At 42.1% G+C, this 106,440-nt stretch overlaps 8 protein-coding genes across 21 annotated transcripts in view; 4 read left to right on the top strand and 4 right to left on the bottom strand.

The window, feature by feature from the left end:
* The window catches only part of pdlim7 (PDZ and LIM domain 7), a 36,107-nt gene extending 20,437 nt beyond the window's left edge, over positions 1–15,670 (bottom strand). Inside the window, exons 1-5 of one of the 4 annotated variants that reach the window (XM_085421929.1) lie at positions 15,499–15,670; positions 13,232–13,330; positions 4,946–5,097; positions 1,071–1,098; positions 78–274 (exon numbers count right to left, since the gene is read on the bottom strand). In XM_085421929.1, the coding sequence (XP_085278055.1) occupies positions 78–274; positions 1,071–1,098; positions 4,946–5,097; positions 13,232–13,330; positions 15,499–15,528 (506 nt within the window). In that variant the 5' untranslated portion in view covers positions 15,529–15,670. Of the gene's footprint in view, positions 1–77; positions 275–1,070; positions 1,099–4,945; positions 5,098–13,231; positions 13,331–13,962; positions 14,040–14,060; positions 14,217–15,498 lie in introns of those variants that run through there. The other 3 variants (XM_085421935.1, XM_085421942.1, XM_085421949.1) reach the window with 3 other exon arrangements.
* Positions 15,671–16,527: 857 nt separating this feature from the next.
* LOC146677420 (uncharacterized) lies at positions 16,528–25,454 on the top strand. The gene is made up of 2 exons (XM_085379605.1): positions 16,528–20,523; positions 22,777–25,454. The coding sequence occupies exons 1-2, from the start codon at positions 16,528–16,530 to the stop codon at positions 24,697–24,699; spliced, it is 5,919 nt and encodes a 1,972-aa protein (XP_085235731.1). The 3' UTR covers positions 24,700–25,454.
* A 2,811-nt stretch (positions 25,455–28,265) lies between these two features.
* cltb (clathrin, light chain B) lies at positions 28,266–34,209 on the top strand. Its single transcript, XM_085421913.1, has 5 exons — positions 28,266–28,703; positions 29,257–29,300; positions 29,465–29,582; positions 29,876–29,987; positions 33,155–34,209. Exons 1-5 carry the CDS (start codon positions 28,550–28,552, stop codon positions 33,324–33,326), a joined length of 600 nt encoding a protein of 199 aa, XP_085278039.1. The 5' UTR covers positions 28,266–28,549; the 3' UTR covers positions 33,327–34,209.
* A 752-nt stretch (positions 34,210–34,961) lies between these two features.
* higd2a (HIG1 hypoxia inducible domain family, member 2A) lies at positions 34,962–36,627 on the bottom strand. The gene is made up of 2 exons (XM_085421920.1): positions 36,415–36,627; positions 34,962–35,516 (listed from the first exon to the last, which is right to left on the bottom strand). Exons 1-2 carry the CDS (start codon positions 36,599–36,601, stop codon positions 35,350–35,352), a joined length of 354 nt encoding a protein of 117 aa, XP_085278046.1. The 5' UTR covers positions 36,602–36,627; the 3' UTR covers positions 34,962–35,349.
* Positions 36,628–37,788: 1,161 nt separating this feature from the next.
* Positions 37,789–71,472, bottom strand: ankhd1 (ankyrin repeat and KH domain containing 1). Of its 8 annotated transcripts, none has more exons than XM_085421853.1 (39): positions 71,009–71,472; positions 67,945–68,098; positions 53,182–53,305; positions 52,873–53,035; positions 52,600–52,747; positions 52,283–52,516; positions 51,769–51,861; positions 50,990–51,153; positions 50,589–50,670; positions 50,251–50,442; positions 50,042–50,151; positions 49,660–49,747; positions 49,145–49,272; positions 48,888–49,031; positions 48,648–48,750; positions 48,249–48,511; positions 47,814–48,095; positions 47,296–47,710; positions 47,039–47,178; positions 46,824–46,935; positions 46,562–46,707; positions 46,335–46,477; positions 46,039–46,252; positions 45,008–45,183; positions 44,602–44,764; positions 44,416–44,511; positions 44,211–44,327; positions 43,952–44,120; positions 43,634–43,833; positions 43,184–43,536; positions 42,896–43,048; positions 42,517–42,666; positions 40,194–41,754; positions 39,892–40,084; positions 39,579–39,701; positions 39,119–39,370; positions 38,824–39,008; positions 38,557–38,733; positions 37,789–38,442 (listed from the first exon to the last, which is right to left on the bottom strand). In XM_085421853.1, the coding sequence occupies exons 1-39, from the start codon at positions 71,285–71,287 to the stop codon at positions 38,383–38,385; spliced, it is 8,049 nt and encodes a 2,682-aa protein (XP_085277979.1). In that variant the 5' UTR covers positions 71,288–71,472; the 3' UTR covers positions 37,789–38,382. The 8 variants fall into 8 exon arrangements, with proteins under 8 accessions (XP_085277979.1, XP_085277954.1, XP_085277938.1 ...); XM_085421828.1 differs by having other exon boundaries at positions 50,990–51,145; positions 51,767–51,861; positions 53,182–53,338; positions 71,009–71,471; XM_085421812.1 differs by having other exon boundaries at positions 53,182–53,338; positions 71,009–71,471.
* A 2,206-nt stretch (positions 71,473–73,678) lies between these two features.
* hnrnph1 (heterogeneous nuclear ribonucleoprotein H1) lies at positions 73,679–79,924 on the top strand. 3 transcript variants are annotated; one of them, XM_085421890.1, is made up of 11 exons: positions 73,679–73,832; positions 74,692–74,788; positions 74,873–75,028; positions 75,122–75,265; positions 76,386–76,524; positions 77,283–77,488; positions 77,642–77,754; positions 77,869–78,004; positions 78,091–78,174; positions 78,285–78,377; positions 79,111–79,924. In XM_085421890.1, exons 2-11 carry the CDS (start codon positions 74,707–74,709, stop codon positions 79,203–79,205), a joined length of 1,248 nt encoding a protein of 415 aa, XP_085278016.1. In that variant the 5' UTR covers positions 73,679–73,832; positions 74,692–74,706; the 3' UTR covers positions 79,206–79,924. The 3 variants fall into 3 exon arrangements, with proteins under 3 accessions (XP_085278016.1, XP_085278024.1, XP_085278032.1); XM_085421898.1 differs by having other exon boundaries at positions 73,694–73,832; positions 77,283–77,461; XM_085421906.1 differs by having other exon boundaries at positions 73,694–73,832; positions 79,107–79,924.
* A 61-nt stretch (positions 79,925–79,985) lies between these two features.
* Positions 79,986–85,634, bottom strand: rufy1 (RUN and FYVE domain containing 1). The gene is made up of 17 exons (XM_085421878.1): positions 85,262–85,634; positions 84,858–85,037; positions 84,652–84,769; positions 84,450–84,551; positions 84,248–84,371; positions 84,097–84,158; positions 83,802–83,937; positions 83,590–83,691; positions 83,377–83,493; positions 83,105–83,272; positions 82,900–82,997; positions 82,694–82,813; positions 82,356–82,485; positions 81,313–81,407; positions 81,173–81,221; positions 81,012–81,089; positions 79,986–80,906 (listed from the first exon to the last, which is right to left on the bottom strand). Exons 1-17 carry the CDS (start codon positions 85,593–85,595, stop codon positions 80,763–80,765), a joined length of 2,157 nt encoding a protein of 718 aa, XP_085278004.1. The 5' UTR covers positions 85,596–85,634; the 3' UTR covers positions 79,986–80,762.
* Positions 85,635–93,535: 7,901 nt separating this feature from the next.
* hbegfa (heparin-binding EGF-like growth factor a) lies at positions 93,536–97,006 on the top strand. Of its 2 annotated transcripts, XM_085421792.1 has the most exons (6): positions 93,536–93,780; positions 94,571–94,822; positions 94,923–95,121; positions 95,213–95,365; positions 95,478–95,564; positions 95,681–97,006. In XM_085421792.1, the coding sequence occupies exons 1-5, from the start codon at positions 93,738–93,740 to the stop codon at positions 95,548–95,550; spliced, it is 720 nt and encodes a 239-aa protein (XP_085277918.1). In that variant the 5' UTR covers positions 93,536–93,737; the 3' UTR covers positions 95,551–95,564; positions 95,681–97,006. The 2 variants fall into 2 exon arrangements, with proteins under 2 accessions (XP_085277918.1, XP_085277926.1); XM_085421800.1 differs by lacking the exon at positions 95,478–95,564.
* The last annotated feature ends 9,434 nt before the right edge of the window (positions 97,007–106,440 follow it).

The following is a 106,440-nucleotide window of genomic DNA, read 5'->3' as shown; positions in this document are numbered from 1 at the left end:
ACTTCAGAAAAATGCCATTAAAACCACATTAGTCACGTTGCGGTTCCAATGGTAATAGCGTTTATTCATCCACCTACCCATTCTGTGGCTGGGGTGTACTGGCATGCCCCTGCGAGCACGGGGTGTTGAGTTTAGGAGAGTAGGCCACAGGTTTAATAGCAGGTCCTGAGTTGGCACTAGCACCACCTGCTGCAAATGGCCTCGCCATCTTGTTAATGGTCGTGCTCGGGGCAAAGGAGTACTTTGGCGGAACAGAAGCTGTAGCAAGCGAGTCCTGTGAGGGTGTGGGAGAAGGAGACAATGCAGCACAGTGCACGACATGCAGTTAGACGTTTGTGACACGCACAGAGAACTCCATCTGCCGTCGCACAAGCCCAAGCTTTTCCAGCACAGTCCCAATATTTCATTATAGCAAAAAGATTACTCTGTACTGCGACGGCGGCTCTGTCAAAAGCCTCCGGGCTTTTCTCTACACATGGAAAAAAATGCTTAAGAAGTGTGAACACAGATTTTATTTGTGTTGGCAGTCGGCCAATTGCTGGCCAATGTAATCTGCTACTGCTGCTAAAGTGAAAATGCTCAAATTGTCGTCTATAACTGACGTGTCTCACTAATGAGATTTCCTCTTTGAGTATTGTGCATGGACTGCAGCAAGAAAATAAACAACTATTAAAATAGAACAGTGACTCTGCGTTTGTGTCATGTGCCGGCTGCTTTTCTAAAAACCGTTCAGTTTGATCAGCTGACCGGGTGACTCCACAGACTTAAAGCGTCAGTATTTATCTGGTATCAGGGACTGTGCGGGAAATCCCAAATGCATCAGCGACAACTGCCCAGCAAACTGCTAATTTTGCAACCTGCTGATGCTTGGCTAATGCAGAGTGCATGGACTCTGTGAGAGCTTGACAAGGCAGGTGATTCAGATGAAATTGAAGAACACAAAGTGACACGAAAAACTGTGAGTAACAATTAAGTTTGAATTTAACTGTCACAGCACAGCACACCATGCCAAACCATCCAGAGTGTCCACGCTGAGGTGAGCTCGGCGAGTCAGATAAATGCAGGCTTACCTTCTGGTCTCCACCCGCTTTGGAGGGTCTAAAGAGAAAGAGGGGGGAAAAAAATCAACACGTCAGAAAAAATGTGCTTATTGTTCATTATATTTCCACTAGTTTTACTTCACATTATCGTAAGAGGTAACTTGGAAAAATGTGTTTAATTTTTTACAGTTTGTGTGCTGTACTTTGTTTTAAGGTTCACAAAGAAAAAAAAAAGGATTTTCATTTTAATAAACTTATTAAGAGAGCTGAGAATACAGCGGGTCAATCAGTCCTGTTCAGGTCTTAAAGCTTCTCCCAGGATTAACATCCCTGCGGTGTCCCCCGCCCCCGACAGAGCACACGATTATTAGAATATATCTTTACGCATTAAACATGGAGGCGGCCGGCTTTACACTTCTGTTTCCTCCTGAAATAATTGAACATAAATCACCGCCACCCTTTGACCAGCGCTTACACGCTGCACAAAGCTCAAATAGGGTTAAGCCAGAATGAATCCACCCTGCAGTTACTCATTGTTTGAGGCTATAATCACCAACAAAAACAATGGGCCGCGCTTCCTGTGACACAGAAAATAATAACTGCTCATGCTGTTGCCTGCTCAGCCGCTAATAGAGCAGTGTTTAAGACAGAATGACAACAGGGCTGAGCAGATAGACAGGGCAGCGAGGGGAAGGCATACTGACATGTCTGCTCATGTCACATTTCTGGAAGACAAATCGATGTGACACAGTGCTTGAGCTCACCTTAGCTAGGCTGACAAGTTAATGAGACACATTTGAAATCTGGGACATGGGGAATTCGTGCCATGACCCTTTTGTTACTGCGTTTAATTTGGCAAGGTGGACTAAAATGAACAAATATGAAGATGATTTCATCTGTGTTTTTGGAAGAAATCAGTTTGCTTGTGCTGAAACCGAATACGCACGGTGTATGAGATCATTTCCCACCTCATTTCATGGGTCACTTATCTTAGCTGATGCACGTTTAGCTTTCAAGCTGATCTTAGATAAAGTTATAAATAACAAAAACCTCCCATGATACTGTAATCAACTTTGCACACTTCACCAACATTCTCCAAACACAAGCCTCCAGTCCAGCGGCCGGCTAAAATATGAGTCGAATGTGTCCCCGTGGATGCTGTGGGATGTTTTTCCTGTGAAGGTGAAACTCTACTGGACATATTTTTTGGAGGATTCCAGTCCCCATAAAAAGGCTCAGGATAAAGCTAAAACCTTTTCTATTAAACAAGATGATCATTGGTGTCGAACAAAATGAGACGCCAAACCAAACAATAGACCGTATCTCATCATCGCGCAGCTGTCCTCCTCTTTAGGCATAAAAAGAAACCGTGGATGGCAGCCAAGATACGAATAAATAAGACTGACAATAGCTCCTCTCTGAAAAGAGTTTCAGGAAAACAATATTTGCTTGTCTTACAATATAATAACAATCGGACGGGGTGAGATGAAGAGAGGAGACTGGGGAGTCATGGGAAGAAGAATGTTTACAAAAGCCGGACTCCACAAGGAGACGAGAAATGGAGGAGGAAAAACCACAGAGTGCAAGAAAAGTAAACACGCTGACCTGTTACTGTTCTGTCGAAATATTACACCATTTCCTGTGAAGCCACATATTTAAATTAAACAGATATTTTTCAAATACAAAGCAACGTTATATTTTGACATCCATATCCACAGTGCAATACCGCTTACATTCACTGGCCACTTTATTAGGCACACCTGTTCAACCGCACCATAATGCAAATATCTAATTAGCCAATCAGACGGCGACAACTTGGTACATTTGGGCAAGTAGACATGGTCAAAACGACCTGTTGGAGTTAAAACAGAGCACCAACACGGAGGAGAAAGGTGATTTAAGTGACTTTGAAAGCAGAAAGAGAAAATATCCACTGAGCAGCAGTGTAGACATCGTGAATGTGCAGCCAAAAAAAAAAAAAAAAAGTATTCCAGAAACTGTGTGATGGCATCATGTCAATATGGAGCAAAATCTGAGGAATGTGTCCAGCACCTTGTTGAACCATGAACTATTGTTCAAGGCATATCTGGCCCAACCCAGTACGACCAAAGTATACCAAATAAAGTGCCAGGAGAATGTAATGTACATTATAATTTAATGAATGATAAGACTGATCTGATAACACATCAACAGGATGTAGCAAGTCTTTTTATTCCTGGACATTATACCCTGTTTTAAGTGGTTGTCCAATTAAGGAAAGAGAGCTTAAAATGCTTAGAAATACAGGTTAATGTCCAGCAACACGCTGATCAACATTATAAAAAGGGAAACAAGAGCGGGAAAGCCAAGTACCCAAATCTATTATGTTGTACGAATGAAAGAAAACCTGGAATATTTGAAAGAAAAAAAAAAAAAATGCCATAAACATATCTCCAAATCTCCCTTCTATTCATTCACGTAATGGCTCTGCCTTCTGAGCAGCCTGATAAATGACCTGTGGCTGCTCGGATTCAACTAAACGCACAAAGAAGATTTGTAAGAATTAAAGAGTCGAGTCTCTTGGTAGGAACAATAAAGCGAAGACGTTAACACAGCCATTTTCATCTTACTTATGAGGATCACAAAATCAAAATGAGTCCATCGTTGTTACTTAACAAGTCAATACTTCTCATTTTCTGAAGGTTTTAGGTCCTTGAATGATTACGTTTGATCCTTCATTGGGAGGGATTTTTTTCCCCCCCACCTTCCCCTCGCTGTCTTATAATTAAGCTCTTGATGAAACATTCTGGCTTCGACTCTACTGAGAGACTTTGTCAAGTATTTCTGGCAGGAAGTATGTGAGCAGGTATAAGTGCTGCCTATAGAAGGTTACGCAGTGCTAATTAAAAATTACTGAAGCAAAATAAAAAGATTTTCTTGCCGCACATTTAACAACAAAGTGTTGCATCTGAAAAAAATAAAAGTTTCTCTAATTTCATTATGGAACTGAGGCAAGTATGGTGCCCAAGGTTCCTCTGAAGATGGTGTATTTGAACAGAACAAAGGCCGGTACATCCACCCGACGGCACTCATCGCTGCGTTTCCTTCTTCATGATGTGAAGGACAGAATATTACTGTTAGAAGTAAGCCAGGACGGATTCAGACAGGCTGTACCTCTGCCAAATCCACGACATTCCCCTGCTTTAATAAGTGAGAATGGCGCACCTAGCATTACTATTAAAATACATGCAGTGAATAATTCATTTGTATCAAGTTTAATTTCAGACCGACAGGCACAAAGTTAGTCTTTTAAACTGCCTGCAAGCAAAAAGGCCATCATATTTTAATAGGGTGAAGTCAAGGCTGAAGTCTCTTATGAATGAGGCTGGTAATGAGGCCGTTTATTTCAAAAAAATAAAATAAAAAAAAAAGCTTCGAATTGAGCACCTGAATACGGCTTCCACAACCCCAATTCTGTGAATCCAAGTGCAGCAGAAATGTCATAGCATTTCAATTGAATACACATGTGCAAAAAACAAAATGCCAGAATTCAATGTTGCTGAGAAGAAAGGAAGGAAAAAAAAAAAGAAAAAAAAAAAAGGATCAAATCCTTTATAAATGTGCCTGAAGGTTTTTTTTGTTCGATGCTAATGAAATCTTCTGAATTATTCTCCAGATATCCTGTTAACTCCTCATTAATAACACCTTTCTGCCAATAAATATTTACTTTGCTTTATTTGAGCTGTGCCCGAATCTAAAAACCAATTTAAAATCCGTCACGTTGGATCAAGTTTCACTCAAAGTATGTCGTCCTATTTTGTCAAAGTAAGGATGAAATCGGGCATTTGTTTTGTGGGGATTTGTGCTTCTGTTTGAATGAGATAAGCGTATCATTTCGTTACATCGCGCGATGTCGGACGGCTAACCTGCTGAGGGTGAGGGTGAGGGAGCCTGACGCTTCTCTGATCTTGTTTTGTGCCTCCACATGGGTCATCTCCTCTGCGTTGGCGTCACCGATCGCCACCACCCAGTCTCCAACATCGATGGCAGCCTGAGCTGCCTTTCCGCCCGGCGTCAGCTGGAGGATAAGAAACAAATTCAGACAGGAGGTTAGACAGCTATGGTAATGTGAAGCGTACATGGTAACATCAAGGCAGAGAGGACGGTTTCTGTCCGTGTTCAGACAGCAGTACCTTGTGAATGCCTTGCGCTACCATGACACACCAAATATCCCTGTAAAGATCACCTTCTCCTTCTTCTGAAACCATTTGAGTTTCCCATCTAGCACAAACGTTAATGGAGTTACAATCATTTAAAGGTGCTTGTAAAATGGGACCGCAAGTGGGCCGTGGTAAACAAAGGGTTAATGTGAGAAACAGAAGAGCCGTTTAAAACAGTGTGTCTCAGTTTTTCTACATAACAAAGAAACACTGCTGTAATAAATGACAGAAATCTATCAGCATGACTCTCTGGGCTTAAACTGTAACAAATAAATGTGTAAAATTACTGAAGAAGGAAAAAACCTTTCATTTAAAACAGGGGAGCTTTTTCTCAGTAGGAAAAGCCCTCCTTCAGATTTTACAGGGACCATCTAGTGGGCCACATTGAAGTCTTTGCTAGGCCTATTCTGGCCCCTATGCCTTATGTTTGACACCCCTGCTTTAGAGAGCATTTTAAGTTTGCTTTTAGAGATAACGTCAAAGAAAGCTTAATAAATCCCCCTTTAAAGATCGAGCTGTGTGACTTCCATGTTCAGCTCAGCCCCCCTTCACGCATGTCAAATAAAAACAACAACCTAAACATAAAAAGTCATTAACAGGCTGCTTTAGTATGCCACTTTCTAGACTTAACTCTGAACGCTTTACGCCGTGAGCCACATTCAGACACACACACACACACACACACACACACACAGACTTAGACAGCGCTTTATGCATCTCACACATGCTGACGCATTGGGGGCAATTTGGTGTTCAGTATCTTGCCCCAGGACATCTCAACAAGCAGCTCAGAAAAACCCAGGAATCCAACCTTCAACTTCGTGATTAGGGACAACCCCCTACACCTCCTGAGCCAAAACTGATTTTGCTGTGTTGATCATTAAAACTCGATGATCCGCTCACAGAGTCTGCGCTTCTGGGTCCATTTTACCAGCAGAGACAGGCATTATGGGTCATCATGACGTTATCAGTCAGCAGCTTATGATTTACCGCAGACTGCCAGAGACATACTTGATAGCTGCAGACAAGGACCGTGTGTTACCAATAGTCACATCATTTACTGGAAAGAACCATCTACCTTTTCCCACGCAGGCAGGTAAATCACTTACTGACAGGAGTATGACATCATCCTCTCGGGCTGTCACACAGAACGCGGGCTTATTGAGTCAGAGCTTGAGTCAAGGATATGGTCCTGTTACAACAGGAAAAACTTGACAGAGTTTAGAGAGGCAGTAATGGTATTCTACATGTTCACGGCGCGTCTGGCAACACCTCTACAGAAGAGAGATGACCCGCCGTGTTCAGTAAAGGCTTAGTCAGCTTTTCCAATGGAAAGACGTGTCATATTCTAAATAAATGAAGAACCAAGTGTTTAGCGTTAGATAAGTGAGGGAGTGCCAAGATTTGTAACAAAGAATAAAAAAATTTTTTTTTAAAAAAAGGCCCCACAAGGGTTACTCTCTGATGTCATGGATCCCTGTAAATGTTAGCTCATCAAAAGCTCAGAGGAGTGGTGCAATCAATAGCTTTCTGGCATGTTCGGCTAAGCTGTCGCACTCGCCGCTTTGATTGCACGCTTTAAACATAAACAGCGATGTCGGTGGGGGTGGGGTGTAAATATGCATCATAAACAGATGACGGTTAAGGCTGAAAAATGACTGCGCCCCACAAAGACAACGCAAGTTAAAGCCAGTCTGGCATCAAAACACGGCAAAGCTAAAAATAGGAAGACATGCATTCCTAAGGGGCAATCCGAGTTACACTTATTTACAGCCAAGTTCAAGCATCACTTTAATTGCCTTTGATTTTCACTCACTGGAAGCAATTAGAGGGGTTAAGAAAGATTTTTCTTAGTTTAGAAAGAACTTCAAAAAAGGCCTTTAACAGCTTACATTAGGGAAAAACAACTGTGACATGTGACGTGTTCGGAAAAAAGGGCCACATCCTGGCATAATGCCATGGAGGTTCACTACAGAGAGCTGCAGTCCTGCTTCCCTGCTACACTGCGTAGTAAAACTCCAGCATCTCGTCGCTGTGCCAGAGCAAAACAATTATTTGATTACTGTTAAACAGCATGTCCTTTTAGTTTTTGGCCACAGAAAAGCTGGCAAAGCCACTTGGGAGCTGTATCTTTAATCTCCCTTAAATCAAAAGGGGTTTTAAAATGTTAACCAACACAGTAAATATCCACGAACCATAGAATATGGACAGAAAACCCCAGGAATTTTGGAAGCTTTTAACAACGAAGCTCCTAACAAGGGGTATATTAAGAAATTAAGGAAGCCCATACAACGGAAAAGCCAGCAGCTTTCCCCAACCAACAACTACAAAGCAATAAATGGCCATCTTCTTTAACCCTAGAACTCTAAGGTTGGGGATTTTTACCCACGTGATTACAGTCATGTGATTATCATGAAGCTCACTTAGTGGTAATTTCCAAGAGAATTCATATGATGGTCAGAGTTTAGGGTAATTTGGCCATTTCCCCTCTCAAATAAAAACAAAAATGAATCCATCTCCGACAACTGTCAGCGATGCAGGACAACTGCGCCTTGACTAGACGAGGCTCGCGTATCCCAGGAATGGGTGGACAGACTTCCATCAAGTCCATAATTTGTCTCTAATTAGAGCCTTTTTATAGTGTCGCCACATAATACATTTTTTCCATTTTATAGGAGGAAATAAAACAAGAGTACTTCGATTCACCTTGCTGATGTGAAAAATGTTTTATCGGGTAAAATATATTACTGACTTTAGTGATAGTGTTACAAAACTGCCTGCAGGTGTTCTAGGACAGCGGTCCCCAACCCCTGGGCCACGGACCGGAGTCGTTTGGTACTGGGCCGCAAGAGTTGTGGCTTTATGGTTTTCAGGGTTTTTATCGTTATTTTTTTTTTAATGTTTTTATCGTTAACTCTGTTTCCCTGGGTCTTTTCCCATGTGTTATGAATAAATCTTCCCTTTTTTGGTACCTATACTGGTTTTATTTTGTTGTATTTATCCACGACACCTTAAAGGCCGGTCTGTGAAAATATGGTCAGACATAAACCGGTCCGTGGCGCAAAAAAGGTTGGGGACCGCTGTTCTAGGAGGAATAAAAAGAACCAATGACATTGTTTGGGATGGTCATGGTGCTCCTCCTGAACTGGTTTTGCTTTTAAAAAGATGATGTAGATAAAGTTCTAACGCTGTGGACTGCATTAGGCGAATATGTGTGTGTGAGAGAGAGTTGGTTATTGATGGACACGGACACCTGTGCTTCTGGCTCAGGTTCAGAGTGCAGCTGCTCCCTTACTTGAGAGGACAGCAGTTAAAGTTGCTGTGCTCAGACCTTCGGTTGGTGGGGGGCAGACAGAAACCCTACACCCACCTCGTTCACTTTGCAGCAGTTTGTCAATACAGTTAACGTCAGTAGAAAACATGTTCTTGAAACGCACTCCACTGTTCCCCACAACAGCCCGGGCGCGGCACAAAGACGGCTGCGGGACAAGGCCAGCTCTTATCATATACGTTTATTTACGCTCTACGTGTTACACATGATTTTGTGCAAATGCGATCATGCCAATGACACGACGTTTCTCCAGCTTCAAGTATTTGCAACTGCGAGGCTAGCCGAAGAGTTTGTAGCCAGTTTCAAGGCTTTTTGGCAGAGCAGCAAAGCTGTTTTGGAATGCTATTGAATTTCAAAGCATTCGCCAGCCTCTCAAAATGCAGCTTTTTGAATTCAACTTTGAAGTTCTTTCCTTGGGTAACCTCACAGGTGATCCAGGGCCCCCCCACACTTGCTCTCAGCCTTTCTTTTTTTGGTTAAACTAATAATGCCCTCAAGTTTATCTGCAACTTCTGATATACTGACTGTGTAACTCTGCACCAGCTCACTTTTATTCTTTCCAGGGCTATTTGGAGGCTAAGAGACAGTCTGTCCTTACATCACTCACTCAAAAACACACACACACACACACACACACACACACACACACACAGAGCACAGCTGATGCCAAGCCATAAATATTACTCTGAGAAATGGAAACTCAAACCTGTAAGTATGTGGTCACCCCCCCAACATGACTGCAACTGAACACCTAGTACCAACTCACCTTAAAAACACTGCATCATAAGACATTTATTTATCCAACTAGGAGAAATGCCCCCTGCAGCCGATGTATCAGCAAGTTCTGAATTATTAAATCACCCCTCTAACAAGGCCTCTCTTCCCGGAGTTTGTGTGAGAGTGAGAAAGAAAGAGTGTTTAAGAAGATACAAGAGATAAAGCAACAGATGGCCTACTAGTCAGACTGGGACCCAGAAACCGGAATATAAGAGCCGATGACTCATCCAGCTGTGGTGGTGGATGGGTGTTGGTGGTGGAGAGACGGTTACAAATCTCTCTACTTGCTTATTGACATGACATCATTAGTAATTTCCTATGAACATCTGATTTCAGTGGTATGGCATGTGTTTGTCAAAAGAAACCAGATGGCACTCAGAAGCCTCGGTTATGCTATCATAATGTTTCTGGAATCGCACTGGCACGAGATCTGGGTCAGATATATGGACAAACTCCTCGGAAGAGTTGCGGGGCTGCACCAGAGCGCGTTGCAGTCGACATGGAAAGTGACAAAACTGCATTACCACAACATCTTGCTTCCTATATTTCATGCCTTTCCTGTTGAAACAGGATACTGGCGTCAATATGCGGAGCGAGATACAAGTTGAGTCAAGAAGACGGCCTACTTCAAGGTCATCACAGTCTTACATTCAAAAAGCAAACAGAATTTTGCACAATACCACCATGGTTAAAGAATTACATTATGCTAGTAAGTGAAGTTTGGCATTTTTCATCATAGACAAGCGTTTCCTTAAATACCAACATCCTCTGCAGCTTTAGGGGAATTCTTAGGAAACTTTAGTACGTCTGAGAAAATAATTCTGATGTTGTCACGGGGAGAGACTACATATTTATACTGGAAATTCTTCATTACAGTCTAGAGCTGTAAAGTATTAAAAAATGAACACACTACAAGGCAGGAAGGATGTAATAAAAGGAACCATCAAACAGATTTATGGAAAATTCAGGACTCTGTCTTTCTAGAGTTTGACTCATACTTGGGAGTAAAGGTGGAGGTCTCTGAGCCTCTGGTGCTTCAGCCGTCTCTTGTAAGTCCTTTAAGTTAATGGATATGAAATAAGAAATAGCTGTCCCTTTAAAACCCACTTAAACTCAAGTAACGCTCAGGTCTGAACCAAAAAAGAAACCAAAGCCAAGCACCACTCAGATCCTAGTTGTTGAGAGGGCGAAGCAAAGTCCACTGGGCATGGCTGCGACTAGCATAATCTTGTCAGGTTTTATGGCTTATAATGACATGCTTTATAGATAATTCTTTAGCGGTATGGTGAAGAGTCACGCGAACTAATGACTTTACTAGCTAGAAATGCTTAAGCATCTATTACCACGAGGAAGAAAATTAGAACAGCTAGAAGAAAATCAGCTGTGTCCCAAGAGCTGAACATTGATTGAGCAAAATAAAAGCCCTGCACATATTTCTTTCAGGATTAAATCAATGTGTACCTATTAATCCAAGGTGAAAAAGTTATTCTTCCTTTTCCCTTCACTGTGACTTAAAAGTAATGGCCATCATTCCTCTGATCTCACTGGGAAAGTATCCCTTTGAGACCGGAGGAGTCCACCACGTGAATGAGAAAAGTGAGTGTGCAAGACGTATTAGACACAGAAAGGAGACAACGGGATTGTCTGTTGGCAGCAACAGAGTGGATATGAGAAAAATCCCTGGAATGCTGAGAAAGCATAGCCTTCCCCGCCTGCAGACAGAGGAAGGAAACAACCATATTTGTCTAGCATGGAAACCAATAAAACCGAGCGCCAAACACGGGGAGGTAGCAAGTCAAAGCCGCAACTTTACAAATCGATAATTGGAATATCCACGTGCAGTACAAGAAACAATATCACCATCTGCCACAGCACGATCAAGCTCGAGTGGCCTAAATAACCATCGGCTTCAACAAATCCACTCCCAAACAATGGCAACTGTCATCTGGTGTTTACCAAAAAAACAAAACAAAAACCACTTGGACATATGGATCCTTCGGGAGTTGCAATCTCATCACCTCACAGAGACTCCAAGAGCCTTTTGTTCCATCAATCTACACTCTCTTCATTTTGTAATCACTTAACCGTCCGTCTGGGTTCACATACTCATCAGCTACAAGCCAGTAAACACAGACCACCCACCACATCCATCTAATGCGAACCCAGTAAGTGTAGGTCTGACTTCTCTTCCTGTTACTAAGGGATACTGTAGATCATTGGGGTTTACGGCCCCTTGTTGGGCTGTTTTCAACCTCTGCGACTGTGGGACTCGCTGTCCCTACTTTTATGACAATCACGATGAGAGCAAACAGTCCCCAAGAGGTGAAAAGAAAGAAAAAAGAAAAAAAAAAGAGAGAAAATCTGTCACATCTTTATAACTTGTGAACCCCGAGGCCCAGTGCTGGAGCAAACAGAGATATTGGCCGCTGACCAGTCGTTACAGCTCCAAGCTTAGAGATACTAAGGGGTTTTTGTTCCTCGGCTAGGAGCGATTAGCTTAGACCAACCTGAGGGAAGGATATTGCTATACTATAAATCATAAACTATAAAATATCACACAAGTTTTTGTAGTAGGGAAAAATCACCAGCGTGTGATATGTACCTGGAATGCAGACAAACTGGGCTCTTGCGCCACTTCAGTAATCAGTCAACACATTTAGATGAGAACTCGTTTGATAGCCGTCTAGATCTACTGACTCACACATTGATATTCACCCTGCAGTACGCCCCGTCTGCCTGGACTGAAATTCCTCCAAGTTAACAGCTATGTCTCAGTTTGTTTGTGGCCGTACGTCAAAAGAGGTTTCTACATCTGTTCGGTCTTTTATGGGTACAAGTAAAATGCTTCTTGTCATAAATCCAAGGGGAACATTGTGTTTCTGACTGAAATGCCTGGCAGTAAGTAGAGCAAATACAAGACAAGTACTGACAGGGTTGGCGATAACGTTTGCCTTCGCCACAGGATTAGATGAGCTCTACATGCACCTCAGTGTGATGCTACTCACAATACCCTGCAGTTCATGGGAACCTGAATTTGTCTGTTTTAAGTATGCAATCTTTTTTTTTTGCACCTACAAAGACAAAGAAAGCTCAATTCAATAATTACACCAGGGTCCAAACCTATTAACTCCTAATCATCTCTGAAATAATAAACTGCAAATATTGAACATAACTACAGAATTAATACCTGTTAAGTCAGACTGACACTTACAGATCACCCGGTTTATTTGGATAGCAGTGCAATAATGCAATAAAACCAGCGAGCGCATAGTAGAAAACTAGATCTGTGTGAGCAATAGCTGGCAGGAAAGCTGGAATGATTTTATGTGTGTGCAATGTGCAGGCGTCTGTGTGCGTAGCTGCAAGTGCGAGTCTGTATGTTTGTCAGGCAAAGCAGCTCTGCACTTATATGGGCTGGAAAGTGGTCGCCGCTTTCGTCAATAGCAACAGAAGTTTATAAAAGAGTATCTGAAAATTTGTCCAGGGAAGGAGGAGGGCAGCGAACACACAGAGTACAAAGCACACAGCAGGAGTGTCATGCAAAGAAACTGCATGTTAGAACAGATCGGGAAGGGTTACCAAAATGAGCCATAAAAACATTTGAATAGTATGGAAATGCTTCTGTAGACAAAACCCTTTACTATCCGTGCCTAATAAAAAGAAAAAGAAAAAAAGTGATGTGACACATGCATATGCTGAGGCAGGGTAAGCCCTGATGACTGAGGTGGCCAAGCTGGTACTTAAAACCAACAGACTCTTGTTAACAGGCCGAGGCTTTCATAGAAGCTTAGAGGAAATCTCCGAGGAGAGTGCAAACACCTCAACTGCTGCTCTGCACAGATGCAAAAAAAGTACAAAAGCTGATTCCATGTGCACTTTCTTACCCTTGACACGGTGAGAGGCATGTTGAAGTCCTTGCCACCCTGCAGCCTGAAGCCCCAAGGCGGCGAGCCGCTGAGGGTTACAGAGTACGTATTCATACCCTTGAGGAAAGAAAAAAAAAAAAAGGGGAAAGGAAACATCTTAATTAGCCAGAAAGCCCGGAAAAGGTTCTCAAGGTCCTTTATTATTTTGCTTTATCTGAAACAGTCTATCTGCTGGCTCTCAGCACCACCAGCCCACAAGAGCACACATACACACAGCATACAGAAAATAACACTCAAGTTGTTTTCTTTTACAGCAGATAATGTCACGTCTTAGTTTTAGGAATAACCATGTTACGGCACGTCAAAATTAGGCAATAAAGAGGGAGCGGTGCCGGTTGGACGTGCCATTTTTACACATTTCAAAACACACAAATAGCCTGGTGTCATAATCTAAAGCTAAACTCTAAGGTGAAGTTAGAGTTTAATTCATTTCAGTCTACTGCAGCACCAATGTGCAGCATTTAGAAGATCTACTGCACAACAATAGCAGCAACAACTCCTCCTTCGGGGGGGATAATGTGCCACTTGCTGTATTCAGCCAGGTAACAGGTATCGTGGCTTCAACGCAATTAATTACTGCCAGTCTGCGGCAAGGCACTAAATAACTAGGTAGTTTTAAGAACCAAAGGGCAACATGAGATGCAGCCCTCTGTTAGTGGCTTACACAGAGTTAGGGTTTGACCACTGACCTCTGTGCTCACACGGCTACTCTAGCCCTGCTCCTCCTCCTCTTCCACAAACCTACCAGGTGTCACAGGTCTCCGTGACACACAGCTATGCCACCTACCTTGTCCTCAAAGGTCAGCTGGTAGCCCAAACCTGGGAGAAAGCTAAAGAGTCAGTAAGCTGGAGCAAGCAGATTCCCTCTCTGTTGGCAAACCCTACCCCCTCGATCCTGACTGTGACACAGGCAAGCCGTAGCCTCTCCTCACTCCTCAGAGGCTATATAAGGAATGTAAAACTACACCAAACTATTTCAGCCCAACACCCACATGAGTCACAGGGAGAGAAGGAGGAGGAGGAGGGGGGCAGAGGAGGATGGAGAGAGGTAACGTCAACGACCCATGGATTCTGGCACGGGCCAGGAGATTTTTTTTTCTCCTCCTCTAAGTTCATTGCACTTGGGAAACGGCAGACGGCCACAAATGAAGCAAAGCACACAACCCTCTACATTCTTTCTGTAGGGCATGAAACATAGTACAAGCAAGAAAAAAAAAAAAAACCCTCAGCAATTATACTTTAACATCAAGCTCTTAAAGCAACAGAGCCGCTCACACACACTGTAAAGGCTGGTGAGACAGTGGTGTGCTCACAGATAAGGAAAATCTAGCCTTTAATCCAGCCTAGCACCCCAAATAATCCCACTAAGAAAACCTGCAAATCTGCTAAAGTTAATGGAAATCCTTAAAATAAAAAAAGACTTGCATTCGCATTCATTCACTGTCAATGCAGCCTCTAGATCTGTACAAACCTGACTCTTTATTGGCAAAGCTTAAATTAGTTTTTCTCAGAGCCAGGGAAATGAACTATGATACAGAGGAGCATAAGGCGACAGAGAAAGACCTGCAGCAGGAGCAGCAGGTAATGGAGGCTAGATTTCACTGGTGACAAACACCACACTGAAAGCTGATTACTCAGACTGTATTAAAGCGGAGGAAGTTACAGCATTAATGTGACTGCACTCTACTTAATTAAACACCACCCTGTATGATAGGCAAGAGAATAAAAGCATCAGTTTTAAGCCAATAAATGTGTGGCACTCATCCCCATGCTTATGGTGTTGCTATTTATAATCTTCTATATTATTGCTGCTGCTGCATTAGTTCTATAGGAACTCGTGTTGCTCTTAATGAGAGCTCAAATACAGGGAATTTTTGGTTAACACGCTACGCAATTACGAGCTTACACGGGTTTCTTCAATGCGTCTAGCACACTAATTTCCCAGCGGTAATTAAAGGCCACGCTGTGAACGCTGTACCCCGGTTAACACCGCCGCAGACAGCCAGGTTTCCACTCGCGACAACACGGGACACGAAAACCGGACAAAACTCTCGGCTCTGACAAAGTAGTTAGCACAGCTACAGAGCAGCAGGGGCTCGGGGAAGATGGCCAGAAGCATGAGCCTGCACAGTTTGGAGCACCAGCTTAACCCATACAAACCTCCTCTGTGGGGAAAAAGCTGGTTTGAAGAAGTTACACAAACACACAAAGATGCATTAGCTTACCTCTTGTGTCTCTCTGTGCTCGCCGGACATCACGAGTGTACCGGATTAAAAATAATTTAAAAATATGATAATAAGTGGGTTGGCAAGCAGGCAACTTTTCAGACTTCCTTGAAGCAAACGTCAGGAAGCCGCCGTGGATCCCCCTGGTGAGCAGCAAACTCATTCCCTCAAATTCTTTTTAGCAGGACTCTGCTGAGACGTCAGAAGTCACATGGGCGGAGGCTTCATTTCACTCAGAGGCCGAGTTGCACTCATCAGCTGCTACTACTAAAGCCATTCATCATAGCCGCCCTGAAACAGCTTTTCTCAATCACTCCGTCGGTTTTAACTAAAGGAACATAAATAAATAAGACTATGCCTCAGGGATAAACATGAACTAATCCAGGACACCGCCCCTGAAGAATAACTTTTTACACACGCTGTTTACTGTACTTACTATAGTAAGTACAGTAAATAATAATGGCTTAGCTATAGCTAAGCCATTATTATTTAATAGTAATAGGTAACTTAATTTGACATGACTTATCCTAGATGGAGAGAGAAACAGATATATACGTGTTACAGGCATGGTCCTTTAAGGGTGAAGCCTGATGGGAAATGTATGCGGGTGTGTGAGGGTGAGCGGAGAAGGAAAAGAAAAGTAACGGTTAACTACAGAAGAGACGAAGAGAAAGTAAATAAAAGGAATATAATAACTCCCTCGGCAGCCAAAGTTGTATCGGCGATGCCCGCTGTGAGTAAACTGTTTCAGCCCACTGTACGCGGTGTTCGTGCCTTGGAGGAGAAATAAAGGTTCGGTAAAGCAGTTTCCTACGCCTCCCTCGATCTTCTTGCTAGCGGAGTTGACCTGTATAGTAAGCTGTTGCCGGCTGCGAGTCAAGTAACTGCCAGAGGTTTCCTTACTACGGTTCGGGGCCGCGGATCTGGCGCGGTAACACTGGGGGCTCTTTTCCGGGATAAAACTCCGCAAAGCGCCGAGAGAGAGGGAGCGAACTTTCTTTTTCTCTTTTCCGTCGGACGACAGAGAAAATGGCGGCTCCGAGAGATGCTGAAGGGGATGGCATGGGAATGTACTTCAGTAAGAGCAGCAACCCATTTTTGCCAGAAACCCCAGAGAGTGGCACAGCTAATGTGGACCGTGCCACTTATGTAAACAATAGAATCCACAGCAGCAACCCCTTCATCACGGACATAGAGTTAACGCCAGCGGCGAGCATAGCAGCAGTCTATACGACGGAGTTTGAGGCTGCATGGCATCTCACCCCGCCACCTTCAGCTCACACCAACCCTTTCTTAACACCAATAGCGAAGCAGAATGCAGTGTGCAGTGAGTTTAAGCAGTTGCAGTGCTCAGACTGCGAAGGCCCTGGTAACACTGCATCTACACCCCTCACAGTGGGACAGCATGGCTCGCATGATCACCCACCTCGGATTGTTACATCTCGGCCATGCAGCCAGCCATTCACCGCCATGAACTGTACCTGCAGTGTCCCTAGAAAAACGCAGTTTACTGAGCCAGTGAAGCTACACATTATGCCGGGTATACCCCAACCTGCGCATTACAGCTATGAAATGCCAGCTCAGGGCTATTTTTCCCCAACAACTCGCATGGCAATACCAGCACCAGATGGGGGGTGTGGGCTTTGCAAGCATGACCAGGGTCACAGTTCAAAACAAGCCATGCCAGGGCCACGCGGCTGTTTTCCTGGTGTAGTGCAAGACGGGGGTTTTGCAGATTGTAGTGCTGATGGACAGACGAGGGGCAAGGAGAAAATTCCCACATTACAACCAGACCATTTCGATGGGTCAGGGTCATGGAAAGACTTTCTCTATCAGTTCGAGACCTGTGCAAAGGCCAACTGCTGGACGGAGAACACCATGGCTGTCCAACTGAGATTCAGCCTGAGGGGCGCAGCTGGAGCCATAATCCACAAAAACCCCAAATCTGCTCGCTGGAGTTACCAGAGGATTGTGGAGGAGGTGGAGGCTGCCTATGGGCCGTGTTCAGAGCATGCAGCAGCCATTGGCATTGAGCTACGGCAGAGAATCCGGAAACCAGGTGAGGCCCTGCACACCCTCAGAGATGATATATACGAGAAGGTTTCCATTGTGTATGCCAACCGCTCCGAGCTGGAGCAGGACTGCATTGCTGTAGAGATCTTCACTAATGCTTTGGCAGATGCTGAAATGGTCCAGAAATTGTTGGAAGAACAACCACGCACCCTGGCAAGAGCCTATGAAATCGCCCACAGGTTCGAGACAACGAAAAGGGCCGCCAGGGCAGTCACACAGCTTATGCAGCCAGGGCCACGAGTCTCTACAGCACAGGGGACCCGAACAGCTGTATTACGGGAGAGTGTTCATATGCTAAGTTATGAACCACCGGAGAGGGCCCAAAAACCTATCCAGCGTGGGCGCCAAAGCTGGAGCACTTCTAACAGGTCAAGCAGGAAGGAGGCTGTTTGCCATAACTGCTCCGGCATAGGACATCTACAGAGGAACTGCCCCTCTCCTCGCTCCCCTGCCCAAAAGCCTGTAAAAGCTGCTAGAGGCCCAGCCCCTGACCCAGGCACAGTGTTCCACAACGGAGGCCAAGATGTGATGTGTGTCCAGATAGCAATACAGGGACGGGAAATACGGGCCTTGCTGGATTCTGGTGCACGGCGGAATGTGCTGCCCCTCCACTATTTTAACACCATCCCCGCAGAGTCAAGACCTCAGGTGCAGGCATCCATTGCTCAGACTCTACAAGGCATTGGTCCAGAGGGATTGGCCGTTCTGGGCGAGGTCATCCTGCCTGTACAGGTGGGGAGCGGTGTTGAAAATGTAGACTTTCTTTTGGCCGACATGGCTGAAGGCACTGAAGTTATTCTGGGGCACCCTTTCCTGCAACAATCGTGCGCTTGCTTAGACTACGGCCGCCAAGAGATAACCCTGTTTAATGAAAAGATACCATGTTCTGGCGTGGGCCCTCGACCCCAGGTGCTTGTTGTTAGGGTGGCACGCACTACGGTTTTGGAACCAGGCTGCGAGTATGTGGTCCCCGGGTTTTCCAGCTCCCACTGTGCCGCCCATAGAGACATGATGCTAAGCCCTACAAAGGGCTTTGTGGAGAAGCACCAAGTACTGGTAGCTCACGCAGTTGTGCAACCTAGTAAACCCTCTAGCATCCCAATCAGAGTCTTTAACCCTGGGGCCGCAGCTGTCACCTTAAAGCGTGGTGCCGTGGCAGGGGTTCTTCAGCCCGTGCAGGTCCTGGAGGGGTCGGGGGGTCGCCCACCAAGGGTCCTGGCATCCCTCGAACTTAATGGTACTCCCCCTGCTTCTGTACCAAGCCATTTGCAGGCCCTTTACGCCGAGAGCAGCCCCGGTTTGACTCACGTTGCCCGCTACGATCTGGCAGGCCTGCTGAGGTCCTACAGTGATGTCTTCTCCACTGGCCCGAATGACCTTGGTTGCACTGGTGTTGTCCAGCATGACATCCTGACCACGCCAGGGCCACCAGTTAAGCACCCGCCGCGCAGGATGGCAGGGGACAAACAAATAGCGGCCGACCAGCAAGTACAGCAGAGCTTGGAGGCTGGGCTAGCTCAACCTAGCAATAGCGGCTGGGCTGCTCCAATTGTGATGGTGAAGAAGAAGGACCAGAGTCCCAGACTATGCGTGGACTATAGACCACTAAATGAGCGAACCCTTAAAGACGCTTATCCCCTGCCACGCATCCAGGACACCCTTGACACGCTTTCTACTGCCAAGTACTTCAGTACACTAGACCTGACTTCAGGGTACTGGCAGGTAGAGATGACCCCCAGAGCCCGAAAAGCAGCTGCATTTTGTACCCGTAAGGGATTGTTCGAGTGGAATGTGATGCCGTTTGGACTGTGCAACGCACCGGCCACATTCCAAAGGCTTATGGACAGAGTCCTGGCTGGGCTGCAGTGGGAGACATGCCTAGTGTACCTAGATGACATCATTGTCCTGGGCCAGGATAGCACCCAGATGCTGGAGCGGCTCGAGCAAGTGTTCATCAGATTGCGTGGAGCCAACCTAAAACTGAAGCCATCTAAATGCTGCCTGTTTCGGGAGCAGGTGGCCTATCTGGGCCATATCATCTCTGCTGGAGGTATTTCCACGGACCCCCAGAAAGTCCAGCAGGTGACGGACTGGCCTGCACCGCGGACCGTCACAGAAGTGCGTCAGTTTGTTGGCTTAGCCTCATACTACTGCCGGTTCGTGGAGGACTTTGCCACAGTGGCTAAACCCCTCCACGAACTCACTAAGAAGTATGCCCGTTTTAACTGGACTGCCGACTGCCAGGGAGCATTCCAGGAATTAAAAAGACGGCTTACGGCAGCCCCTGTCCTGGGTTACCCACTGGACCAGGGTGACTTCTTCCTCGACACTGATGCCAGCAATTGTGGGATTGGAGCGATTCTCTCCCAAGTGCAAGGGGGCGAAGAGCGGGTCTTGGCCTATGGGAGCAGGCGGCTGTCGGCTACCGAACAAAACTATTGTACGACCAGGCGAGAGCTTCTGGCGGTTGTGGCGTTCACTTCCCACTTCAGACAGTACCTGCTGGGTAGGCCGTTCACTGTCCGGACTGACCATAGCAGCCTCCGCTGGCTGACCAGGCTGAGGGAGCCCGAGGGCCAGCTGGCCCGCTGGTTGGAGAAGCTGGCAGAGTATAACTTCCAGGTGCTGCACCGACCTGGGAAAAACCACCAGAATGCGGATGCACTTTCCAGGAGACCCTGCCGCGCTTCATGCCCGTGCACACTCCCAGAGCCCACCATCAACAGCGACCGGTTCGAGCATAAAGGTGTGCAATGTAACTTAGAGGACTGTGGTACCAGCATGACCCCCCCAGGGCAGCCCCCAGTGGGCAATGGCGTGTCCAGCGGGGTGGCCTGGGGGGGCACAGGCCACCCCCCAAACCAGACTGGCCACCCCAGGTGCCACCCCAAAGGCAAAACAATAAAATTCAATCAAATATCAAATGTCCGATTATGTTTTCACGGTGACGCTCAGATATCCGAGTGTAAGTGAATGCAGCATCGCTTCTGCGCTATGCGCATCACGTTAGCAAAGGTAGGAGAGCCAAGCGCGAAAGATGGCACTGCAGGAAACAATTTTTCGGTGAAAGAAAATGAGGACAGAATAAATGTCCCGGTAAGTAATATCAAGTTTGTTGAGTTTAGTAAACTTCGGTGAAATTAGAATCCCAAGGAAAAAAATAACACTTAAAGAATTATTGCAGCTGTGGAATATTTCAGACAGTATGCTACTGAGGGCAGTTAACATAAGAGTTATGAGTTATAAGATATAATCTAAGTCGTAACATTGCTGTATGGAGCTGCAAATTTGGTTGCAGGTTAACATAGCTGGACTGGCCATCGGGCATATCCCCAGCGACTTATTTTTTATTTTTTTTGTAATGGCATGAACAATGAGAGGTGGTGGATTGGCCAGATGCAGGTCGATGTGTAGAAATAACTCCGTTGTTTGGTGGTGGCTATGACGGGGCTTCCACAGAGGCAACAGGTGGATGAGGGAAGGGGAGGCAGGAGGAGAGACCCGAAGCAGCCGCCAGTCCGAGTGTCAGGTGAACTGAACTTCAGGTAAGAAGTTATGACCTGCAGTCTATCTGGGTCAGATATAAACCAAGTTTAGGTGGAGTTTATTTTCATGTTGCTGACTTTTTACTGTCAGTTGCAATAACTCATACTGCGTTCTAGCCAGTTTGACGGAGTTTTTATACAGCTGGGTGGGTGCTATGATGTTACTGATAGTGAACTTTATTTTATTCATAAGGTTAGTAGAGTTGCCAACGGCTCCTTAAAAAAATGGAATGGTCCCTCATTCAGAGAAAATATTACACTTTTCGTATTGAGCTGAGAAGAGACGCAGTTTGTCCCGGACTTTAGCTAGAATGGAAAAAAGACACAGCTGGATTTATTCTGTCTTTATGCTGCACAGCTGCCTCTTCTCTCATTCTCTCCCCCTCCCTCTCCTGTTGCTACTTCAATCATGAAACTGATCAATGATCAGCTGATCGGCTTTTCTCTCTTGTTTGTTTATCGCCCACTTTGCGCCAGAAAGAGGAAACCAGCAGATATTGCGCTAAACAACAGCAGCACATTTAAGCTTGATCAGCTGTTGTTAGAATGTATTTAATATTAATTTCTAGTATCAGCTGATGTTTGCTGGAGCCACAGCTGTAAAGCTGCTGGTCATGATGTCTGTTTAGATATGTGGTGAGAGGGAAACATGAAGATGAAACCAGGAGATGTCCTTACTGAATCATCAGAGCTGAACAGGTGATGGAGAAACAGGTTTACCTTTTAGGTGACATGAATGAGTTGAAGTTATCAACTGTTTCTGAGAGATAAATAACACCAGGATCCTTTTTTATGTAGCTGACAGCTGGTAACTGTGCAGGGGCGGGTCTAGCAAAGTTTTGCCAGGGGGCCAGGTAGGGCATTAACAGGGAAAGGTGGGCACAAAGAAATACTTTTCTTTCTTATTCTCATTTAAAATACCTAGTTTTTATTAAATAATTATCTAAATCTTACAACCAAAGTTTTTATCTGACGTAAAATATAGAAATCATACATATACCAACAAGACTGTACATCACTGTCACAACAGCATTTGTTTTCATTCAAAGTCTTTATGGCTTTACTACCTGGTGGGTCGGTCTGTAGTAAAAATGCCCAATTTTTTTGTCCCAGTCCAGCCCTGCAGGTTAATACTAGCAGTGTCACCATGCCAGCTGACTGGATTTTATCATCAGCCAGTGTTGTTCTTTATCAATATTACCAAAGTTTACCATAAGGCAGCATAGAAAGTATTTACTTGCTTTCAGGTTTTATTCAAATGTTAGTCTTTTCATTTGTTTCCCCACTTTTTTCCTGTTTCAAAATCAAACACCAGTTTGTGAGAAGATTATCTTCTTTTTTTAACAGGCAGATAAAGTTTTGCATTGGCATTGGCTAATTTGTCAATTGTTTGTTACAAATGTTCGTATTTTAATTTTCAAAAATGTTTTTGCCCAAAACATATGTGCACTATATGTCAGTAAAAATACTATGCAAATATTGATGTCCTTGAATGCTGAGTAAACACTGACAAAGCACTGATTGTATCTCTTGTACTTTATCAACGCAGTATCTAAAAACTTTGCACCGTAGTGGTTAAAATCTCATTCTAATAAGAGTTAAAAGTGCATTTGGTTATTAGGTTTATAGGATTATTGAATTATGGTTAAGGGTTGGTAGAATTTTTTTTTTAAACATTATCTGCCAATTAAATCTGCCACCCTTCTCCAAATCTGTGCCCCTACCTGGCCCCCCCAACAAAAATTTTCTAGACACGCCACTGCCAGTGGGGGTAGTGGGGCCTGATGGTACCGATGGGAAAAGCCGGGTAGCAGAACCAGAGTGTGCACCCGTAGCAGCAGTGGACTGTTGTTCCAGTAGTAGCCACGACACCTGCCCAAATATCCACCGGGTGGATGAGTCCCATCACACTAGCTTGTTCAGTGGCTGGACCCCAGAACAGCTCTTGGCTAGCCAGAAGAACGATGTGGATATAGGCCCAGTTTGGGAATGGAAGGAAAAAGGGGAAGGTCGGCCCGTCTGGGCCGATGTAGCGGCATGCAGCCCCGCAACCAAAGCCTACTGGGCGCAGTGGAAGAGACTGTACCTAAAAGATGGAGTGCTGGTGAGGAAATTCCACTGTACAGAAAGTAATGTGTTTTTCCCCCAAATCCTTCTGCCTCACGCCTATCGTCACTCCGTAATGCAGCAGATGCACGATGGCCCAGTGGGTGGCCACTTTGGGGCAGAAAGGACCCTGGCACGCTTGAAGAATAGGTACTACTGGTACAACATGAAAGATGATGTGACCCTGTGGTGCCGCACTTGCACCAGTTGTGCTGAAAGGGCGCGGCCCCCAAAAACCCCCCAGGCAGCGATGGGCACGGTACGTGTTGGCGCCCCCATGGAGAGGATTGCAGTCGATCTGATGGGACCGTTGAACGAAACAGAAAGGCATAACCGATTCATATTGGTGGTACAAGACTACTTCAGCAAGTGGGTGGAGGCTTATCCAGTCCCCGATGCACAAGCGCCCACGGTGGCAGGAAAGGTTGTTGCGGAGTGGGTATGTAGATATGGAGCCCCACAGTCTCTGCATAGCGACCAGGGCACCAACTTTGAGTCGGCTGTGTTCCAGGGGATGTGTGAACTGTTCGGAATCAAAAAGACACGCACCACGCCCTTTCATCCACAGTCCGATGGCCAGGTAGAGCGTTTTAATGCTACCCTGCAGAAGGCCTTAGCCACCACCGCGGAGCGCTGCCACTGGGACTGGGATATAATGATCCCCTATGCTGTCATGGCTTATCGGGCAACTAAGCACAGTTCCACAGGATTGACCCCAAACATGATGCTTCTGGGCCGAGAGATAACCGAGCCTATTGACCTGGTCGCGGGTCTGCCGGCCGACGACACCCCCAACTGCACTACACCACAGTATGTGGTGCAACTCAGGGAAAGGCTGGAGCTTTCCCACCAACTGGCACGGGAGGCTCTCGGGAAATCTGTTGAGCGCGCTAAGAAACAGTACGATAAGAATATCTGCCAAGTTCAGTATCCAGTCGGCGCTGCAGTGTGGCATCTGATCAAAGGGACCAAGAGAGTGCGGCACAAGGTTCGCAAGTTTCTGCCTTCCTATGAGGGCCCCTACTTCGTAGTGGGCCTGTTGGATGATTTAGTCTACTGCATTAAAAAGGGGCCCCGAGCAAAGGCTAAAGTGGTTCATCACGACAGACTCAAGCCTTATCACTCAAGAACGCCGCTGGACAACAGCTGGGTCTTCCAAGACTCCGACCAGGCAGCACCCACCGAGGTGCCTCCTCCAGCGCTCGACGAAAGCAATTCTGACATTGATTTCGGCCCCTTCGACTTGTGGGAGACCCCAGCTGGGGCAGATCAACCAGATACTGGTGCTTCCCTGAGAGCTGGCTCTCCGCCACCCGCTCAAGGAGATGGTAGTGGGTTGCCAGCCAGCCCTGTTCAGCCTTACGTGGATGGGGCTGAAGGACCAGAACAGCACCCTTCCTTCAGGTCCACACCCCGTTCCAGACCACAGCGTGTGCGGCGGGCGCCGGACATGTTTGGTGACTGGGTCAGTCACTAGGCTAGTATGTCCTAACTGAGTCGGGGTGTAGGCGGATCGCTGCCCTGCTCAGTAGTTCAAAAAAAAAAAAAAAAATTGTTCATGTTACATATGTTAAGTGATATGGCTGTTGTAAATTGAGTTGTTACAGGGGGCTATTCTTACGTGTACTGTTGGGCTTGTTTGTCTTGCTGTTTCCTGGCAACATGGCTGTCGACGGGCTGCAAGTTATTGTTTGAACTGTTTATACTAATGAGGTAAAGCTGGATATAGGGGTAAACGTTCAGCTGTAGTGCCTTAATGTCTTTCTTTATGAATACTGTCTATGTGAAGGGCGGGATATGGACATTGACTTGCACCCTCCTCAAAGTGAACCCTGTACATCCTATGTTTTCTTGTGCTTAAAATATGGACAGTTGTCTACTTCAAGATTGTTCCATCCTAAGGCTCGCCATTTTTGGACTGGGGGCACGACTGCTGTCCCGCATTGAATGCTGTATGTTTCCTTGTTAATGGGGGGTTCATGTGCTGGAATGATGTTAAGGGTTTAATTATCATCCAGAGTGGGGGTAGTGTTACAGGCATGGTCCTTTAAGGGTGAAGCCTGATGGGAAATGTATGCGGGTGTGTGTAGCGGAACTGCCTGTCGGGTGTGTGAGGGTGAGCGGAGAAGGAAAAGAAAAGTAACGGTTAACTACAGAAGAGACGAAGAGAAAGTAAATAAAAGGAATATAATAACTCCCTCGGCAGCCAAAGTTGTATCGGCGATGCCCGCTGTGAGTAAACTGTTTCAGCCCACTGTACGCGGTGTTCGTGCCTTGGAGGAGAAATAAAGGTTCGGTAAAGCAGTTTCCTACGCCTCCCTCAATCTTCTTGCTAGCGGAGTTGACCTGTATAGTAAGCTGTTGCCGGCTGCGAGTCAAGTAACTGCCAGAGGTTTCCTTACTACGGTTCGGGGCCGCGGATCTGGCGCGGTAACATACGTCTACAATAAACAACACAGTTAAAATGAAAGTTTCACTGGTGCCTGCATGGTAAGAGCCTTATACTATGAAATAGCGCAAGAGTCTGTAAAATAAAAAAGAAAAGTGAAGTTAGTTTAAAAAAAAAAGAAAGAAGAAGCAGTATTTGCTTCTACTGCAAGTGCTACTATGTTTGGCTTTATAATTTCCCTAATTTCCTTCGGGATTAATAAAGTATTCTGATTCTGGTTTATATTTTCTTTGAAAATGCTTTTGTGAAACATTTTTGAGGGAAGCTCCTTGGTAGGAAAACGGATAAGTGGATAAACGTCTCACCAAAAAACAAAACAAAAAAAGTTAAGAAAGTGCGCAGATACGGTCAGCTGCAATCAACACTCTTTATTATCATGCGCATGTCATCAATCGCAGTCCCTGGAACAGAAGTGGAGCTCTCGCTCTTTTGTACCTTTGTACATTCCAAAGAAAGGGGAGGAAGTCACAAAACGATCATACACATCGCTCGCTGTGAAACCTAACGGAACTTCCACTACAATGGGTATGCTGTTTCGTGCCCTTGGCGCTATCAGCACCTGCAAATGGAGTTGTTTTCTTTTGCTTAACGTAACAGTTAAGAAAAACAACAACAAAAAAACCGTAATTCTTTCTGTTCGCAAACAAAAACAGGTGTTAAAAAAGGATTCTTTTGAACAATTGAGGAGGGTAATATTTATTATTAACATTCATATGACAGACACTATATCAGTTCTAGCCAGATTTATGCAATAATTAATGTGTATCTTCTTTTTTCAGCTGCTTCCTCTAGGGGTCGCTACAACTTTCGTCTCATCCTATCGCCAGCATCCTCTTCTGCCACACCAACCCTCTGCATGTTCTCCTTCACTACATCCATGAATCTCCTCTGTGGTCTTTTCCTCCTGCCTGACAGCTCCATCTTCAATATCCTTTGTCCACTATATCTACTATCACTCCTCAAATCAAATCAAATCAAATCACTTTTTATTGTCACATCACATGTGCAGGCACACTGGCACAGCACATGCGAGTGAAATTCTTGTGTGCGAGCCCCACAAGCAACAGAGATGTGCAAACACAACAACACAAACGAGCAAAATACAAGAATGGCCAACCTGAAACTAATAAATATATGTACAATATATAATAGTGTATGCATTTCTGGATGTGTATACTAAATATTTTCCTACGTGTGTGTGTGTGTGTGTGTGTGTGTGTGTGTGTGTGTGTGTGTGTGTATACACATTTTTACAAATTAAATAGTAAAAAAAAATAATAATAATAATAATAATAATAATAAAATATATAAAATATACAGAGTTGAATATGTGCAAAACAGTGGCATTACTGTACAGTATCCTCTGCATGTATCCAAACCATATCAGCCTCGTCTCTTTAACTTTGTCCCCAAACTGTTTATCCAGTGCTGTTTTTTCCAATTATGGATTTTTAAATGGTACAAAACTCCACTAACACTAACCACATCGACCATTACTGAAAGGTCATTACTAATGATCATAAATGCAAAGCATAGGCCGTTAATAAGATCCGTAGCAGGAGTAAATAGCAAACAGGAGAAATATATAGAGTCAAGAGGGGTATATACAAAAATAAGAGAAAGGCACACTTTAGAGAACAAGTTCCAAAGTGCTTGGAAGCAGTGTAAAGAAAATACATGGTCTGAATAGACAGTGTGTGAGTCACCTGAGTGATGAGGATTACTCAAACCATGGTGAGGTGAGTGGGCGGGTGTGGGTGTTTGTTGAGTGTTTAACAGTCCGAATGGCCCAGGAGAAGAAGCTGTTTGTGAGTCTGGAGGTGTAGGACCTGACTGACCGGAGATCTTGACCTGGCCTCCAGGGTTGGCAGAGGACAGTCAATGGTTTTTTGGGCGATGTTAATTACATTTGCACATCCTTCCTGCTCTCAGCTGTGGCCCCTGCGTACCCAACACCCAGGCAGTAGGAGAGCATGCTCCACTGTGGAGCAGTAGAAGGCCAGCGGAGGACAAGGTGAGCTCTTTTGTTTTAAGGACCTTCAGCTTTAGGTTATTTTCTGAGCACCAGTGTGACAAGTTTCTCTACCTCTGCCCTGTACGCCTCCATCAGAGATGAACCCAGTATGTCATCAGCATATTTGACGACTATGTTGGTTGGGTGGGTTGAGATCAGTGTAGAGGGCATACAATAGGGGGATCTGGTGCAGAGTGACAGCGAGTGGGGGGAGAGGTGGGGGCAAAGTCGGACTGATTGGGGGTAGTTAGTGAGGAAATCTTTGATCCAGAAGCAGGTGGCAGGGAGGATCTGAAGGTGTTCCAGTTAAGTGGTGAGGATGTCTGCTGCGTCTCCCTTTTAATGATCCACTCATGTAGATTTTGCTGAGGATATTCATTTTCCTGCAGGGGGGGTGAATGCATAACCTTTATGCTTTTACGAACCATTTTCCATTTCTGTTTATAAATTGTGCTATATAAGGTTTGTATATATTTTTTTATTACTGTCACTGCATTAGCACTACAACCCTTGAGATGACAGTGCTGTGCTGCAGATGGCCAGCAGATGGCGACAAACTCCAACAAAATGTAAAGGTCCCCTCGGGGTGCTGCCCCTGCTCTATCATCATACACATACTGGTTGAACAAGTGAAGAAATAATGAATCATCAGTTACGGCCTTTAATCGACGCGTAGATTGTTTGTTCCGTATGCTTTACTAGCTGACTCTATTTTTCCAAGCGATATTTAGAATAGATAACACTCTAATCGAATTTTTAAGTTGTTACTATTAACGTTGCAGAGCTCGGTGGCCTGATTTTTTGTGGCTTTAACGTTTAGCAAGCTAAGCAAGCTCAGTCAAACTTCTACACTTTTTGTGAAAGATGGCTGACAACGGAGCGCACCCGACTGAAGAGGACCCGGCCGCCGCTTTCCTGGCTCAACAGGAGAATGAGATAGCGGGGATAGAAAACGATGGCGACGCATTTGGGATCCTAGAAGGAGCCGGTGTTCAGCAGCCGCAGACCGACAACTATGGCAAGCTTGTCCCTGAGCTAACGTCAGCTAACGAGCAAACAAAGCTAACTAGAGCTAGCTAATACTAATACAGGAACTTGCATCGGTAACTTGCTTAGTAGTTAGCCAACAAAGGCCCCACCGCCATATGTTAACAACACCGCTGTCTGATATAAGTGGTTAACACTCTTATTGCTTTCTATTTAGATTCAAACTAACAGTACGTTAGCCTTGTAGCTTAGCTAGCTGCGACAACGTAGGTTTTGTTTAACGCTATCCCACATAACATTAGCTATGTGACACTAGCACCTTAAAACTAAGCAAGCGAACAAGTGCTACTGGCCTTCTAACCGACAAAGCAGCCCAGACAATATTAAGCAGGTAACCAAACAGGTGTTGCTGCATTTCTGAAGTCTTATCCGTTTCGAGACCAAAAGTTACACCACGGTAGTAGTAGCAGCGAGCATAAGTCGCTCCAGATAGCAAGGAAGTATAAGCGGATAAACTCCAAGAAGTTCATCTAAACTTATATCTGTATTTTTTTGTTTTGTTTTTAAAAAAAAAAAAATGCTAGACGGGTTTGAAGAGCCTGCCACGTTGAATGGAGACCTGTTTCAGGTGAGCTTCAGTCTTGTCTGTCTCTTTATATAACCTATGTGTGGTTGAGTTTTATTCCGAACACCGTAATCATGTGATGAAGGAGTGGGTTTGCTGTGGCGTTCACGCATAAATGAACCGAATAGCTGCTTCTAATGGTGTACATGTTTTGCGTACCCCAACAGGAGTCCAATGGCCCAACAGACAGCTACGCAGCCATCGCCCAGGTGGATATTCAAAGGCAAGAACCTGAAAGTTTACGCAAATGGAGGGAGGAGCAGAAGGCACGCCTTGAAGCATTAGGTTGGTAACAATGTTTCCCTGCCGCTGTCAGTGATTGTGTGTAATGCACTTAGTGCTGTGTAGCTCTTATGATTCTTCTTATTTTCCTTACAAGGTCCCTGGTTCATTTCACACGTATTTACTAACACTTCACTGTACTGCTATTTGCCCTTCTGTTAGAGGCTAAACTGGCTTTCAACACACTGGTGATAAAGTTTAAACTAATCAGAAAAGATCTGTGTCACACATAGAAACAGAAGAAATTAAATGTAATACAACTGTGTGACGTTTCTGCTTTCTTGCGTCCTAATAAGACTCGGCATCCAAGGCAGCGGAGGAAGAATGGAGAGTGAAAGCGAAGAAGGAGCTTGAAGACTGGCACGTACACCAAAGTGAGCAGATGGAGAAGAATAAGACCAACAACAGGTTAGGATCTGACCCCCCCACCCCACCGCTAATGTGCAGAGAAGTAATCGATGATGGTGATGTTGTAATCACTCTACTACCTTTGTTTTGAATTTTATATTGGTAGTTAGAGGTAGTTGTTCTTGGTAAAACAAACATTGTGGTTCAGTTAGCAAACATGCCTCGCTCTAAACTATAAGTTCAGTGGAGGTTCAGTGGAGGTCCTTATAGGTTCTTCCGAGGTGTGGGAAACTGTGCCTTTCTCTACAAGATTACATCCTAGACCTGTGTATGTTTTACAGCTGACTGATAAATTGACACGGTTGTGGTATATGTGTTGAATTTACTGCACCAAGGTGATCACAACAGATTACAACACTATAATACTTAGTACTTCATTTAGCCTGGTTCCCCTCAGTGTCATAAACTGTGCAGTCTCTCTTTTCTTGACCAAGCTAACCAGTTATTCTCTCACACTTCCCAACAGACTCTATCCAAGTCTGGCACGGTACCGCTCTGCATCTGTAGCTCTTTTCTTTTTTTCTTCTATTTTTTTATAAAGGACTGAGAGGCAATACTCTGATGAGATATTAGTCTACAGCTGTGTGTCCAGTTCAAGTGCCCAGAAAGCAAAACAGGAAACTAGCTAGCTGAAAAGAATGCAGACAGCAGAAAGAAAATGCTGCAGTCGCCCCCTCCCCATGCTAGAGCAAAGACCATCCTAGATTGTTTATGACACTAGTGCGAGATGTTTAGTCACTGTTTCCACCTCATTAGAAATGTTTCTCAGTTGCTTACAATAACCCAGACTCTAACACTTTTCTGCTTGTTGACTGACACTGAAACTGTTCTCCTCTCCTTCTTTTTTCCTGCTTTCTTGGCCTTGCTCTGCACGCTAGGATTGCTGATAAGGCTTTCTACAAACAGCCCAACTCTGATGTTATAGGCTTTGTGTACGTTTAGAATTCTTCTGCCTTCTAATATTGTATGATCTGCCCCCTGAATGACCTCTTTTGCCCACGATGCATGACCCAACACTGGAATTGTGTTTTGTTTTGTTTTTTCTTTTTTGTCAAAGGCTTCATTTGGCATTATTTGTGTTCTTTTTGACTGATTTGTGCCCTGGATGTTTTTATATACCAAAAATAAATATTAAATATGTCAACAATGAAGTGTATGTTGGGTATAAAGTATAGACTGTATGAAAGATGGATGTAGCTAGTAGAGCAGGGCGATATGGCCAAAAATATTTATCACGATATATATTTGAAAATTTGCGATAACGATATAACCGACGATATAATTGATGCGAGACAAAATACAACTCCACAAAATTACTAGCGCAAAAAGACAACCTTCCATTTATTTTCACTTAAACAAGAAGCTGGTTTTTATGTACATTAAAGCTTTATAAAAATGTAACAGTGCAAATGCAAATTCCTTGCTGAAAGTTTAACCAAAAGGCATTTCCAGTAGAAATGGGCTGACATATCCTGAGCATAACCATGTATAATTTCCACTGAAGTTGAAAAGAGGTGCTTTGCAACATTAAACTGCAGTGTGCAGTACGTATTTTTCGGACCATAAGGTGCACGGGATTATAAGGCACATTAAGCAAAACAAAGCAGTCAGATAAATCAAACTTTATTAAACTCATTCTTCTTGCTTCCTCCACTTCTGTACCATTGATTCATTAATGTTGAATTCTCTGGCAGCTGCTCTATTCCCATGTTGTTGCAGTATATTAATGACTAACCTCGTATAGTGGATGGATTATCTCAGTTGTTCTCCTGACTGAAGTTTGGTCCGTTTACAGTATCCTGCCATGCGATTGCATTTGTCTCTAACCATCTGGAACCTTCACGTTAACTTTTATAAGTGGAAAAGTGTTAGTGTTCGTCCTCCAGCTTCACTGTTTATGTTATGCTAACATAGCTGTGTCGCTAGCGATCACGTAGCACATCATTATATACCAGCTAGCCCAACTTCAGTAACCCTACAAACGTCACTGCTGTTTAGTTTCCTGTCTTCATTTATGTTGGAAGTGATAGCAGAGCTGTACGTTTGATTTTTTTTCAGAAATCTCTCAGTCAGAACATGCAATATCATGCTTAGGTAACTAGCGAAACTAGCGAGCTAACTTCCGCTAGCTTCCTGCTAACGTCTAACTCCGTTAAATGTAATAACTTTAGTTTTCATGGATGCCTGGAAGTTAAACTTCATAGTTACACCTGGTAAAGCAGCAATGCTGATCGTTTTATTAAAGATGAAAGAATTTAGACAGTTTTTAACTCTAAGTGATGCTGCAGTGTTGTTTGACCTGAAGTTACGGAGTTTAGGACCCAGATTACTCCCAGATTTAAGAGCATCTTAGTCCGACAAATATGACAATAACAACGGCCGCTTGCATGTTCTGCAAAAAAATGTGCTTTGTTGTGTATCTGACGAACAAACACCAAACCAGTTCCACATCACTGAAGTTGCACCATTTTTACAAACCAATTCTGGTTCATCTGTTTCACTCAACAATCGGCCATGTGCGTATGAAAACAAAGGCACTGCGCATGCGCGTTTTACTCCCATTCTATCGCGATATTTCATTTTCCTATCATTGCCTAACATTATACCGGTATTACCGTGAACGGTATAATATGGCCCAGCCCTAGTAGCTACCCTTAAGTCCAATTATGCTTTTCCATGATTTGATATTGACAAATTGTTAGCCAATGAGCTGCTTCAATCTGACCCTTAGAATAATCAGGGTTTTTTTTTTAGTTTGTTTATTTTTTTTGTTTTTTAAATGGACCAAAATCTTCTGAGCCCATAAAGTCCTCGTGAAAAATTCTACTGATGTCAAAGAGTGAGGCAGCCGAGGATCTTTTTCAGCCACGTCTATTTACTTTCAAGTCCTTTATTAGTCTGGGATGTCGCCCCCTGCTGGCCATTAAAACAAAAGCAGGATTCGGGTTTTAGATCTGGAAGCTACATCTATCTTCTACACCATCTGCGGCATAAAGACATGCATGAGGTATTTTTTGCTTTTACTATCTCGTGAGCACGTGCTCTTGGTGTGATTGAACTTTGTGGTTGGGAACCGTGTTTGGCTCAGGCTGCGTTTGCTTTCGTGAAATCCCTCTGATAACCTCCAGCTCACCGACACCTTTCTGTGCTTCCCTTCACATCCACAGAGCATCTGAGGAGGCTTTCCTGGCAGAGACGGACAGCAACAGCCCCGGGTCTGAATGGGAGAGAGTAGCTCGTCTCTGTGACTTCAATCCAAAAACCAACAAGCAGGCGAAGGATGTTTCCCGAATGCGCTCTGTGCTGATCTCTCTCAAACAGACACCTCTAGTTCGCTAGAGCATGTCGCTGGGGGGAGCTAGAAACATTGCCTTTTAATCTCACTTTGCATCAGAAGGATTTGTATGCCCTTTTGTGTACGAAAAACACCCTGGTATGTTTATAACCTTTAAACACTTCCTGCCTTTAACGATACCTGTTAGAGTCAAATAATATACTTAAACCTGTGAGAGGAGGGATTACTGTTACAACATCCTTTAGTTGGTCAGCTTCATCACTGCTATATTAAGAAAATATTGTTACTGTAAATTCAGTAATTTCCCTTTCTCCTTTAACTTATAAATTGTTACTAGGTCAACTTTATTGCATGACTTCCTGATATTTTGGATGCACATTTTTAGTTGAATTTATAAATTAGCATTACGGTCAAACACTTAGCGATTAAGCACTGTTACAGATTAGATTGTAACCAGTTTTGCCTCATCAACTATAAACCATTAACCGAAGCACATTAATGTTCACTGTATTATATTATATCCCTAATTACTGTTTTTAAGTTAGCATATTTTTCACTATAACATACCCAAGCTCGTGGCCTTTTTTGATCAACCTCTTTCTACAATTTGAGCACTTAGCTGGATGAATTTCTCTTCAATTTGGCAAGATTTCAGCTAAATTAAGAAACATTGAACTACAACCAAAGATTTCATTGAAATTTTCAGAGTTCACACATTTTACGGCTTGTTTCTTATTTTGCTATATTATACCATTTTCTGTTACGCCAACAAATTTTAATTTTTTTTTTTAAAGAAATGATGCACGGGGTCATTTACAACAGCGATGTCTTCACACTGTTTCACATGCTGCCTATTTGGATTTAAGGAATAGTGAAAAAGTGAATGTTAAAAGGGAACTGGAAAATAAAAACAGTGTAGTATGATCACTTCAAACGATTTGTCTTCAATTCTTAGCTGTGATAATTGCTTACTTATGCCCTTGTATTTTGACATACAAGCAACTTTGATAGGTGGTTCAAACAGAGCATCAGAATGGAGAAGAAAGGTGATTTAAGTGACTTTGAATGTGGCATGGTTGTTAGTGCTGGAGTGGCTGCTCTGGGTATTTCAGAAACTGCTGATCTACTGAGATTTCCCCACACAAACAACTCTGAGGTTTACAGAGAATGACCAGAGTAGTTCAAGCTGATTGGAAGGCAACAGTAACCTGAATAACTGTTTGGTACAACCAAGGTATGCAGAAGAGCATCTCTGAATGCAGATCAGAAGACCACATCTGCTCTAGTCTCTGAGGAATGTTTCCAGCACCATATGTGCGACAAATAATTAAGGTAGCTCTAAAGTCAGTGCTAATATTATGACCACGTTTGGGTTATTTACAGATATTTTAAATCTTTTAAGCATAATTTTTTATACATATCATGCTTAACTTGGCTAGCACAATTCTCTGAGAGGTGACTTTATAAAGTGTATAATTTACACTATTACACTACACATAACACCTGAAGGTCTTCTTAGGAGGATTTTATTCTGTTGAGTGTTTTAAGGTGGACTTGGGCCTAACTCAAGTCATTAACAACGAATTTCCACACTGAGTTTGTCAATATAACCTTATAGGTTAGCACACCAGGAAACTCAAACACAAGATATGGTGCTTTATCTTAAATATGACACCAGGTTCAAATGTGACATTTTATTAGAATATAATAATAACAGTATGGGGGATACATTTGAAGCCGAGCTCACCAAATGAGCAAGAAAACAATTTACATTTATCAGCAATTTGCTTCAACACAATTTTAGTAGTGTTAAAGAAGTCCAGCCTGCTTACTGGTAACAAGCCGATTCAACTTTGCTGTTCCACACTGTCAGCAAGAAGCGAAAATAATCATTTTTTGTGAGTGATTCACAGTTTTTAAACAGCAATAAATAATGCTGACATTTACATATGTGTCTGAAGAATGTTAAAGACCCAATACATTATTCAGTTCATTTAAAGAAGTCCAGAGTCTGCTGCGATTCCACACACTGAATGGACAATGGCAGAGATGTGGGATCGATCCATTTCACTGCTTGGGTTTCAGAGCCGTGGCAAAAACACCAACAATAATGGCAACTACAGTGAAGCCTTGAGCAAAGATGCGTCCCCTCATCAAGAGCTGGGACTGTCTGGTTTTCCCTTGATGGAAGGCACGGAGACCATAAATCAGCGCTCCCGCTGTTCCCAAACAACCTGGAAAATAAAGAAATTATAGCTTATAAACCCAGTTTATTAGGACAGTTAACTGGATCCACAGACAAGGAAAAACTCATGGCTGAATAGTGTAACTAATATCAAGTAGAACGGGGTGATGGAGATATAAAAGCTGCACTTTCCTTTGGCACAGACACTTTTTAGTTATCAGGGTGGCTGCAGTCAACGGTAAAATAAAAGGAGACTGTTCATTTCTAATGACAGCATTATTGCTACAGATGTCAACAACAGATGACCTCAGCGTAAACAGCTTCTAAATTAGAATCTTAAACGCTTCAGGGAACACAAAACAAGAATCAGCAATAATATCATAGGCATCAACGGACTATATGTATGATTTTGGGAGTAACAATGAAAGAAAACAGCACAGGCTATTTTAATAAAGCACTCGTGAAGCAACAGTAAGTAGTATATCAGATACAGAATTGCGTAAATAACTGTTGACAGATGAACAAGAATGTGAGATACAGTCCAATTATATCCCAAACATGTTTGTCCGGTTTTACATTATCCACTTAAAACGGCTTTTAATACGCTTTGATGTATTGAAGGTTTTATTGTGCAGACCACGAGTTACAAAATATATGAAGAATGACCACAATGACCTCCGGGGGTTGAGAGGACGCTGCCGCACAGCTGGAGGAGCAGCTCCGGGAATATTTCCGGTACCGAAAGCAGATCGTTGGGAAATATGTCATCGGTTACGTCGATCTAGCCACACACCTCTGCTGTGTTATCAGCTGATGTCGTGCCCACCACTCACCCAAGCCTTTATGTTTTATATTTAAGCGCTAACATAGTTGTGTGAAGTAGAGGACATAGCAGACCGCAGTTGTGACTTTACGGTGCAGCGCTTTTCTCCGCTTGTGTAACTCACCTATCGGGACGAATGGGTTCTCCTTGGTTTTCCTCGCAAACTTTTCCTTGAAAGTCTCATCTTTGACTTTAGGCAAAGGGTTGAAGCCTTCGATGTTTGGAGCCTGGGATAAATCAAACGGCACAGCTCTCTGCGGAGCTGCTCCGGGTGTTTGCTCTGCAACTCCGGGTGTTGCTGCTGCCGCCATGCTTACCTTGGGTATGACAACCAGGAAATCCCAAGAACTACATTTCCGGTTAAAATTTTCCACGGCTTCACAATAAAGGTCCAAATATTTTAAATTAAATTAAAAAAAAAAGTCTACCTTGATTAGAGAGGAATGCCTTGGACAAATTCATCAATCTTTCACTTCAGAAATATAAAACAGAAATATAAATTAGACTAAACACTGACCACGGCCTCTTAGTGCAGATATTCAAGTATTTTAGTATACAAGTATTTAAAAGCATACCCAGCTGCAGCAATATTATGATCCAATATCTGATTGTGCGCAGTAAGTGCTTTTTCTTTAGATATAATTGCGCTTTTTCTTTTTACTTTAGAGTACACTTTATTGCAGCTTCTCAATGCACAACTTTCAACTCAAAGCTAAACTCTCCCCCCACCTATTTGCAGGTGTGTTAAATGTGCAGTTTTTTAACTTTAACAGAAATTAAAAAGTCAGATTTGTTTTAGAATAAAGTTCAGCGGATGTTAAATTCAATTTAGGTCATTTACTGTCCAGTGATGTAACTGGATACTTACCACAAACAATCAAGATTGAGGTTCTATATACACAGCAGGATGGTTCCATTTTGATAATTAAAATGTCATGACTTGTAATTACTTGAAATTGAATCCCATATTTAAAAAAAAAAAAAAAAAAAAAGTGGCCTAATAAATATTTGTAGCAACTGCTGGACGTTCTAATTTTCCTGAATGTGAGGTTTCACTTTCCAGTAGCACATTCCTTATGTGCTGTACAATGCATCAATGAAACAGCTACACATTAAATCTAAACGAATCTTCAGGTGCCACATTTTATTTTAAATCACAAATTGTTTGCTATAGGGAGGAAAGCTACGCGGTATATTGGGATTTTCACATAGCTCTCAATTTTTCACAAAATAAACCCCACTCTTACCACTGAGTGGCAGTATTGTACAACCTTCACTGATTCTCAAACATGAAATCACTTTTCCCCCTCAGTGAAGCACTTAGAATGAAATACTTTAATGTCTGCCTAAGAAATCATGCAGTCAGGAAGCTTGAGCCCAAAGAGGAATAAAAAAAATCAAAATCTAGTGGATAAAAAAACAAAAAAAAACAAAACTTAACTGAAGACTCAGGAGTCATATGCATCAACAAAGATAAACAAAAAAGCTTCAGCACAAATATTTTTCAATCTTTTTATTGAATATTAAGGTAAATATTTCACATTAATACAGGCTACATAAAGTAGAGCCACTATACGACATGAAATTTACTCTCATTTTAACCCTTTTTAGTATGTAAACAATTATACATGTATTTACCACTCTAAAAGGTTCTGATTTCGCTCTTCAGGTAATCATCATCTAGTTCTGGGCCAAGTTTAAATAGCTACTTCATGTTGAGCCCCCCCCACCCCACCCCGCAGCCCAAGAACGGTGTACGCGGGTTTAAAGTCAAAAATCGCTAAACTACGCAGAGAATGGATCCTGTTGAACAGGTGATCGCGCGCGTGTGTGTTTGCATCATTGGGACACTGATAACAGCTCTGGCCCAATTTCCTCTTTCCTCGTTCCTCGTTAGATAGGCACATCAAAGAATGGTGTCAAAGAGAACTTCCAATTCTTCAACCTTTACTCTGCATTTCAGGTCTCTACTAAAGTTTAAAAGTTTACGCGTTAATTTTTTCGTCGTCTTATTCGGTCGTGTCGGTCAGTTGGTATTACATGTTTGCACTGTGGGTCATGCTGTGTGTGTTTGATTGCTGTAGGATGCTGTCTAATTGACATGGTTCAGGTGCACATTGCCCACATGAGGTGCCCAGGTACCGGTCCACACCTGAAGGAGAGAGGAGAAAGGTCAGGGGGGTTATTAGTCAAATGCTGCTCCTTATAAAACGGCATAAATCTGCACAAGTGTCGCAAGTCTGATTTTAATAAAGGCCAACTTTACCTGCTGTTGTGGGTCAGAGTTATCTGCATTGTTTGGGACCACTTTAATGATGGGGCTCCATGCAGGGTCACCAGCGTGACCAGCGTGCAAACCATTGTACATCGGCCCCCCTGGGCCTTCTGCCATGGTAGGATGAGGGGGCAGCATGGTTCCTCCATACATAGACATTGGCATCCCCTGGACAAAATGGACACAGATAGCCGTTAAAACACAAGTACACAGACAAATGGGCATTGAAAGTCCGTCAGAGCTGTTACTCTGAGTTACCTTTGGGAAATCCATGTAACTGTTGGGCAAATGCTGCGGCTGGTGGTAGTTGTTAGCAGGGTTTGCGATGCCCGTGTCGTCCTGCTCCATGGGCTGGTGCTGAGAGAAGGCCGATTGCTCCGCGTGCATCTGCGGGTGCATCATGTGGCTGTTCATCAAGGGCTGGGACCAACCAGACATGGCCTCTGTACCAAAACAACACAAGGTGGTTTTATCGCTGGACGCCAAAGTTACTGAGAACCCATTTCTGTATATGGCTGTGTTCAACTCTCACACGGGCCCAATTTGCTCTTACCTGAACCACTGCCAACCCCGAATGACCAAATGCCTCCCTGTCCAACTGATGCCGTGTAGCTGGTTGTGAGCAGAGGTGGGTTTACAGACCCCGTCTGTCTGATCCTGGCCAACCGCTCTGTGCCGATGGGTGGGGGAACCTTCCGGTCCTGTTGCGAGGAGCTGCCTGGCTTAGGCTGAGGAGGTGAAGCAACCGCTGAGGTGGAAAGGGCAGAGGAGGACACCGTGGAGGGAGGTGGGACAGGAGATTCACCTGGTGGGAAAAGACAAAGCCTAGGTTAGAGCACTTCCAAATAATTTTTAAGAGACTGATTTGTTTTTGTTTTTAAACAAGCATGGAAAAATGCTATTAAACTCTCTAATATTAAATTAATGTTAAAGGGATTATAAAAGGGGTCAGGGGTACATTTAAGGCCTAAAATGTAAAAGAATTAAAGAGAAGCGGTCTGTGAGCCTGGTACCTGATGTGGATGCACTCCATGGGTGGGGGGAAAAGTGCTGTCTGCTGAATGAGGGTGTGCCAGCTGTATGACCAGGTAGAAAAACAGCACTGCCAGAGATCCCGGTGGCAAAGTTAGGCAACGCTAAGGACACAGACAATAGAAGGAGACTGTCAGCTTTACAGTACTAAATATAAATAAGACCTTACATGTCAACATAGATTCACCACATCCGGTTGCATGTGTACTGTAATCACCACCTTCTTTATTTCTCCTGAAATTATTCTGATTATTAAACCCAAAGAACTGGAATTAAACAAAAATGCAGCCATACCGATGGGGCTGTTGACCATCCTCTGGGTGGTGGAACGGTAGCCAGGGGCTTTTGAGCTGTCTGGAGGAGGTGGGGGCATCATATTCTCCATCTGGCCCATGCTCATGTACGCTTGCTGAGCCGAGAAAGACTGCTCTGGGGGTGATCGAGTAGGCAAATGGCATGCACCCCACACTGGATTGTTTCCCACCTGCTAAGGCAAGCACAACTGATTACTATCACAATCCAGCTGAATGGTGCCCTTACCAAAGTAAATGCACGGTCAAGTAAAGTTGTAGTTGTGAAGATTTATTTACGCCTACCTGGTTGCTGTTATCAAAGATGCTGCTGAAACTGAAGAGACCTGTATGACCGAGGTTGGCGTGCATCTGCTGAGGCTTGCCTGCACTGGCGACATGCTGCATTTGAGAACCGTTCATCATTCCAAGATTACCAGAGACCTGAAGGGAGCCTGGGATCTGGGCTTGAGCTTGGGTCTGAGCTTGTGGAGGCAAACTTGTTGGCTGGGAAGTTGGGTTTTGGGTTTGTTTTGGGACTTCTTGGTGAGTGCTGAAGGGTACAAATACAGACTGTTGTTGCTGCTGTGTTTGCTGCTGCTGCTGCTCAGAAAGGGAATAATAAGGCCCTGGTGGCTGCATACGATGGGAGACTCTGGGCGCAGGTGCTGAGAAGTGGGGTACTGTGTTGTTGGGGTGCACGACGTTGTGCGAGAAAACAGCAGCAGGTGCTGTGGGTAGGTGAGAACTGGGCTGTGGGTTGAGGTGAGGCTGTGGAACATCTGTGGATGGTACAGAGGAGGGAGGGGGAGGTAACTGCTGGCGGGGTTCTGGCTTTGGAGCTAAGGACATGGCAGGGGCCGCGAAACTCACAGAGTTGCCGCTCTCGCTGACAGCAGCGGGCTGGCTCTCTACGGGCAGAGACGACTTGTCTTTTCCAGCAGGGGGAGCAGCACTGGGCTCTGTTTTAACTGGCTGGATGGGGGGCTGTGAAATGGGTCCCACTGGCTGCTGAGGAGCATTTGCCGTAGTTGTAGTGGAACTGTGATGTGCGGGAGAGCCGGTGCCTCGTACTGTACTACTGCCACTGGAAGGCAACGAAACAGAAACGGGTGTGACACCGGCAGGCTTGGGGTCTGGGGCAAAGAGCTGTTTTCTGACAGAGGAAGGCGTAGCGACACTCTGTTGGGGATTATATGGAGTAGGGTTAGGCGTAAGAGGTGTAGCTATAGCAGCGGATGTGTTGGGAGCACTGGTGGTGGCGGTATTGGTGGTCGTGACTGGGACTCCTGAGCTTGCGGTGCTGCTGTGTTCACTGTGATTCGAGTTGGGTCTGGCCTGTGGTCCTGTGTTACTGGATCCTCCGCTGTGTTTGGGGGAGCTGTTAGCACTGCCGGGACTCACAGGGCGCACGGGGAAAGGTCCCCAGGTGCTAGCAGCAGGAGAGAAGGTGCCACCAAACTGCGCCATGGGTAGACGAGGGTGCCTGATCTGGTGCATGGTCTGAGCAGCCAGGAGCGCCAGCTGAGGGTGGGTGTATGCCAGGGACAGGGACACTGGGAAAGGCTGCCTGACGTTTGACGACAGCCCTTTCCCGATCTTTCCCCCAGCCTGAGAAGAGGATGAAGACGAGGATGAGGGAGGCTGGAACGAGACGCCTGTTGACGTGGGCAATGAGCTTAGAGCCTTTGGCCCAGTGGTTGAACCACTGGTGGCCCCCATGGTACTGGGGAAGGAAGCTGAGGTCGTTTTCGAGCCCGGTGCTCTGATGTGAATCCGGGGAATCAGATCCTCAAGCTCTTTGGCCGGGTCCTGGATCAGAGCATTGATCAGCTGGACTGCATGCCTTGTAGACTCCGTGCCTCCTCTGAAACCAAACACCAGAATATGCTTATTCAAAAATATGTCCTTAAAAAAAAAAAATCTGGCAAAAAAAAAAAGGGTTTTAAAAATATGTCATTTATTATTTTGCCAAATAACTGCCCACCAACTGTAGCTCTAGGTTCTGCACCTCATACAAAACACCAAACCCAGAAAAGCTCAATACACAACATTAAGCTGCAAAACTACACCAAAGAGGAAGTAAAGTTTCTAGATGTGATTATTTTCCCTCTACACACTGAATATAGTATAGCTCGCCGCAATTTCGTAAGTCATTTTAATCACTCATTTTCATTTCAGCCTTAAGCATCCATGATGTGAATAAAGAGCAGTAAACCTATTAAAGAGGCTGACCCATACTTTCAAAATAGCATGGATGTTCATATGTAGCAATAGAGGCAAAGCTGTTTTGCAGGCTATGTAGAGGTATACAGGCAAGCTTTGCATACGTTCAATCCCAAAATATGCTTCTTGCCTTTATTCTGAAAAAACGCAATGTCTTGCAAAGACTCCTTATATGATATCTCACTCTTCCACCTCCGCTTTGTGAACTGGGAGTATCTTGAGGAAAATACTAGCAAAAGAAAATCTGCATATTTCGCACATTAAATGTCAGATCTGTATTTTGTCATGCCCCCCCCAAAAAAAAATAAAAAAATAAAAAAATAAAAAAGGCTTCATATACCAGTCCATCTGATATAATTTAGCTGTAATGGCTTTGTAGTCCAGCAGAGGGTGCTGCTTTTACCTTATAGTGATCATCCTCTCTCCATTCTTGTCCTTCTGCTTGTCCACGTCAATGTGAGCTCCTGTCACATCCTGGATGGCTGTTATGTTGCAGCCTCCTCGACCCATGATCCGAGACACAACGGACGCTGGTACAGAAAGCTTCTTTGATCTTCAAAAGAACACGTGAAATGATGATATTAATGTTTGTACTATAGCTGTCTCTTAATTCAATCAAAAAACATGCAATCATTGGCTTTGTGTGCAAGCAATGCCTTGCCTTAAGATGTATACATAATAATATAATAAAAGAAAAAAGTAAAATTTGACAATGGGGAGAACAAAAAAGTAAGTATTGCTATTGATAATTTGCACACGTCGAGTCAAACTCATAAACTGACCTTCTGACGACTTCCTTCCAACCTTCTTCTCTTTTCTGGCCTCTCTTTGGACTCGTGAGGCTGAGCTTACTGTTGGGTGAGGTGACAGGAAGAGCCATGGTCTTGAACGGGGAGGGCAGGGAGTTGGTGGTGGAGTCGCTTGCATCTGCAGCTCTGGAACCAGACAGACTGTTTGCTTACAGACATGATAGGACGCAACAAAGTAGTAGTTGTTATGTCTAAAGATCCAAAGTTACACACAAAAGTACATGTCAAACAACAAACGTGCCCGCTCGATCAGAGACTCACTTTTGCGTTGGTTTTGAGATGGAGACTGTGACTTTGTTTTCCACTTTGCCGTCACTCTGCGTCTGGGAACTGTGTCTCTTCTCTGGGCCGGACAGGAGGGCCTGGACTGCTCCTGAGGAGGGGGCAGAGGAAGAAGAGGACGACGAGGAAGAGGAGGAGGAGGTGCCGGAGGAGGTGAGGTCAGGGAGGTAGTTGAGCTCCTGACTCTTGCTCCCACTGCTGCTGCTCTCACTGGCACAGTCGGTGCTATCCAAGGGGTCAGAATCACTGTTGCCGCCTGCCACTCCCCCACCCCCACCCCGTGGCTCGCCGTGGATCTTGTTCTTGTCAGCTTTGTGCTGTGCTAGTGCAACCTGTTAAGAAATGCATACATTTGGTCATTTCCCCCTCTTCAATCTTTAGGATAAGCTGGAGATGAAAACAGGGCAGATTAAAAAGAGTAGTGCTCACCTGCGGATCTTGCAATATGATGGGTTCATTGGGCACCGAATCCTTGGTCTTGTTCTTTTTGTTCTTCCGATTGGTGCTTGGGGTAGTGGCCACACTCGCTCGCTTCTTACTAAAAGCTGTAGTGAAAGTGGTGGAGGTGGCAGATATACCAATGGTGGTGGTGGTAGTTGCACTCGGAGGTTCAATTGGAACCTCTGCTTCTGAGGAAGGCGAAGGGTAAAATTCAGGCATTAGGAAGAATCGGGCCACAAGATTCTAGTTAAAATGTATCCAAGTCATGAAAATACTTTTGAGTTAAAAGTTTCAATGAAACAATACCTTCAGCGGAATCCTCCTTCTGCTCCTGCATCTCAAATGTCTCCTCCTTGGTTTTCTGCCCCTCCTCTTCCTCCTGTTTCCTCTTCTGCTCCTCCTTCTTCTTCTTGCGTTTCTCCTTCCTCTTCTCACGCTTGGCAGCCAGAGCCTGCTTCTTGCTCTCCTCTCGAGACTGCAAGAGTCATAAAATCTCTTTTTATCTATGCCTTTTATTCAAAATGCTTTTACCTCCTAAAACACTATCACATGTGACTGAAATTACCTTCTCCAAGTCTAACTCCTTGAGGAGAATGGTAGCGTTCTTGTTGGCCTCGGCAGCCTGCTGGTCTTTAGCTTTGACAATGGTCTCCATGCACTGGTGACACTTCTTCAGCAGCTCCTGCAGGGTCACATTTGGAGTTTTAGCTCTGCATATTCCTCTAAAGGTTCTGTAGGTGACTACTGACTGAAATGCAAACAATACCTACCTTGTCAGCAATGGTGGCGATATATCTCATGCACTCAATATCTGACGGGAACTGGTTGACCTCCTTCACAAGATACTGCACCACCTTCACGTGACCCTGAAATTTTAAGTAAAGAATTAGTAACTGCAGTCGTCCTAAAGTGGAGCAGAACAAAGCAACGTTCTTAGGTCTTCTTCAACTGCGCACCTTACGAAAAGCAGCCATGAGCGGGGTGATCTTTCGGTTGTCAGCAGCATCTACATCAGCACTGGCGTGCACCAGGAGCTGGACCACGTCAAAATGACCACCATTCGCTGCCAGCCAGAGGGGAGTGTTCCCTTTCTTGTTTCGTACGTCAATATGCGCACCTCTGAAATAAGACAGAATTGTTGCCTTCATCAGTTAATGAAAGCCACCTTGCTAATGAGGTTAGAAGACAGAACACAATTTATGGCAAGCATCTGGTTTTTAAAAGCAAAAACAAGAAAGAAAAAAAAACAAAACAGAAAGAGCGTGGCTTAAAACATCTGCTTCACTAAGAAATAAACTTGCATTCAACCCAATTCCCTTAAATGATGAATCACAGTGAGATTTAACTCAAAACAGTCCTCACCTGTTGATGAGCAGCTCACAGAACTTGTAGTGGCCCTTGTCGGCAGCAATGGTGAGAGCAGTATCTCTGGATGAAGGAACAGGGGGAGCGTTGACATCGGCGCCTTTGTCCAGCAGCACTCGGCCCACCTCTGCATAACCTCCTGATGCTGCCTCCATCAGCGGGGTAAGACCAGTCTGTTTAAACCGATCAGTTATTAAGAAGGCCAAGAGGGTAACCCGAAAGGATAAAAATAGTGTTTGTATCGTCCAATAATTCATACATGACACGGAGTCAGTGGGAGAAGTTAGGGGGCTTAAGGTTGTATAATAAACAGGTTGTGTAGTCAGCACACACCATTATGTCAAGCTCTGTAAAAGGATGGATATAAGTATAATAAGTAAATCCTAGCTCAACCATGGTGAAGATAATTGGTGGGTCAACCAGTCCCAAAAAATTACTTCCCACCTTCTTTTGTAATTATTTTTTACTATTTTACAAACATCATAGGATAAGGAAAAGAAGAATTTAAGGATTTAACAAAAGAAACGTGTACTGGTGCCGGGACTGAGTCTGCTATGATGAAACTCAAGTCCTGAAATGGGACCAAAAACTCATCCCAAATAGTTTAATCAGTCTATTCTTATTGGATTGTTTAATCCATTTTACATACAAAGAAAAATGTCACTTCATTGCTCAGATTTTAAACAAACAGGAACATAAATGGTGAAATGCTTGTGATGGTTGATTTTTGTTCCATCTACTCCTAGTTCCTCAACTCTGCCTTTAGATCATCTGTAATTGAAGTAAAATATATATAGATGATTTCTTTTGTTGTCTCATTTCCATTCTTAAACCATGTTCATTTTGCTAAAGAAGGCAATGAAGGAAGCACTAAATAACTTCTCTTATTATTAAGCTAATTCAACCAGCTCTTATTAAGGTGTCCCTGCAGATACTTCACAGTGCACTCGACTCAGAAACCTCCCTGAGATATTTGACTTTCTGAATGTGGCAGCAGAGTCCTGCTATATGTGATCACGAGTCTTCACCTTAGCACGATGCTCTACGTTGGCCTTGCGATCTAGCAGCAGACTGACGACCTCAGCCCGCCCCTGAAAGCAGGCTAGGGTCAGAGCTGTGTTTCTGTTGGTCTCAATCTGGGCATTGATGTCTGAACCCATATCCAGCAACAGCTTCACTGCTGGCACATGACCGTTCATAGCTGCCAGCATCAAAGGAGAGATTCCCAGCTTACTGCCAGTCCTGAAAAGAGTGAAATAGAGTCTTTAGAAAAGAAGCGTAAAACAGAGAAAATGCTACATGTATGGTATCAGTTGTTGCTCACCTGGAGTTAATCTCGGCACCAGCATTGAGGAGTATTTTGATGATGTTGACATAACCCCCAGAGGCAGCCAGGCTGAGAGGCGTGTAGTCTGAGACATTGCGGTGTTCCTTATTGGCTCCCCGCAGCAGCAGCAACTCAACAACCTTACCAACATGGATGATAATGGTGTTAGCGGCAGGAGTATAGGAATGTCATGACTGTGAGAGTAAACTGAAACAGTTTTATACCTCCTGGCGTCCCCCAGAGCAGGCCAGGGAGAGGGGTGTGTCTTTGGTTCTCTCTGATTGAGCCTCAATATCACCCCCTTTGTCCAGGAGTACCTCAACCACGCCTACATGGCCAGCAGTGGCGGCCAGGATCAGCGGCGTAAAGCCTGTAGAGAACAGAAATAATGAGTCCTTTGTTAAATGAAACTATTTTGAATTAAAATTAAACTCTAACCCTCCAGACTGCCATACTATCAGAAGACTAATCATCTTTCTAAGATACCTTTTTTATCCCGGTGCTCAATGTTGGCTCCCCGTGAAATCAGGACAGACACAAGCTCCTCGTGTCCTCCTGCACACGCCAGCGTCAGGGCCGTATCATGATTACTCTCCGTCTGTGAAGAAAACACTCTCTCTTAACAGGGCATATTACTTTTTACATAAACGTATTAACTTGGATTATCACAATATGTATACTGTCGTGTCAAACTGGCTTACATGTGCGTCTATGTCAACAGAGGGGTAAAGGGGTAGGACTGAAGGGGGAGAGGCGATGTTTGCGGGCGTCTGTGTGGGCGGCTGGGAAAGGGGTGTGGGTGAAGATGTAGTGTTCAGCATGGGCACGCGGCTGCTCACAGCTGCAAGAAAGAAACAAAAACAAATGTAAGCACCACCTCCAAAAAAAAGGAAAAACAAAACTTTGTAGAGCACAGTCTCGCATCTCACGCCCAACAGTTAAACTTCTGAGTACTTGCCTGCCATGATGTCGTCCAGTGTGTCTGTGAGCGTCTGTGCAGGTGTAGCTACCAAGAGCCCATCTGGAGCCTGTTGAGGTATCATTCCTGGGCTTAACCCAGCCAGCTGCTGACCCTGCTGCTGCCCCAACATCTGCTGCCCTACTAGTACCCTCTGCAGCTCTGGACTGGTACTTCCTGGGTAGTCTGCAGGGTTGTAGTCTGGCAGAGGTTGGATAGGAACGAAGGCTGCCTGAAGAGGGGGAGGAGGCGGCTGGGGCTGGGTCTGTGGCGAAGGGGGAAGAGGCGGCTGCTGTCGTGACTGCGACCCATCCCTGTGACCCATGATTGTGTCCACCTGAGGAAGCTTGGGGTAATCATCCTCTTCTCCATCTGGTTCTTCCTCTGAGCCCTCTTCATCATCATCTTCCTCTTCCTGAAAGAATACAGAGAGCATATTAAGTCTCTCGGATCTGTTAGGACAGTGCTAGGGAACAAACATTATTCAAACAAAGAAAACAAATACAAAAAAAATTCACCTCTTCGACGTCATCCTCCGGCTCTTCCTGTTCCCCATCTTTGCTTGTCTCCTCGTCCTTGTCAGAGCCACTGTGTACTTGTGCACCCGGTGTGGTGAGAAGAGGCACTGGAACAGACGATGCACATCCAGGCCCCGGGCCCGGACCCTGGCTCTGTCCAGCCTCCTGCTGCTCTAAGCCCTTTGCCTCCATGTACTCTTTGGTGAACTGTTGCTGTGTTTTCAGCTGCAGCTGACGCTCCACCTTCTGCAGCTCCTTCAAGATTTTCTTTTTCTTCTGAACCTAAGGAAGAGTCACATCCTTGTTTGACTAACTTGTGATATGTTGCTATGCATACGGGGGGGGAGCACTGAAGGGTCAATTAGCTTACAAGTTAAAGGCTACCTAACTTAAGATCAAAATGAGACCAGATCTTAAGTGGATGATGGATTATACCTGCTCCTCTCGGCTCTTCTTCAGCTCCTCAATCTTGTCTTTGGTGAGCGGCTCCCCCTGAATGAGTTCTAGCGACTCTAGCTGGGCTTTCTCAATAGCGCTAATTCTCTGGCCCAGTTCATTCAGCTTTCCCTCCGTCTCCTCCACAATGCACTCTAGGGGCTGGCACAAGTGGAAGGGTGGCAGAGGCTCTGCTTCAGGTCCCCGGCCAACAGAGCTGGGGACACCGGGCTGAAGGGCTGCTTGTCTCTGTTTGGACACGCCTGAATTTGAACAAAACACATCAAAGATGTTGAGATTTAAAAAATGGCAAAATAAATATATCTACAGCTCAGTGAAGTGTGCACTTTGTAAGTAGAACCTTTTAAGTATACCGAGCGGGTACCTAGAACAGTTTACCTTTACTAGAGACGGGAGGGGGCGTAGCGATGTTTGATGGGGTTCTGTCTGGCTCCTGAGGGGGCACTACCATGGCGAGAGCTTGGAATGGGACACGAGGAACCTGTTATGACAGAGGATATGTTGTGTTAAAGCAATGGAAAAAAGAAAGAAAGAAAACAGCCATGCTTGCAAAAATGTTAGTTAAAAAAGAAAATAAAATTAAAAAAGGGGGGGGGGTTATCATGTTGCTGCATATACCTGAGAGGCATCTTGCGATGGGGGAGTGAGTTGGGAGAGGTCCGGGGCTGGGACAGACAGGATGTTGTTGGGGTAATCCAACAGGTAGGAAACCACATTGGTGTGGCCACCCTTAGCAGCTTCTATCAACATGGTTGAGCCATCCTACAAAGAAAAAACATGGCATGTTTTTCTCTATCAGCATTATCATTAAACACATGCAAATGAGCATAATCGTTATTAAAGCAGCTGGTGTTAATCCAGACTGGGTGCATTACTTTGAGTCTGTGAGTAGGATCCGCCCCATGCGCCAGCAGCAGCTCCACCACAGCCAAATGTCCTCCAGCACAGGCCAGAGAAACCACCGTGTGATCATTATTGGCAGTGGCTCTGTTCACATTAGCACCTAACACAGACAAAGACAAATGTATATATTATAAGAGTAATGATAATGCATATCTACAGCCAGATATTCAATAATGGGGTTCATCATTAACCTGGACACAATAACAATTGCTGGTCTTCCACTTTAAGCGTAATGGTGGAAAAAACAATTTTCAGGTGAAATTTTAAACTTCTCATACCTTCATGCAATGAAATAAACTATGATTAATTGAAGTGAATAAATTAAGTGACAGATGTGCAGAAAAAAAACAAACAAAACAAAACCCTCCCATATAAACGATCTACTTCCCCTTTCAAGAGAGGCAATTCTCTGACTCTACAGGTTAGATATGCATTTTTCCCCCCTCAAATACCTGTATTTAAATCCAAGAGCTACTCAGTTACGCACCTTTGCTGATAAGAAACTGCACTGTACAGAGATGCCCTGCCCTCGCTGCCTTCATTAAGGGCGTCCGTCCCCCTTCAGACTCATGCTCCTAAAGGAAAAAGATGAAGTGGATTTGTTGAGTTCAACACAGAAGTTAAACAAAATGGCTATAATCTGTATTCATCTTGAAAACTGCTGCTGTAGGTGCAGGTTCTACAAGGTCAAGGTCTTGCTTCACACAATAGAAGATGCTCAGTTCAATCAATATACATTTACACACAAAAAACTTTTACACATCTTTTCTTGCCCCGCTGTCACTTGAACCAATGTAAATACTTTTTTTTTTTTTTTTTAAAGCAGGGCAAATCATAAGTGACTAAGAGGATTTAAGAGTACGGCGTACCAAATTGGCTCCAGCCTGCAGTAGCACGTCTGCCACATCAGTGTGTCCGTTCTCACACGCATACGTCAGTGCTGTATCGCCAGTTGCCGTCGTGGCATGAACGTTTGCTCCTGAACGAGAAAAAGTTACAGGAGTGTGAGCTCAAGAGTCTAAGACATTTTTGATGTGTCTTTTCTTTCTACCATTGCTGCATCTTCTTCCTTGCCCACCTGCAGCCAGTAGGTACTTCACCAATTCCAGATGGCCTTCTTGTGCAGCTTCCATTAGCGGGGTAGAGCAGCCCAGCTCAATGTCTGCCCCTGCCTTAATGAGGAAGTCAGCCACTTCTAAAAAGCCTCCACAACATGCTAGGGTCAAAGCGGTCTCCTGGGTTTCCTCTGTCTGGGCATTGATGTTAGCACCTAGACGACAGAGCAAGACCAGTTTTGTTATATTCAGCTACTAAAATGGGAAAACATAATGATAACAGACTGTGATCATGTCAAAATTGTTAGTTGTTTTTGTTTTTTTTATGGTGTTTCAGAGATGCAAGAACAAATGCTGCTACCTTGAGCCAGCAGCAGTGCTACCATCTCCTCATGGCCTTCTCTGGCTGCCTCCATCAGGGGAGTGTAGCCCTCATCATTAACCTGGACACAAACAGAAGCATCATCAGATCAGAAAACATAAGGGTGAAAATGACTCGCAGGTTACACGGACACAACCCTGACTTGTGTTTATGTGGATAGAAATTGTCATCCAACTGCATTTAGCCAGTTACATCAATGTTGTCATTTACATTTTAGATAACAGTGAAAAATTAGCCGTTTTCCAATTTTGGAAGCAAACACTTTTGTTTAAAAAGGACCGACACTTTTTGGTTTGGAGCATTTATAGTATATCTTCACAGCAAATGTATCTACAGCTATACAATTTTTTTCCATTTTGTTTTAGTGTATCTTTGCATACCTCCTCCAAGTTGGCTCCTCTCTCTATAAGCAAGGCTGCCAGCTCCACATGTCCTCCACAAGCTGCCAGGGTAAGGGGCGACTCAAAGGAATCAGCTGGCATGTTGACTTGCGCGCCGCTGTCCAACAGCAGCCGTGCCACCTCCACATGGCCATCCTGGGACAGCGAGACACACAGAGAATATAGAGATAAGCACCTGAATAAATACACGTATCAATTTCTAGTCAAGCTACATGAATTTAAACCATCAATTTGAAAAAGTGTTTAAAACGAGAAAGTAGTGACATTTTAGCAGACTGATGAAAGAGGCATCTAAAAACATTGCTGTACATTTCCATCAACAATAGCACAATTAATGTTTCCAGAAAACTGCACACCCCTTCCACAATTATTTAGCACGACTGATCTGCAAACAAGATAAAAACCAATTAGCACAGGGGAGATGGTGTAAATTATTAAAATCTTCTTTCAGTCCACTTTTCTCCCACTTAACCATGCGAGTACCCAACCATTAGCAGAACTCTGTTGGGTTTGGACACTGAATAAGACCCGCTGTTATGTTTCTGATGTTATTTTTTTTCAAATTTAATATTAAAGTTTATTTTGTTTGAGCTGTACTGAGACACAAAAGGGAGTCTAAGATATATAAAGCAATTCATTCTTGACCATGCCGATTACTTCAACGTATGTACTGTCTGTTTATAGTTACAAATACAAAGTCATAACAAGTGGTTTGAGGTGTGAAATGTGAAGTGAGGTTTTAGGTCAGATGCTTACCATGCAGGCCTCCATCAGTGCCGTATGCATCTCATCCGTTTTGTGTTCCTGGTCTGCTCCGGCCTCCAAGAGAAAACGCACCATATCCAAGTGACCTGCAGAGGACAAACAAAATCAATGTAATTAATCTTTTACAGGCCTTTGGACAAGGTTATGGGAGTAGCCTGCCACTGGGGGAAAGTAACAAGTTAGATCAGTTCAGAGTCGACTGCAAGTACGCCAATTTTACTGATCTTAAGATGTAGACTTTTTTTAAAAAACATTTCATTAAAATGAAAAATAAAATAACCAGCTGAATTTTAAAGAGTAGCTGACTGTTAGGATAGCTAACAGAACTTATGTAAGAGCTTTATTTTACAACAGTATTAGCCCAAGTCTTTGTAACGAGGGCGCTAAATTGCATAACAACTAAAAAAAAAAAAAGTAAAAGGACAATGCGCATTTATTCCTTTCTAAAAATAAACCCTCAACATAAAAACTAACCTAGGGATACAAGTTCCATACTTAAGTACTGACCTTTGTAGCATGCAAGTGTGAGAGCACTCTCCTTGAACTCATTGGAGTGTGTGTTGATGCCAGCGCCATACTCCAATAGTACCCTGGCCACTTCTACGTGGCCAGCACTGGCCGCCTCCATGAGAGGTGTGTGTCCGTTCTCGTTGTGGTCCTCAATGTTAGCACCCTCTTTGAGCAGCACCTTCACCACATCCACGAAGCCACCGGCACATGCATACGTCAAAGCTGTGTTGCCTGAAAGACAAAAGTGAGATTATACCGTGTGTTTTGAAGTCACATTAAATGGTTTATAAATAGAGAAGTTAAAGTAGTCTTACCAGTAGAGGACTGGGCATTGACATCTGCCCCATGGACAAGTAGTAGTTTGACAATGTCCACATAACCTCCACTGGCAGCAGCCATGAGTGGTGTTATATCCCCCTTGATGCCCCTGTCCTCCACATTGGCATGCATAGCCAACAAAACCTAAGAATAGAAAACAGAAGAAGAAAAAAAACGTAAATATATATTCATAGGCTTGTCAAAGGAATACAGCCCCTTAAGTATTTAGCAGGAACTTAATCTGGACACCAATCTAACCTCTTCCATACCTGTGCAAGTTCATAATAGCCAGCCGAGCAGGCGAGACACAGCAAGCTCTCCCCTTCCTCCGTGTGCTCATTGACGCTCCGGCCCTCATCCAGCAATTTGCGCACGGCGTTGACATCCCCATCCGAACACGCCTCTGCTAAACTACGGCTGAAAATAACCAGACTGCTACAATTACTGCCACTGTGGCAGGTGAACACACGCACCCCTCACAACAACACAATTACTTCCAGGCAGCAAAGAGACACACACGCATGCTCATAGGTATTGTTTATGAAGCAGTGAGTTGATGGTGTGAGCGAGATACATACTTGTCTGCTTGGCCGGCATTGAGTGTGTTTTCAGCTCTCATCCGGGTGAGGGCGGCTGCGGCCTCGTCCAGGGCACAACTCACAGATGACGTCAGTCGCCGTAGCACCTCGGGGTCTGCAAAAGCTTTACCATCGGCAGTGGACAGTTTACCGATGCCTGCCGAACACCAAAAGGGCAGAGGTGCATAGGGCAATGCAAACCACAGGGGAGCACAACCACACCAGACCAGATGAAGAAGCAAGTCCAGTCCAGCAAATCCAATCCAGGGTTAGTAGCAGCAAACACAAAGAGGGAAAAAAATCAATAAAGAAAAAAATAAAATAAAAATTTAAAAATGAATAGGGAAGAAGAAAAAAAAAAAAAAAAAAAAAAAAAAAAATCACACAGAAAACACAAGCATTTGTTAATGTGGCTTAATATATCTTTTTTCAATAAACCACCTAAGAGTCGCAATTTCTTTATCAAATAGTAAGGTACACAATAAAAGGGGAATATTGGGAGTATCTACTGTGCTGTGCAAAAGTCTCAAGTCAGTCTTCATTTCTTTATGTTGGGCTAGGAAAACGGGAAAAAGGTGCAGCGATTTATTGAGATGTACAAACATAACAAATAGTTTTGTACAAATCTAACGAGTTTTTAAGTCAGTATTTGCCATTTTTTCCCCCAACACAGCCGGAACCCTTAGTCAGGCTTTCCGTAAGTAGTCTTCATTAATAGTTCTTGAAGGACATTCAAATCTCTTCTTTGGAGGAAAACAAATCCTCTGTAAAACAATCAGGTACAAGTACTGGCCAATGTCAAACGGAGCCATTTAGAAAGCCTGGAGACCTATTGCTCAAGATTATTTAAAAATAAAATATATTTAAAAAAATTTTTTTAAAAAAAATGACACGACACTTTGGCTCATTGGAAACAAAATAAAAAGAAATGACTTGAGACGTTTGCACAGTACTTCAGTAGTTCAGAACAATAATACCAGTGAAATGAAGCTGTTGTATACACCAAGGCTCAAAGGTTTGGAGTCAAAATTTTGCAGTTTTCCTTAAGTCATTAAATGAACTGCAATGTAACACTGCTGAGAAATTCTGATATTTACTGAATATAATTTTGCCGTAAAGACAAGCTTCTTGAAAATGACTTCAAGTTAAATTAGTTTAATATTAATGTGCACTTCCTGTATGTTACAGTCTAGCGTCCTACAATAGGACTGACAATTAGCATTACTTTGGTGGTGATTTCATTATAACAATACCAGCAAACTGGTGTTTTATTAAAACAAGTAGTTTGGAAATAAAACTTTTCTTGTTCAAATCTCACACTTTCCTAGACACATTTCCTCTGCCTTGACTGACAGATGGACCGATCTCAGAATTGATGTGCTTCAATACTTCAAGGTTAAATAATGAACATGAAAATAAGATCCTTTCTCTTCTTTTCATGCTTCTTTAAATATTTTAGCACGTTCAGATTCGTTCCAAACTTTTGATCAGTAGTGTATACGAACCAATGTAGATTCAAGCTGTTAATGTTCGAAGAGAAAACTGTCTCATCCTGTGTGAATTATAGATGGGTAAAAAGCAGTGACCATGAGAGAAAATGATGTGTTAGGAACAGTGGCCAGCAAGCAAGAGAAGAACTGAAGAAAACAATGCAATATGACAGGAAAAAAAAAAAGTCTGTGTGTCTATTTTGTCATGAAAAAGAAGAAAAGTCAATGACCAGAGTGAAAGGCAAGCAGCAGCAAAATGAAAACAACTGCTTTTGCTAATGACCTACAGAGGAAGATCTCTCAAAGGAAAACAATGAACATTTCCAAACCAGCAAACCACTTGTGAGAGGAGTAACAGTGTGCATTTTACAAACGTGTGTAAAAATGAAGGGAAAGAAAAAAAAAAAAAAGAAAGAAAAAAAAAAAAAGGGAAAAAAATAAATAAAGTTGGCTTTAAACCTTTCGGCCTCAACTTCAACCCATCCATTAACCAGGCACAAGACAGCTTCAGTCCTTAAGGTTGTGTTTTCTCACCACTGACTCGGGCTAAACTTAGCACTGCTCTCAGACAAAGATTTCACAACAGTCTCATATGCACAAGCAAAGAGGTCAAGGAAGTTGATCATTAATGTTTTACTTTATCGTGTTTTTCCTCAGAGAACACAAGCACTTCATTCACTAAACAGGAATAAATAGGTTAGATATCAGCCGTCACCAAATCCCCTCTCCTGTGTATAATCCTCTACATATAACTACTAAACAGAGCAGGAAGTAGTGAATGAGTCAAGAATTTCAGTCACAACATCAATTTAAAAGACCTTCACTGTGTTTACACATAAGCACTTGTTCCTGCTCAGCTCCACCTACAACGCTGCCATGTTTACACGTACAACACCATCTATCTTTTATCGTGTTAAACTAAAATAAAATTTATCAGGACAAGTGTATATACACCAAATGCCTACTGAAAACATAACTGGCACCGACACCAGTCTAACAGGAATCATTCTTGAAGCATTTACGTGCAATGAAATGAACAACTAGATCAAAATGTAAGCTATCCTAACAATACGTCAGACGAAACCATTAGTACCATTTCAGAGAAAATGATTTGCCTTCTAGGTAAAAACCAACCAATAATACTGCTGGTAAGCGCTGGCTAATAACTTAGTGTAATATTTTGTGGCCATTAATTACATGTGAGCAACCCGCCCTTCCCCTTATTTAAGAGGTCTTAATGTAGAATTAAACTAGCTAGTGAGAGCCAGAGATCTTAAAAATCTCAGAATGGGATGAGCATGAGCTCATCTTAATGTTGTTAAACTAAGCAGACACTCTAGTTTAGACCACTTATTTCTTTGTGTGTTTAGGTACGTAAACTTTAAGTCAACTTACTTCAAATGAACATTTAATTGCATGTCATTCGTTATTTCATGAACTTTCATTTGCAGTACCAGTAAAGTCTCTGGTGTCTGGGTAATGTGGAATAAGAGCAGCCACTAATCTATTAAAACCAGTTTTTCAGTATAATGCTTGAGTGCAAAATCATGGTGGCTCTCGTGTAGGAGGGGGAAAAAAAGGATCAAGTAACTGCCAAGACATGACAAAGGGGCAGGAACTGAATCTGAGGATGTAACTGTAATAAACTAGGCTTTGTATTTGCAACAGCATCATGAAAGCAAGCTCTTTTGATATAATTTTCCCCACACAGAGCAACAAGGAAACCCCAGACAGAAAATGAAAGGGTTTCAACTCTTAAAAAGTACACAACGGGATAATTGCTAGAAACAATTATGTTTTGATAAACTGGTGATCCCAAAAGTGCTGCTGCAATCCTGAGACTTTCCAACAGGAGCGCTCTGGAAAAAAAAGGTCTACACACATTTAGTTCTAAGGAATAATTTAATTTAAAATCTAACTTTATTATAAAAGAATTTGATAAACAGTTTTAAATGATTATGTGATATGTGTATCATGTATAATATTTATTGTAACCTTTTGTCCACTAGACAACTTTCACCATTCACCAACTGACTTTTCCCCCTCTACAATGGATTTAAAAAAAAAAAAAAAAAAAAAAAAAAATTGGTGCATTCCTACGTGGTCACTTCACTTTCATTTGCTAAGCTCAACCACTGCCACCACTCATGAAATAGTAGATGTGCAAGTCAATTTTTGATAAAAAATACTGACACTTAGGACTAGGGCTGTTCGATATAACAATATATATCGGATGACGATATAAAAACGTCTATCGTTTCATTTTACGCTATGGTTTGTTTCGTGGTGTCGCAAAATAAACTGTTTACGGCAATATATTTTCATCGTTTTGATGGTCACTGTAGTGGCTATATTAAGTTCTCTCTTTCTCTTGTATTTAATATAACCACACTAAGGACGGACAAGGGCCTGTTTTTATGGGTCGTCATTAGTAACAACGACGGTAAAACCATCGCATGTCCGCTTGTTTATTTTCCCCATAAACCTTTCACAATAAAGCTCAAGATCCTGTTGACACTTTTCAAAATAAATGGAATCACGTGAAAAAGTATTGACGGATGAAAAGCCAAAACAAACCTTAGACTCAAACGTTAGAACAGGCTTTTCCCTGCAGCACGCCGTGTAATAAATACAAAGAAAACGGGGGCCGTTACAACCTATGTCTACAAATGTGTAGTTTCATGCATCGGTTAAAACACTCGACTCCAGGTACATGACGCCCAGCTGGAAACACTTCACCTACCAGAGATTCACAGAATTTACAGAAAATATAATATTTGTGATTTATATCGTTATCGGACGATAGAGGTTTTATATCGGGATATGAGATTTTGGTCATATCGCACAGCCCTACTTAGGACTTGCATAATTCACAATACATGTAGTTCCAATATTCATGGTCTGTGTTTGATGGCACAGTGTGGGGTGGAGAAGATTTTTGAGGATTATGCAGTTTTGCAGACAAAGACAACTGGAGAGCCAACATTCCTGTTATACTTCTTCAAAGTCTGCCGCCTGGGGCGCATGCGCAGTCGTTGCATTGTAATGTAAATTCAACAAGTTGCCGTAATCACAAAAACCTCAGGTAGGCACATAGACGTTTAGATAGACCCTCATGCAACTTACTCATGCCAAAGTTTATGACACTGGGACCTGGGTGGACCCCAGAGTATCAAAATAAAAGTATAATTTCTGCTTTAATCTATGTAGATCCAGAGTTCCATAACAACCTGGTCTTTTTAACAATCATCATCCGTCATTTTGTAGGAATGGGACAGTCACAGATGTTGATATATTCTATACATGTATACTGCATGTGAAAAGAGACTGAGAATCCTGGCTGCCAACACAGCCAAGCAAAAACGCGCCATTCCAATATTGCCAGTTTTTGTTGTCTCAACTGTCTGCAAATCTCAAAACTGTCTGAAAAATTGTGGCTTATTGAACAGTTTCGAATGCTTAAGTTGCCAATATTAACTGACAACATTGCCCCAAACCCTCTCCCAGTAACCCTCTGTGCCACAACTGAAAACTAGAAAAACTAAACACAACTAAACTGTTCTGCACAGACACACAGCACCAGAGTACCCTCCACACTGCTGAAACATTCTACATTCCCTTTATTTATTTTTATTTATTTACACTTGCCAGAAAGCACAGGAAGCTGCTGTAGTATTCTCCTGAACAACAGGTGTCACCTGACATAATGACATAAAGGTGATTTCTTGGTTTTAGATTTATTTAGTAGAAGACATACACATAGTCTCAGTGAGCGTCTGGTCTAGTGAAAGGTCAGAAGTGCAACAGGTGAATTGAGAAAGAGCATTTGAGGACGAGACACAGACAGTAGGAGGTGAAGAGGTGACACCAAGAGCATGTGAGGTCAACACATACACACATATTAGTTAGACTTATTTAGAGGAGAGATTAGTTATGTCTCGACAAGAAAGAGGAACAATTCACTTTGAGACAAAGAACGGAAAGTACAAGCCATGAAAATAGAAGATGATTTTCTGGGTGAAAAGTCATGGTGATGTTGATCTGATCTATGTATAAAATGTACCGGTGACGCATGAAGGGGCGTCAGTAAACAAACCCTGATGTTATAAAATAATTGTTTGTGCCTTAGTAAGTCGAAGATCAATTGCTGTTTCCAGTGATCTTCCCACGTGTGAATTAAAATCTTCGTTTGACTTCACCCGGCCGGACCAGTGTGGTTATTTTTCGATCACCTCTTGTACCCTTTCTCAATTTTTGAATCTTAACATTTCCTTATTTATTTACCATATGTAACCTGAATTTTTCTCTCTCTTATCAAATAACAAAGGTTATCTTTAAAATTTGTTACACCACCAGAACAGCACCAATGTAGGAGGAGAAGAGGTCAAAGCCAAAAGCAAAGACATTTTTTTTTGGGGGGGGGGGGGAATCTTGGCAGAGTCTGTCAACCGACAGAGATACAACATGCCAAGCTACAAAAATTGAGGGGTGCACGACCAGCTGACCTGATACAAAAACAGTGGCAGACACCAGAGGATATGACATCATTTTTCAATGACACCCCCATGCAACAGGGATAAGCATAAAGTGGTATACATCTGGGCAGTCTGCTAGAATAAAAATTTGCCCCTTTAGTGATGCTGGCTAAAGGGCAGAAATAGCACTGTGTAGACTGTGATGGTTAACAGTTTCTTGTAATCCTAATCAAGTTTTTAAATGATATGTTAAATCACTTATGTAGATGCTACAATGACTAAACATCGTTACTAAATCATCACCTCCTCAAGTTAAAAATTGAAAATAAACAAAAGAAATAAAATCAGCTTTTGTGGGCTAATCTAGAAGTTTTGAAAGTTTTAGGAAAATGGCAAAAAAATAAAAAATAAAATAAAAAATTTGGACTTGTGTCCAAATCCACTTAGCAGTCAAAGATCACATTAATCCCACAGCATATTAGCTATTATCCCAATACCTGGTGCGTGCGTTAGAGCAGGGCGATATGGCCAAAAATATTTATCACGATATATATTTGAAAATTTGCGATAACGATATAACTGACGATATAATTGATACGAGACAAAATACAACTCCACAACATTACTAGCGCAAAAAGACAACCTATCATTTATTTTCACTTAAACAAGAAGCTGGTTTTTATGTACATTAAAGCTTTATAAAAATGTAACAGTGCAAATGCAAATTCCTTGCTGAAAGTTTAACCAAAAGGCATTTCCAGTAGAAATGGGCTGACATATCCTGAGCATAACCATGTATAATATCCACTGAAGTTAAAAAGAGGTGCTTTGCAACATTAAACTGCAGTGTGCAGTACGTATTTTTCGGACCATAAGGTGCACGGGATTATAAGGCACATTAAGCGAAACAAAGCAGTCAGATAAATCAAACTTTATTAAACTCATTCTTCTTGCTTCCTCCACTTCTGTACCATTGATTCATTAATGTTGAATTCTCTGGCAGCTGCTCTATTCCCATGTTGTTGCAGTATATTAATGACTAACCTCGTATTGTGGATGGATTATCTCAGTTGTTCTCCTGACTGAAGTTTGGTCCGTTTACAGCATCCTGCCATGCGATTGCATTTGTCTCTAACCATGAGGAACCTTAACGTTAACTTTTATAAGTGGAAAAGTGTTAGTGTTTGTCCTCCAGCTTCACTGTTTATGTTATGCTAACATAGCTGTGTCGCTAGCGATCACGTAGCACATAATTATATACCAGCTAGCCCAACTTCAGTAACCCTACAAACGTCACTGCTGTTTAGTTTCCTGTCTTCATTTATGTTGGAAGTGATAGCAGAGCTGTACGTTTGATTTTTTTCAGAAATCTCTCAGTCCGAACATGCAATATCATGCTTAGGTAACTAGCGAAACTAGCGAGCTAACTTCCGCTAGCTTCCTGCTAGCTTCTAACTCCGTTAAATGTAATACATTTTGTTTTCATGGATGCCTGGAAGTTAAACTTCATAGTTACACCTGGTAAAGCAGCAATGCTGATCGTTTTATTAAAGATGAAAGAATTTAGACAGTTTTTAACACTTAGTGATGCTGCAGTGTTCGTTTGACCTGAAGTATACGGAGTTTAGGACCCAGATTACTCCCAGATTTAAGGGCATCTTAGTCCGACGGCCGCTTGCATGTTCTGCAAAAAAATGTGCTTTGTCGTGTATCTGACGGACAAACACCAAACCAGTTCCACATCACTGAAGTTGCACCATTTTTACAAACCAATTCTGGTTCATCTGTTTCACTCAACAATCGGCCATGTGCGTATGAAAACAAAGGCACTGCGCATGCGCGTTTTACTCATATTCTATCGCGATATTTCATTTTCCTATCGTAGCCTAACATTATACCGGTATTACCGTGAACGGTATAATATGGCCCAGCCCTAGCGTGCGTGCATGCACGCATAGACGCAACCCTCTAGACCTGTGGCTACTAACTGTGATAGGCAGAACCTACCTCTGATTTTAGACCAAGTGTGCACTCAGCAAGGTAATTCATAATGTGCCTGAGCACATTTTACCCCTTGATTCCAGTTCATTTGTCTAGTGTGCCTGCTGTGTAGTGGGCTGACTCAAGGTATACATGTAGTAACCAAGCCCAAACTTTGAGCACCAACACCCTCCTCAACAACAGCTGCCTCCATGTAAAATCAGTTCTATTAAATCTAAAAGTTCTATAAGAGAACAGCAGTCCAAAAGAAAATGCCCCACTTTAGCCCTGAAATACATTCCTTAGTTGCCATCTTTGTGCTTTGCAGCAGTGTTTCTTTTAGGCTGTGTGCATAAGAAGAAGAAATGCAAGAGGTGGGAACTGAAATGCTGAGAAAAAGAGAAGTGTACTTGGGACCCAGATTGTTAAACACTGTGTGAGGGCAGGCCTGTAGGGGGGTTGGGAGGGGTTGACAATCTTGTCCTGGCACAGTACAAGAAAACCACAACTGATGTAAGTAAACCCTGTTTAATCTAGCCTGACTCATAACTAGCAACTCCTATTTAAACTCTGGACCCAACTACAGTGATGACTTTACAGAGGCTGTGGCTTCATGCGGTTAAAGGTACTTCTGACACAGACATTTCCACATTAAGGGGCCACAAGGCCATCTTCTTAAAGGAAAAGGCTGAGCTGGTAGCATGAATCACTGTCACCACACACATTCAGAGGCCACAATTTCTACTGCACATCATGTTTGTTACTTTTACACCAAGCTTTGTTCAAGTTTTCAACATACAGTGTGTTACCTTGACTCTCTGAAGGATACAGGAACAATTTTTCCTACCCATATAAGACAGCCCAAGTTACATTTTTGCAGCAGTACTGATGGTTATCAAAGCCAAGCACAGCCAGTGCATGCAAGCGTGCATGACTGCTGAATGCTTATTAGAGCACTTCAATCAAGGCTTGAGCATCCGTTTTCCTCATTGGAGCCAGCTTATGCTATACTGAATTCACATCAAATTCAAAATAAAGGTATCCATCATTATTTCGTCATATGTAACAGATAGGCCTTAGTCTAACAATGCGCCTCATTCAGTTTAATACACTGTAAAATTACAGTCAATAGATTTGCATCTTTAAAAAAAACAAAAAACAAAACAAAATAAGAGACAACAAATAAAGCAGCTCATTATCTTGCTGCTTAAACAGAAGTCAGCCTAAGCACTTCAAACTTGGGCATCGCTGTAAACAAACTCAAGGTAACCTTCACACATTGCAGCCCGTCCCATGTTCCAAATGGTTTTCCACATAATCCACATTTTTTGCATAGCCTTTCCAGAGAACTCCGGATGTGACATAACTACAACGCCACAGGATGAACTGATCTTGATCCCATCCTGAGTCAAACAACTGGATCAGGTATCTGTGTCAGCAGGTAAATAAATGTGGACGATTTATTCAGTTCAGCTATATGCTCTGTTTACTATGTCACGGGTCAGAAGCAGTGTATGGGGCGCTAGCAAAAGAGCTAACATAGCATAGAAGAAGCCAAGAACAAAGCTTTAGGATTTTGGAGGCATTTCACAACAGCTACCTATACAGATTTCCTCTGTTTATTAATAACAGACTTTGAATTAACCACAAACTGGAGTCAAGACCTACATCCAACAGTAACAATACATTCCTGCTACTCACCTGTTCTCACTTTTAGTGTCTTAATGTTCAGTTTAACATTTGCTAATAAGGTTTTATTGCCACCCAATTGTCATTGGGTGGCATGATAATTTTTTATTTTTATTAAAAGGCACAATGGTTATTTAAGAGTCTGGCAGTTTCACAGTAACCTGGTATCATTGTTATTAAATATTTCTGCGCAAGTAGATATTAATAGTTTTTATATATAATAAGATATATAATAAACAAAATAACATTAAAAACTTTAATGCCATAACAGCCGAATTAAACAGAACAGGAATATCAAACCTTTTATTCCTGGCTTTAGAGTCAGTTATATGTACGGACACTTTTGTTGCCTCCGTTTCTAAACAAAGCCGACACATGCCTCCTTAGCATTCACTTCCACTGCAACACCAAAGTGTAGCTTTGAAACAATTACCATGTGAACTTATACTTCCAGATTTTGTTGCACAAACTATTCGATTGTTTGAAAAAAAAAAAAAAAAAAAAAAAAAAAAAACAACACCTGTTAGGTTCATGTAATGTGTTATCTTTACCTCACCTAGTACCCTGTTGCTGTGACATCAAAAACATAGCAAAATATTTTTCTTTACTGAAAAAGTCTGAGTGTTGTGGGGTTTTTTGTTTGTTTGTTTTTTAAACTTCACTTGCAGTCCCTCTTCATCTGCCGTTACTTTTCTAAAAAGAGCAAACCTTTAAACTGCTAGCAAACTGATGCTACCTAGCATGTTACTTGTGCAGTTCTTCAAATTATGTTACCAAATTGTTGTACTGGCTGCCCTGTTAAAGATTCTGCCACCCAGTAGTTATTATTTGAACAATTTCTTACATCATGTGACTCAAACAGTGAGAAACAAGGGTGAATTTTAAATTTTATGCAGGCAAGAAGAAAAGCTGGGGAAAGTTGAGTTGGGCTTCAAAAACACTTTTCTTTTTTTTACATCTAGCATTAAGATCAACTTGCAAAAGGTCAGTGAGCTGATTTGATAGAAAAACAAACAATAGCATGCCACTGACACTTAACTTTGCAGGAATAAAAATTCTGTGTAATTAAAAATTCAAAATAAAATTAAAAAAAATATAAAGTATTTGAAATGACTCAACATTCACTGGAAACTAAAGAAATATCTTACTTTGACAATTTATCAGTTAGGTTTGTCAATGTACAACTGCTATGAATTTAGGGGATTTTATGACATGTAGTACAGAAATGTTTCTTTGAGTTGTGCCAAGACTGGGAAAAAACAACAACAACAACAACAACTACTGAACATTACAAACATGAAACAACATTGTTGTAGAAATCATTACTTGGGTTTAGGAAAACTTCAGAAAACGTGTCACTATGAACTCAGTTCAGTTCATTGCAAATTCGAATTAAAGCACTATTGTGCTTCTATTCATTTAAGATGGACTATATGAATGAAGTGAATATCAAGGAATCTGCCCCACAGTCTGCAAAATCAAAGTGTGGAAATAGAGGACATATCATTTGGGCTGAAGACAAGAGGGTCTCTAAGGTTGCAGTAGTGCCCATCTGTAAACATCCTGCTTCCCTAACTACGACTCTGTTTTCTCAGGTTACAATTGTTTGGTTGTTGTTGTTGTTTATTTTTTCACTACATCTACATTAAGAAGTAAAGAGAAAGGGAGATATTACGCAAGTACATACAAGTATGGCTACTGGTAACAGTAGCCTTCATTTATAATCCATGTGCAACTTGTCTTACACCATGCATTTCTTGTAATTAAGTCTGAGCATTTACAGTCTCTATAAAACATAACACAAAACAAGGAACATTTAATTAAAACTACAGAAACAATTGTTAATGTAGTTATTAAAATAATCCGAATTTGCCAGCAAGATATTTAACCTGATCAAACATTTATTTCATGTTTGCATATGACATCCCTGCAGGACTCAACCATGTATGCTTAGCATAAATTATTACTATGTCACAACTAGTAAAGCTAGTTCAATTTACTTAGGAGGGGTGTAAAATTCTCCTGATCAACAGCTCGGTTCAACTCATTTTTAGGCTATGGTTTGGTTTACAGTTTGCTAAACGTTAGAAAAATGGGTAATATTTTAACTGCTGAACGATAACAGAAGTCATATGTCCAGTTCACTCTTTAACTGTTTACATTTACTACAACGTTTTAACAGCTCCAAAAGGCAAACTTGCATACCATTATACTGTGGACACTTTTGAAGCCATTTCTCATATGCAATCACTAATTTACCAAACCACAAAAAATCCTTTTTTTTTTCTTTTTTTTTTTTAAAGTATGTATGTATGTATGTATGTATGTATGTATGTATGTATGTATGTATGTATGTATGTATGTATGTATAAATAAAGTTATATTTGGCCAAAATTAATTAGGGGTAAGATTACGGTTGTCAAAATGATACTCAGATATTAAATCAATACTAAAACTATTATCAAATTACAACATTTATTTGTAACTATATCAATACAGACAGTGGTGTTTTGTCTCCAGCTGACACACGACGCCACTGTGGCCAGATAGACACACAGCTCCTCCCCTCACTAATAGCTGAAGAAGTTAACTTTCACAACGCTTTAGGAGGACTTTAAAGGGGTCAATAAAGCTCCTGTTTCACCAACATGTAAGCAGTAAACAGTGATCTTAAATCTTAACCTGGCCATGGCACATATTAGCCACATAACTATTAGCAATTACCCAATAACCACATTGGCCATCTGCTGTCATTAATTCAGCAGCTAGAAAACCGTGGGTTACGGATGGAATATTGAGCCTTGACAGAGTTAATTAAGGACACGTGCAGAATTTGGGTTGCTGAATGTGCAGAGCATTTTTGCAGAGTGTGGAGAACTAATCTGAGCAAATAAAGAGCAGCTAAATTAGATGGGTTTCAATTCTGGAGCGCAGAGCTGAGGATGTAAGGAGATCCAGACTAACGCAGAGCAGTGTGAACAGTGAATGAGAGAGAGGCTGGAGGCAGATGTTCGACATAATGGAAAAAAATACAGCAACATAACTTGACCCCCCACCCCCCTCCTAAAATAGAATTAAAATGTTTTTAAAAAAATAAAATTAAAAAAAAAAACCCAGTATGGTGACCGCCATATTTTTTGATGGTAAGGTAGACTGTCACTGTTTGTCTACTTAATAGAACACTTTTCTTCGCCTCAATTTAAGCAAGCAGAACTGATAACATTTGCTGCCTAGCTCCAACATTGACATTATTGTTTTATAATTAACCATAGCCAGTCTTAATGACAACAGATGGCTAAGGTGACTATCAGAAAATACCTAACAGTTTAACAGTTAATGTTAAAATGTGAGCTGACGAGGTTAACATTTATGGCAACTGTTTCATACATCAATATTAATGAAATGGGAGCTTTATTGACCTCTCAAAATTCCTCCAAAAGAATTGGGAACATCCACTATTTCAGCTACTTGCGATAAGAGGTCCTGTGTGCAGGTGTCAACAAGAGGTGGCAAAGATGGCACTGTAGGCATCGATGCTTTTGCAACTAAGTATCAATTCTGACAGCTTTGTTTAGTCTCCATCCAGATGGCTACAGCGGTGAAACAAAGTTTGGCTTCTTTTTTTTTTAAATGTTATATCAATCCCTTTGATAGGAACGTAATAAAACCTTGACAACGGCAGCAGTAGTTTTAGGCACAACACCAGGGCTATTTTTTTAGGTTTTGCTCTACATGGTATAATTTATATACCTGAAATCTTTGGTACCAGATTTGTTGAAAAAGTTATACCAGACTGTTTGGGCACATTACAAAAAACAAAAAAAAAAAAAAAAAAAAAAAACCACAAGCTAAGGAAGATAAGGTCATATCTATTAAATAATTTAATTTGTTATCACAATCCACAGCAATGGACTGGAAAATAAGAACATTAATTCCCATATATCAGACTTAGTTTCAAAGTGCATATATCTTTATCAAACACTGTGCAAACTGCTGCTCTTTTCTCCCCATTTAGGGCATTTCAGACTATATCCAAACAAATGTATTTTCAATTCAAAACTTAACAGCTGTCAGTGAACACCGTTGTGTTTGCGGTATCCTATCTTGTTTACACTTGGAAGAGCTTTCCAAAAATTCCACTTCTAGTGAGCCGAGTTTCCGTGTGAGTGACATAGCAAAATGCATTGAAAATGCTACATATACCTTCCTATGTGTGGACAACATGTAAAACAAATAGGAAAAACTCCAAATAAGCCCAAATAATAAATCCATACCAACATATTTAGATATATTTTGCAATAAACAACAGCCTAAGTCAATATTCCACCAATCTCACCAGACACTTGGCATCTTTGTGGATGGTCTTGACAGGTTTGGTATTTGGCTAGTTTGCTCATGCAGGGAATGAAAGGAGGCTGTACAGATCTTTATGCCACAATCATTTCACATAAACGCTACTCCTCTCAGCTAATCTATATAAAAACAATACAAATAAGCTAACAAATCAATGAAAACATAAATAAACAACTTATTTTTCATTATTGTACATGGTTGTAGAGATCTCAAGTAAACCAGTAACGCGAGTTACTAGCTGTACTGTTTAGACCGGCCAGAGAGAAAGGGGAATAGAATGAGATTAGCCATTAGCCGTTCAACACAAGCTCTGTGCATGCTGTGGAGGCTCAAGCGTGTTCCAGTGTTAATCTGCATGGTAATGTTCACGTGCCCAAACGAAGCCAGGACACCCAGCCCTAATGGATTAATCTACACAGACCTTCTTACTCTGAGATTACAAGTTCTAATTGAACTAATTTATCCAAATCACTTTCAAACTATCTGCTGATATGACACTTACAGAACCGACAGTTTCTCCTTATTACAATTTCAGGCCTTAAAAAAAAACAAACAAACAAACATTTAAAAAACATAAGGCCTCCACTTTTAAATGCCTGGGAATGGATTATAGAAAAAGACTGAGGTAGAAAGGTGTGGTTTGCTGGTTCTGTATGTTGAAGCACAAATTAAAACAGGTTGTATAAAAATGGGTGTGGTTAATGACATACTGATTGATTACATATTAATATTTGTCAAGAATTATGGCGAGCTGAGTTCAGACAATGCAGTCATACCTGCAGCTTCCAGTAAAGCTTCAAGTCTGGCCTGTGTCTCTGGATCAACTGTTCTCAAATCTACTCCATCTGTAGCGCTGGACAAAAGTAACTCTGACGCTGTCTTCATAATGGGGTTATCCAGGTCCTCCTGGTCCAGAATGAATGACTCCACCTGGGAGAGACAGGTAAGGGTCAGCAACAAAATCTTTTCCCCACTGAGAGCTAGTTTATGATACCATTTGGATTGCAGGCCATTAATTAAAGAGTATCAAATCTATATCAGGTTAGTATTTATAAAAATACAAAAAGGCAAAAGGAAAATAATTACACTACTGAAAACATTATTTACATTACTCTGTATAAAAAGCGGCCATACGCATACAAATGCACCACCTATAAAAAGACCAGGCATGTGGCTCTTGTTTATTTATGGTTTCTCTCAACAGAGGGAAAGCAAAAAGGAGCACAAGGATAAGAGTCAAAGCACAGGAAGTGCTACGGCCGGGAATTACAGCCCCTAAACACACACACGGATTCAGCTGAGAGTCAGCTGCCCAAGCAGAGCTCTACAACCTCATACCTGAGCTTTGGCTCTCAGATATCATAGTCTGTACTACAGAGTTTCTTTCACAAAATAAAAAAAGTTTTTGTTTTAAAAAAGAAGGGGATCAATGAAATATTTTTGTAAATGTGACTACAGCACAAGGCTAAATTGGATCTACAGTCACATATATTACTGAAAAACAGAAATTAAAGGTCAAAATGAAAAAAAGATTGTTTTTCATCTGCTCACATTTGAAAATGTATACTCCTCTATCCATAACCATTAATGAGTATGACAAATCACAGATATAAACAAATAACCTATACAAATAACTAAGAAAAAAATAATAAAGCGTCTTTTTTTAAGTCAGACTTTGACAGCTGGATGTTTAATTCTGTTTGCATCTTCAAAGTAACATCTTAACTGTATCCAGATAGCTGTGGAAATGATTTTGTTAAAAAGCAGGTGAAGTAAACAAAACTGTCTGAACACCAACATGGGATATATAAATAATCTGTGCAGGGCTTCATGCAAGGGGATTCATTGCATTTGATCAAGTATTTATGGTACAGTAGGTCTGGTATACAGATTACCTACTAACCAATATAAATACCACAAACATTACCTCAGACAGAGAGACTACCAGGAAAGGTATGATTCTAAATATGATCTTGAATAAATTACTGGTCATTTTCAAACAACCCCCAGCAAAACCTGAGAAAGAACCAATATCTCTATGTCCACACACACAAGCTGCAGCAGACTTTCGGGGTCTGGTCCAGAGAGAAACTGTTGTGAGGGAGTCAGCATTCAGCAATGTGGAGGAATTCAGCTATATGAAAGGAGTGCAGTGCACAACAGTCCATGGGGGATGTAGTTCTACAGAGGCCTTTATCATCAACAATGGGTATCACTCTTCAGTATTAATGAACTACAGTTCCCAGTGTTGGTATCCACAGAGCTGGAAAGGCCTAGAATGGCATCTACTTAATCCTGGGGCTCAGATTTTTGCTACTACCCAGTGCAGCGTGTTCTCCACAGGAGTGAAACACCACAACAAATGCTCCCTTTCAGCCTTATAAAGTAGACTGGGTGAGCAAGAAAACATGATTGCAATGACATGCCTTTGCAATTTGAGGCAAGTGACAAATTAAATATTTTTTTCTGCCGCTGCTACACAGCTGAGCTAATGTTCAGGCAAAAACAGCAGGATATATTGACAGCTGGATGAGCTAACACCCTCACTTGTCTATCAAAGGTGTAGCAGTGTGTCTTAGACAGAGAATCCACTGGTCACATACTAGCCATCCATAAACAAGACAGCTCCACAGGTCCAGTGCTCCTTGGTGCAGGTTCATTGAACACCAAGAACTTTTCAATGGAAGCGTTTTTTTAAATAGTACAAACTACCGTACACTAACCCTCAAGTTGCCATGAAAAAAGTCACATGGACATCTGACAAGTTTGTGCAAATCAAGCAGTCTAACAACTTCCATTTCAGTGTCTGCTGCTGTCATACGATATGGTAAACTCAATTATATGGGAACAGTAAAGCTGCAAAGTCTCATAACGTTCAAACGGACGCTGTAAAAAAATAATAAAATAGCGAGGCATTTGATGAGTGACTATAGCTCTGAAGATTTTGACAAAAATCCCCTAAGATGTGGCTCTGCCACACGTGCATTTGAAATGCATATATGACAGGGTGACTGAGGGTTTTACACACAATTTAAACTATGTCATCCCAGATGACAAAACATGTCTAAAGTGCGTTTAGCTGACGGGATGCAGTCACACCTGTCCGCCGTGTGTGACATTGAAAGTTGGACACCTCTCAACGTGAACTCAAATCGCCCTCAAAATGTGACAACGCAAATAAAGCTGACAGTCACCGTGGCCATCTGAACGACCTAGGTGAACGGCTGGAAGACCAGTTAGCTAATTAGTCGACACCGACTGTGGAAATACGAGCAGCAAAATAATTATATTTTTAAAAATCCGAATCTAAGCCTATCGAAAAGTTAGCCTAAGGGACAATCGGTGTTGATTTACATGGTGTGGTGGGAAAAGTGACGTAATTGCACCACAACTATGAAATGGTAGATATTTAGCTGGCCGTGTACGTCCGTGGGTTTGTGGGCATCATCCATTTGCCGTGGCTGGAAAGCTGCTGGATAGCTTGCAAACTTGTGATGGGTGTTGCGAGACGACAGCTCCAAACGAGGCCGTCGTCGCTTACACCCGAACTAGGCCGTGGCCACAGCCTGCGCTGCATAAATAAAACATTTCAGCCGGTTGGCGTGAACAACTGCTCCTGTCTCACCAAACATGATCGACAGTAAACTGTCCATAAGCGTCTCAACTGACGAGGGGTGTTATTCTGTTGACGGGTTGGTTAATTTTACGTAATTTTAGCGGCCTGGGAGGGGGTGGCTGCCAACTGCGAGCTAATGTGCTAGCTAGGAGCCAGCTCGCGCTAGGAGAGGAATGTTGCCTAGCTCTATGGTTAGGCTTAGCTAACTAGCTTAGCGTAGCTACCTCTGAAACCTCGTCTTCGTCGCTGCCGGATCCTGGACCCGAAGAGAGGACGGCTGCGGCCGCTAGTTTGAAATCCAGTCTTTCGGCAGCAGGCCCGCCTGGCTCGCCGTACAAACGTACTTTCTTTCCACCTACACCAATCCCAATGCCCCCTAGTCCGACTCCTCCTGGTGTCGCTCCTACCCCCATCCCTGCCACTGGGGAGCGAGGAGTCACCGAGTCAATCTCGTCCTCGAAGCCGTCCGTCAGCATTGCCGTCCCGGCTACTGCATCCTGCATACTTGTGTTCACGATACGTGCGTTAACGTGCTAGTTGTTGACTTAAATGTCTGTCCAGGCGCGTTCTTGTGGAATATTCGCGTGATTTTACTTCAGGGAATCCAGAAACTCTCCCGAAGCGAGGGTTGAGGAGGATCTCTTTCCCCCAGCCATTAACTTTCTAACAACCTAACCCGATACGCACAGTTTCTGAGAAACGCCGCCCTTGTGGAAAATCCTCTCGACCGTATTGGTTCATCAGGAGAGACATGTCTCTTCTATTGGTTAAAGCTGATGCTTGTCAAAATGAGCCCGCGACGTCATGTTAGGTTTACCAATATCACGAGGCAGTAGAACGAACGTCAAGACATGACATGGTAGGCCAACTTAACTAGTTGCTAGTTTTACTAGTTGATGTAAACTCATGTTGGGATACCGTTTGCACATAAGGACTACTTCGAAAGTGTACTGACACTCTTTGTAAATTATAATGAATCATTTAGTGTGATTTTTTTAAATGTGAAATAACGGGTATCAAGTCATTATTGAGTGCTTCCAATTAAATATAATGCAGTTAAATAATTTATTGGTAATCATACATAATAATTTAAAGAAACAAAAAAATATTTTTTTAGCAAAAATACGCACACAAAAACAACAAAAATTAACAAACAATGGTGTATGATGAACAAACTTTTCATTCACAGATAAGTTAACAATGTAATTGATGCTCTGAAACTATAACCTCCAAAATGAGTGGTTCTCATTGTGGGGTTTTATGGGGTGGGACATTTTGCTGGTCCACTTATTTAATTTGGGTAAATTGTCTGCACAAATACATGTAAAGTAGTTCTGAGTGGTCATCTAACGGGAATGATGTCTTCCAGAGAAGAGATCTGAGAATTTGTTCTGTTTTCAGTGTGTCCCGATAAGTCCTGAAAGTGAAACACCACGCATGAAAACAGTACCTTCCCTCCCATGAGAGGAATGCAGCCAACATTAATACACCTGTATACCACTATACCCTAACAAGTCCAAATGTCTACTGTGAAAGAAAGTCCATTTGTCACAAGATATCCTTGAGGCTTATTGAACTGTGCGTGCTTTGGCGACTTTTGTACAAGATTAAATACACAATGGTGACTTCAGTGATGAATAAATACTTCACTTGGACTGCCCTCTAGTCCAAAAGATCACTGTAATGTACTCGTAAAGTCAAAAGCCTACCTGGAGCCTTGTTTGTGTTTGATGTAATCTTACAGAACTACCAGTGAATTCAGGGTTGTCACCACCATGAACCAAGACATCTGAACTACACAAAGGTCCTAGATTGTGTTTACACCTTACCTTATAGATCACATTTGATTCAGTAAGGACTGAGTGTGGTTAAAAACAGTGTATTTCATTCCCTTTGGTTAAACCCCATGTGACTGTGTTTGATTATTGTGTGACTATTCATACATTTTTTGAAAGCATTTATTTCCAGAATTGTGTGCTTTATATGTTTTAACTAGCAGTGTACACCAATACTAGATGAGTGTAACCTTGAATAAGCAGCATTACTGAAATAATGATAATAAGTTAACAAACACTCTTCATTTACTCCACATATTTTTTAATGGTGTCACTGATTTGCAACCAACTCCCTGCTGCAGGTCTGGGTCACTTGTGGTCTATATCTGGATTACTTGGGGCTGCTGACCCCGTGGCTAATTTCCCAGACTTGGATTAAGCCTAGTCCTATCTTAAAAGAAAACTCTGACAATGCTTATAATTGGGGAAAAAAAGTTTTTACTTCAGGGATAAGCTCAATCCAAGTCTGGGAAACAGTCCCTATTGTATATAAACATGGTCTTTCAGGCATAGTAGTCACCAAAACCGGTAACTGAGGCTTGTATTATCATTTAGTTCCAATAATCAAAATAAGCCTCATCGAACTAGGTTACTATTACAAACTACCCTAGCACGAAATTAATATCTGTTGAGGCTTGTAGCTAAATGGGTTGTTTTTAGTGATGTAGTGTGGTACTTTGAGCTGGCATTGATAAACATGAACTCTTTGGCCTTGCCATAAAAAGTAGCTCATTCATATACACTAACTCAAAAAAGAAAAGAAAAAAGCTGAAAAGGATTACTGACGAATGTAAACAGGGTTACTTGGATTTGTAGGCCAGGAGAAGTCGCCAAGACCTCAAGCAGAAACGTCATCGGTTTTGGGCGTGGACACAGGCCAGTTGGAGGCGTTTGGTTATTTCGTCAGGATTGCCAGGTGTGTTTAAAAATCCACCCTTTCTGTCACGTTATTTATTACACACCCTTTCACAAACTATACATTCTTCGGTTTTGATACAATTAAAAACACAAATAAATAATAAAATTTGTTATAAACGTATTTTATTTGCGTCATTTTTTGGCCTTTTGAAGCAGATGCCATGATGAGGCGCGCCGTTTTGGTTCCTGAAGGGGGGATGGTTGGAGAATTCTGGCAACCCAGTGGAGAGTTTCAGCCGCACCACGCAGGTCTGATTACACACACTCCGGCGTGTTGCATCTGCGTTTGTATCAGGTATATTGATAAATGTATCTCTCGTTTTACTTGGTTATATCATGGTTTGAACAACTTTTCTCATAATGTACATAGGTACAGGTTTGAATGTGTGAATCAGCTTTAATACAGGTAGCTTAGTTAACGGTACTAGCTTAAGAGCTAACTGCCGATGCTAATAACATGGCGCAGGCCAAGAGGGCCGCTTTTGTTCTATTGTGTGGGTGCGGTAGTTAATATGCTAAGGGCCGTGCACTGCGTTTAAAGTAAGTGAGATATTTCGTAACAAATCAACAACATGGCTCTTTCGAACTCTTAAGTAGTTGACGAAAGCCAACAATCGCGGAAATATTGTCGAATGAAAGTGGCTGGCTACTGATTTTGTGCTGCTAGCGGGCACCGACTCGGAGCTCCCGCTTTTTGTTACGTGGATGCCGGTAGTTCGCTAGCGAGTACTGATAGATAAGGAAATTGTGACGACTGCTCTGGACTTACGTTTGGACAACAACAACCTTTGTTCCGCGGAAGAGTATGAGCAGTAAAGCAATTTTTCTTAAATATCTGTCGAAACTGTCTCAAGATGGCGCTGCTACATAGGCCCCTTTTTCTTGAAATAACTCAGAGTAAATCAAGGAAAGCTTTTATGGCGTATTGTAGTCAATGTATATGTATAAACCAGCCAGTCGGATTTTTTTAATGCAGTTGTATTCAGAATTAGTCGTGTCCCCATTAGAGAGACAGTGTCAGTTCTTGTGAAGAGGGGATCAACGAAAATAAAAGAGTAAACGAAGCACCAGGGTATTGACTTCTGTATTATTGTATCTTTGTTAGTTTGTATTGGTTAATCACATTAAAAGAAGCGTTTATTCATAATCTTCAGGGATCGTGACCAGTCATGGCTGATGAGGGATATGTAGTGCGAATCCGGGGACTTCCTTGGTCCTGTTCAGTGGATGAAGTTCAGAGGTTTTTCTCAGGTATTTATGCATTATTGTTTTTCAAAAGAATACTTAAGCACGTAACACAGTTAGAAATGATCTGATAATGCATTTTGATTGCAGAGTGCAAAATCCTAAACAATGGAAGTGGCATCCATTTCACCTACACAAGAGAGGGGCGTCCCAGCGGAGAGGCATTCGTTGAATTTGAGACAGAAGAAGACCTGAAGATTGCAGTGAAAAAGGACAGAGAAACGATGGGTCACAGATATGTAGAAGGTGCGTATAACAGCATACAGCTGAGTTAATGTCTGATAAATGCTATATAAGTTACCAGTTTGAGCGAAGTAATTTCTCTCTTCTCTGATATAGTGTTTAAATCAAACAATGTGGAAATGGACTGGGTCATGAAGCACACTGGCCCAAACTGTCCAGAGACAGCTGGGGACGGGCTTGTGCGGCTTCGGGGCCTTCCCTTCGGGTGCAGCAAGGAGGAAATTGTGCAGTTTTTCTCAGGTAACAACAAACCTTGTTCGCTGGTTAAATATAAACCCCCTTAATGCTGGTAATTTAAACTTCTCCCCTCCGATCTTCCTTTTCTTGTTTCTGGTTACCGACACCAAAACTTGTTGCATCTAATTTACGAAGAAGTCAGTATGCCATTGTAAATGACAATCTAATGTGGTTACACTTAAAAACAATGAATGAAGGAAATGATGCTGGAAAAGGAAGCCAGTTGAAGTTTAAATAGAGAATTTATTTGAAGACCTGATGTTTTGTACAAGGGCAGGGATCTGTTATGCAAACACCCTTTCCTATCTTTGCCCCTCATTTTCATCTTCAGCCTTCTTCACATTTTCCCCCCATTATGTGGAAACATTTTAAAATAGTCTCAGCCTAATGGTAATACACTAGTTATTGAGTGGGTCCCGCTCATCACTGATATAGCCTCTGTCTTCAATTTTTTTTTTTTAAACTTTTTTTTTCTTCCCCACCATGTATTAATAATTTTATCTTTAAAAGTTGTTTTTTTTTTAAACCCAGTATATCCTCCTGAGCACCAGCCTATTCACTCATGCCCTCTGGTCTATATCTTTGACTTATTTGAGCTATCATATTAAGTCCTGATGTACTTAATAGAGGACATTGTGGGCTTTCCATTGATATCCCATGTGTTTGGGTGGCCTCTTTCAGCTCCAAAGAGGAAGGAAATCACCAAAAAAGTTCAATAGGAAGATTCCTGTTTCCTCAGTTCTCAGGAGGATATGCCAATTCTTAGATTTAACGAAAGAGCAACCACGAATTTTCCTCATGTCACCCACCTAGACCCTCCTCATCAGCACATTAATACTAGCCCGATATCCCCCACACAGTGCCCTTCTTCATAGTCTTCCTCTATCCTGCCATTTCTATCTTATCCCCTAGAATACAGTAAATGTAACTAAATTAAATGGAAAGTCACTGGTTTAAAAAAAGAAAAAGAAAAAAGACACAAAAAAGGAATGAATTGGTATGTGTGATGATGTATAGAGTTTTCCATAAGTCTAATATCTCTCTCTTTAGAGAAAGTTCTCTCTGTGATTGGGCATGTGATTTAATATGTCCCCTGCTGGGGTTATCTGTCCTTGGGTTGAAGGGTTGGAAATCGTGCCAAATGGGATAACATTGCCGGTGGACATCCAGGGGAGGAGTACGGGGGAGGCCTTCGTGCAGTTTGCTTCACAGGATATAGCTGAAAAGGCTCTAAAGAAACACAAGGAAAGAATAGGGCACAGGTGGGGATGGTTGGTTGGTTGGCTGGATAAGTTGCTTTTCTTATGGTGTGCACCTTCAACATCTGAACCAAATGCAAAACTGACACATTTATCTTGGCTACTTGAAGCATATTTGTCATATTTACCACACACACACATACACACAAGTTGCTATCTTAGATCCACGTTTTAAAAAATATATATATATTCACAATGTTCAGGGGGAAGATTAGTGCTTGGTCACCATTCAAAAATATGAGGCGAATCCTGAAATGGAGTGCATGCCCGATTTGGAGAACAAATGGTGTCTCAGCACTAAAAATGAGTCCAGGTTGATAAATGGTAAGGAGTCTCCCTGCTAGTAAAAATCAGAGGGCCACTGTACACAAGGATCTGGAGCCCACTGTCACAGGTAATGCTTAGTGGGTTGCAGAAGGGCTGGAGCTCTCTTTGTGCCTCTAAAACCAGGACAAAAGCTGTCATGGCAACGACACATACCACTATTGAAACACTGAAACAGATCTGAGTCGCTTCAGGTAACCATAAGAAAAGTGTAAAACTCACTGAGGCCCTTATCAATTTGGACAACTTCCTTATTGATCAGTAAATAAGTTATTTTTAATCTTCTTTATTAACGACTAGCAATAAGTACTTAAATCTATTACTACCTATGGACTACACCATGACAGCATCTGCATAGCCCAGTTTCACCAGTATTAAGCAAATGCAGTTTCTCACCCATTCTCCATGCCCTCACTGTGGTATCTGTATGCTCTCAGGTACATTGAGATCTTCAAGAGTAGCCGTGCTGAGGTGCGGACCCATTACGAACCCCAGAGGAAGCCTATGGGCATGCAGAGACCCGGCCCCTATGACCGGCCCTCTAGTGGACGCGGCTACAACATGATGGGCCGAGGGGGGTCCTATGACAGAATGCGCAGAGGAGGCTACGGAGGAGGTGGGTCCAAGTGGGACTGGAGAGCAGGTGAAATCAGATTTACTGGTCTTTACCCATGAAGTTTCTTTTAAATAAACACCCCCTCATGTCTCTTCATGCTTAACAATTCATATAACAATTAATAAGATTAGGATAAAATCCTCATAAGACCTTGTGTTAATTCCATTTATGTATGTTCAGGTGTATCGGATGGACGGTATGGCGATGGCGGCTCTTCCTTTCAGAGCACAACAGGCCACTGTGTACATATGAGGGGCCTGCCATACAGAGCCACAGAAACAGACATCTACAATGTAAGTTGTTGAGAGATCACTGACAGTCCTTTGTTATCTTTTGTGTCGCCGCAGGGGCTTAAAAGCAGACAACACTTGTGATTTGTGCATTTATTTATTTTTCGTCTTTTTTAGTTCTTTTCACCTTTGAATCCGGTGCGGGTCCATATTGAGATTGGCCCAGATGGCAGAGTTACCGGGGAGGCAGATGTAGAGTTTGCAACACACGAAGATGCTGTAGCAGCCATGTCCAAAGATAAAGCTAACATGCGTGAGTTTGCTTTAAAAAATAACTTGAGCACCCCACCCTTTTAAAGCTGCGTGTTAATTCTTATGATTTTTGTTCCTGTTCTGCAGAGCACCGCTACGTGGAGCTGTTTTTGAACTCAACAGCAGGTGGCAGTAATGGAGCATACAGCAGCCAGATGATGGGGGGCATGGGTGAGTCAAAGTTTTAGTGATATTGAAAATAGGGCCCTGTGTTATTTCCCTTAAAATGCATGTGTATCTGTTGGTTTACTCATACAGCCCAATGGGATTTGTTTCCACAGGGAGCCAGTCATCCTATAGTGGAGGCCAGCTGAGCTCAGGGTACTCTGGTGGATACAGCAGCCAAGGAAACATGGGTGGCTACAGTGACTATAGTGAGTGTCAGCTCTGTTGTATTTCCTAAAATATATTTCTTTACAGAACCTTTAAAGGTTTGAGCAAAGACTTATAGTCTAACCCTTTTCTCTGATAAGTGAAATTGAAGTTGTCCTAGGTGAAGGTGCCATAAAACCTTATTTGTGTACTGTGACTGTTTTGTTTATATTTAAACTCGTGACAGCTGTAAGTGTTTGCTGTCTGGCACCAAATGAGATGCTACTAAGTTGTTTTTTGTTTTGTTTTGTTTTTTGTTTTTTTTAAGTCATAAATATTCAGTAACACCTTAAACTGGCCTTGTAAAACACCTTTCTTTTATTAGCTGGCTAATTCTGAAGCACACTTTGAAATAAATAATAGTTATATTGTTACTTAACATATGGTAGTAACAGTAAAGAAAAATCTGCAGCTAAAAAGTGTCCTAAAGTTGGGTTGTTACAGTGTTGCAAAGGGTGGAAACAGTGGTTAATTACCAGAGGAGTGCTGTTATTCCCCATCATTTTATAAAAAAAAAAAAAAAAAAAAAAAAAAAAAATTGAAGCAGCTGCTTCCAAAACTGCTGTGTAATGTATTTAATGACACTGGGTTCTAAGGAAGAAGGTGCTGTGTAGTTCTGTCATCTTGGATCCAGGCTAATTCAGCCCTTTAAACTTGGAAAGCTTTTGTCGTTCTATGCGTGACTCCTTGATGAACTCCTCGGTCCTATAGTGTGTATTTTCTCTCTCTTGTTAGGTAACCAGGGCGGAATGGGAAGCAGTTACTATGGCGGCGGTGGAGGAGGAAGCAGAGGCTCAATGAATGGACTGGGTGGGGGATGGGGAATGTAGTTTTTTCTTTTTGCATTTAGTTTTTTTTTTTTTTTTTTTTTTTTTTAATTAGCATTTTGCTGAAAGGACTGGAAATGCAAGTCTCTCGTAATAATTCAGATAGGGTCTGGTGGGGTTGTTTTGGGGGAAAACAAAGGGTAGGGTTTGTATTATTATTGTTTTGTTTTTTTTAAGTGGGTGATCTTCAGAGAGCAGTGAGATCATATGTTCGTCACAATAAATGTGTCAAAGTGATGTTTGTCTTCCCCATTCCTCACAGATTTACAAATAACATAAACTGTGCTTTAAGTTTATCTTTCCCTGGAAGCGTGCCGTTTTGTGTTACCGTTCTTTAAGCACGGTTAACTCATCCTGTGCTGGTGGATTTAACAAAACGTTTTAGTGTCCGAGTGCATGAACAGAAACTGAAAATGTCCGGTATCTTCTAATGTTTGGACCTTGTTTCACCTTTTACATAGTGTTCAGCTTCATTTTAAATTCCTGTACAAAATGTTAATCTAGGTTTGGGACTTAACATGGTCAAAGCATGTTTTGTTTTCTTATGGTGTGACTGTTAGTGCTCTTTTTCTGTTCCTGGATGAGGGCTATACAGAGAGCAAGTTCATTTCAAATCTGCTACCATGAAGGTTTCTACTGCTTCAGATGCTGTTTGTATTTCTTGTGCACAAAGTGAATAAACTAGTCTGGAATATCTAATTGACACAAGTGGTGGAAAAACAGGAGGCTTTATTCATTTATCAAATATCTAAAGTTAAAAGAAGTCAAATTAAGAAAATGGCGTTGTAGCAGTTGACGTGATCCATAAAATCCTGATAGAATACATTCTAAAATAGTGTTGCTGTTGCCAACATTCTACAGTCATTTACACAATTCTGCCTGCATCCAGCAGTGGGGTTAGAGCTGATCTTAAAAAGGGGGAGGGGGGAAAGTGCATAACAAGGCTGAATATCAAAGTCACTTCCAGAATTAAAAATGCACCCCTCTAATTCAGGATTTTCAAAGGTTTAAATATAATCTTTTAAGACAAAAGTAAAATATTCAGGTTATTTCTGTTAAATTTATTTTGAAAATCATCCTAAATAAAGAAAGCAGTGTGCCTTTACATTCTGTGAGTACACAAACCTGCAAACAGCAGAGATTCTCAGCTCAAGCTGAAATCCCAACAGTACATCCACAGTTTGAATTAGAAAAACTGCACATATCAAAAGGCCAGTTTATCAAGAGATTACCACATTTGTTAAACTCTGTTAATCCAACCCAGGGAAACATTGGTGGCAGATACTCAAGCCTTTCCATGTCTATGCAAAGTCTCGTTAGCATAAAGTCTGCATAAACTACTTTTTATTAAAATCCATCCTGTCAACGTTAAAGGCGACCATTGTCAGTACAAATAAAATGCCTGAATTTCAGGTAACTGCATCAATGGAACACCAAATCACATTCCCGCCTTTTTTTTTTTTCTTTTTCCTTTTCATAACACAAGTATTTAAATTCATTAAATGAGTATATTCAGTGTTGGAGCGTGTGGAGAAAACATTAAAGCCTGTGGGTATGTCGTCAGGAACCTGTGGAGGAGCTTCTCTGCAGCAGCAGGGAGTGGCACACGTCGCACACTCGCACAGGCCGTGGATACGAAGGCAAGGCCAGCTCATTACTGGAGCAGCTGTTGCAGTAGATGTCTCCGCAGTTTCTGCAGTGGTGCTGTGCATGCAAAACATACAGCGTGACGTGGCAACATTTATGTGACTGCGGACGTTAACGGAAGCGGCTCTCAAGTGAAATGTAATGGGGGTGGGCGGAACGTACCTTTCTGCGTGAGATGGAGAACTCCTTCTGGCATTGTTTGCACTGAGTGGCTTCATCATCTTTCAGCCAAGCGTGGCCCTGAGAAGAGCAATGGTTTCTCATTCCAAGTCTTACAGCGTCAACAATAAAAGTAAACCACCCTCGACTCTTTAACATTTTACCTTCAGGGCCTTGTTGACCTCCTTGAAATCTTCCATCTTCAGTTTAGACCTTTGAGAAAGATGAAAGTGGCATAAATTCTCCTACGTGAAATGGCATTCCTTAGTAAGAAAAAAAAAAGAAAAACATCGCAGTTACTGACTGGCTGAGATGCAGTCCCATTTCTTGTAGAGCCTGTTCCTGCTGCTCGCACTTCTGCTGCAGTTGCTGCTTCTCCTGCTTCAACTCCTGCAGCTCCTGCAAAGTCGATCCATAAGAAGCAAAAGAAAAAAAGGTCATAACATCCCATTTATGTTCAAGAATTTGTAATATGCTCTTACACCGCTTACAAGAGGATGAAACAGGAGGGAGGCTTTGTTAAAGCTGTCATACAAATAATATTTTTGTAAAATAAACTATTTCTTTAAGGTAATGTCATCTGGCATAAATATATAATTCGCTGGTGATGAAGCTGAAAGGTACAGTTTCTAAATTCCTGTGTTTAAAATATGAAACGTTACCAGCAGACTTGAAGAAATAACCAACAACAAACCGCATAACTTTTAATCTAAAACATCTATGTACTGTGTTGATGACATTCAGTGAAGTTGGATTGGGGCTGCACAGTACTTTCTTGTAATACCACCTTGTACCACAAGATGGTACATCAAGCCAATTGAATTAATAACCAGGTAAGTCAGGATGAGCACGTTCTCTTTTACAAAAGGAAAAGCTTCTTAAGAACCTTGGACACAAAGGAGTATCTAAAGTTAAAAGAATAGCACCACACATTCAAAAACATCTCAACACACCCACTGGTAAAACACTGCTCCCTGGTGGTGAAAGGCGTTGCTGCATTTTGAAGGCCATAATTACAAAAGGTACTTTTTAATGAACATAAGAATAAAAAAAAAAAGCTCTTATTCTGACTTGTAGCCAACTCTAGCAATGTAGCTTCATTGCTAGAGTCTAGAAGCAGTCTCTACAAAGCCAATCACACATTTTAAATGTTGGCATTGGATTACAGTATTTTATGCCTGTGTGTAGGAGTAATCTTAGCTGCAGCTGTAGGTTGCCTTTCACTTTGAAAATAAAACTTCATTTGTCAAGAGCGCACACATTTTTTTCCATCGCTATAATTCGCCTATTTAGATCCGAGCAAGTGTAACGTGACACAGGTTGTGTGTGTGTTTGAGAGATGCTGACCGAGTGCAGGCCCTGGAGCTGCTGCAGCTGTGTGCGCAGTTCGGTGCTGTTGTCCTGCTCCCTCTGGAGAGCTTTTTGCAAGTTCTGTCTCTGTTCCCTCTCACTGCGCAGCTCGTTCTCCAACCCCAGCCTGTGCTCCGAAAACACAAAAATGTGACTCAAGTCATCAAACTGCAAACTACTGCATGGACTCGATCTACACAATGTTTGAAAAGTTTGAGAACAAACATTTTAGGTGAATCACATTTGCAACTTTGCCCTTTTATGAACCTTTTCTCTACATACTGCTTAATACCACACTCAACCCCCCCGCCCCACCCACAATTGTATTTCTTCACCTTAGCGTATCGAGATCTGTTAGCTGTTTCTGCAGAGCATCGACTTTTCCCTGCAGCTCCACCTTCATGTCTTCGTCCGACTGGTCGTTCTGCTTGCGCTCCTGCTCCGATCTCTGTAGTCTATGAGTCACAAAATATGAAGAGGAGCGTCAATTTAAAGGAATGTAAATGCGAAACTGAATCTCAACCTAGGCAAGCACGCATACCTCTGCTCAAGTTCCTTCATGGTGTTCTCCATTTCATTCATCCTCTGCTCAAGCTGCACGGCCTCTGCCTGCTTTTTTTCTGCTTGGCGGTCCGAGTCCTGAGAAACCACACGATTTGGACAAATGCGCAATCTGTGTGTGTGTGTGTGTGTGTGTGTGTGTAAGTGCGAAAGACAAAGTTATAATCATGCTCATCTATTTATACCTGAGCTTTGTGGAACATCTGCACATTGAGAGTCTTGACTTGGTCAAGCTGGAGCCGTAGGGCTGCCAGCGTGTCCTGTTTCTCATGCGTATCCTTCTCCAGCAGTTTCATGGCCACCTCCATCTCCTGCTTCATCCCCACCTGCAGCTCCAGTTCACGCTCCAGCTCCTAATACACAAGGGAGTCAAATTCAGTTAGAGTTGAGTCAAAACCCAAAAACACCAGGTGTGGAGTGTTGGTTCAGTCTGTCCTGGAGGTCACTGATACTTGACCTGGCGAATGCGCTTTTCCTCCTTGTACTGCTTCCACACCACATTGTACATCTCATCCAGGCCTTGTCTAGTCTGTTTGTATGTCTCCAGCTCTGCCTGGCTGTCCTGAAGCACTGCCTGAAAAATAAAAACATGGCATTTTTCATTCCTTCTTAAAATCTGGAGGGGCTTCAGCTGCAGTTAGTCCTAGACACTTTTCCCCCCCCCCCACACCTCCTCTTTTCTCTGGCTGGACTGCAAGATCGTCTCGTTCTCCTTTTTCAGCTGTTCCTGTTCTTCCCGTAGAGAGTTGATTCTGTCTGTGGCAGCTGTCAGCTGAAGAAGAGGAGAAAACACACACACACACACACACACAAGCTGATGTTAAAGAGGATCAATCCAGTGCGAACACAGTCCCACAGCTGCACACACAAAGCACGCCTAACCTCCTCTACAAGCTTGCTATTAGTCTTCTCTAGAGAGTCCATCTTAGCCTGAAGGTCAGTGACGGTGCCGCTTAGGTGACGATTTAGCTCCTCAATGTAGTGCTTCTGATCCAATATGGCTGTCATCTTCGAATCACTAAGGAAGGGAGCGATACAATTACCATCTTATAGTTGTGAGACATATCTAACCAAAGTTTAGTAAGGATTTTTTAATATGGGGTCATGCTTTAAACAGTAATAACAATATAGAACAGTCCAGATTAAAAAAATAATGTAAAGCAGTGTAGATGCTTACTCTTTTGGAGTCTCATTGCTAGCAGAGTCTTTCAGATAAAGTGAGAAGTCGATGACTGCTACCTAAACGGGAAAGAAGAGCAGATCACTCTGTATCTCGATCCAACTCTTCCTCAGAGTGAAACTGATTCTTACAAAACAGCATCACTAACCTGTGAATCAAGGTCCTCCCCTTTAATGCAAAGGTTAGCATCAATTACGTTGAGGCCCACCAGCAGCCCCACCATTACCGACCCTTCGTCTTCCAACATCAGTGCTCCAAAGTCATAAAACTCACTAAGGGATTTAAAAGGTAAAGTGGATGCTAGGAAGAAACCCATGTTTATAATGCACTATAAAACAAGTGTAACTGACCTCAGGAGGTCCTTGTGGTCCAGCAGGGCCTTCATATAGTCGGCTACTTTCTTCTGCATAAGCGCCAAATGCAGCCAAGCCCTTCCTCTCCCCAAACCAGTCCTAAGAAAAACAAAAACAAGAATGACAGTATAAGTACAATTAAACTCAGTTGCGATGCAGTTTTATTATAGAAATAATATAATGGCATTTAATGGCATACTTAATGCCAGGCATGTCTCTGGCACTGGTGGCGATGTTGACAGACTCCGTGCATAACTTTTCTACCAGCTCCAGTGGTCCCCATATAGACTTGTTGTAACCAATGAAGGATTTCTTGGCTGAATCAGACAACATGCAGAATTAACTTCAGCATGCAGGCAGCTAAATATAGCACAACAGCAAAAGTCAGATTTATTTACGTCTAACCTTTAAGACCGTGTTTGAGGCAGTGCTCCAGGACAACAAAAAACTGCTGCAGAGGAGGGTACTCCGAGTCAAGCGTCCTGCCCAGACTCATAGAAGACTGAATCAACACTCTGATGCTGAGCTTCAGCATGCTGAGCAGGTTGGATCTTTCTATTGCCATTGAGTCTTTGGGGGGAACAACTGTACAGAAAGCATGAAAAAAAGGAGAAGCTCTGAGGTTAATTCTGTCAGATGACATAGCCGGAAAAGGAGCACTTCACTAACCAAAAAAACCAAGAGTCTGATCTTGGAGTCATGTGATGTGACAGCTGACACTTATACAGTGTTTCAAGTGCCTGTGACAGCCGCAATGGTTCGATCTTAAAGTGCATTAACTAGCAGGCATCAGAAAAATCAAAGTCTACCTGGAAGCTTTTTCGCTGAGTTACTGAGGTCACTTTCGGCCTCATTCTCGGTCGGGGAGCTCGCCGCGTATCCCTGTGAGGGCTTTCTCTGGATGGCAGCGTAGCTGATCCCGCTGCTAATCGTCTCTGTGGCCTTACGAGCCAGAGACAGGAGAGGAGCCGACCAGCTGTTCTCCTCTGCGACCTGGGAAGCCTGCCTCTCGGTCCAGTCCTGCTCGCTGCCCCCATCCGGTTCGCCATTAGTCGCTGGTCGTAAAACTTTGGGCTCATCTTGTTCTTGTTTTTCGTCGCGCTCTGTAACAGCTGTGTTTACTTCCCCTGCTTCGTCAGCCATGTTTGCCCTCCCCCCGTCCCCCTTTCTCGCGTATAATTCACGTGATCGCCTTAAACCAATAAGCGACGCTTGTGAGGCCTGACGTTCTTTTACTTTTGATTCATTGGCGGTTAGCAAAACACACTGGAGTTAAATCACTGCCACCTGTTGGACTTGGCTGGAGAGTGGCGGACTGACAAATATCTAATAACTAAAGATCGCGTTTTTATTTATTCACAGTCAATGAAATTTTAGTTTTGCCTTTCAGGTTAGTGTGTTGGGTTCGTGTGGGTCACAGGACAGGAGCCAGAACTAAAGATAAAGATTTTCATTGGGAGTGACCAGTAGGGACAAACAATTACTTTCGAGGGACACCTTGAGTTGAGAGGGTTGAAGACAGAGTTAGAGAGGCAGGCTGAGATGGTTTGGAGAAGGGATAGTGGACATATGGGACAAAGGATGCTAAATGCAGCTGCCAGGCAGGAAAGAATAAAAGAGAAACGAGGAAGACCTTAGAGGAGGTTTGTGGATGTAGTGAAGGAGGAGATGCAGAGGGCTGACAGAGGAGGATGGTAAGGATGGAGTGAGATGGGTGCAGATCATTTGCTGTGGAAGCGGAAGGAAGCAGATGACAGAAGAAGATAGAGAAGAAGAAAAAGTCATGTTACTTAAGATTGAATGTTCATGTCACACAGAGGAAATTTGTATTTATCTTTTATATTGGTTTTATTCTGTTTTTTAGTCTTTATTTGTGAGTTTAGTTTTTATTTGCATGATTTTATTCTGTTTGTATTGCATGGTTTTTAGTGGCTTATTTGACATTGTTTTAATCCACTGTGGACTGGCTGGGCATGGGACAAATTAGCTGATAGTGATCACCTGAGACATGGGTGTGTCCAGAGGTGGCCTATCAGCTGTTTAAGGGACCCTTTAAAAGGAAGCTGACTGGGGCTTGGGATGACAGAGGCACACGATATGAAAAGGAACACAAGAAGACCAGGTCATGGATGGATAGATGGATAGATGGATAGATGGATAGATGGAATCACTGCCTGATCGCGGGGGTGCGGCGCCTCATCTGGAGACGGACAGGTGAGTGTGACGTAGCGACGCAGTCCCGACAGCAGGAACGGCGACAATAGGAGACAACGCCTGTGATTGACAGCATTTGTGAGTAGCGTCTCCACTGTTGTTCACCGGGTGCAGCCGTGTTGGGAGAGGGTCGCCATGGCTATAAGCCAGGGCAGCTTCCAGGACGATGGTTGTGGCCCCTATTTGTTTACTTACAGGGCGATGACGCGAGAGGAGGCGATCGAGCAACGGACTCAGTGCAGAATGCGAGCTGAGCTGGGATGTGATGGGCCCCGTAAAGGGACGAGAAGGGGATAGCAGGCTCATCCTCGTCTGCCTGGGACGAGGCTGCCATGCTGTGGATTTTTGAAATTTGGCCATCAATTTCTGGAGCAAAGACTACTCACATTGTTGGAACTTTTGGTACAACCCTGTCTGGATTACGACTTTGATACAGGATATTGGACTGGACTAACGGAGTTAACGAGGTAATTGCAGGCTAGCCAACGCGTTACCAGGCTAACAGCTGACTGAGGAATCAGCTGACCGAACCTGCTACCAGGGTAACCAGATAAAATGGGGCCGAAGAGGACACCGACAGCTGAGGAAGTCGAGGACATTAAAAAGTCCCTTGACTTCATAATGGAGGAAATTTCTACTATCAGGTTGCTGCAGAAAAATATCATTGAAATTGTGTACCTCCTCCGCATCCAAAATGCCGAAAAAGATAAAAAGATTGCATACCTGGAAAGTAAGGTCGCTGACCTGGAACAATACTCCAGGATAAACGACGTCATCATCACTGGGCTCCATATTAAACCCCGGTCATACGCTCAGGCGGTGACCGCTGACAGCAACGAGGAACCTGGAGAGCTTGACATTAGCTCCACGGAACAACAGGTGGCTGCTTTCCTGCGGTCCAAAGGGATTGCCCTGGACTGTAACTCTGTCGAAGCATGCCACCCTCTTCCCAGGAGGAACGGCAACATACCGGCTATTATATTAAGGTTTGTAAATCGAAAGCACAAGATTACGCTGCTGAAACAAGGAAGAAAATTAAAAGGATCTAATGTCTTTATCAATGAACATCTAACCAAACACAACGCTGAAATAGCCAAAAAAGCGCGACACCTTAAGAAGCTGGGAAAAATCCAAGGCACTTGGACGACGAACTGCAAAATATTCATTAAACTAAACGGATCACCAGAGGAAGCCAAAGTTCTGACCATTAAAAATATGGCGGATCTCGAAAAATATCAGTGAGCAACACGATCTGGACGGCAAACAAGGTAACAGACAACCACACACTCACTTATGACACACACTGGAAGGAAGAACTCAGATACATCTGGAAGAATCAGCTGCATCAGTCAGACAGTTGCAGAATATGATCAATTGGAACTGAAAACATTTAACTATATGGATCACAATACACACGACTTGGAATATGAAATAGATCCAGACAACAACTTTTTCTCATCTAACAATAACAATTGCTGCTACTATACAAATAAAGACTACAATCAGAGGATTAAAACTGAGAATAAATTATCAATTATCCACTTTAACTGTAGAAGTGTCTATGCTAATTTTAGTCATATCAAAGAATATCTTAACCAGTTTTCACATCCATTTAGTGTCATTGCCTTATCAGAAACTTGGATCAATATGGAAAAAGGAACAGACTTTGAACTGGAGGGTTATGAATTCACATTTATAACTAGGCGAAACAAAGGAGGAGGAGGAGTGGCCTTGTATGTGGACAAATCCTTGAAATTTAATGTGGTGGAAAAGATGACGATGGTGATTGATAATGTACTAGAATGTATTACAGTTGAAATTTGTAAAGAAAAAAGTAAAAATGTAATCATTAGCTGTATATACAGAGCTCCAGGTAGTAGTATTGAGACATTTAAAGACTGGATAGAAGAAACATTTATTGAAATAGCTCGGAAAAAAGTTTTCATTTGTGGAGACTTCAATATTGATTTGCTAAACCCAAATAAACATAAAACCACTGAGGAATTTATAAACACAATGCACTGTATGAATCTATTCCCTAAAATTACTAGACCTACCAGGATTACATCACATTGTGCAACTCTCATAGACAACATTTTTGCAAATGACATTGAAAATAAGACTGTAAGTGGACTCCTGATTAACGACATAAGTGACCATCTTCCAATTTTTACAATCTATGATAGGAATTACAAGATCAATAAAATGGACAGTAAAAAGGAGTACAGACGAGTAAGAACAGAAGAAAGAATGAATGCATTTAAAAAAGATTTATTGAAGGAAAACTGGGGTGAAGTATATCAGGAACAGGACGTTAATAGTGCTTATAATAAATTCCTTAGAATATTTACATTACTGTACAATACCAACTGTCCAATAAAGCAATATAGTAGGAAACAGAAATATATGGACTGTCCATGGATAACAAAAGGTCTGCAAAATGCATGTATAAAGAAAAATGCTCTATACAGAGAGTTCTTAAGAACGAGAACTAAAGATGCTGAAATCAGATACAAAAGATATAAAAATAGGTTAACTAATATACTTTTAGTAAAAAGGAATACTATAAGAAGCAATTAGATATAAATAGAAATAATAATAAAAGATTATGGGAAATCCTGAACAGTGTTATAAAATGTGGGACTGGACAAAAGAACTATCCCAAGTATTTCATTTGTAATGACCATGAAGAATACAATATGGATGTTGTGGCAAATAGTCTCAATGAATTCTTTGTAACTGCTGGACCAAATTTAGCAAGAACAATCACTCATCCTGGGAAAGCACAGGAAAAACCCGATACACTGATTGACAGAAATCCATATTCTATGTTTCTCGCAGCCGTTGATGAAAATGAAGTTCTTGAAATTGTCAAAAAATGTAAAAATCACAAATCTTTGGATTGTAATGATATTGATATGATAGTGGTTAAAAGAGTCATTGAGGCTATTATAAAACCATTTACATACATCTGTAATTTATCATTTCAAACTGGTCGATTTCCAGACAGAATGAAAATAGCAAAAGTTATACCTCTATACAAATCTGGAAACAAACACCATTTCACAAACTACAGGCCTGTCTCTTTACTACCTCAATTCTCAAAAGTTCTTGAAAAACTGTTTAAAAACAGACTGGAAAAATTTATAGATAAACATAAACTACTCACTGAGAGTCAGTACGGATTCAGATCAAGCAGATCAACATCATCGGCACTATTAGATTCAATAGAATACATCACAAATTCCATAGACAAAAAGCAATATGTGGCTGGGTTATTCATAGACTTGACAAAGGCATTTGACACTATAGATCATGATATATTAATAAGAAAACTGGAACGTTATGGTGTCAGAGGGGTAGTTTTAGATTGGGTCCGGAGTTATTTAAGTGACAGAAAGCAGTTTGTGAAAATAAATGGTGGTTGCTCCTTATGTATGGACATTGCTTGTGGTGTACCCCAAGGGTCAGTTTTGGGTCCAAAATTCTTCAACTTGTACATTAACGACATCTGTAAAGTGTCCAAAGTATTAAAAATGGTTCTCTTTGCTGACGATACAAACATTTTTTGCTCTGGTGATGATCTGCAGAATTTATTGAAGGATATGACTAATGAAATAAGTAAAGTGAAGTTCTGGCTTGATAAAAACAAATTATCATTAAATTTGAATAAATCTAAACTTATGTTATTTGGAAATAGTAGTTTAAATACAAATGCAAAGATTCAAATAAATGGTGTTGATATTGAAAGAGTCAGTGAAAATAAATTTCTGGGGGTAATAATAGATGAAAAACTTAACTGGAGAGCTCACGTAAGATATATTCATTCCAAAGTATCACGAAGCATTGCAGTACTAAACAAGGCAAAACAGGTATTCGACAGAACATCACTTCATATTCTCTACTATTCACTGGTTTCACCATACTTAAGCTATTGTGCAGAGGTCTGGGGCAATAACTATAAAACCACATTACATTCACTTTTTACTCTTCAAAAGAAAGCAATTCGAATCATCCACAATGCAGGTTATAGTGAACATACAAACTCACTATTTTTGCAGTCTGAAATATTGAAAATTGACGATATAGTGAAATTCCAAACAGCACAAATTCTATTCAAAGCAAAAAATAAAGAACTGCCAGGTAATATTCAGAGTATGTTGTTTTTTTTTTGTTTTTTTTTTGAAAGAAGTAAGTTATAATTTAAGGGGTTTTTGTAACTTCAAAACAATGAAGGTACGTACTACAAGAAAAGGCTTTTGTGTTTCTGTTCAAGGAGTGAAACTATGGAACAAACTGAATATGGAATTAAAGCAATGTCCAAACATAAAACTGTTCAAAAAGAGTTATAAAAATATGATCTTCTCGATCTATAAAGAAAAGGAAAATATTTAAATTAAGTGAATGTCTCTATTTAAAAACAAACAAAAAATTCATGATGTGATATTATAGTATATCAGAAATCTGTTCACTATTTTTATTACAAATTATATCAGTAAGGAAGCTGACTAAATATTCACTGATAATTTATGGGACAGGGGTGGGATTAAATAAGTGTATACTTCTTCCCACTCCCTTTCAACATGTAAATTAATCAGAATGTTTTTTTGTATGTAATTTGTATAGTATATTTTTTTTTCTCTCATTTCTTTTCTAAATGTACTTGTATATTGTTCACATGTTGAAATAAATTACCTATCAATCAATCAAATCAATCAGCTCCGCAAGAGGAATTTCTGGCCTGTGAACCCATAACGAACATTCGTCCTGGGTTGTGGGACTGGGTGGGATTTTTAGTGCATACAGAAAATTGCATTCTTACCAGTTTTAGAATTGTTTTATCTAGGCTCGGTGGTAATTTTATTATGTTTTTAGAATTGTTTCTCATTCTTGCTCCCTGGCCTGGAAATAAACGGTTTCTGATCAGACTTGCATCATCACTGTGCGTGTATTTAAAAGAATCTCATTAGTATGACATTCTGGCGCACCAGATTTATTGTCTACGGTCACATCAGAGTTAGTCTATGCCTAAGAGTACAAAGGGCAGACATATTCATTACCCCCATACGTGGTGAGCAGCCGACCTACATGTGACCTCAACACACACTACAACGTAGTTGAGCTTTAGCCAAAGAGGCTTTACTGTGACGGGAATCGTAAGAATATGCACTTAGAAGTAAAGCCCATAAATCTCTAGAAAACCAGCAGTAGTAATAACATCAAAAGCTGTGATACTGATGTATTGTGTATCTATTTTATCTTTATTTGATCCGTTTTGTGTTGCTTTAAATTGACTCCAACTTTAATTATTAATTCTAAGAATGTTGTTAACACAGCCATCCATGAAGTCAGACTATACTTTAATCCAGTTGAAGCACTTGTGCTATTAACCTATTGATGGTATTTTTTGCACTTGAGAGCTGAAGGGAGAATTTCACATTGCAATCAAAAGATAATTTTCTTGTGAATAATTGTTGTTACCTCAGAACTGCATGACACCAGTAGTAAAAAGATCAACTGGCAGTGAATAAACGTATTAGGAGCTTGCCGTCCTTCCTTTTGCACTTAGAGGAGTAATGGTAGATTTTCTATGTAATGTAATGCACTTGCATTTATACAACACTTTTCTAGACTTACTGACCATTCAAAGCAATTTGAAACATACATTTATGCAGCACTATGCTATACACTTATCCATGGTCGATTTAAAATCATCAGTTAACCCTAAATTGCACATCTGTGGACTGCGGAAGAAGCTGGAGTACATGGAGAGAAGTAAGACAGACAAGAAGCCCTGGGAACCAAGAACCTTCACGTTGTGAGTTGACAGTTTTAACCACCTCATCACCTCGCTTCTCAAATTACCCAAGTCTGTGTGGAAAAACATTGTAGTTGATTGCAGTTACCTGAAATAAAAAAAACAAGAGGGGAAGGCAGGGAGATAACTGAAAAGAACGTGTGTTATCACAAAACAAAGTGAAAATAGAAACGCACAGGAAAGGCCTTAAGTTTTAGTAACCTTTGGCATCACAGTGGCCTGATGATGCTTTGTAGCCTTTCTTTATTTAGATTTGGGAGGTCTACATTACTGTGAACCAGCTGCCCTTCAAGAAGTGGTGTTTGTATTGAAATGTCTGTTGTGAAATTTTGAAAACACGACTAACTGTAAAGCTGATAAAAAAAAAAGTAAGTCAAAGTTAAACATTTTTCAAATAAATAGTTAATTTCGCTTGTTTCTAACTCTGGAAACTACCTGAACCTAAACAGTGTAGTGTAATCCTTGACCACGTGGTGGCGCTCACATTTCGTACCCGTTAAAGGCGCTTTTAATACTTGGAGCCAAAGTGAAGCCCATCATCTGATCTCCAGTTTTTACTGCAGAGTTGTATATTTTGTCATGTAGTACTACGTTTCCTGTCCTCCTCTTCAACAGCTTCGCTGTTGAATTATCTTGCTTAAATGTAAGTATGGACTGTTAATGTATCTTACTTAATATTTGGACTTCTGATTCTGTGACACGCATACTTTAAATCTGTGACTGCTTTAACCACCGGATTTACCTGGATTAAACACAACCAAACCCTATGACGGCACTCAGACAGAAAGAATGAGTCAATATGTACAAAAGGAACCAAGGATTAGTTTTGTTTTGGTTTTTTTTTTGTTTTTTTTTAAATTAAGTTTCAGTTTCCTGTTTCTTTTAATTTCCCGACAGTTTTTGTATTTTATTTTCTATCTTTGGGAGTACCAAGTAACATGATGGATAATTTGAGTTAAAATACGAATTAATTGCCGCAACATGCTCTTGTGGTTATTGGCAACACCCAGGAGGCGGGGATATCTATCTAGGCTAAAAGGCTCGTGAGCTTCAGTCGCCAGTCTTTCTGGAGAGGAGACAGCGGCAGCAGGGACGCGAGGAGAAGAGAGGAGTTCTATTAACAAAAAAGAAAAAGCATATTTAAAAAAAAAAAAAAAAAAGGAAGGAATACTGAGAGGTGGACGGAATATAACTTTTAGATTTTTTTTTTTTGTTAATTTAAATAATTTTTCTACTTAAAGCTACTGGAAGCCATGAGGATTTTCGCTGTTGCGCTGTTGCTGGCTCACGCGTTGGGTACGTTTCATGTGCCTGTGCAACTTAACCAGTGTTTCTTCTGTGTTCATTAATGGATCACTTAGAGCGCGCGCGCGCGCGCGTGTGTGTGTGTGTGTGTGTGTGTCTCTCTCTCTTTCTTGGCTGTCAGTGTAATCCTCTCTATAATAACCGAGCTATAACATGTCGTGTAAACTTAATCTTTTAGGCAACAGTTTTCATGATGCCAGCCTATTCAGGAGCTAATGGGGTCATCTCTCTTATTTTAGAGCATGCTTTATGTAACTGGATACATTTATTTTTAACTCATATTCTTGCCTGACATTAGCTAACTGTCTGCCCATGCATTTTGTGCGTGTGTTATGAGATACAGAGGGGGGAAGGCTGTGTGCCAGGCCGATATCTCAAGGTCCACGAATTTGAGGACAGTAACTCAGAAAGTCTGTTTGACATTAAACATGCGGGTCAAACTCAGTCACTCAGTTTAAAATTTGGCGTCCTTTTGAGTGCATCCTGAGCTGGGCATTGACTCAATCAATCCCTAAGGACAATGTCTGATCCGGTGTATTTCCTAAGAGAGAACAGCAGGGTAATTACTGCATCCCTAAAAAATCCTGCCTGAAGCTTCTTCCTGTACAACATGTTTCAACTTGCCCGAGAAGGCTCACCCAGCTTGATGCACTAACCTGTCTGCTGGTTGTCCCCTAGAGGAAGAGTTTTCTGATTGTGATTTTTGTTGTTTGTTTTTTGTGGTGTATATATGTTCAAAAGAGGACCTCATTCATAACGTTTGATTTTCCTGCTCCTTCAGTGATGTCCAGACTGGCCAGCGGTGCTGCAGTAGACCGTTACCAGAGCAACAAGCAGCAGCACACCTCTGTTATCAGCCTCCTGGACACAACCAGAGACAGGAGAGCAGAGGAGGAGGAGAACCGGGGCGTGAGGGCGACAACAGCAGATTACAGCAAGGATGGCGAGGCGGAGGAGTACGATGATGACTACTACTATTATGAAGAGTATGAAGATGGCACATCTGGAGACTATGAACTGCAGCTGCCAAGAGGTAAGGCACTTAAAAAATGTCTTAAATTGGTGCTTTTAAGTGGCTTTTAACAAAGACAGTACATGTAATTGTTGGTCTTGTTTTTTTTTTCTCACTTTAGTTGCCATGTCAAGCAAACCCAAAGATCCTTCTACCATCCTGGAAGCTGAAAACACTGAGGGAAAAACAACGAGAGGAAAGGGAAAGAAGAGGGGAAAAGGAAAGGGAAGGAAGAGGAATCCTTGCCTGAAGAAGTACAAAGATTACTGCATTCACGGGACCTGCACTTACCTGAAAGACCTCCGTGAACCATCATGCGTGTGAGTATTTAGCTCTCTGTTTACCTGCACATCATGCGCACCTCAAGTCGATCAATTATTAACAGTTTTCCCTTCACCGTCCTCTTCGCAGGTGCCACCATAATTACTCCGGCGATAGGTGTCAGTTTATCCTGCTGCCATCGCAGTCCCGAGAGGGCTACGACCGCACCACAGCTCTGGCGGTGGTGGCGGTGGTGCTGTCGTCTCTGTGCCTCACCATCATCGGACTTTTGTTAATGCTCAGGTGAGCGAAACACACGCCCGGCACGCACTCGCAGCCATGCACAGGTTAGGATCTTAGCTAATAACGAGGCGATACGTAGAAGACTGAACGAGCTTCCTTTCGTTTATTCCAGGTTTCACAAGCGGGGAGAGTATGATGTAGAGAATGAGGAGAAGGTGAAGCTAGGGTCAGCATCCAACCACTGAAGCAACAAAGAGAGGTGAGTGGTTAGGGAAAGGGCTACAAACACGTACACCGACTGACATCAGCCGCTATCAAGTGCGACTAGATTTCACTCATTTCCCCCCCCTTTTTTTTTTTTTTTTTTAATTTTAGGCAAAGATGTAGAAATTCTACCTCAGCTGAAAATGAAAAGTGAACAGCAACAGGAGGTCCCGGAGGAAAAGAAAAGGAAAATAAATTGAACGTACGCAAAGAAGAGAACAGAAGGACGTCTGCCCAATGTTCTGCTGGCCGTTCAAATAAAGAGTGGGCACGTGAATGTATTCCTGATGGCTTCAGAAGAAGAAACTCCCGGTCTGGAACTGGAATATTAAACCGCTCAGAGGAGGTGTGTCGAGAATCAGGCGACGAGGAACGGGAAGGAGGAGGAATGCGTCTTGACTCTGTCTCTGAAATTATTTGAGATTTTTAACAACAATCAGAGCTCAATCTGGATTCTCTTTCTCTCAAAAGACAACATTTTGTATTTTCCTGCTCAATGCCGTCACGTGTTTTTTTTTTTTTTTTTTTTTTTGTTGATTTGTTTTTTCTTGTGTGTGTACAGTAAACGGTATATTTATAATTTTAATTTATTTATTTAAGCTAACTGTATTTATGGAGATTTTTAACCACCTTTTAGCAGTTTTTAAAATAAAACAAAAAAAAGTGTTTTTATATTTCTTATTCGAGGCTATTTATTTATGAAACAGAAGCAAACGAAGCAAAAGCTCAGTATTTCATGAAAAATATGGCATAAACTTTAATTCTGGCACTCACTAGATGATCAATAGCACTGTGGTTAATAAATTGATCATTGAATACGCGAGATTTTATTTTATTTGATATTATTTTTAATGATCCAATGGTTCAGATGATTTCCAACACTGACCACACTCACGATTACTCATAGTCACACCTGGAAACTGCCCCTGGGGCAACCAGTCTCTTCTGTCAGCCACTAAGTGGCTCCAATGTGGGTTCAGTGAATTGCTCAAAGGCACATCAGTATTGGTAATGAGGGAGGGCAAAGCCCTACTCTCTCCCATCCCCCCCACCCGGCTTTATCCTGCAGGTTCGGGGACCGTTACTTCACGTTAGGTTTCAGTTTCAGAGGTAACGCTGATCATTAGGCACACTGCTATGTACTGATTATAAGCACCACAAGAACTGTGCTCTCAACATCTGTATTTCTTTCTTTTCTTTTTTTTAGAAGGGAGTCACATATGAAATGCACTGTAGAAAGAATTGGGTATAAATATGTTGTGTTTATGTCTTATCATTGTTAGAGGAGAAACTGTTAAGCTGTCAAGAAAAAAGGAAAAACAATGTGAATTCAAGTGCTTTATCCATTCAAATCCTGCAATTTTGAAGTGATTTATATTTGTGATTTTCTTTTCAGAGCAGAATAAAAAATAAATAAATAAACATCTCAATATGTGAGTTCTGGAGTTTCTCTGTTATTTCTCAATCCATCCATCCATCCATCCATCCACCCGCTTTCTTATCCGATTCAGGATCATGGTGGGGCTGGAGCCAATCCCAGATGTCACAGGGCAAGAGGCGGGTACACCCTGGACAGATAGCTAGTCTATCGCAGGGTTAAATCTTTATTATTCCAAACTTATAGTCATTCATTTGCTTCCTGAGTTGGACCGTGCATTAATGCCTGTCTTAGTAACGATAACACCGCTGTTGCTCTTCTAGCTCGTTCAGGATCTGCAATTAAAGCAAACATCATGTTTTTATTTCCCGTCTCTGGCGTGTGAGCAGTCGCTTTAAACTGAGACACCTGTATCCTGCACATTGGTGCTGTTATTATTTTTAGCCAGTGCTCATAGATCTTGAATCAAAAATCCTTCCTCAGTTATTATATGTAATTGGGGTTATCTGTGCGTGCCACCGTTTACAATTCAACAAATAACTGATGCCAGACTGTCTAAGCGAGCCGTGAGGAAAGTGAAGACGTTAGTCGTTTTTTTTATGTGATGACAACAGCATCGTCAGACTCACTGACAGATCAATCATGATACATACAGGACTCATTCCAGCTGTGGGGGGGAGGAGAAAGGCAACAGATCTGAGATGTGCAAGACGGCAAACACCTGATGTTTAGCCACTGCCTCACACACCATTACTCACGCAGCTGAAACAGATGTCGCACTCAAAGACACGCGATTGAGCACAACATCTGAGGCCTCGACCAGCCCCCGAATACCACAGTATTCAGAGAGACCACATACAGCAAATAGCAGGATGCAGCAATGCTGTCATGTATGCCGCACACAGGTTTAATGGAGGTAAGGACGGTCAAAAGACCCAGCTGGACTCAAAGGCAGGTTGAGGCCCCGCCAAATGTTAGTCACTCCCTTGAAGTCACCTCCTACACAGATGTTGTTACACTGGCAGTGTGTGTGTCTGTGTAAGTGGGAATGTGGTACAGTCATGCTTCAGAGCTGACTCTGAGTGGGTTGAAGGGTTAACCGAACCATTACCAAGAAAAGAATCCACAGCAAAACATGCATGTTTGTTATGTGATCTTTTTCAGCACCGTTTGTGGGTCTGATTCCCATACGTTCCATATAGACTGAATAAGCAGCATACTGTGGGGAGCTCATGTTCGCACAAGGGGGTGGTGGTGGCTGACAGATGTTCAACTGAACCACCGAGGGCATGGTACCTGATTCAGAATGCAACTTTCTTCATACCACTTGTTGAGAAACTGAAAAACAGCACTTCAGCTTTCATCATCCTCACGTGGCGTTTACAGGAAGGTGAAAATGTGCAGAAAACTCCAGTTTCTCAGTCACATTTTTTTATGTTCAGGGGGATTCATATGTGTATTTACAAAGCACACACATGTGTTTGTGTGCGTGTGTGAGTGACGGGAGCTATTCATTTACAGTAGTGGGGGGCCACCTAATCCCGGCCTCTCAATGTCAAGTAGCAGAGCGCACAGAAATAGTGTCGTGCAGTCATGCTCACATAGCTGCTATTCCCGGGCCTGATCGCAGGCGGGAGAGCCAGAATGCTGAGAGAGAAGAAGAAGGGAGTTCACTGCGTTCTGTTTCTCGGTGGCCTCGTGGACCCCAGCCAGGAAATAATGGCCAGGATGGTGGCCCATCATCAGCCATCAGCACTGCACTTCTCATGAATTTTCCTTGTTGGGCTTGAGAAACAGCTCCGCAGAGTCTACACTTTGAGCTTGTCCTGCCCTTAGAAGTTATTTTTTATTCCTAGAGAGTCGAGGAGATTATTTTTCCACAGAGCTTTAAGGCATTTCCTCGCAGGTTGGCCGAGATTCTTTAGAAGTGGCAAAATTTATTGCATGCCAGACGCTTGTGGGAAATACCAGCAAGCCTATTGTGTTTGATATTGTTTTTGGGGGCTGTGATTTTCCTAGAGTAAGTTTGGTTCACACACACATGTAAGACTTCCGCTTTATTCTGAGGTACACATGAAAAACAGTAGCATTAAAAAGTAGCCAAATCAAAGGCTGTGGAGCGGACTACTATGCTCATTTATCGAAACATTCAAACATTAAATATTAGTTATTTCTAACTTTTGCCAAAATGATCTAAAGCTAATAAGTAAACTGCTCCATTGCCTTCTTGTCATTGCCAAATAGACTGAAGTAATCAGATGCTACGGCAGCTGCACTGGATTTAATCGGTATAAGGAGGGTAGGTTTGTTGTGAAAGGTGCTTCCTGCTCTGCTGAGAGGCAACAATGGGTAGTTTCCACACTAATATGGAAGTGCGCACGCCAGCAGTTGGAAATGTAATCATTCTCTTGCCAGATATCATCAACAGGAACACATTATTACCTGAAATTGATTACTTTGTGCATGTCAGAGGTTGTTTTAGGTGTATATGCTTTTCACAGGCCCGTGAAGTCAACCTGAAATGCTGGCCCAAATGTCAGCGTGCCACTCCTGGTGGATGAAGCGATGACAGGGAGGGAGTGATTGTTGAGCAACAATAAAAAGCTGCAAAGGATCAACGTGTTGCACGCAGTCTGTGTCGGCCCATTTGCACAGCACATAGGGCAAAAGAGGAGGAGGAGGAGGAGGGAGGGGAGGATGACAGAAATGAAGAGAAGGAATGAGAGATTAGGGCAAAGGGGTAACGTGAGAAAGAGGGATAGACGGGAGGACAAAGAATGGGTCAAGGTGACAACTTCTGCTCTGGAGGGTGCGTTCGCCTACAAAAGATTAAGAGTCACTCTGTCACTACCTGTCATTAAGTGGATTAGTCTCTTTTTTGTTATTCCGTCCTGTCATGCAGCCTTGTCTTCTCCATTTCCTCATCCTTTTCCTGTCTGCTCTTTCTCTTCCTCCTTAGGCTTCTAAAATTGACACGTGCAGCCAAAGGCAGGACCTTTGGCGAAGGCAAACATGACGGTCTGTGTAAGCAGAGCGGCCCTCAAGAGGCTGAAATATTAAGTAATAAAATCTCATTTTTCATCAACTTTGATGGCGTTTACTTTTTGACCAACACCCCTCATTTGTTAGATGAAAAACGAGTCATTCTTGACTCATGCCTACTCTCTCCACTACTTCATCAGGCCCAGCTATTTTTCTTACAACTGCCCCCAAAAGCTGCAAAGATTGAGAGCAAACTGGGTTTTTTTTAGGTCTCAGTCTTGCCAGTAAACTCAATGTTGTCCCAGTGTGGGGCAAGTAAATAAGGTGTTATTCACCTTCTCATCTAATCCAGCCATGGGGAGCCAGTATACTCCGAGTACCAATCCCAAGCCTGGATAAATGCCAAGGGTTGCATCAGAAAGGGCATCTAGCTCAAATCATTGCCAAATCAAACATACAGATCACAACTGAATAACACTTTCTTTATATGGTCTAGGCTGGGTGCAAGAACCTTGAGAGATTTGTCTTTTCTCTCCTTAAAGGACATTTTTTCAGGCGTCTTCAAGCTCGATATTATGTTCCTAGATCATTTCCTGGCTCTTGCTATATTTGTATCAGTGTTGGGCAAGTTACTTTGAAAACTAGTTACTTCTAGTTACTAGTTACTTCTTCAAAAAAAGTAACCGAGTTAGTAACTGAGTTACAATATTCTAAAACGAACTAATTACTAGGTAAAGTAACTTTAGGGTATAATTGGCTGTTTTTGACTACTTTTCATGTTTAAAAACTATCTTGCCTTGTTTGGTATCATTCTTTTCAGCACAACCTCACATGTCTAAACTTACAGTTATTTTTTCATCTTGACATACTGTATTAACACAATTGATCTAAAATCAGACAAAAAACATAAATTCCGAGTAGAAAAAAAGTTGTATTTTTTACTGTAACAACCGCAAACATGTTTAATGAATCATTTTCATAACTTCAAATTCAATTAGAAATTGTAGATTTTAAAAACCTATGCACAAGTTTTGCAAACAACAAAGTTATATGTAGCCATTTACCTAAAATGCAGCCAAGGTGTTTTTTTTAAATAACCATTTCAAACTATTTACAGCACAATCAGGTGTTCTGCATCAAATAAGATCCCACACAAATTAGCCATGCCACTCCAGAAAAATAATTTCAGTCCACTATCAGATAAAGGAGAACATCACAAGCCCAATACCCGCAGGCCTAACAACAGGAGGCATATCAACCCTCCTGTTTTCCCACCTGGAGACAGCGTTTACATTGCAATCTGCCTCTGGTGGCTTTCTGGGAGCATCTGTGACATTCACCTGTCGCCTCATAGTTCTGACACACTAAAGAAAACTCTCCACTACACTAGACACTTACTACAAAAGACAACACACTACACTACGCACTCCAAACATGCTAAACGTTACAAATCTCTCACATCTCAAAACTTTCTCTTGCCGTCACTCCCAAAACTTACCCCTCTTGCTAAACATCCAAATGCCACGTTGCCATATAATTTTTTGATTGGTCGATATGGTACATTTTTCCACCAATATGAAAGGGGTGTTTTTTTGTTTAGTTTTCTTTTGGTCTTCAGCAGAGAATGGGGGCTAGCGCTGTCCTTAGACAGTAAACGTGACGATAGTATTCAGGAAAAAACAACGTGTATATTTTTATTATCATGACTGTGGTTTTACGTGGCCTATCAACACAATTTAAAAACTGGTATATAGCATCTTGTTGCTATGTCATCTTAAATTGGTCATGTGATTGGTTTACCACAACTACTTCATTCTTCCTCAGCCAATCAGCAGGACTTGTGCGATTGTTTCGCCCCCTAGCTCCGGTAAGAAGATGACAGCTGTCTGAGGTGAAAAATGGTAATGTGTCCGCACCGCATTTTCTTGTTAGTAACGGTAACAGCGTTGCAACGATAGAAATAGTAATTAGTTAGATTACTCGTTACTAAGAAAAAGTAAGTAGGTACCGCTGTTATTTGCATCACTGATTTCTATATATTGAATTTCTTTTTTAACTTCAGGCTTTTCTTCTGTTCTTGAAACTATGAGGGACGCGGATCTGGGAGTGCTGATTCAAGATGATAAGGATGGGAAGGTCCTAAAGAGGGTGCATAAGTCTTCGTATATCTTTGTTGTTGACTTAAAAAGAACCAACATTTGTAACAATTAGATGAATAAAGTAAGTATTGTTATTCCACAAGCAAAAATTTGTGTTTTTCCTTCCCATTGTCGCCAAGTGCTTGCTCAAAGGAGGTTGTCTTAGGGTTTGGGTTTTCTCTCCATTACTGTAGGGTCTTTACCTTCCAGTGCCTTGAGACAATTGTTAGTATCCTTGGGCAAGATACTAACCCCATGTTTGCCTACTGGTGGTGGTCAGAGGGCCCGGTGGCGCCTGTGTCCGGCAGCCTCGCCTCTGTCAGTGCGCCCCAGGGCAGCTGTGGCTACAACGTAGCTTACCATTGCCAGTGTGTGAATGTGTGTGTGTGAATGACTGAATGTAGTGTAAAGCGCTTTGGGGTCCTTAGAGACTGAGTAAAGCGCTATACAAATGCAGGCCATTTGTTGTTGTTATTTGGTGCTATATAAATAAAACTGAATTAAATGGAAATGAATGGTCTCAGTTACTGGTTTTAAGTCTATTTAAATACAACATAATGATAATTTTGTAAATGATAGTCCTATTTTGAGTAAAGCAGATGATAAAACAGCGTATGATTTAGGACATGGCGACACTGTGATGCTGAAAACAGTGCCGAACACGAGGCTTCAGAACGGGAGCCAACAAACCAGTGGATGATGTCATGGTGGCTGTGTCCATCTCTTCTACTTTATGCTTATTTGGTAAAACACGCAGTCAAGTCGACTTCCCAGAACTCCTTTCAAAATCACCTTGGAAAAGACAGTTGACAATGAGTTTTAATGTTGACTCATCCCTCAATTGTTCACTGTAATTCGCCTGTGCATGTGTGACAAATGCAAAAACTAATTGTTTTGCAGAAATCAAACACATTAGTTGCTGCTGACCAAAGGCATACCTTACCACAGAATCACAGCTTGGTGTGATTTTAAAAGTTATTAAGGTAAAAAAAAAAAAAAAAAGCCATGTTCACAGTTGGCTTCCACTCATATTGCTGCTTTCTATGTCCGTCATGTTGAAAAAAGCAGCTCGGTTCACTTCTGCCCCTCTCCTCTTGCCCCCAAAGCTAGCTGGAGCTCAGCAGGGATACCAGCAGATTCCCCGCTGCTGATGTCACCCTGCTGGACAGACACTTGTTATGTATCATGGTCACACTATTAAATTCTCACTGTGGTCTATTTAGGCCCAGAGGAGGCTGATGGCAGCATCACATTACCTACTGGTTAAAATGAGAGGAGAGAGAGCCAGAGGAGATGGGTTAAGAGGGGACAAGGAAGGGAGGCAGGCGAAAGGAAGGAACAGGAGAATAGAAAAAGACATGAGGAGAAAGCATACTCAGTCGCTATTGTCGTCTAATACACACACACACACACAAATAACTTGAACAAACAAGGGCAAATAGACCGGAAGACCGGATGACTGCATGCTTGACTCATCTGTTTTCTCTACCCCTTACAGTATGACCTGAAGCTCTCTGAAAGAAAATAACTAGAAATCTCTCCGCCCATATCCGCCCAGCATTCATGTGTGTATGTGTGGATAAGCAGGCACCTAAGGATGGTTTTAGAGGATCAGCTCAATGCGTGCTGGCTAGCTGAGCTGGCTGACGCCGCAGCGTATGACAAAGGAGGAGCGGATGGCTGTCATAGAGGCTGGAAGCCCGTTGTGGTTACCGCAAGGATTGGGCTCCAGGGATTCTTATTGGCTGTTTCCCCTTTGTGGCTGGCTGCTGTTGAAACCGAAAGAACACCTCACCCTTCCACTACAACTTAAACCTTCCCCACTCCCCACAGAAAACACACACTTTAAGCAATCATCATTGTTACAGATTCCTGTATGGATTGTAGGAAATGAGGGAAGGGGTTTTCCTTGTGGAGAAATACCTGCGCATTCCTAAGATACGTATGTGGTGGAGTGGAGTGTTGACAGTTACTGTCCCTCTGACAAATTGCTACAAAAACAAGAAGGGTATTTTCCATGAAGTGGTTCAGATACAATCACAAAACTCTGATGCCTAATAAAGAAGCTCCAAACTGCTCAGCAGGTGAACTGTGTTCACTACCTCCAAATTCATGGAGGTCCATTCAGTAACTGTTGGGATATTTCCTTTGATCAAAGGGCAAGGTGTCAAGCTGCCTTATAATGGAACCAAAGACCAGTGAATTAAAGCAAGTGACTGAATAAGTTAGCCTCTTTTGAATTTCTTCATTTATGTGCTTTCATCTGTCTGACTGTCTAACAAATTGCCATTCCTTTGGAGGCCGTCTGAACTGCCCACAGACTATTAGTGGGGTCCATGACCTCAGCAAGACTTTCCCCTCTGCTGTTCTCCGTCTAACCATCAGCCCACTGTTCCCCTGTGTGTTCCCTCTCTCCTGCCACAGTTTGGAGACAGTGTGGGAGCTGTTCGGAGAGCAGGAATGCAGAAGCAGAGCTCAGCTCCTTGAGAGAAAAGGGAGGAGAGAAAGGCAGGAGAGGGGGATTTTTCCTTAGATGAGGTCATGGGTGATGTCGCTTTCAGAGCCAAAGCTGAGCTCGTGGCAGACGCGCCCCTGACCTCCCTCTGCCAGTTCTCGCTCACAATTACACATGCTGAGAAGGGCTGAGCCCGTGGAAGCAGAGATGACATCTAGTTTTCATCTCGCCCCATTACACCACAGCTAATCTTCCAGATTGCTCTGTCTTTATCAACACACCACACAGCCGGCTTTGCATAAGGCAGTAAAGTCAAGCCCCAGAAGACCACTTTAGAGAGCTTAGCCATGTGAAAAGCCCTACTAAAATGTGCCCCATTACTGGCTGAGAGACAGAGGTGACCAGTAACACGCTACAATTAGCATGCTCAGCACAGACATATGCACTGACACAGCTGATTCAACAGCAATACTGTCTCATCTTGAGGAGTGATCTGAATTGTGTTATCGCGCTGATTGAGTGAGGAGAAGCAACTGTCGAGACGGCAGGATGATGATGGTTATTATTGTGATTAGTCAGCTCCTTTTTCTCCCTGTGCATGAGTCATGAGGGGAGACCGCCGCTCTGTGGCTTTATGCCTGTGTGTGAAAAATAATAACCTTCCCTGAGCCCCTTACTCCAGCGTGGATTATGGGAATGTGACATAGCACTGAAGCTTTGTCAGGCGACAATGGGGCCACCATCCGAATGTGACACATCAATGTGGGAGCAGATGTTGTTTTTTAGGTCTCCTCCCGTGAGCTGGAATAGTTGGAGTCATTTTTGATGGTTGATTGATATCCTAACAGTTCATCGTCAGCTCAATGTATAAACTGTATGAACATCACCCATATCTTATGTAGTGTGTCTGTCACTGTTCAGTAGTTTTCACTTTAATTTGGCCGACTAAGCATGTTTAATTGTTGACTTGGGTGGTCAGATGTTAGTACTCCAGCTGTGGTGATCATTTTTTGTGCAGCTGAACTCATTGTTATGTTATCTGTGATTCAAGTAAAGTGGAAGTGATACTGACTGATTTGCTAAGACAAATGAAGCAATATCAAATGATGTAATGGTAGAATACTGTGGAAGATCCCATTTCACCAAATCTGTACAAAAGTCTTAAAACCAACCAAGAAACCAGCCTTGTACCTGATCGTTTTTGTTTTCATTTATTTATTCAAAGTCAGATCTTTAAGAAACAGAAAAAATGCGGCAAAGACCCGACACAAGATCTGAGAGATCCATTTAGCTTTTCAGTTGATCCATTACTCTTCACTGAAGCCTCATCAGAAATAGCCACAGTATTGAATTGTATTGAAAATCAGTCGTCATTATGTACAGAGGAGATCAGGGAGGCAGCCAACATCCAAAAAAGATATTTGAATGTCCTTCATGAATCTTGGAGAACTATTCCTGAAGATTACTGAAAGCTTGTCTAAGAGAGTTCAGGCTATGTTGATTAATAAAGGTGGCCATACTAAATAATAACTTTCAAGCTTATTAGAATTGTACAAATGTTATTTTTTGCCTACGATTACATGTTTGTTTGCACATTTCCTAGCAAAATATAAAGACAGAAGTCTTGGACAGTATGGAGTCCTTGTAAATAATGCAGTTCCTCAAGTGGTCCTTTGAATCTGTCTCCTGAATGCAAGCCATCTTCATGCTAGCAATGCTAATTATTACAACTGTCCACTTTGAGTGACAAATTTAATATTTTTCAGTGTTGCACTAAAAGAATGAGTCAGTTGTTCACTAAGTAAATTATTTAAAGCCTGATTTTCACTAACTAAAATAACCATCCATTTATTTATAACAACAAATTGACAATACTGTCTCTAACTTAGCTAGCTAGCCAGTGCTGACTTTAGCTGAT

The sequence above is a fragment of the Rhamphochromis longiceps genome, linkage group LG2, assembly GCF_057381845.1.
Source record: "Rhamphochromis longiceps isolate RC_006_pf linkage group LG2, R_longiceps_female_GT1.1, whole genome shotgun sequence".
Taxonomy (NCBI): Eukaryota; Metazoa; Chordata; class Actinopteri; order Cichliformes; family Cichlidae; genus Rhamphochromis; species Rhamphochromis longiceps.
The sequence above is the reverse complement of the archived record's forward strand: the minus strand, read 5'-3'. Positions and strand labels throughout refer to the sequence as shown.

What these genes read in the sequence shown, in the direction of transcription:
- higd2a (XM_085421920.1), bottom strand. Translation starts at nt 36,601, where the DNA reads ATGGCGGCAGCAGCAACACCCGGAGTTGCAGAGCAAACACCCGGAGCA. An exon ending in GAACCCATTCGTCCCGATAG is followed by an intron (nt 35,517 to 36,414) that starts GTGAGTTACACA and finishes TTTATTTTCCAG; the next exon opens with GTTGTTTGGGAACAGCGGGA.
- cltb (XM_085421913.1), top strand. Translation starts at nt 28,550, where the DNA reads ATGGCTGACAACGGAGCGCACCCGACTGAAGAGGACCCGGCCGCCGCT. An exon ending in TGAATGGAGACCTGTTTCAG is followed by an intron (nt 29,301 to 29,464) that starts GTGAGCTTCAGT and finishes GTACCCCAACAG; the next exon opens with GAGTCCAATGGCCCAACAGA. An exon ending in AAGAATAAGACCAACAACAG is followed by an intron (nt 29,988 to 33,154) that starts GTTAGGATCTGA and finishes TCACATCCACAG; the next exon opens with AGCATCTGAGGAGGCTTTCC.
- rufy1 (XM_085421878.1), bottom strand. Translation starts at nt 85,595, where the DNA reads ATGGCTGACGAAGCAGGGGAAGTAAACACAGCTGTTACAGAGCGCGAC. An exon ending in CCTCAAACACGGTCTTAAAG is followed by an intron (nt 84,770 to 84,857) that starts GTTAGACGTAAA and finishes TGTCTGATTCAG; the next exon opens with CCAAGAAATCCTTCATTGGT. An exon ending in ATGGGACTGCATCTCAGCCA is followed by an intron (nt 81,222 to 81,312) that starts GTCAGTAACTGC and finishes TCTTTCTCAAAG; the next exon opens with GTCTAAACTGAAGATGGAAG.
- LOC146677420 (XM_085379605.1), top strand. Translation starts at nt 16,528, where the DNA reads ATGGCGGCTCCGAGAGATGCTGAAGGGGATGGCATGGGAATGTACTTC. An exon ending in TATGTTTTCACGGTGACGCT is followed by an intron (nt 20,524 to 22,776) that starts CAGATATCCGAG and finishes AGGGTTGGTAGA; the next exon opens with ATTTTTTTTTTAAACATTAT.
- ankhd1 (XM_085421812.1), bottom strand. Translation starts at nt 71,287, where the DNA reads ATGCAGGATGCAGTAGCCGGGACGGCAATGCTGACGGACGGCTTCGAG. An exon ending in CCCTCCCGTCTCTAGTAAAG is followed by an intron (nt 48,512 to 48,647) that starts GTAAACTGTTCT and finishes GTTCAAATTCAG; the next exon opens with GCGTGTCCAAACAGAGACAA. An exon ending in GATGGTCAACAGCCCCATCG is followed by an intron (nt 39,702 to 39,891) that starts GTATGGCTGCAT and finishes CTGTGTCCTTAG; the next exon opens with CGTTGCCTAACTTTGCCACC.
- hbegfa (XM_085421792.1), top strand. Translation starts at nt 93,738, where the DNA reads ATGAGGATTTTCGCTGTTGCGCTGTTGCTGGCTCACGCGTTGG. An exon ending in TGAACTGCAGCTGCCAAGAG is followed by an intron (nt 94,823 to 94,922) that starts GTAAGGCACTTA and finishes TTCTCACTTTAG; the next exon opens with TTGCCATGTCAAGCAAACCC. An exon ending in GGACTTTTGTTAATGCTCAG is followed by an intron (nt 95,366 to 95,477) that starts GTGAGCGAAACA and finishes CGTTTATTCCAG; the next exon opens with GTTTCACAAGCGGGGAGAGT.
- hnrnph1 (XM_085421890.1), top strand. Translation starts at nt 74,707, where the DNA reads ATGGCTGATGAGGGATATGTAGTGCGAATCCGGGGACTTCCTTGGTCC. An exon ending in AGTTCAGAGGTTTTTCTCAG is followed by an intron (nt 74,789 to 74,872) that starts GTATTTATGCAT and finishes TTTTGATTGCAG; the next exon opens with AGTGCAAAATCCTAAACAAT. An exon ending in GGGTCACAGATATGTAGAAG is followed by an intron (nt 75,029 to 75,121) that starts GTGCGTATAACA and finishes TCTCTGATATAG; the next exon opens with TGTTTAAATCAAACAATGTG.